Raw genomic sequence first — 129,446 nt, 5'->3', positions numbered from 1 at the left:
GTTGACTAGTATACCGCTACCTATGTTATAAATATTGACCAGCATACCCACTACCTATGTTATAAATATTGACCAGCATACCCACTACCTATGTTATAAATATTGACCAGCATACCCACTACCTATGTTATAAATATTGACCAGTATACCGCTACCTATGTTATAAATATTGACCAGCATACCCACTACCTATGTTATAAATATTGACCAGTATACCCGCTATCTATGTTATAAATATTGACCAATATACCCGCTAGCTATGTTATAAAAATTGACCAGTAAACCCGCTAGCTACGTTGTAAATGTATAGGACTTGAATCATGCACTGGAAAAGTTTCGTTGTAAAATCGAAGAGGTTTTATAAGGGGTGGATCTGTGGCTTTCTGGTCTATATAATGGGTAGATCTAGCTTTCTGGTATGTAAGGTTTTTATAAGGGGTGGATCTGTAATCTTCTGTTCTATAAGGGTTGGATCTGTGGCTTTCTGATATGTAAGGGGTTTGTAAGGGGTGGATCTGTGGCTGTCTGATATAAGTGGTGGATCTGTAGTTTTCTGGTCTATGTAAGGGTGGATCTGTAGCTTTGTGGTATGTAAGGTTTTTATAAGGGGTGGATCTGTAGCTTTCTGGTCTATAAGGGGTGGTTCTGTGGTTATCTGATATGTAATGGGTGTATAAGGGGTGGATCTGTGGCTTTCTGGTATGAGGGGTGGATCTGTAGTTTTCTGGTATGTAAGGTTTTTATAAGGGGTGGATCTGTGGCTTTCTGGTATGTAATGGGTTTATAAGGGGTGGATCTGTGGCTTTCTGGTATAAGGGGTGGATCTGTGTCTTTCTGGCATAAGGGGTGGATCTGTAGTTTTCTGGTCTATATATATGGAGCGCCAAATCAACAATAACTCAAATAGTTGAAGATATCTTCAATTATTGAAGATATTATCAATTCATTTGATGCGCGCAACAATTTGATTAAAGATCTCTTCAAATAATTAGTGATATCTTCAGTTCTGAATTATTGTGCGCATTCATTGGATTGATGATAGCATTGATTCTTCAACTGAATTGATGCGCGCTTTAATTGAATTAATAATCTCTTCAAATGAATTAATGATATCAACAATTGAATTGATACGCGCTACAATTCAATTGAAGAGAGCAAAAATTGATATAATGCACTCATTAAATCAATTGATGAGAGCAATAATTGAATTGATGCGCGGATTAGTTCATTTGATAAGAGCAATAATTAATTTGATGCACTCATTAATTTAATTATTGCTCTCTTCAATTGAATTAATCATATCTTTAATTCATTTGAAGAAAGCAATAATTCTTTTAGAGAGATCAACTATATAATTAAAGATATCTTCAATTCAACATATCCACAATTGAATTAATGACCTCTTTAATTGAATTGTTGCTCTCTTGAAAAGAATTGATGCGCATTAATTCCTTACACAAAAGCATTGTAAATAATTAAAGATATCTTCAATTGAATTAAAGAGATCATCAACTTATTTATACCGAGCAATATTTCTACGAAATCGATGTTCTCATCAATTAATTTTGTTCAAGAGATTAATAATTGAATGAGTGCACGCATCAAATCTACTATTGCTCTCATTAATTCAATTGATGCGCGCATCAATTGAATTGTTCAAGAGATCATTAATTGAATGAATGCGCGCATTAAATCAATGATTGCTCTCATCAATTCAATCGATGCGCGCATTAGTTCAATTGATGAGAGCAATAATTGAATTGAAGAGGGCATTAATTCCCTTGATGAGAGCAATAATTTATTTAATGTGCGCATTAATTTAATTAAGAGAGCAATGATTGAATTGGTGATATCTTCAAATAATTGATGATATCTTTAAATAATTGAAGATATCTTCAATTATTTGAGTTTATGTTAATTTGGCGCTCCATATATATAAGGGTGAATCTGTAATTTTCTGGTCTATTCAAACTTTTCCCAGAGTCAGTCAGCTAGGTCCTAGCGCCAGAACTCTAAATCCAGGAATCATCAACTTCACAATTCTGGAAGAGGCCGCCTTGCTCATCGTTGACCCGTATAGTGAAAATGCATTACTTCTATGAAAGGTGCCAGGTGATATATAGTGCTAGTGTGAGGCTATAAAACTCGTGCAAGTGGCGGATTTAAGGGGGTGCACTCCCTATAATTTTCAAAGAGGTAAATCATGGTTTCTTGTGTTAAAAAACAATAGAAGAAGCAATCATTTTTTTTCCATTCTCAGATAAATAAACGACAAGATCTCTTGATTAATTGTTACTTTTATTGAAAGAACTTAGAATTCTTAATATACATGTCATTTTATTCATGTTACCTCCTTCAAAATGACAGAAAATACTGTAGTAAAATTAGTATACGGGAGACATATTTCAAGCCCAATAAAACCCAGGAGCATCCACTCCACCATGGCGTTGCCCCAGAGACGTCCCTCATACCCCTGTCTCACGAAGTTGCGCCCCCTACGTTCAATTCCTGGATCCGCCCCTGCGTACAGTGAAGATGTATTATTCTTCCTGGATCCGGGTTTCAGGTCCCATGGAGTGGATATAGATCATGTAGTGTAAAATGCATAAATTGTTACAGTATCCTTTACCTTTGAACAGCTAGTTAGGTGAATAGTGGTTTGTAGCGAGAGTCTGGGGAAAACGATACTAAGTGCATGGCTGGTTGGTTGTATATTGTTTAAAGTCCCTCTCGAGAATTTGTCACTCATATGGAGATGTCTCCATTGCCGGAGAAGGACTGCAAATTGTACGCCTAAGCTCGGCGCTTTGGCCATTGAGCAGAGAGGGATCTTTATCGTGCCACACCTGCTGTGACACGGGACCTCAGTTTTTGCGGTCTCGTCCGAAGGACCGCCCCATTTAGTCGCCTCTTGCGACAAGCAAGGGAGTACTGAGGACCTATTCTAATAGTGTTGGTCGTGTATAGGAATCTCCATATTTATAACTATGAGTCCATGGGGGACTCAGGGCGGCAGGGTGGACCTACAACAGAGGTTCCAAGTTTTATAGATTTCAGTTTTGAAATTACAGGTGGATAGGAACTGCCACGCTTCAGGCCAGCGTATCATATGTTGATTTTGTGCTCCATATATCCGAACATGCAGTCAATTTGACGATTTTCATTGATCATGTCGTTAATTTGGCACGCCATAGAAGAGAGCAATAATTCAATTATTGCGAGAACTGATTGAATTGATGCGCGCACTAATGAATCATTGCTCTCTTCAATTAAACTGTTGCAGGCATCAATTCAATTGTTGGTATCATCAATTTATTTGAAGAGAGCAACAATTTAATTATATAGCGCTCATCAATTCAGCAGAGTATTTTAAAATGATATCAACAATTCAATTAATGCGCACAATAATTCAGAATTTAAGATATCATTAATCATTTGTAGATATCTTTAATTGAATTGTTGATATCTTCAAATGATTAACGATATCTTCAATTATTTGAGTTTATGTTAATTATTTTGGCGGACAAGTTTGATCAAGATCGATCTAGATTCACACACTTTTCACACACACACACACACACCCCTTAAAACTAAATATGATGAATGTTAAAACTAATCGATCAACAAGTAAAAAGTTACGATTATAAATAACACTTTGTATACCTTTTCTACTGTTCATTCACAAATGGAAATGTACATTAAAACTAGTAAATGTTTATCAAAATGAAATATTGTATGGTTTTTAACAGTCACTTGACTTTTCCACTATTAAAAGTGTAATCGATGTTGGATGACAGAAATTTTCGGGAGTTTTTACCCCCTCCCCCTAACTATTTGAATTTAGATTCTTAATTGAGCATCACTTTAGATCATAAATTTTATACATTTTTGTAATTAATTACATCCAGTTTTTTGTTTAATTTGAATGAACGAAATTAACATGTGACACCTGTAATTTAAGATTTTCATTGTGTCAGGTGACCTTTATCAACACGTAACACCTGTAATTTAAGATTTTCATTGTGTCAGGTGACCTTTATCTACACGTAACACCTGTAATTTAAGATTTTCATTGTGTCAGGTGACCTTTATCTACACGTAACACCTGTAATTTAAGATTTTCAATGTGTCAGGTGACCTTTATCAACATGTAACACCTGTAATTTAAGATTTTCATTGTGTCAGGTGACCTTTATCTACACGTAACACCTGTAATTTAAGATTTTCATTGTGTCAGGTGACCTTTATCTACACGTAACACCTGTAATTTAAGATTTTCATTGTGTCAGGTGACCTTTATCTACACGTAACACCTGTAATTTAAGATTTTCATTGTGTCAGATGACTTTTATCTACACGTAACACCTGTAATTTAAGAATTTCATTGTGTCAGGTGACCTTTAAGGCCCATGGGCCTGTTGTTTCCTTTTTCTTTCTTTTAGCCGCATGAAACATACATGTACATAATTTTCTAATTGCCTTCAGTGTATTTCTCGCCTCAGCATTCTCAGTACACACGATGCAACAGATTATTGGGTCATTGTATGGTATCGATCGTGCCTATAGTCACCCTATGTTTGATTCAGTCTTCCCAATCAATACATTTTACAGCAGCTCTTGTACATAAAAGTTCAACAAAAGAGATTAGCTCTTCTTGTAAAATCTGTTCTCATCTTCAGCAGTGACTTATAAGTGGGATAGATCAATTGACTGCCAGACGTATTAGGCCCGGATCAATAATCTACAAATGTAATGGCCATATGATACTTGTTTTTCTGATGGGTTGGGAAATCCATCCTTTATTATAAACCAATTTAAATGTTTGCATGTTAAGGATTATTTTGTGAGGGCTGGATTTAGTTAATGTAAAAGTGCTATACTTGTCATATTGCAGATTTCGGATGCGTCTGTTTGCCGTAGTAATGACGACAGGATTCAACTTCGATGCAGATATCAACTCCCAGACACATTATGAATTGTGTAAATAATTCAGTAGATAAGGCAGATAAACATGTACTTTAAGTGTATATATTTAGATTGATGGTAATATGTAAAGGTCGTCAATAGCAACTCCTAGTACACGCATGTAAATGTAACATTAGCAGCAATGAAAATATGTACCAAAGCTTTGGATTGACCGAGACCAAAATGAAATCTCCTGGTCAACTGCAGCCCGGGTCTCCATATTCCATACAAATATCTCTGCAGAAGTGTGGTTACTTTTTGAGTAACTTGAGAGCCTCCAGTTTGTGATGTGATTCAGTGAGCAATAGGACAATGGCCAGAGGAAGATGCCTACATATTTTGAGGTTTCAAGGTCAAGGAGCGATAATTGCTCTGATAATGAAATGCTTTCTTTTTAAATGAGGTATGAAGGTTGCAAGCATTGCAGAAAAATGTATAATCCGCGCGATTTATTTTGCAATATTTGCGATCGACCTTCGTCCCCCATTTGACAAACCAAGGAAAGACAATCTATCATTTATCTTTTACTGTATTCACCTGAACTTAACTTATTTCCATATTTGGTAATGATTTCCATATTTGGACGATCATTCTAAACTCATAGGACAAACCGTCGTATAATATACATTTAGGCATGCGTTCTCTATTATTCAAAATTCAAATAAAATGTAAAATATACACCAAAAATATTTTCCCACTATTTCAAAAACGCCGCGAAATAGGTTGCGAAGTTCGATGAATGTGCATTTTCCCACACGAACAGATGGCACTATATCAAAACGTGCTAAAAACCCATCTTCATCTTCTGGACTGAACTAGATATATTCTGGATGAAAGTGATTTAATGTCACAGGGTGACATATATATATTTAGTATGTTCTGTTCTGAAGAATAAATAAATGTGCTTTCCTCCTATAATTGTCTTCGAAATTCAATTTGCCAAAAATATAGGCAATAATTAGCCCGTGCCAAGAATGGAAGTATTTATGTATCTTTTTCACAAACTTTGATATGACCAGTGACTGTTAAACCTTTTCTAACACTGACCACCAGAAGAACTTTGATATGACCAGTGACTGTTGAACTTTTTCTAACACTGACCACCAGAAGAACTTTGATATGACCAGTAACTGTTAAACTTTTTTAACACTGACCGGGCAACTTTTCTAACACTGATCACCAGAAGAACTTTGATATGACCTGTGACTGTTAAACTTTCTCTAACACTGACCAGAAGAAATTTTATATGACCAGTGACTGTTCAACTTCTTCTAACACTAACCATCAGAAGAACTTTGATATGACCAGTGACTGTTAAACCTTTTCTAACATTGACCATCAGAAGAACTTTGATATGACCAGTGACTGTTAAACTTTTTCTAACACTGACCACCAGAAGAACTTTGATATGACCAGTAACTGTTAAACTTTTTTAACACTGACCGGGCAACTTTTCTAACACTGATCACCAGAAGAACTTTGATATGACCTGTGACTGTTAAACTTTCTCTAACACTGACCAGAAGAAATTTTATATGACCAGTGACTGTTCAACTTCTTCTAACACTAACCATCAGAAGAACTTTGATATGACCAGTGACTGTTAAACCTTTTCTAACATTGACCATCAGAAGAACTTTGATATGACCAGTGACTGTTAAACTTTTTCTAACATTGACCACCAGAAGAACTTTGATATGACCAGTAACTGTTAAACTTTTTCTAACAATGACCAGAAGAAGAACTTTGATATGACCAGTGACTGTTTAACTTTTTCTAACACTGACCACCAGAAGAACTTTGATATGACCAGTGACTGTTCAACTTTTTCTAACACTGATCACCAGAAGAACTTTGATATGACCAGTGACTGTTCAACTTTTTCTAACACTGACCACCAGAAGAACTTTGATATGACCAGTGACTGTTCAACTTTTTCTAACACTGACCATCAGAAGAATGTTTGTTAAGTCATGATACATACTCTTGTCAAAAGCAAACATTGTATTAAGCACATTATATCAGTATGTTTTATTGTAACAAAATATGAACACAAACATGATTGCACATGGACTTGACAGACAGGGTAATTCCTATATAGCCCTAAAATAACCAGCTTAATAGTAGTGTATTTTTCTCACCAGTGTGAGATCGACTTTACCCATGTGAGATTTTTCTGTCTCACACTGCTGCGACGTCATTTGATTGTGACGTCATATATTTTCTATGATTTACATTACTGTTCCACGGTGAAGTAAAAATATTTTGCATTGTTATCTTTAAATTTTAATGTATATAGCGTTCTGTTGGACAACCTTGGGTTTTTCAGTTTACAGTGTAAACCATTTTCGGGTATGCTCTTTCTGCCTATCTAATCAGTTTTTGCATCGAAGTTTAAATGGGGATTTTGATAATTTAGAATTTTCTCAAAGCTCCTAAATTTATGCACTAAACTTGAGGTAAAATGTGAGAAAAATAATCCTTCCTTATTTACTCGTGTGGGATAGAGAAATTCCACCTCTGGAACAAGATTCACTGTCTACTCGGCAAAGGCTCGTCCTAAACTGCGAATCTTGTTCTTAATCACACATCCCACTAAATAAACCAAACCAGTACCGTTTAGCATGCAGGGGAAATTTTCAGGGAGACAACCCATGTGCCACATAATTTGTACTCCCTGTCTCGAGCCTCACTGGGAGTCCTGAATCCACCTGTCTGGCCACCAGCAATATACTAGCACTTGTAACTTTAATCTAATGTGCACACAATCTTGAAATAACAACAAACTACCAATTAGTAAATATTGCAAGTAACATTTATTGTGTAAATATAGATTAACAGTGTATATTATATATAAAATGAAATCCTAACCAAAGCAAAATGCATTTCTTGTGAGGATTGAGGGTAGAAATGTGAAAGGTATAGAGCTGACTTTAATCAGCTGACTCGTCTCATAAAAAATATTTAAGACACTTAATGACTATTAAAAATAATGAGAAAAAAATAACACTTCAAAGGCATGTGTACCTGCAACTAAATGACTGGAAGACATAAGTACCAAAGAAAGTCAAATGATGGAGTGATGGAGAATGTGAAATGGCAAGTAATGGTAGGTTATGTTTTGATTTTGGCTGCTATTCCCCTCTTGAAGCCTTGAATTACCTGCAGAGAACACATTTTATCAATATCGTGATGGCGAACACCTTCATTAGATAGATACTAGAGCTACAGACAGAAAAAAAGAAATCTGAACACAAAGAAAACACCCCAAATAGATCATAATTGCCACTATCTGATATTGCAATCCCTATCAATAAATTTAACCCCGTTTTCTTGAAGTTTGTATTCCAGAACTTTATAGCTGCATTACTGAGACGTAATATATTATCTGATAAACTGAGAAACAAAAATTGTGTCAGTTTATGTTAGAATTCAATCAGCACTCATTAGATTATAAATAATTTAGGACGGATAAAAAATCATGACATTTCACCGAGGAATACCCAGCAGTAAATTAACAAATATAGTACTTTTCTAACTAAACAACCTCTTCTGGGTACAGACATAGTACTCTTCTATATTAAGGACTACTTCAGGATACATTTTCTAAGTCATGTATAAAAGTTTTGTTAGGAATGCAAGAATACAAGCAAAAATAAAACTAGCTTTAAAAATGTACTCCTTGACCCCAATAAACATAACATTAATCTATCACATAAAGGAAATTCAACAACAAAACAATACTAGAAATGGACGGCAGCTAGTCATTTTAATGTAAACATAAACATGTATTTTACACGTTGAAAAAATGGGAATGCTTAGTAAAGTATTGCACGTTCTAGTTTAAACTTGTCCTCAGCTCGACTTCTGAAATGGACAATATTTTTATCTGAAACTGACCTTTTGCCCATAAGAAATATAATTTTAAAAAGTAGTGCAAAAAATACAAAATTTCTTGACTTTCATAAATAAATACCCCAGAACAATATAAAAATTTGACCAAAAAAAAAAATCTTGTAAAAAATACATACTTCTAAATTTCTAAATAAACCCAACAGACAGTACGATAATGGGAAGTTGAAAACTATTTGCGAGGGGATTTAGCTTGTGAGGGATAGGTTGTCATGATGACTGCAGGGACACTGTTGAAGGAAAAGTCACTGGCTATAGAAGTGTCGGGGGACCCGTCATTGTTATGATTATTGTAATCCCCTCCCCGCGGAGTGGTGATACTGCGTAGTGTCTCGTCAAAATAGCCTCCAGCTGCCAGCATGTTCTGAGCCTGGGTCTGAGAACGAGCTATTATCTCATTGATTGCCTCCATACGTGACTTTGACGGCCTGAAAAACGTCCAAGTTTCAAATCTGAACTATTTTATCAGGTTTCAAGAATTAATTCAAATATTTAAACGCAGTAAACTGAACACTGTAAACCCTCTTTTTATAGTGAAACGCATTCATAATGATTAATATTCATGATGATTAATATTCATGATAATTAATATTCATAATGATTAATATTCATAATGATTAATATTCATGATAATTAATATTCATGAATTTAGCCAACATTTACATTCCATGCATCACAAAATATATTCACCAAAACAAGTGTGATCACTAATCTCACAAAACATGATTGAAAGCCAATAAAAGATGGTTTACAGTAGCTGTGAACGTTAAATTTCCTAATAAAAATTTCTTAAAAATCTTAAACTGCATCCTGTACTATGAAGACTGTCAACATTTCTGCTACAACGAGAACAAAAACAGAGATTTGACTTACTTGTCATTGGAGGACTGGCCTCTCCTCCTGGAGGCCACAAAAATGGAGATTTGACTTACTTATCAGCTGAGGAATGGCCACTCCTCCACGAGAACAAAAACAGATATTTGACTTACTTGTCAGCGGAGGATTGGCCCCTCCTCCTGGCGGATATTTGATTTACTTATCAGCGGATGATTGGCCCCTCCTCTTGGGGCGGATATTTGACTTACTTGTCAGTGGAGGATTGGCCCCTCCTCCTGACAGAGATTAGACTTACTTGTAAGGGGAGGACTGGCCCCTCCTCCTTGCAGAGATTTGACTTACTTGGCAGAGGAGGACTGGCCCCTCCTCCTAGCGGAGATTTGACTTACTTGTCAGAGGAGGACTGGCTCCTCCTCCTGGCGGAGATTTGACTTACTTTTCAGTGGAGGACTGGCCCCTCCTCCTGGCAGAGATTTGACTTACTTTTCAGTGGAGGACTGGCCCCTCCTCCTGGAGGCCATGAACTGTTTCCTCAGCCTCTGACAATCCTCCTCCAGGGCCTGTAGTGAGGACTTGGTAATGGTGTGGACTGCTTTCTCCGTGTTGAGGTCCGTTTCGAGGTCCCGCACCTGCTTCTTGTACTTCTTGATGAGTTTGAGGTCCTGCTCCCTCTGGTTTTCCCGCTCTTTGCTTCCCTCAAAGTGTTGCTGCATTTTCAGACTCATGTCCTGAATCACTTTCGACATGTCCTGCCACATGGATTTATCCGCATCTGTAGCTTCCTCTGCCTTCTTTGTCAGGAAGATTTTCAGCCGCTTGACTTCGTCCTCCTGTTCCTGGTATCTGTAATAATAGATAAACCCATAACTTCTAGAGAGTAAAAAGCTATATGATGCTCCAACAGTTTCTCATTGAGGTAGGTTGCTCATTTGCAAACCTGACAAAAGTTTAGTCAATCCTGATTTTGTCTCACCTTGAGGCCAGCTTGGTCTGTATCTCCTCTTCGACTTTCAAGTTATCCTCCACTTTCCTTAGCTTCGAGGACCTCTCTCTGATCTGGTCTTCCAACCCGAGGATGTCCTCTTGGAGCTTCAAGAATATATTTCCACATTAATAATAAATCGCTCAACAAAATGTACTTATAGAAAAGTAATTGTGCCTATATATAGTATTTGAGATAACATAGGCATCTTTACAAATGAAGCATTGAATTATTATTTTTTGGAAATGTGCAAGACTGTCCACATTCTGAACATCCATGAAAGATGTCATGCCAGCAAGACAATTTTATTCTGCTTGTTAAACTACAAAATTGACTTCAGTTTTCAAGTTATAGAACAAGTCTGAAGGTAGCAAGTTCAAGAACATCCATGCATGATGCCCTGTACTGCTGCATAGACATAGAATGGGCAGACAACATTTGCACAGCAAGACTGGGCACAAATTTTATTTATAGATGAATCTTGTTTCTGACTGTGAATCTTCAAAAGACACCTTTTTTACTTTTTGGTGTTCTCACATAAAATTACTGAAGACATTTAAAGTAAATGTGTTAGTAACATAAAGATATCACACAATAAAAAGCACAAAACGGACTGATCTTAATCTTTCTTTTTGATAAATTCCTTTTCTGAAGATATGCACAGGTACTTTTTCCCATGAGACTCAGTATATAATAACAAACCGTGTCATAAAGTTGGTAGACATACAAATGTATAGTACTTGTTATAAACATAGGCCTGACAAGGTAAAAGATCGCTTCATCTAAGATAGGTGCCTTAAGGCCTGCCACACTCACCTTAAGGAGGACAGCCCTTCCACACTCACCTTCAGATTGTCCTTGTTTTTGTTCTGAATTGTTTCTCTTGCTTTTTCCAGGTCAAATGTTAATTGCTGATTTTGCTTTGACAATTGTTCCTTCTCCATTTCTACCAGGTCCCTGGAAAATGAACATTATAATATTTTCAGGATGACTATCCAAATTCAATTTTTTTTTTGCTCTGCAAGCTGGCTAGCGATGCTGGGTGAATTATTGTTTTCTTAAATTAAGAATATTTCAACATGAAATATTGAGTAAATAATTCATCTATGATGTGCAACTGATTCTAATGAGATTTCTTCAAAATACCTCATAAGCTCAAAATTATGTACTACATGTATATAAGTACAGGTATAAATTCAGATACTTTAAGAAGGGAAATATGGTTTTTCCTTTTAACTTGAAAACAATTCTACATGCTATTTCATCTTCTTTAGTTTCAATGAATATTGTATTGAAGAACAAAATATTCTCTACACATTACAGAGAACTTGTTTCAACTGACATATTTGTATGTAATACTGTAACGTTGATCATGAACAGAAATGAATGTGTTATACAATGTTAGTTAACACTTACAGATGTTGTTTGTGTTATAGAACGTTAATTAACACTTATAGATGTTGTTTGTGTTATAGAATCTTAATTAACACTTACAGATGTTGTGTGGGTTATAGAATGTCAATTAACACTTACAGATGTTGTTTGTGTTATAGAATGTTAATTAACACTTACAGATGTTGTTTGTGTTATAGAATGTTAATTAACACTTACAGCTGTTGTTTGTGTTATAGAATGTTAATTAACACTTACAGATGTTGTGTGGGTTATAGAATGCTAATTAACACTTACAGCTGTTGTGTGTGTTATAGAATGTTAATTAACACTTACAGCTGTTGTTTGAACTCATGAGCCGACTTCTTCAGTTTTCCTCCGAGTTGTTGCTTCTGACCATCGATGATCTGCCTCAGCTTGCCTATCTCGCTCTAGAAGAAATAAACAGTCACATACACTACTGAGACTTTTCTACTGAGCTTCATGCCTATCTCACTCTCGAAGAAATAAACTGTCACACACACGACTGAGACTTTTCTACTGAGCTTCATGCCTATCTCACTCTCGAAGAAATAAACTGTCACACACACGACTGAGACTTTTCTACTCAGCTTGCCTGTCTCGCTCTAGAAGAAATAAACAGTTACACACACGACTGAGACTTTTCAACTCTTTAGAATGAAAAAAAAAACTATTTACTTACTTTTGAGGCGGGCAAGACATGCCTTAGCTCCAATAATATAGACCTCTCCGACATTTCAAAAAAATTTTCAGGGAGAGCCCAAAAATGTCAGAATAAAAAAAATCGGAGAAGGCTAAATTATTGTAGCTTGACACACCTGTGAGCATATTCACATCGAACTTAGGAAGAAATTTTTCCTTCCTCCTCACTTCACCCTGGTGTTTCTTTGTCATTTAGAAGTGTGTAAAGTTGATGATATATGGATACTGTATATACTTTGTTTGCTCACTCACAATTTGATTTAATCAAGATATATTTGTGAAAAACGGATGCCCCCAGATTAGAACAAAATGGAACCAGGTCAAAGGTCAATGTTAAGGTAACAAGGTCAAAGATTTTGGTGTCAATGGAAAGGTCTTGCCACAAGGAATACATATACCAAATATGAAAGCTATATCTCTTATGGTGTTAAAGATATGACCAAGGTTAGTTTTTTGCCACAGACAGATGTGCAAAAAACTATATGCCCCTAAATCTTCGATACCAAGGGCATAAAAACAAGACTGTGTCCAATATCAGCTCATAGTCTATTAAGATTTTTGTGAGTCCAGATCTTTCATTCTCCTACCTGCAGCACATCCAGTTGTTCCTGTTTGGATTTCAGTGCTGACTGCTGGGTGGCTGACAGTGCCTCTAACTCCAGGATCCGCTCCCCCAGTTCCTGACCCTGATCTTTCTCTGCCCGTAACTCCTTTTCTAGTTTGACCATACTGGTCTGACATTGGTTGAGCTTGTCCTCTGTCAGAAACTGTAATCAAGATAGCAAAATCAGACATCCTCCCTTCACAAACATCACAACTCCGTATAAACTAACAAAAAACAGGGAGTTATTGGATTTTGGACAAATAATCTTTCTCAGAAAACTATTTAAATTTGATTCCAGATATTGGGGCTAGTTAGTAACTACGCAAGTGTATTTAATGATCAAATATTGTTATAGTGTAATAAGGCTTTCAGTTTCAATATAAGTTGATATTATTTAGTATTATTCAATTCGGCTACATATCATGAGAAAGAGTCCTAAAGGTCTATAATAGATAAACATGGCTTCACTTTAACATCGGAGAATTACACATCATTTGTGGTTATGAATTGAGTAAGCAAAACTCTCATGCCTGACATGGACGACCCCATCTGTGCACGTGTCAGTTCACATGCAAGACAAAAACAAAGAAATGAGCGTATAGTCAAATAAGAAAATCCAACACAACTTTTGAACAATGAAATAAAACAACAGCAACACAAAACATAGATAATAAATCATACAAAACAATATAACAAAATTCAATAATGAAATATAAAAACACGCATTGACATTTCCTTTCCTCACACACTTGCATGACTTTTTTTTAAAGCAAAGACCCCATATTGTCATGACATTAAATTCCTGAATTTGTCACTGAGCCATAAGGGCTGTTTTTGTGTCTCACACAATCCTGAATTTGTCACTAAGCCATAAGGGTTGTTTTTATTTTCCAATGGGGTATAATGTATAATGTACGTACTGCAAGAAATATCATACTTTCCCATGAAATCAATAATATGATAGCTCTTTTGTTTCTTTCTTTCATTCACTAATTTGATAAATTATTTTAAATCTTGTACTATATTATATACTGTTGATTTCACAGAGTGTGATCTGATTTCCTGGATCACCATACTGGTTTTCTGATTCTGGATCAGTATCCTTTGAAACTGATGCCGTCACAATGCAATGTTTTAAGTGGAAAGTATCAACTGCGTCAAAAACAAAACTGCTTACAGAAAATATAATTTCACTGTATGTCTCTGTTTTTGATCATTTGGGTTACTTTTATTATCTTATAAATGTGGATTTAAAATGCATAAGGAGGTATGTAATAAATTTATCATTACAACAGTAACTTGATCCAAAGAGTTGGATCACGTCTCGTTGACAGGCACGGATCATCAGATCTAATGATCTGCACCTGTCAATGTGACGTGATCCAACTCTTTGGATCAAGTTACTGTAGTTATAATATAATTATATATTTTCTATAAGTATAATGATAAAAAAATATCCTGGCATGTCAAATTTTTTTTTTCATATTATATCCTACATCAGCCTGCAGTCACCTTTCATGGCTGAAATGCAATATAATAGGAAATACCATGCAATAATCTATACAAATGAAACAGCATACTACCTTGACTAAATTACACTACAACAAAGGAAAAATGTGCAAATAATTACAAAAATCTGCCCTCAAAATTGTGAACTCAGAAAATTAAAAATTACTAGACCATGAAAAAATGTTTGTGCACAACATATGAAATGAAAAAGTGTCTTCCATATTGTAGTGACTCTGATTGTGACACGATAATCAATAATTCCGTAAAATTCTCCAAAAGTTGGCACAATATGCTACAGACTTCTGATAGAGTAGCTTTAAGAATCACAACTCTGCATCATAATCACCGAATGTTATTTTCACATCATTATTTGTCATTTTACATATTGTATATTAAAATTGTGATGGCAAACTAATACCCACTCTATAACACAATGAAACATTTTCTGACAAACACTTCCATTCTCTACATATTCTGCAAGAAATAAAAACCCACTCCTCTGATGACATTATACTTTATACTCAGCAGAAGTGAACATGTAATGTTACATTGACCTTCACAAAACAACTAGTATACTTATAGCCAGACAGAACAGCTTCTAACCTCTATACACTTACCCTCTCCCTGTGACTGTTAATTAACTTACACTTACCCTCTCCCTGTGACTGTTAATTAACTTACACTTACCCTCTCCCTGTGACTGTTAATTAACTTACACTTACCCTCTCCCTGTGACTGTTAATTAACTTACACTTACCCTCTCCCTGTGACTGTTCATTAACTTACACTTACCCTCTCCCTGTGACTGTTAATTAACTTACACTTACCCTCTCCCTGCGACTGTTAATTAACTTACACTTACCCTCTCCCTGTGACTGTTAATTAACTTACACTTACCCTCTCCCTGTGACTGTTAATTAACTTACACTTACCCTCTCCCTGTGACTGTTAATTAACTTACACTTACCCTCTCCCTGTGACTGTTAATTAACTTACACTTACCCTCTCCCTGCAACTGTTCATTAACTTAAACTTACCCTCTCCCTGTGACTGTTCATTAACTTACACTTACCCTCTCTCTGTGACTGTTAATTAACTTACACTTACCCTCTCCCTGTGACTGTTAATTAACTTACACTTACCCTCTCCCTGTGACTGTTAATTAACTTACACTTACCCTCTCCCTGTGACTGTTAATTAACTTACACTTACCCTCTCCCTGCGACTGTCATTGAGCTGACTCTGCAGGGTCTCTGTCTTTTTCTCACTGACTCGGTAACATGTGCTTTCCTCTTGCAGTTTCCCCTTGGTCTCCTCCAATGAGTGCTCAAGCATCCGATTGGTCATGTGGAATTTGTCACGCGATTCAATGGCTGATGCTAGGGTGGACTCCAATGCCTGCAGTTTGGACTGGGTCTGGGAAAAATGTCATTGTGTCATAAATCTTAGTCTGCTACTATGTTCTTGAATGTTAGAAGAATGTGTTTGTAAAATGCATATTTTATTCTTTTTTAACCACAAGCAAATATCACACAAGTTTCTGGCTTGTAACACAATATCTTTACTAATATGCAAATTACATGAGCCTCAAGTCTTATGATATTGATATGAATTGACTTACTTGTGACAGATTCTCTTTGAGGTAGGCCTTCTCTCCTTCATGGTGAGACTTCTCATCTGACATGGTTTTCATCAGTGCTTGAATCTCACGTGTGGAGGAAGCTTTCTCCTCCTTGAGTTGGTCTGTCAGTCTGGTCTTATCCACCTGAAGTTTGGCATGGATTTCCTGCAATAGATGTACATCAAACTCACAGACATGACAAATTTTTAAATTCCTTAAAAGGTGTACACTTTTCTCAACTCTATCTATGCATCACTTTCATTATTATCATATTTTTCAATATCTATCAAATATCCACAACTCTAAAGTACCGTAAATCTGTATATTTTTGCGTCAATTTATTTTTGCGAATTTGAGTAAAAAGCCTATATATCTATTTATGTGTTTCTTATTTTTGCGAATTTATGTAAAAAACATATTAAAAAACGCGTGAAACATTAATTTTGAGAAAAATATTTTTGCGAATCCAACTGACTCGCAAAAACGCTAAAAATTAATCGACAGCAAAAATAACCAGATTTACAGTAAAGCCCTGCTGGTCAAATCTTGAATAATTAGATCTTTGTTCAGATTGAATGGTAAATTTCAGGATAACCCATGAAAGCATAAGAGCTTATTTCCAGTGGGGTCCTTTGTGTGCTTTTGATCAGAAGTTGGATTAAAGGGGTCACCGGGAGTAAATCCAATTACCCAGAGAACATCCATGTGTTCAAGTGGGCAACCATCAATTCAAGTACAGCCACTGTGGATATTACACTCAGATCCGGGCCATGGAGGTGAGAAGTAAGTGCACTGCCACTATGGATGTTACACTCAGATCCGGGCCATGGAGGTGAGAAGCAAGTGTACAGCCACTGGATATTACACTCAGATCCGGGCCATGGAGATGAGAAGCAAGTGTACTGCCACTGTACTACCTGGACAGTACACACCATCAGATCAAGTACAGCCACTGTACTACCTGGACAGTACATGCCATCAGATCAAGTACAGCCACTGTACTACCTGGACAGTACATACCATCAGATCAAGTACAGCCACTGTACTACCTGGACAGTACATACCATCAGATCAAGTACAACCACTGTACTACCTGGACAGTACACACCATCAGATCAAGTGAGCCTTGATTTTTCTGACAGTTCTGTCCTTACTTGAGCTGTTTGACAGAGCTACAGTTAAAATATCCCTCCCTTACCTGCATTCTGTTAATCGTGCTTTGGTGAGCCTCGACTTCTCTTTCACTATTCTGCAGTAGCTGTTTGAGAGAGCTACAGTCAAATTCTAGTTTTTCCACCTGGTGTTCCAACTCATGCTTCTGCCTATAAAAACACAGACAGTTAATATTTACACTTGTCTTTTAAGTAACAGCAATGCAATTGAATTTTCCAAGTATCAGAATTCAAATGAAAAGTAAAGGCTGCACTAGAAAGGATTACATGTAGGTGTCTGGCTCTGTGTATAAAACATTAGACTATTTCTATAAGTCCTATTCACAGTTAGAGAGACTATATGTTTATGTCCTATTGTTAGAGACTATTTGTATATGTCCTATTGTTAGAGACTATTTGTATATGTCCTATTGTTAGAGACTATTTGTTTATGTCCTATTGTTAGAGACTATTTGTTTATGTCCTATTGTTAGAGACTATTTGTATATGTCCTATTGTTAGAGACTATATGTATATGTCCTATTGTTAGAGACTATTTGTATATGTCCTATTGTTAGAGAGACTATATGTATATGTCCTATTGCTAGAGACTATTTGTATATGTCCTATTGTTAGAGAGACTATATGTATATGTCCTATTGTTAGAGACTATTTGTATATGTCCTATTGCTAGAGAGACTATTTGTATATGTCCTATTGTTAGAGACTATTTGTATATGTCCTATTGCTAGAGAGACTATTTGTATATGTCCTATTGTTAGAGACTATTTGTATATGTCCTATTGCTAGAGAGACTATTTGTATATGTCCTATTGTTAGAGACTATTTGTATATGTCCTATTGCTAGAGAGACTATTTGTATATGTCCTATTGTTAGAGAGACTATTTGTATATGTCCTATTGTTAAAGAAGACTATTTGAATATGTCCTATTGCTAGATACTATTTGTATATGTCCTATTGTTAAAGAAGACTATTTGAATATGTCCTATTGTTAGAGACTATTTGTATATGTCCTATTGCTAGAGAGACTATTTGTATATGTCCTATTGTTAGAGAGACTATATGTATATGTCCTATTGCTAGAGACTATTTGTATATGTCCTATTGCTAGAGAGACTATATGTATATGTCCTATTGTTAGAGAGACTATATGTATATGTCCTATTGTTAGAGACTATTTGTATATGTCCTATTGCTAGAGAGACTATTTGTATATGTCCTATTGTTAAAGAAGACTATTTGAATATGTCCTATTGCTAGATACTATTTGTATATGTCCTATTGTTAAAGAAGACTATTTGAATATGTCCTATTGTTAGAGACTATTTGTATATGTCCTATTGCTAGAGAGACTATTTGTATATGTCCTATTGTTAGAGAGACTATATGTATATGTCCTATTGCTAGAGACTATTTGTATATGTCCTATTGCTAGAGAGACTATATGTATATGTCCTATTGTTAGAGAGACTATATGTATATGTCCTATTGTTAGAGACTATTTGTATATGTCCTATTGCTAGAGAGACTATTTGTATATGTCCTATTGTTAGAGAGACTATTTGTATATGTCCTATTGTTAGAGAGACTATTTGTATATGTCCTATTGTTAGAGACTATTTGTATATGTCCTATTGCTAGAGAGACTATTTGTATATGTCCTATTGTTAGAGAGACTATATGTATATGTCCTATTGCTAGAGACTATTTGTATATGTCCTATTGTTAGAGAGACTATATGTATATGTCCTATTGTTAGAGACTATTTGTATATGTCCTATTGCTAGAGAGACTATTTGTATATGTCCTATTGTTAGAGACTATTTGTATATGTCCTATTGCTAGAGAGACTATTTGTATATGTCCTATTGTTAGAGACTATTTGTATATGTCCTATTGCTAGAGAGACTATTTGTATATGTCCTATTGTTAGAGAGACTATTTGTATATGTCCTATTGTTAAAGAAGACTATTTGAATATGTCCTATTGCTAGAGACTATTTGTATATGTCCTATTGCTAGAGAGACTATTTGTATATGTCCTATTGTTAGAGACTATTTGTATATGTCCTATTGTTAGAGAGACTATTAGTATATGTTCTATTGTTAGAGACTATATGTATATGTCCTATTGTTAGAGACTATTTGTTTATGTCCTATTGTTAGAGACTATTTGTATATGTTCTATTGTTAGAGACTATTTGTTTATGTTCTATTGTTAGAGACTATTTGTTTATGTCCTATTGTTAGAGAGACTATTTGTTTATGTCCTATTGTTAGAGACTATTTGTATATGTCCTATTGTTAGAGACTATTTGTTTATGTCCTATTGTTAGAGACTATTTGTATATGTCCTATTGTTAGAGACTATTTGTATATGTCCTATTGTTAGAGACTATTTGTTTATGTCCTATTGTTAGAGACTATTTGTATATGTCCTATTGTTAGAGAGACTATTTGTATATGTCCTATTGCTAGAGAGACTATTTGTATATATAGAGATGATTTCTGTATGCCTTACTTTGTGAGATCTTCCAGCTCATGAAGTGTTCTTCCAAATGTAACCAGTTGAGCATCCTTCTGTTTGACCTCTTCATTTAAGAAGTCATTGGTCTCCCTACAAAAAAGAAAAAAAATCATACTTTAGATATTGCTATCTTTGTGCTTTTAAGTGAAAGTAGTTCAGTTTCTAACAAGAGGTCCATAGGCTATTGAGGTGACTGAGTTTTTATTTGTCTAGATCACTCTCTGTTGAGGTGACTTAGTTCTTACTTGGCCTTATCTAGGTCACTCTCTGTTGAGGTGACTTGGCTCTTACTTGGCTTTATCTAGATCACTCTCTGTTGAGGTAACTGAGTTTTACTCTGTTGAGGTGACTTAGCTCATACTTGGCTTTATCTAGGTCACCTCTCTGTTGAGGTGACTTAGCTCTTACTGGGCTTTATCTAGAATACTCTCTGTTGAGGTGACTTAGCTCTTACTTGGCTTTATCTAGATCACTCTCTGTTGAGGTGACTGAGTTTCACTCTCTGTTGAGGTGACTTAGCTCTTACTTGGCTTTATCTAGGTCACTCTCTATTGAGGTGACTTACATGTAGCTCTTACTTGGCTTTATCTAGGTCACTCTCTGTTGAGGTGACTTAGCTCTTACTTGGCTTTATCTAGATCACTCTCTGTTGAGGTGACTGAGTTTTACTCTCTGTTGAGATGACTTAACTCTTATGGGCTTTATCTAGAACACTCTCTGTTGAGGTGACTTAGCTCTTACTTGGTTTTATCAAGGTCACTCTCTGTTGAGGTGACTTAGCTCTTACTTGGTTTTATCAAGGTCACTCTCTGTTGAGGTGACTGAGTTTCACTCTGTTGAGGTGACTTAGCTCTTACTTGGCTTTATCTAGGTCACTCTCTGTTGAGGTGCGCTCCTGCTCGAGGTTCAGCTTTTCCTGTGAGAACTCCTGTCTCAATGTCTCCACTGTTTTGTCACACTTCTGTCGAAGATTTTCAATCTTCTCATCTTTTTCTGTGAGGCGCCGACACATACTGTCATACTCTGAAACAAGATAACTCAAGCTACATTTTCTATTTCAGCCAGGTGAGAATTAAAATATTTTATCAATCTGCATTTTCCTGTATTTTTTTCTTTTCAGGTCTCTCAACTGATAGCTTAATGTAACCTGTCAGAAAGTATGCATTCAGACAATGCTACTAGACCATAAAACATAAAAATTTCCCTAATAATCAATTTTCACGATGAAAAGTGAGACTGAGATGGAAATAGCTCATCTAGAGCAGAAATTCCTCGATACATAATCATATTCTATAACTTTGTTACCTTGATAGAACGCCCCTTTGTCTTGTTTCAGACTTTCGATAGTTTCATCACGAGCTGTAAGCTGTGCTTTGGCTGTTTCTAACTCTAATGTTGTTACGTGGAGTTGGCCTCTAAAATCCTCACACTCCCTCTGGCACTTCTGAAGATCAGCCTGCAAATTATATAATTCAATCTGCTTTACACATGGAAAATAGAGAAAATTGACATGGACGTAAAGTGGAGGATATGTATAATATTTCAAAATTAAAAACTTTCAAATCTACTTTATTTAGTCAAAAAATGCAGTTTTAGTGAAAATTAATCTGAAAAAAAAACAAAACTCTGTTGGACTACAATCTACAGATCTGCAGTTGATATGTTAACCGACTGAGCTAGGCAATAAAATTTTAAAGGAATATGGAAATATAGCTGATAATTTTTCGTTTACGTTTTAAAAGGAAATAGCCATTATGACAATGTAGTATGTACCTCCTTAACATGGAATCCAATTATTTCATTACATGACTATTTTTAGTATCATTTTGCAGATTTAATATACATTATAAATTTAAGCACCATTTTATGTCATATAGGTGATGAAATTACACAATTTTCTTACATAGAAGTACATAACTATCGCCGAGTGTAGCATGAAATGCACTCAGTGTCCACCAAACCGTATAAAAACTTGCATGCATTACTGCAATAGTGTGAACTGTAAGGATGTTAGGTAACAAACTGAAAACAAACTGAAATGTTAAAAGTTCTGTTAGCACACAACAGAGGTCACCAAGTATCACACCGTGCAAACTGAAATTATAGTGCTGTAAGTAGATGGTGCAACGAGTGCAACTACCAGTCTCTGAAAACGGAATGTTGTTTTCTATGATTAAATTAATGTTTATACATCTGTTGTACCTCATCTATAAAATCAATGCCTGTAGAAATATATTTAAAGTCCTCTTTTTTTAATCAAAGACTTTGCTTTTGGCCAATACACATGATGTATTCAAAAGTAACCTCCATGCCAAGTTTTTCCTCACCATTACAAAAATATGGCCTATGCAAAAAAAATGTCTAACCCTACTTTGTCTCAGTGACCTTGAACTTTTCCAAATGACCTTGGTTCAGGATCATTACACACTGCTTTGTCATAAACAATGTCTATGACATGTATAGTGCTTCTGACTTCTCTTCATTACAAAATTTATGGCTCAGACGTACATTAGATAGCGAGTCTTGTTCCAGAGGTGGAATTTCCCTATCCACATAAGTAAATAATGAAGGATTATTTTTCTCACATTTTATCTAAAGTTTAGAGCATTCATTCAGGAACTTTGAGTAGATTTAAAACCCTTATTTGCACTTGAATGGACAAACTAGACAGTCAGAAAGAGCATACCGGAAAATGGTTTACACTTTTATGTAAACTATACCCATGCAAGGCTGTCCTCCAGAAAACTATATCAAATCGAAATCTGAAGAATCCAATACAATATATTTTACTTCACCATGTCATGTAGATCATAAGAAATACATGTCGTAACAATCAATGACATCTCAGCAGTGTATTAAGATAGAAAAATCCGACATGATTACCAGTATGGGATACCTGATTTAGGATGTCTGATTATTTTAACATATACCAAATGGACAATCTCTGTCTTTATCTATCACAACTGTTGAACATAATGTACAATAAAATTAAACAAACTGTGAAAAAAATTGTATGTTTTGGAATCGATCTTATCTTTAAATGACCAATCTGGTCCTTCCCAAAGACTTTTAATTTCAAAAGTTTGGTAAAAAGCTCCTTATTTCTTAAAATGTACGAGTTTTTCTTTTTAAAAATGTTCACAAAGAAGATTTTCAAAAGATTGCACTATTCTAGAGGCTCCAAGGGAGGCAGCAAAACGATCACAATTCTTGTTCCCCTATCCAATGAGATTTCCTTCCATTTCTTGGTTTAAGATTGGCCATGTCGTGTCAGACAGGACGTTAAAAACAATCAAAAGTTTACAAACAATGCACAACTAATGACGAACATTGACAGATGGAAACGGATTGCAATAGGACACCCGAGGGACTCAGATGAGCTAAAACACAGTAAAAGCAGGACCCAGTGACACAGGGGTTAATTAAGTTGCCATTAAGTCTTACCTTTAAATATTATTAACTAGATGTTAACTGCTAGTTAAACTTAACACATCTTTGTGCAACTGGGTCCTGACTTTAGTATTCATGCTAAAACAACAAATGCTACAAAACTAAACCTTGTGACATGCATTTGACATAAATGTGTGCCTGAAGACAAACTGAAACACTCCATTAGTACATATTCGGTGCACAGATTAATCACACTCTGCTAGAGAACTACTGTGCAACACCATGTGTAGACATCCAACATCCAAATTCTTGTGTACAGCTCACTACAAAAGCTGAAGCCATCATCATTAAAGACACACACTAAGACATAAAGGAAACAAACTTTGAGTTGTGCTGTAGCCTGTTTTTCAACATTCAGACTATTGAGGGCTTTCTCGTGTTCCGATGACAAAATATCTAGTCTTTGATTGGTTGTCTTCAGCTCCTCCATCTCATTTCTTGAGGAAAATTTCTTTTCCTCTTCTAACTGAAATCCCAGTATCACAAAACATGATAATATGTACACATACAGTACTTCACCTCAAAATCCCAACATACACCAGGAATAAGGTGTAATATTATCTCGTAGGACAGTACCGATTTCTAAAGTAACAACGACAGTGTTAGTGAGATGTAATTCTAATGCACATTGACCAATCTTGGGTGTAAACATCATCACACTATGAAAATGAATTTCCCATTTTTTTGTATGAGGATAATAGTTCAACACAATTACCCTAAGAGTTTAAGTGTCTGCTAAATGTCTATAAATGAAGTATGTAATGATGAGAAATAATGAAGATTTTTAAAAACAGCATCATCATTGTAAGTGTTGGCCCCAGTATCAAGGCACCTAGGGATCTAGACGTTCAGTTTTCATTTCCTTGTTTTAAAATTGCCATCACTTCCATAAGATTTAGGTTCTCCTTGTAATAAGCCACTGTAAATAATTTGGCACATCTCTGATTCCATTCCCCTTCCCCCTTTTTACCTGATGTATGCTATCTTATATATTTCCTCTGATTTTTACCTTGCATATGACATCTAACACCTCTCGATTCCATTATTAAACCCATCCCCCTCCTTTTTTCCCCTCTGATTGTTACCTTGCATATGACATCAATTCCATTCCCCCCTCCTCCCCCCCCCCCCCCTTCTATTTCCCCTCTGATTTACCTTGTGTATGACGTGTGACACCTCGAGATTCCACATTACCCCCCCATCCCTTTCCCCTCTGATTTTACCTTGTGTATGACGTGTGACACCTCGAGATTCCACATTACCCCTCCCCCCATTTCCCCTCTGATTTTACCTTGTGTATGATGTCTGACACCTCCTTTCTATATTTCTCATTGTGAGTTTTCTCCCACATCTTTTCTTTCTCCTCAGTTTCTCTCTGTCTCTGGATTTTATTCCGCTCCCTCAATAATAACTGGTTCACTTCTCTTAAGGAACCAGTCTCTTTTATCTAAAAGGAAACTTCTACACATAAATGGTTTGTTGATCAATAATATAAGATTATTATTTAAATTTGTACACAATCAATTGAATTTTCTTAATTCTGAATCTGGGGTCATATTAGTATGCAAATGATTTCATGAGAAAATCTTTCTTGCTTTACAAAATCATTTTGAGGTAAAATAATGAATGAATGAATTGATCGAATACACCTGATCATTCACCTTAATGATTATTGCTCTATTTATGAGTTCCCCTGATGATTACTGATTGTGTTAGTGAGTTCCCCTAAATACTAATCTTGTTAGCAAGTCCCCCTAGTGATTATTGATTGTGTTAGCAAGTCCCCCCCCCCCCCCCCCCCCCGGTGATTATTGATAGTGTTAGTGATTCCCCCTGATGATTACTGATCATGTTAGTGAGTCCCCCTGATGTTTACCGAGTTTGCTTGAGATTTCCCCAAATGAGTACTGACCTTGAAGTTGATTAAGAATTTCCCTAATGAGTACTACCCTTAATGATTACTGATCTTGATCGTGAGTTTCCCTTATGAGTACTGACCTTGATCGTGAATTTCCCCTAATGAGTACTGACCTTGATCATGAGTTTCCCTAATAAGTACTGACCTTGATCGTGAGTTTCTCTAATGAGTACTGACCTTGATCACGAGTTTCCCTAATGAGTACTGACCTTGTTAGCTAGTTCTCCAGTCAGACGAGCAATGTCCTCACGGTTACAATGGTTCTCACTCTGCAGTAACTCTACACGTCTCTGTAGGAATTCGGTCTCCATATTCTGTCGTCTGAAAACACACACAGTGATCAACTCCATGCTTGCTATATAACTACTAACATTTAAATAATTCATTGCTTTTTCTCTGACATGACAAGAAACATTTCTTACGATAGCTTGTCTTGAAGCATTTCTAGTTCTCCATTCTTTGAATCCAGCATTGTTCTAATAGTGTCAAGCTCACTAGCCATCTATCAACATGGTAACATTTGTAATGTAACAAACATAAAAAAGCTTTGATACATCAAACATTATCACTTGCTTTACTTGTATCATCATGTTACTAGATTTACTCTCTCTATCTGAGCTTAGAAAGCTAAACATTTTTACATTATATGTGACTGATATTAAACATAGGGATAAATCTACTTTCTTCCTTCATTCCCACCCTTTTTTGTCGAGTTAACTGACCTTCCTGAGCTCGGGAGGAATATCGCTGTAGTGAGTCTGGAAGTTGTTTTGCTGGCGGAGGGCATCCATCTCGAACATTTGCACTATCTCCTGCAGTTTTTTCTCCAATTTAACAAGGTCTTCTTCGCTCTGAGACTTCTCCTGAATGAGGGCATCATGTTCCTCTGCTATCTCCTGTGTACACACAACGCAAATAACTAACAGGATATCGGGAAGTTATCACAAATAACTAACAGGAGAGTTATCACAAATAACTAACAGGAGAGTTATCATAAATAACTAACAGGAGAGTTATCACAAATAACTAACAGGAGAGTTATCACAAATAACTAACAGGATAGTTATCACAAATAACTAACAGGAGAGTTATCATAAATAACTAACAGGAGAGTTATCACAAATAACTAACAGGAGAGTTATCACAAATAACTAACAGGAGAGTTATCATAACTAACTAACAGGATAGTTATCATAAATAACTAACAGGATAGTTATCATAAATAACTAACAGGATAACGAGAGTTATCATAAATAACTAACAGGATAGTTATCACAAATAACTAACAGGATAGTTATCATAAATAACTAACACAAGAGTTGTCATAAATAACTAACAGGAGAGTTATCATAAATAACTAACAGGATAGTAATCATAAATAACTAACAGGATAACGAGAGTTATCATAAATAACTAACAGGAGAGTTATCATAAATAACTAACAGGATAACGAGAGTTATCATAAATAACAAGAGGTACTGTGAGCAATGCTCACTAAGAATACCCCCCGCTTACCCCAATCTCCCAAAGGGTGTTGGTAATAGGTATAAACTACCTCTTTTCTGAGTGTAAAAAACAAATGGCATGACAAACTGAACCATATTGCTACTTCAATGTCCAGTGCGCTTGACCTTTGACCTTTTGACCCCAAAATCGATAGGGAACATCTTCATCCCATGGTTAGTCCATATGTATGATATGGTGACTGTAGGTGGAAAGGATAACGCTTTAGAGCCCGGAAACCATATTGCTACTTCAATGTCCAGTGTGCTTGACCTTTGACCCCAAAATCGATAGGGAACATCTTCATCCCATGGGTAGTCCATATGTATGATATGGTGACTGTAGGTGGAAAGGATAATGCTTTAGAGCCCGGAAACCATATTGCTACTTCGATGTCCAGTGCGCTTGACCTTTGACCCCAAAATCGATAGGGAACATCTTCATCCCATGGGTAGTCCATATATATGATATGGTGACTGTAGGTGGAAAGGATAACGCTTTAGAGCCTGGAAACCATATTGCTACTTCGATGTCCAGTGCACTTGACCTTTGACCTTTTGACCCCAAAATCGATAGGGAACATCTTCATCTCATGGGTAGTCCATATGTATGATATGGTGACGGTAGGTGGAAAGGATAACGCTTTAGAGCCCGGAAACCATATTGCTACTTCGATGTCCAGTGCACTTGACCTTTGACCCCAAAATCAATAGGGAACATCTTCATCCCATGGGTAGTCCATATATATGATATGGTGACGGTAGGTGGAAAGGATAATGCTTTAGAGCCCGGAAACCATTGCGTCTACAGACGGACGGACAGACAGACGGACAACCCGATTCCAGTATACTTCCCCCACAACTTGTTGCGGGGGGTATAACTAACAGGAGAGTTATCATAAATAACTAATAGGATAGTTATCATAAATAACTAACAGGATAGTTATCACAAATACCTAACAGGAGAGTTATCACAAATAACTAACAGGATAACGAGAGTTATCATAAATAACTAACAGGATAGTTATCACAAATAACTAACAGGAGAGTTATCATAAATAACTAACAGGAGAGTTATCACAAATAACTAACAGGAGAGTTATCACAAATAACTAACAGGAGAGTTATCATAAATAACTAACAGGATAGTTATCATAAATAACTAACAGGATATTTATCATAAATAAATAACAGGATAGTTATCACAAATAACTAACTGGAGAGTTATCATAAATAACTAACAGGAGAGTTATCATAAATAACTAACAGGATAACGAGAGTTATCATAAATAACTAACAGGATAGTTATCATAAATAACTAACAGGATAACGAGAGTTATCATAAATAACTAACAGGATAGTTACCACAAATAACTAACAGGATAGTTATCACAAATAACTAACAGGATAGTTATCACAAATAACTAACAGGATAGTTATCACAAATAACTAACAGGATAACGAGAGTTATCATAAATAACTAACAGGAGAGTTATCATAAATAACTAACAGGATAGTTATCACAAATAACTAACAGGATAATGAGAGTTATCATAAATAACTTACAGGATATCAAATTGTTATGACAGATAAATTGGATAGCTTACCTCTAGATGTTGTTCCAGCTCACCCTTTTGAGCTGACATGTGAAGCAGCTTGGCCTGTTCTGAGCTGAGATCTTGTTGAAGCCTCTGAGATTCAGATTGTGTGTCAATCATATTCTGTGTCAGCTCCTCACCATTTCTGCCTGCCTCCTGTACAAGAAAAGAACACATCAATTAATTCAATGAAGAAAAATCTGGTAGCCAGGCATAAGAAATGTTTATATCCTTCAATAATGCCAATACTGACCATTCATTTAATGAGGTAAAATCTGGCAGCCAGACATAAGCACATTAAAAATACTGACTACGAGTTGTTGGCTACATTACAAATACTGATTACGAGTTGTTGGCTACATTACAAATACTGACTACGAGTTGTTGGCTACATTACAAATACTGACTACGAGTTGTTGGCTACATTACAAATACTGACTACGAGTTGTTGGCTACATCACAAATACTGACGAGTTGTTGGCTACATTACAAATACTGACCACGAGTTGTTGGCTACATTACAAATACTGACTACGAGTTGTTGGCTACATTACAAATACTGACTACGAGTTGTTGGCTACATTACAAATACTGACTACGAGTTGTTGGCTACATTACAAATACTGACTACGAGTTGTTGGCTACATTAGAAATACTGACAACGAGTTGTTGGCTACATTACAAATACTGACTACGAGTTGTTGGCTACATTACAAATACTGACTACGAGTTGTTGGCTACATTACAAATACTGACTACGAGTTGTTGGCTACATTACAAATACTGACTACGAGTTGCTCTTGAAGCCTTTTCCGTTCCTCCTCCAGCTGCTTGACTTGAAGCTCCAGGCTTGACTGTTCTCTGGAATCAGTCCGACCACCGGCTCTAGACAAATCCTCCTGAAGCATCTCACATCGAGTTCTCTCTCGATTGACTTCTGAATCCAAAGTCTTGTTCTACAAATCAGACAAGACACACAAAAATGCTTGCAACACTTACAATGTACACACCCAATCTACAGTAATGAAACTTTCAGTCATTGCTAAATTTTATCCAATACTAAACTGCTTGTACTTACATGGGCCTGAACCAGTGCGAGTTCTTGAGACATGGACTCAAGTGTCTCCTTTAATGAGTTATCATGAGATTGTGAGTCTGAGTTCGTTCTGCTTATTGTGTCCAGTATTGAGTTTTTCTCCTCCAATCTATTCTTCAAACTGTCCACCTAGTAAAGATTAAATGCACATCACATTCTGTCTCAATATTCAGCGCTGTCAAAATCTCATTCCAATACTAGGACACCATTTATCCATTTCTCAATCAGAGTTTATTCACATACATTCATAATTGAATTATTTTTCCTCCTTCTTTGAGCATTTAACTGAAAATTTGTTTTATTTCATACATGATGAAGTTTTACAAGCATCCCACCAAAAACTACAGCGATGCAGGTAAAATCTTTGGGTATACTTCTATTAAGAACTTACTCCTACTTGCCACACTTACGCTTCTTGTTCTACACCAAAACTCGATCTAGTACCTGAGCTTGTAGATTTGCCATGTGAGCCTGCTCGCTGTACATGGTATGCCGTGTGTGTTGTAGCTCGCTCTCCAGAGTCTGTAACTCACGTGTGGTTTGACTCAGCTGCATGTCTTTCTGCTGAAGTTCCTCTTTTAATGATTGCACAAACTGAAAATCATTAAAATAAAAATTCATTGCCCCTCGTAGTTAGAAAGTAAAATGGGTTTTACAAAAATTGTATTAGATATGTAAATATTTAAAAAATCATCCACTTCCTGGGGGCCTTTAACGCCACACATAGGTAAATATTTACAGCACTGGTAATGTTTCTACACGTATATATGAGTGAAATGTTCTCAAAGGAACAAACAACCTTCAATCAGACACGTCCTGTCAGTTTCAATACCTTTTTTTTTGGTGAGTAAATGTTGTTAATTGGCATTTAATGGGTTAGGAGTTTACAAACCCCTACAATCCAACCTAACCAGTGGATATGGGTTATTTTATTGGTAAAACAATATGTATACAACAAGCACTCAATACCTTGTTATCTGTCAAATCTACTGCTTTGCTGTCTTTCTGGCGTGATTTTAACATATTGATCTCCCTCTGACAGTTAGATAAATCGCTGTCGCTGTGTTTCTTTTCAGTGATTAAGGAGTTGTTTTTCTCTGACAAGACTCTCATCTCAGTTTGGAGGTTTTGAATCTGGCAAAAAAGTGGTGTCTTAATCATCTTCCAGTACATAATGTTGTGACAATATTGTACACAAGAAAAGTTAAATACAGTCATAGCAAACCTTGCAAGTATAATTTGCTATGAGAAAGGCATTTAGAATTCTCTTGTTTTTCTTACATAATAGGGGAATCAAACCAAAATTTGCAACAAATGTATTCATGATCACAGTGTTTTAATATAACCTGCAATAAACTTGATGTTCCGTCTGACTGATACCTGCTGATTTTATACATGGGTGGACCTCTACCTACCTCTGCGGTCAGTTTGTCAATCCTCTGCTGCCTGCGCTCGATGGCCTCTGTGTTGCCGAGTCGACTTGTAGCCAGGTGCGCCTCAGTCTGGGCATCCTCCAGTGCCTTCTCTTTGGCCTCCAGTTGAACCCTCAGGGTATTCACCTCTCCCTCCAGGATCTGGTTACTTGTCTTCAGGTGGTGAGTTTTGTTCTCCAAATTCTTTATCTCAATATTCAGGGCTTCTATCTGACCTATAAATTGTTCAGCATACCTTACAAATGTATTTACTACTGGATCTTCTTCCTATCTATTTTCAAATATAAAACTACACATTAAAAATAAACTTCCTCTATTCTAAATTATTTTAGTGAAGCAATGAAATCACAAAACATGAAATTTTTGTCAAACACAGGTTATATGCATACAGTATATATGATGCATTGCTATTGTGGCAATTTATAGACCTGGCAACATTGATATCTAGCATTGCTGTTGGGGCAGTCAATAGACCTGGCAACATTAATGTCTAGCATTACTATTGTGGTAATCTATAGACCTGGCAATGTTAATGGCTAGCATTGCTGTAGGGGCAGTCTATGGACCATGCATCATTGATATCTAACATTGCTGTTGGAGCAGTCTATAAATGTTTGATTCCTGTAACTCACTGTCTCTGTTACTGCTGCTGTAAGGACCTACGGATCCTGTGATGTTAGATTTAAGGATCTCATTCTCCCCTTTAAGGGCCTCCAGTAGGTCTTCTGTTGTCTTTAGACGGGCGAAAAATTCATGCTTCTCCTTCACTAGGGCATTCAGTTGTCTGAAACAAAAAATCTCAATACATTTCTATACCTGACACATCACTGATGATATCAAAACTAACTCAGCGATAGGTAAAAACTCTCGAGGCTTTCTCATGTCGAGACCCAATGAGTACTGTACATTTAAGAAATGAACATCATTTATTATATTTATATTCCTTAACTAAAACACCGTTTGTTTACATTACTTCTATTTTGTTGCATAAAACGAACTCCTAGCCTCTGTCACAGTTATTGTGACGTACGTCAACACATAGACATGACGTCACATTTCGTCTCACCCTGCCTTTTATCAACATTGCGAGGTGCACCGTATTTTGGAGGTAGGAGACCGCAAGATTGGGATGATAATCCACGTAAGTTTACAATCTTAATCCAAAGGTGTGACTTGCGAGATCTTTGTAACAGATGTTCTATTTTTTTCAAACCATTACGCTCTCTCAGTCGCGTGCTTTAAGCTAGTTCATAATCCGTTCATAGTCAATGTGAACGGATTGTGTGTCGCGCTGAAATTGGTTGGTTCATAGAGGAAAATGTGATTTGCAATATAAATATACAGGGTTATTTTCACCTACCTATACTTGCAAACAGTTTTGTCCCATTTTAAATTTGCCCAGACATAGTTGTGTTATAAAAGAATTAAGAGAAAAAATATTTTTGCCCAGTCTTACATTTGCCCACTGACAACAAGGGTGAAAATAAAACGGGGCAAATATTTCCCTGTATAGAGTAGTCATATGATGAACAATTCTAACATAATCCCCAGTGTGAGAACGACATTACTCAAACAAGGTTATAAGACTCTCTTATGGGTAGCCATGAACCATAAGGTCATTCCACTTGAGGGTTGAAAAAAAAAGCGGTAAAACCCCAGGCTTTGCCGAGTCCCAGTAAGGCCTGATCAAATTTGTATGTTTTCTATTCAAAGTAGCATTGATACTGATATCAAATGCATAGTAACGTGTATTTAACGACAAGTGTATGAACAGATTCCAAGTATTGTTTTTTTTGCTGGTGAACACAGACATGGATTTTACTTTCGTTTCCAAACCTACACGGGCTCAAGTCTCATTAAGGCTAACACTGTAGACATTTGTTACATCAGAGACACATGTGGACGTTGGAAGAGACAGTATTTTTGAGCTTTCAAGATGCCATAAAGTTAGATAAATATGTATTAAGTTCAATTGGGGGGGGGGGGGGGGGCTTTTGAATGAATCAAACAATTTTTTCGCTTAGAAGAAACTCCGTCAGTAATTTAAGGTGACTGGCTTTTTTCATCATCGTGTTCTTATTTTCATTAGATTCTATTTAGTCATATACAAAAGGCCAAAATCTCGAGGATGCTGGACATCATGTTGTCATTTTTATAACACACAGACGAATTAACTATTCATCCATGTGACTATGTCACATGATATGAAAGATTGAAATATTTTTCATACCTTTCTTTCATTGGATATATGTATCTTACATGCGTAGATATGAGTCTTACACTGCCATTGTTCATTGTCATATCTATTATTTATGATTTACATTTCATGGTGAAGTAAAATATTTTGTATTGGATTCTTCAAATATCTATTGGATTCCCAGAGATCAGTCTACAGGTCCTTAGTTTAGATGTAAAGCGTAAACCATTTTCAGGTACATGTATACTCTTTCTGACTGTCTTATTAGCTTTTAAACTGAAGTTCAAATCATCGTCGCGCGACATGACTGAACGTATGCTCCACTTCCCTTTTAACCGTGGCTCTCTGCATGACAATTTCTTCGTTTCTCATAAATATGCATGACAAGATTCGGCCAATTGGTGAGCTTCTGAGCAAGACTTAATCGAAGATTTAAACTGTTTATAGAATGCGGTTATATTACTCTGACCAATCAGAATGCTTGTTCTTCCACTAACAAACGCAAAATCATTGTGTACACATGTGTTTCACATGGGCAGTTATGAAGGTGCATTTATGAGGACCATAATGATACTTTTCTGTCACTAAGAACAGGTGGTGAGAAGTCTTTATACTACCGGGTGTTTCTAATGAAATATTTGGAGATGTTTTGTATTGGTACCAGTACACTTTTCCAACCTTCCACAAGAGAAAAACATGCCTATTACAAGTTCTATGTGATCTAAACAGTACAACTGAATTGTTCCCTGCGAGTTATTTTGCTGATACTCACTCTTTGTATGTCGTTTCAAACGTTGCCAGCTGTGACTGTGAATCTTGCACTTTTTCCTCACAATGCTGAAGCCTATCTTCATACTGACTCTTTAGGTCTCGCAGTTGCTGTAAAAAAAGTAATAAAAAAATAAATATTGACATAGATGGCTAAAAATTAATTGCACCAACTTCCTTTTATGAAAAATTCTTCAAACCTTTTACATAATTAACATATTTAAACAACACATTTGACATATTTTAAAAACTAAATATTTCCTGGATGAAAGAAATGTTAGCTGGTCAAATCTGTACAAAAATTGATTAGCATCTTTAGATACATGTACACCAGTAAAAAAAATAATATATAGAATCTCAGTCTATACATACAATGTAATTAATGAAAAAATATGAACATGAAAGTAAGCTGGAAGCTAGGCTAAATAGTTTTACATGCACAGCATATAATGCAAAGACTAATCTACAACCAATGAAATTATGAATTCATGATAAGAAAATGATAGTTAGTGTACATAGTAAAACCACACACACCGTACATTAATCGTGAAATACATCACAAATCTGTGGGCATGCACCGTGAACTAAGTAAGCAATAAGTTCTATACAAACTTGAGTTTATGTTTGACATACTGAAGAGTGACACAAAGGGGAATAAATCCTGCACACACATGAGACATATATACATTTTGTATCTGTAACAATATTAACACTGATTGAGCTCAATGGTGGTATGTGTACTTGAGATTTCTCTCTTTTTACACATCCATTTATTTAACAATAAAATGTTTCTTCATATGGATTTGAAAAATATGCATCATCAACTTCATTTCAAACTGCAGACTAGACTGAAGTACTCGTACTGAGTTTCAATAACAGAATTTTATGCTTTGATTGTTCACACAGAAAGTTTGTTGTAAATTAATCTATTTTGATTTGCATTTAATGTTTTCACATGGACAATATCTAACATGAATAGCAATTAAATTTACATTAACCTGTTAACATTGTGTGAATGCAACAGCAAATCTTATCTAATGTAAATCCCAATGCATGCACTTTCCAATAAGAATATTATTAACTAATACATACACTGATGTGAAGTGAAAACAATAAAAATTCATTTAGCAGCAATATAGTCAGTTTGCTCAATCATTCATTTCAGGATCCAAAATTGTACAGAATCATCTGGAGTATTTGTCATATCCATTACAATGTTTAAAAAATTCTATTTCATAGCTCCAAAGTTGGGATATGGTTGACTAAAAAGAAAAAAAAAACAATAATGGGGTGTGCCCGATGATGTAAGTTTTTAACAAAATGTCATGGTAAGACTAGTGAAAGAATTTAATTGACATCAGTCACTTCCATCATGTGACCACTGTAAATTTCATCTGTAAAAATCTAAATCGAATCAAAGTAGTCTCGAGTAAAATTGATTAAATGCAAGAATGTGGCAGGAATCCACACACATTGTTTTCTGTGAGTTCAAGAGGAGTACACCACACATATACTAGATAGGACAGCCATGCACTTATAAAAGGTTACAATGTGTTGTTAGATAAACAGAATGAGTACGCAAGTTTGGAGGAAATTTATTACAAACTACGAACACTTTATATATAGAGATATATGGTAAAAAAAACCTCATGTTTGTATATTTCACCTTCAAACCCGCAGTTAAATCATTGTCTGGGAGTTTTAAATCTTGAAGAATGAATTGTAAATGGCGTAATTGCTGATAAGTTGTCTCCCTTGTACTCCAGAGGTGACATATGACCTCTTTCTCTTGACCACTGGTAAGGCCAGATTGTTGCTCCACTTGCCCCAAAACATATTTATAATCTGGTGTCTGATTGGTGCAAAAAATAACAAATTACATACCAAGCAGAGAGAAAGCATGCCACAAACATTACTGAAAATTGCAAGCCACTGTCATTCTTTATGAATTCAAACATTATGATACATTATAAAGCATTGCAAGTCTTATGATTTTTTTTGTTGCATATAACAATGACTATAATCATTAATTTTTTAACAAAATCCACATTACAATATCTTCATTTTTTACCATTCTTTGTAAATATTTTACATTTTGAAATGTTTTACACATGTTTTAATTTTCTGGTCATAGCCATCATAAGGTACCAAAATTTAAAGCACGATGGAATAGAACATTCAATATATACATAAAGACTAGCCAGAATTGTATGTATATATATATATTATATAGGTAAAAAATAAAAATGAAACACGAAGATGTTTAGTAAAGCTTTAGCGCTTTCATTTCAAATCTTCAGAAGCTTTACATTTTTAAGTAACATAGCGACGTTACGTCACAAACAGCGGAACGTTAAAATTAAACAAATCTAGACGTCATTACATACTGACTGTTGAGACGTATTGTTCATTGTGACGTCATAGTATTAAGTAAAGCAAAACAAATTTCGACGTCATAAGACACTGAACGTTAAAACATAGTGTTTACAGTGATATCATTATAATTGCGAAAAGTAACTATTATCTATATATATTATATATATATATATATGTTTCCCACTTAGCAGTAGGCACATGATAACTCTAACAGCTCTTGAGATTTTAGGAATTCATCGCACGACAACCAATTCTATATCCACTATCTCTTATCTTAATTGAAACGAATTGACCAGATTTTATTCCTGACGCATGAATGTGTGCACAACAATAAGCTACACCACACTAAGCCCATCACCAGTCTGTACAACATGGAGACGGCGAACCTTTTTGTTTTCATGTCGCTGGTTGCTGTGTATACTGTATGGAATGTCGTATTCCTCCCTTTTCCCTGATGTCAGAGTCGACTCATCAAATGGGAGAGCCAATCGGAGCTTTTCAACTTCCTCTCGTGTGTCTTTGACCTTGTTATCCAGATTGCGATTTTTGTCTTTTTCTCTTTGTAACTGCCTGTTGAGCTCTTTTTCCACAGCCTGAATACAAAGGAAAAAAGATGCATATATATTGGGACTATGCTCAACAATGAGCTGATACTGAAAATGTAATGTTCTTTGATTTTACTGAGAATTAGTCATTTCCATGTTGCTATGGCAACATACAAAAATCACATATTTTTAAACGTTCCTTTAAAATTGTAAAAAATAATGAGCCACAAACATCAATCAGAACCATTTTCATGCAGTTACAAAATATCTCTATAGCTCATGATTGATGCATGTGACCCATAGATTCTGAAGACAAACAGATTAAAAAAAAATGAATTGCTCATTTTGAATTATATGGAAGAAAATTCATGGTGAATTCCAATTTCATGCTAAAGTTGTAATTAGTTTAATATATACGTGTAAAAGCACTTTAATTAAAACTGTTAAGTGATAATCAATTACTCTCAGAATTGGAGCCAATTCATATATGTGATATAAGTGGCACTAGTTCTCTGCCATTTAACAGTGAAACACAAGAAAAGTATTGACATATCATGTATCAGAGAGGAGAAAAAAATGTTTTGTTGTCATTACATTTAAGACAGACACAAACGTAGTCAAACATGTAAAATACAGTTGACCTTCGGTATCTCGAACACTGATATCTCGAACACTGTGAATATGCCGAAGTGATTCAGAAGTCCCAACCACTTATTCTTAAAGTATTTTACCCTCGATATCTCGAATCCTTGGATACCACGAAGTATAATATTTTCTCTGTCCCATTGAGTTCGAGACAACGAGGTTTGACTGTACTACAGCATGATTCTCTAAATGTTATTTTGGCAGAGAGGTAACAGAATAACGATGGAATTAAATCTCCAGTATCTGACCTGTAATCTGGCATTTTCTGTCAGTAGTTTGTCCTCCACTTCTGAGAGGTTGTTAGCTCGGTCCGCCCGCTCCTGATGGAGCCGCTCCTCTGTGATCTTTAGACGCTTCTCCAAAGACTTGATCTAGTGCATGAAGGTCACAGACAGCAGAAGAGAGGGCAGATAGAGTACAGTTGGTTGCAAATGGAGAGAAATTTCATGAGAGGATAGCATAAAAGAAATGATTTAAGGGGAAATATGGAGTTCAGGAAAAAGGTGCAAGAGAAAAAAGAAAAAACCCAAAATTTACACATTTCATGAAACACATATTTACATGTATACAAGAAAACTACTACTACTACAGCTTAAAGTTACAAAAATACAAACCTATAATGTAGAATCTAGTCTTTAATTCACTCATCAAAAACTCAGTCAAAAATAAGTCGACATTCTGATTCTATGGCCTTTCTTCATATTTCCCAAAATACATTTTCGCATACACACATATATATATCATTATTTACTCTGAAATCACAACCTATTGTAGCTGTAAGTAAATATGAATTTAAAAAAACCCCATAAATATTGCTGCTACAACATATTAAGTATTCTCTTTCATTTTTACATTCACAGGTTCAATTCTGTCTTTATCATGGTACACACACTATTAAATCTATATTCATGATACATCCTTCACGCTTATTTGTCTCTTGTTAAACTAACTTGTTTTTTCATAGACAGCCCATTTTTTTGTCTGTCTGTATCAATACTTACCTGTTTGTTAGACATCCCCTTTCTGTCTGTCTGTTTTCATCTCTATCAGTATGTAATAATTCATTTATCGGATGCTGTTTCTTACTCCCCTCTTTAAGTCTGTTAGTATTAAACTGTTTATCAGATGCTGTAACACCCCTCTGTTTGTATTAGTGTTAAACTGTTTATCAGATGCTGTAACACCCCTCTGTATTAGCGTTAAACTGTTTATCAGATGCTGTAACACCCCTCTGTTTGTATTAGTGTTAAACTGTTTATCAGATGCTGTAACACCCCTCTGTTTGTATTAGCGTTAAACTGTTTATCAGATGCTGTAACACCCCTCTGTTTGTATTAGCGTTAAACTGTTTATCAGATGCTGTAACACCCCTCTGTTTGTATTAGCGTTAAACTGTTTATCAGATGCTGTAACACCCCTCTGTTTGTATTAGTGTTAAACTGTTTATCTGATGCTGTAACACCCCTCTGTTTGTATTAGTGTTAAACTGTTTATCAGATGCTGTAACACCCCTCTGTTTGCATTAGTGTTAAACTGTTCATCAGTTCCGCCCCCTCTGTATGTGTGTGTCAGTACTAACCTGTTTATCAGATGTTGTCCCGCCCCCTCTGTATGTGTGTGTCAGTACTAACCTGTTTATCAGACATTGTCCCGCCCCCTCTGTATGTGTGTGTCGGTACTAACCTGTTTATCAGATGTTGTCCCGCCCCCTCTGTATGTGTGTGTCGGTACTAACCTGTTTATCAGACGTTGTCCCGCCCCCTCTGTATGTGTGTGTCGGTACTAACCTGTTTCTCAGACGTTGTCCCGCCCCCTCTGTATGTGTGTGTCAGTACTAACCTGTTTATCAGATGTTGTCCCGCCCCCTCTGTATGTGTGTGTGAGTACTAACCTGTTTATCAGACATTGTCCCGCCCCCTCTGTATGTGTGTGTCGGTACTAACCTGTTTATCAGACGTTGTCCCGCCCCCTCTGTATGTGTGTGTCGGTACTAACCTGTTTCTCAGACGTTGTCCCGCCCCCTCTGTATGTGTGTGTCGGTACTAACCTGTTTCTCAGATGTTGTCCCGCTCCCTCTGTATGTGTGTGTCAGTACTAACCTGTTTCTCAGATGTTGTCCCACCCACTCTGTATGAGTGTGTCAGTACTAACCTGTTTATCAGACGTTGTCCCGGCCCCTCTGTATGTGTGTGTCGGTACTAACCCGTTTATCAGACGTTGTCCCACCCCCTCTGTATGTGTGTGTCAGTACTAACCTGTTTATCAGATGTTGTCCCACCCACTCTGTATGAGTGTGTCAGTACTAACCCGTTTATCAGACGTTGTCCCGCCCCCTCTGTATGTGTGTGTCAGTACTAACCTGTTTATCAGATGTTGTCCCGCCCCGTCTGTATGTGTGTGTCAGTACTAACCTGTTTATCAGACGTTGTCCCGCCCCCTCTGTATGTGTGTGTCAGTACTAACCTGTTTATCAGATGTTGTCCCGCCCCCTCCTTTGTCAATCTGCTGCTGGAGGAGGTTCTTCATTTCTGTCAGTCGTAACACTTGCTGACTCAGCTCTTTACTTCTGACTTCCTCTTCATGGAGGTGATTTTCACTTTGTTCCAAAAGAGCTTTCACTCTACCAACTTCTTCCTGCAAATAGGATTTTGTTTTTTCCAACAGAGCCGTTTGGCTTCAGAAAGTATTGGCTTCATGCATGGATCATAATTAAATCAATAAATAAAATTATTCACTTCTTGATGTTGCAAATACATGAAAACTGTTTTCAGATTGCTTGACAGCACCTGTGGATCATGATATCTGCTCAAACAACTACACAAAAAGTTCACATTTTACGCTTTTTTCAGGAAAGTGTAGAAAATTTCCAAAGGACAAGGTATGATATGGATCTAATATATTTTCACTTGAATTTCAAAACAGAATTAAACCATGAAACCCAGTAAAACCTTACATGAAGATGTAAAATTACGATCATGAATGTAACTAGAGTGAAAAAATTGCTAAAGATTTGGACACATTTTTGATTTAAGAAGAAACTGGCATATTGTTTTGAAATTTTAGATTTTCACATAATTATATTTTGCTTTGAAAAACAATATGGAGCATTTGTGTATGTACTATTTTTATACCAAAGTTGTAGCTGATGGTTTTCAAGGGTTAGATCTTTTTAATGGTATCCTTAGCAACATGTACTAATAGTTTAATTATACTTTCAAAAATTAACAAGTTCAAAACGGTTACTTTCTGCGATCATTAAATAGTACATGTAGTTACCAAGCTGTCACTTTTAATCTATCGATTTCATTCAGAGTGTCACTGTAACACTGCAGACTGCATATACCAAACCGTACACACGTTCATTTGATGCATGTCATATTTATTTTTATATTAATATCACCTGCTATCAAGTAATGCTTCCCATTGTACTCTGAAGGGTGTGGCTTTTATTTCCACAGGGAAACATGTTTCTCTCAGTCAATCAGATTCTAGTAACTTACATGAAAGTATAAAATGATATGTTAACTTATCATAAGGACCACTTACTTTTAATGTTAAGATTTCCATTTTTGAGGCCTCCAATGTTTTTGTTTTTTCTACACTCAGCTTAATCTGGCTGTTGGCTCGCTCTGCTGCATCCAAACGTTGCTCTAGTGCTGATACCTGTAACATGTAATATAACCTATGTATCATTGCATTACGAATTACGAATTACAGTATATCCATCCAGTCAATTGTTAAACTGCATCATTGAAACATTGTATCATATTCTTGTAAAGTAAAAATGTAAAGTACGAAATATGGTAATATTACAACAATATAAAATTTAAACCTATTTTGGAAATCATACAAGAACTCTTTATATCAAGGAGATGAAAAAACAATATAAGAAAAAATGCCAGAAATGTTGAATCTGGACAGTTTATGTACATATAATTGGAAATCATAGATGTATATTGGTGTGAGAAGAAATAATTGTCTTAATAAAAGATTCCTTTCAACACCTATGCTGAATTTTGTTGCTAACAGTTTTGAGAGTTTCCCCAATGAATACCATTTCATGAAATCTGCTTCAAGTGTCAAAAATATTTCTCACATTATTACAAGACAAGCATTACCCATGTGAAACAGCCATGTGGGATTTTTCTGCCTTATACTGCTATACCATCTTTGATTATGATGTAATGTATTTTATTCTATGATTCATGTTACATACCAAAGTAAAATATTTTGCATTGGATTTCTCAAATTTTGATTTGATATAGCTTTCTAAGGGGCAGCCTTAGGTTTTCTAGTTTACATATCAAGTGTTAACCATTTTTGGGTATGTTCTTTCTGGCTGTCTAAAAAAGAACATACTCGATGATTTTAAATCTTCTCAAAGCTCCTGAATGAAGCACTTTTAAGTTAAGTTTGTGAGCAAAATGTCCGGAGTTTACACATCGATAAATTCTTCAAAAAGAATGTTTGATTCTTATAATTTTAATTTGTTCCTTGTATTATCGATTTGAATAGTTTGGGTGTGTATGTATACATAGCATTTTTGGATTTATTGATGTGTAAATTCTCATTTAGCTTTATCTTCGTCCAATCAAAACAATTGTAATAAATAACATTGGAATTATAGTCAAATAACCCAATCTAATTGCAATTCACATGTGAAGTTTTAAATCATTAAGATATTAAGCTTTAATTAGCCTGATAAGGAACTGTTTCCATGACGCAGAATTAAATCTTGTTAGTTACGTTTACAAACAAGATGCAGGTACTGTACACAATCTAATTAAAATCAGTGTAACAGTAAGAGAAGATCGGATTTTAATTAGATTGGTACTGTGCACTCCTTTTATACAAAAGTAATTCACATTCACCTCAATTTGCAAGAAGTCTCTCAAATAAAATAAAATGTCTCACTTTTATTTATTACTAATTAAACAAGAGGCCCAAGGGCCACATCACTCATCTGAGTTACCTTGGCCCATATCTGAAGACTTTCCATATATATTTGCATGTAAAACCTTAGTCCGTATTGTGGCCCCAACCTACCCCTGGAGGCCATGATTTTTACAAACTTGAATCTGTACTATGTCTGGAAGCTTTCATGTAAATCTCAGCTTTTCTGGCTCATTCGTTTTTGAGAAGATGATTTTTAAAGATCTTCTCTATTTATTCTCATGTGAAACTTTGATCCCCTATTGTGGCCCCAACCTACCCCCAGGGCCATGATTTGAACAAACTTGAATCTGCACTATGTCAGGAAGCTTTTATATAAATTTCAGCTCTTCTGGCTCATCGGTTCTTGAGAAGATGATTTTTAAAGATTTTCCCTATATATTTCTATGTAAAACTTTGACCCCCTATTGTGGCCCCAACCTAATCCAGGGGGCCATGATTTGAACAAACGTGAATTTGCACTATGTCAGGAAGCTTTCATGAAAATTTCAGCTCCTCTGGCCCAGTGGTTCTTGAGAAGAAGATTTTGAAATGACCCCACCCTATTTTTGCATTTTTGTGATTATCTCCCCTTTGAAGGGGGCATGGCCCTTTATTTGAACAAACTTGAAAGCCCTTTACCCAAGGATGCTATTGGCCAAGTTTGGTTATAATTGGTCCAGTGGTTCTTGAGAAGAAGATGAAAATATGAAAAGTTTATGACGCCAACGACGCCAGACAATGGACAAATTTTGATCAGAAAAGCTCAGGTGAGTGAAGGCTCAGGTGAATGAAAAAGACTGAAAACCTTCAGAGTATACAGTGATTTCAAGTTCTCATGAACTGATGTTGAACGTCAATTTCTCAGATAAAACAAGAAATCTACATTATACCCTCAGTATCATTACCTCCGTCTTGAGATCTTCATTTTCTTGATGCAGACTCTGATTCTGCGACTGAAGGCGGTCATTTTCTCTCGACATCTCCTCTTTGACTTTATTCTCAACCTCTATCGTTTGTTGCTGCAGGGTTAAATGGGCAGTTTCCACTTCCTCGTTCTTGTTTGCGATTTCGTCTTCCAGACTTTCTACTGTACCTATATCGAATGATTGACAAAACATGCAACACTAGACAGGTACTTGTTTTCATTCGGTGAATTTTGTTTACTTTGATGACAGTACTATTCTGTGACTTACCCTGGGCTCTGTTCAGCCTCTCTTTGATGGCATTGTTCTCTGCGTGAAGTGAGGAGACCTCCAATTGTAACTTTCGAGTCTGGTTTTCCAGGACTTCCTGTCGTATAATATTAACAAGTAAACATACAGCTAGATTTCATTCAATTGACCATGTTTACAATCAATAACTAAAATAAAGTCAAAGGAATATTTCATTCTCCAACTTGGGAGGATATAGTTTGAGTTTCTTAAAATGGTTTACTCAGACCTTTTCCATGAGCCAACTGCGGGCCTCTGGGGTCATACTTCTGGGGCTCACAGAGGGGAGACTGCGTTTCCTGGGCGACTGAAACATCAGATAAATGTTACAATACAGCTGTTATTTGCTTGTTGATCATTGGTTATTTCAAATAGCTATAATTTTCAATTTTTCCTCCTATTATAATGTGACTTATTAAATTAATTTAATTCAAACCAGTATTTTGATTTAATACATGCAGTCAGTTTACTTTGAATTTATCACTTTTAAATTTGAAAACCAACTTCATCTTGAAAGCATTTTAACATTTAAACATACTTTAAGTACAGGATCATTCAAAAACCAAAATATCAAAAATACATTGCGAAAAGTGACAAATAAAAGACAACAAAATAAAATCTGTAAATTCAACATTTGCATGACATGGATACCCTACTTGGAGACAAGTTGAAAGAGATACCTGCAGCTGGTTTTGTTTATGAAATTATGGAATTTCATCAATCATTAAATATAAAGATTATCCATTGGCATAAGGTTTTCTTAATTACAGACTTGATCAGTATACACTTAATTTCCATTCGCAATAATAAAGTTGAGATCTGAACATATTCTATTATAAGATAACATTTATATCAAGGGAACTTTGCTTACACATACATATCAAAATTATCCTCAAAATCATAATCAAATGATCCCTTCATCATCTCTATGACATGCTTCTTGTCAAACAAAATAAAATTATGAATATGCAAGAAATTAGCATGAGCACATTAGTTTCCTCTTTTTCATGAGAATTTACACCTGAAAGAGACCACAAAACTTGAATATTGCAATCCACTGTAAAGCTGCAAAAACGAATATCCACTTGCAAAGTGTAAGCTGCAAAAAATGAACACCCACTTGCAAAGTAACAGTTCTCAAATTAGAGGTCAGAAACCTTATTTCTATTTTCAGTATAATACCCTTTGACCCTGTAAACCCAGTAAAGATCTTCATCAGGCTAACCAATGATATTGCAAATTATCAACATCCAAATGCAAAGTCTGCTCAAGATAATTAAAGGTTGGAACTGAACCCAGAATGAACAGCAGCCAAGGGTAAGCACTATATTCCCCACCCCCCCTCCCAATTTCAACAATGAGGGAATAGAAATGTAGAAGCAGGATGATATTAGAATCCTGCATACATGTCAGCTAGTAAGAGATAAAATTCAACTATCAAATCAGGGGACATAACTTCAAACATGTCAAGGTACACATCTTCACACACACGTCAATTAAGGCACACAATCTTACACGTATGTTAATGTACAGTGACAGAACTTCATAAAGTGCATTAAATTATTCGTATATAGAACAGGGACCTATTTCTGTTACAGCATTAAAGCTAGTTTTCTTCAATGATTTTGAGTGCTGGAAATGCTAGCTGATCTGAATGCTTATCAATGCTAGTGCTTTGAATACTAATAAATGCAGTAATGCTGATTTGCTTTCCTCACAATGCTAGTATCTATTCTCATTTTATAAGTGCTGGCAATGCTTCTGGTAAAATGATCCAAGAACAAGGTATCATTCAAGTTTGGAATAATTATTTCACCCAGAAAACAATTAAATTTTGATTTCGTTTTTAATTATTTTATTTTTAACAAGTTGTGTTTCATTGTCTGTTAGCCTACTGTAATGTTGTTTCATTGTCTGTTAGCCTACTGTACTGTTGGGGTATGGGGGCTAGTTCATTTCTCTGTTTATGCATGTTTCATGTAGTGATGACATGCACAGAAGAGTTAGTGCCAGACATGAACTTACCCTTCGGTGCAGAAGGGTTAGTTCGTTACATGCCATGCCAAGAATAACTTTACCCTTCTGCACATGCTTGAGGATTTCGCTTTGTTTATAGATTACTGCAATTTAAACTGCGTTTCTTGGTTGTTATAGCAAACAAGAGACTAGTGAAAAAGTATCCCTTCTTCCATGGGCTATGAAATCTAGAAAAAATTTCCTGTTCTGAATATCTAAGCTAAATTCTAATGTTCAGCAACAGTATAAAACAAGATGTGTTCTTAAAACTTCACTGCCCTCAAAAGTGCATACACTGATGAAAGGCTTTAAATAATAGGTGTATTAAATTAAAACAGCAAAATATATGACTAATTTGGACTCATCCTAAAGTCATAACCCTAGGTTGCGAAATTCACCATTTTTTGTAAATCCTTTTCTGCTATTCCTAAGTACGCATTTACATTTTATACAGTATCAGCAAACTTACACATAAATACTATATACTAAGTTTGGCCCCACCCTGGGGTCAAAACCCTTACTCTGGGGAAAATCAAATTTACAATTTTGGTAAAAGACTACCTGCTCTATCCATTTAGTTTCAATTTAGTATCAAAAGCACTAATTTAAAAGAAAATGTTATTTAAGTGTTTTACACATATAAACACTATATAACAAGTTTGGCCCCGCCCTGGGGTCAGAACCTCTACCCCGGGGATTATGAAATTTACAATTTTGGTAGAGGCCTTCCTGCATGCTCTACATCACTATGCATTTAGTTTTTCTTACATGTGTGTGGTTCTTGAGAAGAAGATTTTTGAAAATTGGTCATTTTTGGACAGTTTTTGCCCCGCCCCTAGGGCCCCAGGGGTGCTGGAGTCCTGAAATTTACAATTTATGTCCCCCTTGTCCCAATGATGCTTCATACCAAATTTAAAAAGAATTGGACTCGTAGTTATTAAGAAGAAGTTAAAAATGTTGTTAACGCACGACGGACGAAAACCAATTGCAAATTGCAAAACACGATTTCACATAATATTTAAGCAATTTCCACAATTGATCATACATCCAGCGCCGTAAGATACACACCAGTGATTTGCCATGGCTCGATATTATACAAGCCTGTCCTCACACTTCGCATCATGCACTTATCTCTGAGCAAATCATCGCATAGAGGAACAAACATACCTATACACTTCTTGAATGCTTACAATGCTTATGCAATGATAGTTATGATATAGTTTATGTATAAGACAAAGGTTGCATAGCTGTACTGCAGTCCTCAAAGTAATAAACCATTATCTTTTAGAAAATTAATTTAGCATACTAAAAATTATTCTACATATTCTAAGAGATGCAGACATGAATTTTGCTTTAGAATCAGCATTAGTCAAATTTTTGATGATCATATCACAAAAAGAGGTATATATATCTAGAAATAATTCTATTTATAATCTACTGGAATGTAACATAAATGAAGGAGGATGTGAAAAATACATGTGTTAGGGTAAAATCAGTTCATTCAAATAATCGCATCCTGCAGTTATCAAGGATCTATGCCACAACAATTTCAGAATGACTAATTCCTATATTGTCAAAATAATGAAAATCGATGTCTACTAAGCTACATGTATGCATAAGAACTAAATTCATCAGTGATTTTGGTTTTCCGATTTCTTAAATGTGAAAAAAAAAAAGAAAAAGAAAAAAAAGTCACTGCACAACAAACATGCAGGCAATATGTGAGATGGTAGTTTTATCAATCTATAATCCTACAATCACATGGGGTCAAAGTGCAGTAACTATGGGGATCAGGTGTCATGTGATTTAGCACACAGCAGAACTTGGTCCTTACCCCTGACTTGAGTTTGGGTGGTGGTTTTAATGAGTATATCAAAACATTGTCCTTATTGGATTTCTTAAGGGTTACATATTTCTTAACCTGAAACATGAGGTACAATGTATCAATCCGATGTAAGAGATATAAAGCATCTGTCAGACATTTCTGTCAGAAATCTGTATTGAATAATAGTCTGCCTGGAAAAAAACATTCAGAATGTTAAAATGTCATATTATAAATCAAACACTCTCGGGGATGGGGGGGTATGTTAAACATCCCTTACAATTGAATTCTACAACTGATACAAGTTACATACATTAAAACATCAATTAAAACATAAATCCAATATCAAAAAGAACTTTGACAAAATAAAACAGGATTACAGAGATACCGTATAGCGGGTTTTTTCTGCGAGGTGATGAATTTGGCTTATTTTAGCGGTTAGATAGCTTTCTGCTAAAATTTCACTCAGCAAATATGCACCCAATTGCGACTTTAGTATTTGCAAGGGAGATAACTCTTCCTTGTCCGCCAAAATTTATTATGCTAAAATTATTAGCATACCTTTGAGCCAGCAAATTGCCAAATTTTAGACCCGTGGAAAAACCCCGTTATACGGTAATTAATGGAATTAATCATGACTAAATGAATAATTTTGTCAGTAACTAACCATGGGACAACAAAATATAACACAATCATAACACATGCAGTGCAAAACAAAGAAAATCAAAATGTCCTGACAAAAATGTGAAGCAGAGGAAATCATGTGCTATATTGATTTAAATTGATGAAACTGAATAAGTGAAATCAATCACAGAAAGTAATGTAACTGTTATTTTTTTAAAGCACAAGTTCTTCTCTGATTTCAAAAGCAGGCCCAATCTCTGTATATACCTCTGACACATCATCAACATTGGTGTCTTCATTATCAGCATCAGAGAACAAACTCAGAAGCTGTTCGACTGTTTTGTCTCCACATTCTGCACGGTCCAAGGACTGTCTCACAAATTCTGGATCTCTAGTGTACAGCAACTTCAGAAAGTCCCACACAGAAGACGCTCTTTTGAGTGGGAGCTGCAAATTCTCTTCTGACTCATGTTGGAACTCTATTACATTCTCCAGCAGAGCCGAATAGCTGGGATTATCAGTGATTAACAAGCTATCTCTGTGTGGAAAAGTCACAACAGATGAAGCAGCACTTTCTGGGAAGACTGGGCTCTCTAGGTACAGAAGGCTGTTCTCGAATCGGACATCTTTCACTACACCTACTTTGGGATCTTTCAGACAAGACATCACAACAGCAGGTTCTACATCAATTTCTTTGACAGGATCTTCCTGCTCCAAATTTTCCTTTGATGGTTGTGCAATCAAGTTGCATAATTGCAAGTTACTACCCATTTCATAAATACTGTGGTCACTTGACCTTCTCTGCAACAGCTTTGAACTAGAGCCCTCATGAGTGTAATGAGAGATAATTTCTTCATCACAGTCATCCATATTCGGGTGTGATTTCCCTGAAGACATCCCTGAAAATCTTCTGCTTCCCGTGAAACACTTGTCATAAACTAAGCCACTTGGTATTGGTATCTCTAATTCCTGGTTATTGGACATTTCAGTAGCAGATTGGAGAATGGTGGCACTAGGATAGAGATCTCCAATCACATTCATTTCCTGTTTCTCTTCTGTTTCAGAACTGGTATCTGTATATTGGCATATGTCATTCTCTGCAGTGACATTGAGATCAGCTCCACTTTTGTATCCTCTACTAGGGATGGATCTGGCATTTTTCTCTGCGAACACTTTATCTTCGATTTCTTTTTCTAGTTTTCTTTTCAGTACTTCTGATGGTGAGGAGGGATCCACATTTCTGTGACTCTGTGGTGTAATAGGTGGCGATTTTTCATTGCTTTCACTTTTGTTGTTTTCGGTCACCATTTCTTCATTTTCCTCATTTCGTTCAACCATGGCAATGTTTTTTAGAGTTACATTTTCTAAGTCAATGATGTCACCACCACATAGTGATTTGAAGGTTTCATCATCTAACAATTTGCCCCGATTCAGAGACTGCAGCAGGATTCCAGTCACCAGATTTTGTCTCTTGAGTGCAGCAGACTGCTCATCAAGTTTCTCTTTCAGCATTGTTGTGATTGCTTCCAATTCCAAATTTGGGGATGGAGATTTGTTGGCATTTTCTGCATCAATGGTATCAGTGATATCAATTTTGTGTTTGCTCCCCTGGTTTTGTGGTTCGTCTGATGAAACACTATCGCGCTCATGGTCTTCTGTCACATGCTTGTTGATCATCAGAGGAGACCCTTTCTGCTCTACATCAGGTGGTATTTTTTCTCTGTGTGCTTCGTGTTCAGAGTTTTGTTGAGATTTCTCCCCCTCAGTATTGTTTCCTTCTTTAAGCTTAGTATCTCTCTCTGGTTTCCCTTCATTTAAATCTGGCAAAGACTTGTATCGTCTGTGAAGCATGGAGTCTTCCAATGCCAGTTTGGAGGGTGTCATAGTGTAATGCTTGCAGAAGCCTAAATCGGATTTTCTTCTCCTAGAAAACACAATATCAGCTTCACCTTTCTCTATTTCTGGAAGAATGAGAGTAGAATGACACTTCCCCTGCCCAATTTTGCTACTTATCAATTCTGGATCAACGCTACCACTAAATGAGCCCACAGATGCTGAAGATCGTCTCCTCAGATAACCTGTTTCTGGTCTACTAGGCTTCCTGTTTTCAACAACACTGACTGGAACTCCTTCTTCGGCACTTTGTTTTATCATAGTTTTCCACAAATCTCCTTTAGGTACTGCCAAATTTTCAGCTGGTGCATGTACTGCCCCAGTTTTCAAACTATCTCTTTTTGTGTATGTTGCTATCAATAAATCTTTTGGGGGTTTCCACATGCAGGTGTCGGGTGTTTCAAACTTTGTTCCGGAGTCAATATAGTGATTTTGAACTGCAGTTTGAAAAATCACTTTCCTGGTTTTGGGATCTTGCCATTCAGCAGTTGCTGAGTCAATGTACTTCTTCAATTCCTCTGGAACTTCATATGCTATTTCTTCAATGATTTCTTTACCTGGTTCAGATGTTGAAGATGTTTCCAGGTATGCATTATCATCTGTTTTCAAGGGTCTGTCATTGGTTTCTGGATCTGGAATTTCTGTAGAGGATTCAGTTTTTTCCTCATTCCTAATCTCAATAACAAGAGGATCTGTTTCATTTGTTTCTTTCTCTGTATCTTCTAAATTCCCAGTCTCCTTAACTGTTGCAGTCTCTAAAACACTTTCACTTCGTTCTGTTTCTGTGGTAGGACTGGGAGCTTCTGTAACACTTTCACTTTGTTCCATTTCTTCGGAAGGACTGGGTGCTTCCTCGCTCTCTGTAACACTTTCACTTCGTTCTGTTTCTGTGGTAGGACTGGGCGCTTCTATAACACTTTCACTTTGTTCTGTTTCTGTGGTAGGACTGGGTGCTTCTGTCACATTTTCACTTTGTTCTGTTTCTGTGATAGGACTGGGTGCTTCTATAACACTTTCACTTTGTTCTGTTTCTTCGGTAGGACTGGGTGCCTCTGTGCTCTCTGTAACACTTTCACTTTGTTCTGTTTCTTCGGTAGGACTGGGTGTTTCTGTAACACTTTCACTTTGTTCTGTTTCTTCGGTAGGACTGGGTGCCTCTGTGCTCTCTGTAACACTTTCACTTTGTTCTGTTTCTTCAGTAGGACTGGGTGCCTCTGTGCTCTCTGTAACACTTTCACTTTGTTCTGTTTCTTCGGTAGGACTGGGTGCTTCCTCGCTCTCTGTAACACTTTCACTTTGTTCCGTTTCTTTGGTAGGACTGGGTGCTTCTGTAACACTTTCACTTTGTTCTGTTTCTTCGGTAGGACTGGTTTCCTCTGTGCTCTCTGCTTTTGATACTTCTGCTGTCTCACTACTGCTTGGACTATTCTTTGGAGAACTACTTTTTGCCAGTGGTGATGTTGTAGGTTTTTTAATGACAGAATCAACTGCAGACCCCGTGTCTTCAATGTTGATGATAGAGGACCCCAAGGATCCCAGAAAAATTTTCCACAAGGGTGATGATTGTTTTTTAGTCCGTTTAGGCTCCTGCAATTTGAGTGCTGTTGACCATTTGCTTCCTTTGGGCATTTTGGGTTTTAAAGCTCTGGCTGCCATTATATTAGGAGGTCTGTCTTTCTCCTTTTCACTAGGAAGAACTTTTTCTAAAGCACCCTGGCCTTTTTTCTGATGAATGGATGGACTTTGTCCTGCAATGGTTCGCTCTTTCTTCTTCTCATTACTGGGAAGACTCTTATTTAGAGTTTCAGGATCCTTGGCCTCCTTACTTTGAAAATTTTGTTTTGAAGTGTCCTGATTTTTCTCTTCCTTGTTAGGAGAATTTCGTCCCGAAATGCCCAGGTTTTTTTCTTCATTGTCAATAGGAGAATTTTGTCCTGGGTTGCTCAGGTCTTTTCCCTCCTCCTCATTGGGAGCAGTTTTATCCCGAATTCTCTGGTCTTTCCCCTCCAGTTCTGTGTTTTCCAGACCTGATGGCCTTTTCATTTTGTTGGTGGTACCTTCCTTTCCTTTTGTGTTCTGAACATCCTTTTCTTTAGGTGTACCTGCTCGTACTGGTGTTGATGTCATAAGGGGAGATAATTCTGCATTTGAAGTTTGAGGGGTTGTTGGGAATCTTGACTGGGTACTTCCTGCTATCACTGACTCGTCAAGACCCTGTGGCCCAGAATTTTCCCCCTCCTTCAGCTTTTTGTTTTCTGAATCATTTTCATCTTGTTTGACATTGATGTGATTTTCTGAAGACTGCTGACAGGTTGAAAATAAAAGTTGTAAGCAGGGGTGGCTATAATGTACACTTTGTTACAAGGAAACAAAAGGATAGCATCGATCATGAATAAGATTACAGAAAACATGCATTTGGAGGGGGGGGGGGGGGGGGGGGGGGTCACTCCTCATTAAAATTCTATAAAAATTTTTTTTTTACAATGCATAGTTTTAATATCTATCATTATGATAAATCATATGATCAAACAGAAAAAGAGTCATTGTGCTGACTCATGAGCTAATGGTATTCACATTAGACATTTCTGCTCTTACAATTATTTGTTACAATCAGCAGAAGTTGAAATTTTAACACTATGTACATCCTGTCATAAAAGTGATGCAAAGCCATGTTACTTTTAATGGATTGACTTATTACAATTATAATTTACAGGTAACATCTATATATAGCATTAACTGTTTAGTAAACTTAACTATCAAAATCCGAGCAATTGGGTCCTGGAATGGATGGAAATTATATCCAGTGAAATTCTATCGATGTTAATTTTGACCTTTCTGCACTTCAAATGTTAAGAACTGTATTTACTGCTTATTCAGCATCTACTATAATTATAGTATACATTATTCCCAGTAATATAGGGAAACCAAATACAGGTATGTTAAAAATAACAAACTGTTTTGCATCTAAACTAAATTTATGTCTTATCATAAATTAGAGATTAACATCGAAGACAAAAAGGGTAACTCCAGACACACACAAACGAGAGAGAGAGAGAGAGAGAGAGAGAGAGAGAGAGAGAGAGAGAGAGAGAGAGAGAGAACCAAAGCACCAATCAATATAAAAATATGAGCTTTTAAAAATTGTAGTTATGCAAACTTTGACTAAAAATAAAAAATGTGTTGGCATTCTAAATGTGACCATAGTGACTAATGTAATATAGATTGAGTTGAAAGAGTTAAAGCAATTGCAAATGATGAATTGAGGCAGAAGAAAATAATTTCATCAATCAAACAAATCTGATTTTTTTTATAGAATGAAAAGTGTTAACTTTTTTGAAGAATGAATAATTTGTAACAGTTTGCTACAAATTCCTCAAACAAAAGATGCCATAGATGTAAAAATAAAATCAGAATAAGTAAATTTCTGTTCATAATCTTTCATTTATCTGGCTGGTTCAGTTGATCAAGATATTAGGCTGACAATCTGTAGATGAGACGTACATCTGATAGTAACTTAAATAAGATATCAGTGTTCAAATAATTAAGTCAAGCAAAAGATTACCAAAATATTGAGCAGACAGTGTTTTTTATGTCCAGAGAAGTTTGAACCTTGACCTCAAAATCATTCGGGGTCATCTACTACTTCAGATGTACATGTACTAGTGTACTAAGTTTCGATGTTTGTCAAACAAAGGGTTCTCAAGATATTAAGCGGACAATATCTTCCTATATCCAGAGTAATTTGATCTTTGACCCTTTGACCTGAAAATCAAAAGGGGTCATCTACTCTTTATGGAAACTATCATAACAAGTTTGATGTCTGTCAAGCAAAGGGTTCTTTAGATACAATTTCACCATGTGCTATCAGTTTGAGAAGTGAAGTGATCATCTTTATCGGTACTGAAAAAAGGAAGGGTAACTAATAGCAATTTTGTAAACATTTTGAGATTTTTTTTTTAAAAACTACATGTAACCCTCAACCAAAGAAGTATTCCTTATCAAACATTGTACATACAGTAATGGTAAAATTATGTTTACTGAATGTAGCTACTTAATCCCAATAGAATTTTGTTTAAATCAAGACATCTCTCGAGTTTAGAAGACAAGGAGTGGTCTTCATGATTGATTGAGTGGTCATCTGATTGGTTATACATGACAACTGTACTATGAAGACTAGAATAATAGAAGCTCAGTTATATTCATTTTGATAAATTGTACACAGATGAAACTTTCAGTACATACAGATGAGAGTTCCACCGCTGATATATCTGGTACAGAACCAGTTGTAGGCAGACTCTCAGTCCGGTTTTTACTGGTATAACCGGAATCCTCCTCATCTAGCATTGACCAAAAACAATAATTAAACAGCACATAATTACCATGTAAACCTCTGATTAAAAATAAACTTTACAATTTTGTTTATATTGGTGTGACTCTGAATTCTAGTTTAATGAAGCATAGATGAAAGGTCTTGCATTATATGTTACACCATTAAATAACAATCTAGAGCTTTACCTGGTGGGTTTTGTTCACTCATTTCTATATTGTAATTGGCATTCCCTGCAAATGGAAAAAAGGTCACTTAAAATACTTTTTTAAAAATAGCAAGTTCTGGTTAATGGTGGACATATACATGCAACAATTCAAATTCCAGAACAGTAACTATACATCAGATAGGTAACTATATCATGCCACGAGGAATGGAAGATATGTGTTACAGCAGGCTGTAATTGTTATACATTCCATGATTATTCCCACACTTTCTAAAGAGAGTTAGAGTTTATTGTTGTTACACTGGTCCATCACACTTTCTTCTTCCTCAAACTCCTATTTCTGATATTGATATAGTGTGTACTCACTATGTCTGATATTGATACAGTGTGTACTCACTATGTCTGATATTGATACAGTGTGTACTCACTATGTCTGATATTGATACAGTGTGTACTCACTATGTCTGATATTGATACAGTGTGTATCCACTATGTCTGATATTGATACAGTGTGTACTCACTATGTCTGATATTGATACAGTGTGTACTCACTATGTCTGATATTGATACAGTGTGTATCCACTATGTCTGATATTGATACAGTGTGTACTCACTATGTCTGATATTGATACAGTGTGTACTCACTATGTCTGATATTGATACATATAGAATATCACACTCTAATGTTGATCTCGGACCTGGGATTGGCCCCGAGAGTTGATCTCTCGAGGGGCAATTCCAGGTCCGAGATCAACATTAGAGTGTGATATTGTTTATATCATATACCTAAAACACAACAAGTTGATAAACATTTTTTTAAAAATTGGGGGGGGGGGGGGGGGGGGTGTGTGTATTGACCCAAACATAAATACATGGTATACTGTGCAACGATATTTGACTATTTTATTCCTTCAGTGAGTTTACTTTAATGGTTATGTTTCCAGTACCATTGGCATTGTGAAACATGCTAAAGTCTGGGTTTTGTAGCTTTATTCCATTGCTGGTCACAATAATTGGATGATTAATCATGGACATCCCCTCATGTGGTCTAGAATCTGGACGTTTTAATTAACTGAACTGCTTGGCTGAGAAACTCGTCATATCTATCGCTGTGCTATTCATGTACATGTATATACCATTAAGCAGCTCCTAGGGGCTTGCTAATGAATACTAAAATTGGAAATAAGTGAATTATTTTTATTTCTTTTTTCAGATTTACCAAACTCGCCCGTTTTCATTATTTCATATAATTTGTAAGAGTTGTAGGACTTTGTTTACGTGGCGTCATCGTATGAACAGGAATGTTTACAGATCTGATGCTGCTATTTATTTGCTTAGGGAATATTACCTTAAACTGAAGTAAGTTTTTTTTTACCGTTTCCCATCTGTTTAGCATCTATAAGTCGTTGAAAAACGTCGGAAGATATTGGTTCTGCTTTTTGCGTTTTATTGCCAATTCCTCTGGATTTTAGATTTCAGAAATCGTTTTAAAGCAATTTTCTACATCAAAATTACCGTAAATTAACATTTTGATCTCCATTAGGACCGGGAATTTTTAATAATGCTTTAGTATCACCCTCCATAATCCTCCTACTGTTTTCTGTCGCCTAGAACGTTGATTGTTTTGAAATGAAGTTAAACGTGTTATTGTTCTAAATAAACAATTGTTACTTGGGTTACCCCCCTTTGCTTAGATACTCGCTACAATTTAGCGCTGTTTTTGAAAACGTTTTTATTTAATTTTTCTGCTTAAATTAAATTTTGTCGTGGAAGAAAGTATTATATTTGAAAAAAATTGTGTCTAACATCATTTTTTCATGTAGTTACATGTATGTTAGATTTCAAAAGATTAAAGAAGAAATAGCCATTTGAAATTTGAGGGCGAGACAGCCCCTTGACAACGGGCCGAGACAGAGATTTCTCACATTATCACCAGTGTGAGATCGACTTTACCCATGTGAGACAGCCATGTGAGATTTTTCTGTCTCACACTGCTGCGACGTCATTTGATTGTGACGTCATATATTTTCTATGATTTACGTTAAACGGTGAAGATTTATGTTACACAGTGAAGTAAAAATATTTTGCATTGTTATCTTTAAATTTTAATGTAGTATAGCTTTCTGGTGGACAACCTTGGGGTTTTTAGTTTACACTTACAGTGTAAACCATTTTCGGGTATGCTCTTTCTGCCTATCTAATTAGTTTTTGCATCGAAGTTCAAATGAGGATTTTGATAATCTAAAATTTTCTGAAAGCTCCTAATTTTATGCACTAAACTGTAGTTAAAATGTGAGAAAAATAATCCTTCATTATTTACTCGTGTGGGATAGGGAAATTCCATCTCTGGAACAAGATTCGCTGTCTAGGACTCGGCAAAGCCTCGTCCAAGACTGCGAATCTTGTCCCCTCGGTGGAATTTCCCTATCTCACACTCGTACTAATGAAGGATTCTATTAATCTCGGCCCTTAGGGAGAGACAGCCCTACCTACTTGCAGATGTCTCACCCTAGCCAAGATAGGTGTATCAGGGCTGATACACTACTAGGTATATGATATAGTGTGTACTCACTATGTCTGATATTGATACAGTGTGTACTCACTATGTCTGATATTGATACAGTGTGTACTCACTATGTCTGATATTGATACAGTGTGTACTCACTATGTCTGATATTGATACAGTGTGTACTCACTATGTCTGATATTGATACAGTGTGTATCCACTATGTCTGATATTGATACAATGAGATAATGATACAGTGTGTACCCACTATTTCTGATATTGATACAGTGTGTACTCACTATGTCTGATATTGATACAGTGTGTACTCACTATGTCTGATATTGATACAGTGTGTACTCACTATTTCTGATATTGATACAGTGTGTACTCACTATTTCTGATATTGATACAGTGTGTACTCACTATGTCTGATATTGATACAGTGTGTATCCACTATGTCTGATATTGATACAGTGTGTACACACTATGTCTGATATTGATACAGTGTGTACACACTATGTCTGATATTGATACAGTGTGTACTCACTATGTCTGATATTGATACAGTGTGTACTCACTATGTCTGATATTGATACAGTGTGTACACACTATGTCTGATATTGATACAGTGTGTACTCACTATGTCTGATATTGATACAGTGTGTACACACTATGTCTGATATTGATACAGTGTGTACTCACTATGTCTGATATTGATACAGTGTGTACTCACTATGTCTGATATTGATACAGTGTGTACTCACTATTTCTGATATTGATACAGTGTGTACTCACTATGTCTGATATTGATACAGTGTGTACTCACTATATCTGATATTGATACAGTGTGTACACACTATGTCTGATATTGATACAGTGTGTACTCACTATGTCTGATATTGATACAGTGGGTATCCACTATGTCTGATATTGATACAGTGTGTACTCACTATGTCTGATATTGATACAGTGTGTACTCACTATGTCTGATATTGATACAGTGTGTATCCACTATGTCTGATATTGATACAGTGTGTACACACTATGTCTGATATTGATACAGTGTGTACTCACTATGTCTGATATTGATACAGTGTGTACTCACTATGTCTGATATTGATACAGTGTGTACTCACTATTTCTGATATTGATACAGTGTGTACTCACTATTTCTGATATTGATACAGTGTGCACTCACTATGTCTGATATTGATACAGTGTGTACTCACTATGTCTGATATTGATATAGTGTGTACTCACTATGTCTGATATTGATACAGTGTGTACTCACTATGTCTGATATTGATACAGTGTGTACTCACTATGTCTGATATTGATACAGTGTGTTTCCACTATGTCTGATATTGATACAGTGTGTACTCACTATGTCTGATATTGATACAGTGTGTACTCACTATTTCTGATATTGATACAGTGTGTACTCACTATGTCTGATATTGATACAGTGTGTACTCACTATGTCTGATATTGATACAGTGTGTTCTCACTATTTCTGATATTGATACAGTGTGTATCCACTATGTCTGATATTGATACAATGAGATAATGATACAGTGTGTACCCACTATTTCTGACTTCCTCTGGGATGCTGTACAGGAAGTGCCGTGTTCTGGAAATCCTACTGTACACAGGACATCTACAAAAATATTGGTACTAATTAAGTCACATCAGTCACAAATTAGACTAACAGGGTTATGATTTGGTATTCTCAAAACACCGACCATCACAGAGGGATTTAACACAGATTGTGGCACTGAAAGCTGAAATGTCTCCCCCTCCTTTGGGAAAACATGTACCCACAAACTATACATGTATATTTACAATAGTTAGACTCATTAAATGCTACATACATGTACATGTAATACTTAAGAACTCTGAATTCCCTCAGCTCTGTATGTGTTTCTTTACAATTATTTGACAAATTTAATATTACATACATGCACATGTAATAGTTCAATACTGTTACGAGTATTCCCTCAGCTCTGGTTATAAAATCAAGTTAACCAAGTGCACGTTATCACGTTATTCATTGAATCCATACATTTCAGTGTAATATATACTTACATGTTAAATCTGCATGCTTGCTTTAATTACGTGTGCATTGTCATGCAGCATGTAAAAATCCACCATTTAAAGCACAACTTTACCTGTACTCAATCTGCACTGAACGCATATAGTGTACAAAAATTATGGAAGAAATGGGTTGGATCAGGGAAGAAAAAAAAATTAAGGCAACATATGCGAGAAAATATAGCATCCTACGGAAATATACATAATTAATGTGTTGTGGCCAAGAGACCCTGATGCTCTCATTACAATTCATTCAGAGCAGATTGATTAACAAGCACAAAAGGGTGAAGTCCCTGTTATTAATCAGGCCGATTAAATATTGATAGCCCGGAGGATATGGTCTTTTCATGGGTATATTTTAACACTGTGAAATATGTGGTGTTGGAAATCTGCTGTTTTGAGCAACCCAGTCCTGAAGTTTACACAATCGACTACGACCATGCAGTCTAAGAGACAAGAGATATACATGGCAATACATGTTTTAATAATTCACTCTCAAGGCCAAAATGAATGATTTTCAGAAGAATTATAAAAGGAATCTCTTTATAAAAACCAACTCCTGGAGACAAACTTTCATCTATATAAATACTGTCCAACTCTCTAGCTATTGCAGTATTAAACAACAGGTCATTAGCATTTGTAATGCATGTGTACATGAAGTGAATGTCTACAAAAAAACCACCTGTTAAATCAAAGTACAATACACTATACCCTGTAACAGCCTGCATTGATCTATCCATGTTTTTTACTATCCAACGCCCAATACTGCATTCGTCTAAATACTATTTTATAATTCTATTACAATGCACACTTTTGCCAGAGGAGTCCCTTGATTCATATCCAAGTCATTAATTCTTTAATCGTTTAAAGTAAACACAAAAATCTTTTAAGAAGGAATCTGTGTGGTCATTTAAAATATGTAGAGTACTAGATATTTGCTATTTGCAATGCTGACTTAATTTTTACTACAGTGGCAGGCACTGGGATTTAATCCAGTGGAATTGTGTGTTAAAACAATAATATTGCAATTTCATAGGAAATTCGCTTAGTGTCAACAAAATGTGTAGAAAATGCTCAAAGATTTTTGGTATATTCTTTATCTTGCATTGTTGACTCTTTAATCAATTATCTGTCTTTAATGAAACAAGAAGTTTATATCGGCCAAGAGAGAGAATGGACCATTTTGGTCACCTATGAGTAAGTATTGCACAAGTTTTGTCACCCAATTATAGTGGGAAAACTCGGACTATTGATTTGGATCTGTCCACCTGTCTGTAACACCTTGGTTTCTGTATGTTAACATCAGTCTCATGTGTTTCAGCAATGAAACTTTATAGAGTAAGAAGAGTGTGTTTGATACCAATTGTTTTGAGGTTAAAATAGTCTAGGGCCAATGTCGCCACATCATTTAGCGATGGTTGAAAAATTATTTCCAGATTACAATACCATTGAGCAAAGCAACTTTGCAAGTTGAGTATCTATGACATTAAGATAACCACTATTGTTTATGACTGAGATCAAAGGTCACTAAGTCGTGTAAAGTAACAAAGGTCACTAGGTCGTGTAAACTAACAAATGATTCTAGATGACATCTCTTCCTAAAATTATATTTGATAAGGCACTGAAACTTGGTAAGTAAACTGTGGGATCCACATTTCACAACACAGATCACATTATGTGGAATCATTCAAATTCAAGATCATTCACAGAGGACAATTTTCATGGATTGACAGGACAGTTTTATTATAGGATTAAACATTCTTTCTGAAGATTTTATCGATGTGTAAACTCCGAACATTTTACTCACAAACTGAATAAAAGTGCGAAGCACTTTTATGTTAAGTTTGTGAGTAAAATGTTTGGAGTTTACACATCGATAAATTCTTCAAAAAGAATGTTTGATTCTTATAATTCCAATTCATTCACTTTATTAACAATTGCAAAAATTTGAATAGTTTCCCCACACTATGTTATTTGTTTTCAAGCGTGTATGAATACATCGGGACCCCTGCATTATTAGTCAGGTGCTCTAACCATTGAGCTATCCAGGCCGATATCCACGGTCCGTATAGCCCTAATTACTACATTCCTCCCTCCTTAAGATCAATTATAATTTTATAATTGTCTTTCAATATCAAACCAGGTTCATTTTGCCCCTGGTAGTCTACCACCAGGGGTGGTCAACGGCACCAAATGTAGTATATTTAAAGGAGAGAGGAGAAAATCTTTGGCTGGACCGGGAATCGAACCCGGGACCCCTGCATTACTAGTCAGGTGCTCTAACCACTGAGCTATCCAGGCCGATATCCACAGTCCGTATAGCCCTAATTACTACAATACATGTAAAAACTGCTAACCAAGACAGCAGCATGGACCTATGAGGCTGTATTGCCCTGGGGGTTGAAATATCAAGTTGTTATTTTAAGGCTTTCTTGTCTTCAAATCTTATTTCATTTATTTAGAAATTGAAAAAAAAGGTTGTTTTTTTTTAAAAAATATTTTACATTTTATACATTGTCACTGCATGGGAAGTAACTCTGGTGAAAACTTTTTTTTTACACAATTTGCAAAGATAATATTGATAACCTGCATACTGTGTCTCTTTATAAGAAATAAGGAGAAATCAAAACAAATGCATGAACTTTCAAACTTTTAAAATATATAATTATGATATACCTTGCCAGTTTTGTTTTTAATACACATGAGAAAAACAAAAGGCCAGGAATCTGAACCAGACACATTTCAAGCCAAGACAATCTCTGCTCTTTTTTTTTCAGGCAAGAGAAAAATGTTATGAACACAACAATATTATTTGACCACATTCTTTGCACATGCAGGAGAAGTGCTAATATTTAAACACCAAAACTTAAATTCACAAAAGCAGAGACATTTTCATTTCCCACACGGCTGGCGACATCTCAGTACGAGTCAAAAACATACATACAGTAATGATAAGATGAAACACAGTTTTCTTTCTGTGTAAGTAACAAACACAAAGCCCAGAGGTCCAAGTGAAAAGTGTTGCAAAATCAACAATAATATACATTCAGTTGGTGTTTTCCATTGTTTTGATCTCAACATTGGTATTGGCCCATGGAAAGTATTAACCCCCCACTCCCTTGTGCTTGGGCTGATAGCACTGACTCCGGATGATACCCGGACTGAAACTAATCAAAATTATACTGAATTAAAGATATACACACTTGGTAATCACACTTGCATTATCAGGCCTGGAGGTTATAAAACTTTTTGAGCATGGTTTCATTCTCAAACACGAACTCCGTGTGCTCTAAATCATACTCATACTCAAAGTAAAGGTTATAAAACTTTTCCAAAATAATTCTCATACTCATATGGAGTACATCCTAAAGATTTTTCGAGTATGCTTTGGAGCTTGCTCAGAGTTGTACTCGAAACAAACATGGCTGAGTCTGAGTATGAGTTTTATAAGTTTTATAACCTCCAGGCCTGGGAATCAAAATGTGAAAACTGGGACCTAGCAAATATATTTTATACACGCAGGAAGATGGAGTGGGATGCAATGAAAAGTGTGCAGAATCTATTCTTGTTGCACTGATTTTCTACATGAAAATTTCGAACCACTTCGGAAGGCGAAGTGTATGCATGGAAGTTAGAGTTTAATTAAATCTCGCTCGAGTTTTTATAATCCTTCTAATAAGCATTGTCCGACAGGAAAAATCATTTCAAAATGATGTTTTTTTGGTTTTTTTTCCATTTAAATCTTTTATCTTATCTTGTCCTTTAGCACCTTGCCGATTTCGCTCTTTCTGTCAGAAAAACCTTTCGGAGGAAATTCGGGTTTCCATGACTTAATAAAATTTACTGTGATCTGACAAACAGACTTTATATTTAAAAAAAAATATCAACTTCCAATAAATCCCATCTTATCGCGATTCTAAAGACGTATAGATTATACCTTGTGTCTGAATGAGGTTTACGATATCCACTGATAGTCAGGAATCGACATGTTTTCCATGATCATGAATGTAAACAATGACCGTAAACCGACTATTTACGACACTGACTTGAACTGATATATTTATGTCCCAAAGAAGATTGTTAGGTCTAGATCTAGCTTAGGTATGTGCTGACATTTACAACCGTAGGCCTATTGTTAAAAAAATATTAATGATATGTTCCTAAGAAAAATTTACGACAACATCACGCTGCTGCTACCTTACTTTTCGGGGGAGGGGGTAGGGAAGGGGGAGAGGATATCATATTATTATACTGCAACATCCAAAGAACCTACCTTCATCTTCGTCCACAACATGCAGCGGCCTTTGAAGATGTTTACTACAGAGTGACGCGTTGACAGATTGTTTTTATGACGTCAAATTACGCCGAAAACCACGTACGTTTACGTTCACGATCTACGATTTGTTAGTGAATCTTCCACATGAATTCCAAGAAATATACAAAAACATAAATGGTACATGTTTTTAACCAAATGGAGTTTCTGTTTAAGGGAAAACGACAAGTACTTATTTGACGTCTGGCTTCGAATGTGTCATAGCTTTATATGGGCCTATAATCTCGGCGAGATTCGTCTTGGCTGGATATTTGGACTGACGTCTATATATCTAGAGGCGTCAGTCCAAATATCCAGCCAAGACGAATCTCGCTTAGATTGATGGGCTTAACGTTTGGAAAAAGTCATTATCAATCAATATTTTTTCACTGGGCCTTTATATTATTGAAAAACACATTTTTTTTTACTTCGCGTTTTTAAATACTTTCTATCGTGGCATATTTCTGTCCCCTTCATACAAGATAAAATTACATGCATTAGTTATGTCCACATGCAAGTTACCAATTTTTTTTTTAGAGATCTGATTTTTATATTGGTAACTAACTTACTAACTCCAGTAAGTGCATTGTGATACATGCAAGATGCAACTTATTTATCTCAATGTGTCATGTAATGATTTATAGACATGTGACTTGTTTAGTCAACATGCAAGATATTTATGTAGACATGCGATCTAATGCTTTCAGCATACGAGACAATTATGTTGACATGCGACTTATTTTTGTAGGTACAATCATCAAGTTTTGGCCACAATAAGGTGCCTAACAAAGGGAATCTTTTACTCATAAATGTGCAGACTTACATTGTATTTCCAAGTCACCTGTTTGGGTTGCCACAGACAGTGATGGTATCACTCTGCCATCGACTGCAGAATATAAATTTTCCTTCAAGAGAGGAGGAAATCACCAAACTATAACAGAATTTTTAAGAAAGGCACAATTTCCAAAAGTGCTGGGCTCTGTTCTAGATGCCACTCTAATAAAGAGACAGACTCCATCAGAGAATGAACCCAGCTATGTGTGCCGGAAAGGATTTCATGCCCTTAATGTACAAACTGTAGCTGAAGTCACACTTACATGTAGGTATGAATGAAATTGATATGAATTTAAAAGTTTGTTGCATCGTCATGGGACACAGGGGCTAAGCCCATTTGGGCTCGAACTCGATATCATAAACATGTTTGTGGTATCACAGAGTTCGGGCCCAAACGGGCTTAGCCCCTGTGGACTGAACCTCAAATTTTATTGTAAAAATTTATGATAAGGACATATTTCATTTTGACTAGACTGGTTATCACAACTGTGACTTCTTCAAATTGTTTTCTAATAGTTTTTATCAATTTGGTTTGTAAGTGGCCGGGAGCTGTTCATGACAGTTTTGTTTTTGAGAATTCCAACTTGAATCAGATCTTGAGTCTTGGTTGCAGTGGCTGGCTTCTAGGAGATTCAGGTATGATACATAAATTAATTACCTGGTATTCAAAGTTGTACTTGATATGATTAAGATTTACCCATTTGTTTAGCTAATTAGTATCTAATATGAATTACTTTGTGTGTTCAGGTTATCTAATGACGCCAATCAATATACCACGAAATCAGCATGCAATCAACTACAATAGCGCAGAACTCGTGTTGTAGAATGGGAATATGGTGTACTCAAGTCTCGATTTAGGTGAACTGAATTGTTGAAAAACCTATTCTTGCCAAATGTCATACATGCTAAAAACAATATATTTACAATATTAATTATGTTAATATTAAAACACAAATTTCTTTAAATTTTGCTCCTCTAGAAAAATGATATAAATATTTGCGTCCATTGATTTTTCCAGATGTTTACATCTAACTGGTGAGGTATTGCTGTTCAAGACACAGGAGTGCATTCACACCATTGATGTGTACTTTAAGCTGCATAATAAATTCACCGGGGACAGACTACCCATGCCAGATGGAGTAGACCTAGACTGTGTTCGTGACACTGGTGACAAGGTAGTCGACCATGTATCTACAAATCAAGCTTGGCAGCTGATAGGACAGAAACTGTTGGACCTCTTAAGTGCAATAACAATTAAATTTTCCAAGTTTTCTTTTACATTTTATAATGGTGACACTGTTACAAGGTTTTAACAATTGACCATTTATGAAATACATGGCTTTCGTAACACTCTTGCGGGAGATTCAGCACTTTGGAAAATTGAAGCATTATGCATAGAAAACTACGTTTTTCTGAAAAAAGTGTGATTCTGACACCCCAGAACACACTCGAGATCCACCCCAGTAATCCACCAATGCAAGATATCAGGGATTAGTTTAGTTGTCTATAGATGCACATAGATATAGAGATGCATGATGTACAGTCTGTATAAAGGGCAATAACTCTTACTTCCATCTGATTTTGAAAAATTAGGAAACAAGATAATTAAACTTTAAGAAATGAAACAAAATAGATTTTTGTAATTTGTATTTATGTTTCCAATCATGATATAGAATAAAACATGGCTTTTGAACTGCACTATAAAATGCAGTAAAAACACCTACAGTGTTTTATATGTGTGCCTGACGTACACGTTTGGAGGCTTATAATGATAAACTACTTGTAATCTTTGTAAAACAAATTTATTATTATCTCCTTTTGGAAGGATATAATGCATCAATAAAAAACCTGGTGAGAATAACAATTTTACAAGTGAAAAATTTCTGAGGGGGTCATAGATTTACTCTGATGTGTGTACATGGCAAGACATTTTGACATGATTTACATTTTGTATATGTACGTCCATTTTAGTGCTGTTTTAAGGATGCAGAATTGAACAACTATTGCTTGAATGTTGAAAACAAATTGTGTAGCTTTTGATACATTTATAAAAAGTGCATTGTCACATATGGGGACGTCATAAAGTCAAAAGATGTTGAAAAAAATGCATACTTGTACAAATTGAAAAAAAGCCTATAAGTTATGAAGTCATGCACTCCTAATAACATTGTATCATAAATTAATAGAATGCCTTTTCACCTTCTAAAGATACTTCAAATCTTAAAATATTGATTGAAAGTTAGAAATACAAACATTCAGATTGAACTGTATATTGAGTGTCTGGTATGAGGAAAGAGTATATGATAATATCAGCAGTTTATTGATATCAAGACTGAATTAGATTTAAAATGAGTTCAGTATATTAAGTTTCTGGTATTTTCTCTAAAATTAATTTTTCATCTCCTCGATCAATCTGATTAAAATCAGACCCTTTGATCTGCTCATGCAGATTGCTACACAAGCAGAGCGGCTCAAAGGATCTAATTTTAATCAAACTGCTCCGCATTGAGTTCTCAACATGAGGAGTCCTTGTACCATTTCCAAAATAGGTTTCAATTTTGTACTGTAGTAATGCATATTTCAATTTTGTACTGTAGTAATGCATATTTCAGTTTCGTACTGTAGTAATGCATATTTCAATTTCGTACTGTAGTAATGTATATTTCAATTTCGTACTGTAGTAATGCATATTTCAATTTTGTACTATAGTAGTGCGTATTTCGTATATTGGCGTGGGTAGCTCAGTGGTTGCATCAATTAACTAGAAATGTAAGGCTCCCGGGTTCAATGCCAGATTGTTTCAAAAAAATTTCTCTCCTACAGGACTAATGATGTCCATTTATAAGACATAAGAGCTGCCCTTTAACCTTGCAAACAACCAGTAACTGTATCAAAATAAGCTAACTAACTTAAAAAAACGAGATGTGTTAATATACTCCAAGATTTTTTTGTAGAAACGAAATAGAATGCAAGTACGTGTAAATTGTACTTGAAATGTCATGAAAAATTATACATTATTGAGAATGGTCGAAGTTTACACTGAACATGTTACGTGTGTATATGTATGTACATATAAGATATAACCTGTAACTGGGACCTCACAATTAAAGTGAGGTAGAAATTGTTGAAATTAAAGAAAAGTGATGCTTTTTTTTTTTTAAATTCTGAATAACAAAACAAGGAAACATAATGTAGTTGATTGTATGTAACAAGATAAATACAATACAAAATGTCATGTACATGAGAAATGTCGTTAGTTTTGGAAGTTTATGAGATGATTTTAATATCTAAATAATTTTATTCAATTCTTGTAGCGAATTCTTTTAGAATTATAATATATATAAGCTTTTATTATTAATATTTTGAAATTAATAGTGATATCTGTACGATATGCAACAAATTTTACAGTTAAACTTCAGACTTGGAACTCTTCCTATTTTGAAAATAAACTGGAGCGGATTTTTAGTTAAATTTTACACGCTCCCTGTGAAAATCAGTAGTTATCTAGAGCTTTCGCTTCGTAACCAGGAGTCGTGGATTCGAGACCCGCTAATACAGGACTCCGTAAAAAAAAAGTTAGTGATTGCTCCATCGCCATTGCCGGTGAAGGGCTGCAAAATTTAAGCATATGCTCGGCGGTTACGGCCTTTGAGAAGGGAGGGATCTTTATTGTGACACACCTGCTGTGACACGTGACCTCGGGTTTTTTTTTGTTGTTGTTGGGTTTTTTTTTGCGGTCTAATCCGTAAGCCCACCCCATTTAGTCGCCTCTTACGATAAGCAAGGGGTACTGAGGACCTATTCTAGACAATTCGACAAAACAGATCATTTTGTCAACTAGTCTACGGAAACGTTTTTAAAGTTCCTCATCTATGGATCGCTAAATTAACATAAACGCAAATAATTGAATATTTCCTTATTATATGAAGATATCAGTAATTCAATTATTGCGCGCAATAATTCAATTGATTTGACGCATGCATCATTTGAATTTTTGCGGGAAATAATTGAAATATTGCGCAAAATTTTATTTGGAGCTCTGTATAAATGATCTTTTTAATTCAATTGAAGGTATCTTTAGATATTTACAATGATTTTGTGTAAAGAATTAATGCAAGCATTGATTATTTTAAAGAGACCAACATTTCAGTGAAAGAGATCATTAAATTTAATTGTGGATGTTTTTGAATTGAAAATAATTGGTCTCTCTCGAAAAGAAAGGTTGTGCGCATCAATTGAATTAATGATATCATTAATTCAATCGAAGAAGGCAATAATTCAATTATCTGCACTAATTAGATTAATTATTGCACAATAATTCAGAAGGATATCATTAATTATTTGAAGAGATCTTAAATTGAATTATGCGCATCAAATGAATTTTTGATATCTTCAAATGATTAAAGATATCTACAGTTATTTTACTCTATGTTACTTTGCCTGGTGTTTTATACTCCTATTGTTTTCTAAACATTTTAAACACCTTAGGAGCCGATTTCATTAAGTCGTTTGGATGATTGAATGTTAAGATACAATTTCAAAAATTTATATATTTTGAGCATCTTTTCGGCGACTTCAGCATAATGCTAGAATTATTTTACAAGAGTCGTGTGAAAACCATGACGACAATCATTACACAGTGCAACTCAGAAAGTTTAATGAAAAAGCGGAATTGTATTGGGAATTCAAAAATAGATCTGACATAGAACTCACAAATATACAGAGATTATCTATTATTAGGCCTAATTTTGCACAAAAGACAGGGAAAAAATGTTTCATCACACAAACATACACAAACATGAAAGTTTGTCGAAATGATAAAAAGTCATTAAAATCAGCGACATGTCAACTTCTTGATATGACATGTTGATGATTCGTGAACAAACGTTTCAAATCATTTATTGATTTATATAAATACAATCAAGACGAAAAATACATGTCGTTCAGTGCATATATATGGAGTCTCATAACATAAAGTTAAAGAAAAAAGCTCTTCTTCCCATTGACTTGTTGATGTCGGAGAACAAGAGGGAGCACTTGAACGTTTCCGTACTAAAACATGTCGCCTCGTCAGATCAATGTTCTGTCGGTACATTGTGGGCGTGAAAGCATTTTTATTGTTACAGTTTAACTTGTATGAGTTTTAAGATGTCAGTGGTGATTGTTCTGTAATGTAAAATTGTTTTAGGCATTTTGATACCAATAAGCAAATACATGTACGAGTTTAACAGCTAATGTCCCTTTATGGTTATTGTCCCTGATCGGCACAGGTTTATGCATAATAAAAACAATTACTTTATCATGCCGACCACGACAGTTAGATGGATGGCTTTCTATGAATATTCAGTTGACGGATAACAAGGAAGTATTCATAGTTTATCAGGTTCACAATGAAGTTTTCATCAATGAAAGATACAATTACATATACATTTGTATTTTCAAAAAATATTCCTGAGTAATTTTTATGATGTACATGTAGAAAACACTTAGTCATTTATTTAACGACGATTTCACTTATAACTGTATTAAAATACACGTTGAAGGCTTGTGCGTGTCGTAATAATGACAAAAACCGACAGTTACAGACCAAGTATGGAAATATGAAAACGGCATTAATGGCTCCACGCAGGCACCGGACCAACAATATCAATGTTTCATCTATTTACTTTCTCTATTTTCAAATTCTGTAGTTAGTTTACATTCTTTATAGGTATTCAAAAAGTTGACTTCTGCCCCCAAAACAGTTATTTTGTTTGATAAATTTTAGCCTGCCCTGATTAAAAACCAGACCCCGTACTCAGTATATAATTGTTGGGCCCAACGATAGGATAATGGGGTCTGATTTTAATCAAAAGGGACAAATACAAAGTTGGAGGGGGAATGTAAATCTTCGAAGAAATTTAAAGATGGGAATTCCATTGCTAAAGCTCGAATAGAATTTTCAAAATATATCACTTGAAAACCGCTCATTTCTTACAATACGTGACCTTGAACTAATAACTTAACCTTTTGATCTCGAATAAAATATGAATAAAGTACAGATAGAAAAATACGGAGACACTTCATGTATTTTCATTACTATAACTCAAATAGTAGTTGATATCTCATTCCGGAAACAGTGTTTACAAACAGGCAGTCAGACCGCATGTAATGTCTGCCGCTGAAGCTGAATCAGGGACAAACCAGTAGCTTGTTTCCGGCCTACCCACAATGCTCCGTACAGTACAGTTAGAGGTAGACCGGAACCAGGCTAGCAAACCAGTCACTAATGTATTTGTTAGTTTATTGAATGTTAAAAGGACCCGTGTTCTGTTTCTCGATAGGATATTAATATAAGTGCAAATCAGAACCTTGAATGATGTATTGTGTAGGTATTATTATTAATCTTCGGTTTCCTACGAGTGATGACGCTGACGACACCAGTGCCTCTCCGACACACGCCCGCGTGATGTGGTTCAGGGGGACGTATCAGTGTACACTATATGTAAAGTAATCACATTGCTCCAGAAATTAGCATGACCTGAACTCTTAAAGTTACTAATCCGTCTTATATGTAATAAAAAAAATCCTCATTAAGTATAAAAACTCAATTTTGTTTCATTATTTTCACATTCAGACAGTTTGCTGGTCTTCACTGCTGCAGAGGTAAGTTGTGTGAATTTCAATTTCTTGACGTATATATTCTCTGATTCTTACATGTATATACACCTAAGACAGCTTATAGAAGTTACTGACATTGTATATATCATTTTCGTTACCGAACCGACATTAGTAATCGACAACGTACCCAAACTTCAGCCGGAAGCATACTTTTCCAATAATCCGTCCCCAAGATATACTTAATAGTTTTTTTGCGTTGATTTCTACTTATTACCATGAAATGTATACTGTATATTAATTATATTATATAGAATGTAAAAAAAATTACTAACGTTGCAAATGTGGCATTTTCTGAACGAGAAAAATGACCTCAGTAGATCGATTAACAATTTTTGGTTGTGAAAACATGTAGGCACTGAAAATTTGACAATGAAAAACTCGCATGCATTCACTGGTACCTGGCCCAAAATTACACATTTGACGACCTCCTCCCTTAAAACCAAGCTCTGTAAGACTTTATTGGGTAATGTATATATAATACATATATAAAGTTCCTACCTAGATTTCTGTAGGCTAGATCCTGAAAAACTTAATTGTCCGAAATATTTTAGACTCTAATAAGCCTGTCAACCAGTAATTCAAATTATCTCTTTCTGTCAATTGATACAGTACGGTCTACTAGAATGGGCCTTCGCTATAATCTGACAATTTGGTAAAGAAAACAGCAATATATGGAGTTGGACTTTACGTTCTAATATTTTATATTCATCAAGCTTAACACAATTATTATAATCACATTTCCTACTTAAATAACCACTTGCCCATCGGGGCCGAACTGCATGGGTTTTCACTTGCCTCGGACAATCGGACAACCGTTAATGTCTATCCCTGATTTGATACATGTTTTATGAACAGATCAGTTCTCCACATGTAAATATAAAAAAAATAATACTTTCTGTACTTTCTATATCTCTACAAATTGAATTGATAGCCATTTACTCATGAATGTGAACAATGTGCGTATGAATCTTGATCAATAAAATTAACACATATTAACACAATTATTAACACACATAGTTAATAGTTCAACAGAAATAAAAGTAAAATGTAAATATAAAATGAAAATACATGAGGATATGAACAGCAACGCTCCGCCCAGTATACAATTCATGAAGCATCAAAGCGCTTCGTTCAGTATGTGGACGTAAAACATCGCTGTTCATACCCTCATGTATTTTAAAAATTAACATGTATTTCTTGCACATCTTGTTTATGTTCGTGCATATTGATATCGACAACATATTCCCATACAATTGTACATCTCACCCGAGCTATAAGGGGTTTCTTAATGTTTAGTCTGTTGCATGTTTCAGATGATTAAGTTCGCAGTCTCTGCATTGTTGCTTGTGTTCGTGTCCTGCAAGAGTTACCCGGGTGAGCAGAAATCATTTCGCGCACCTGCACTTGACTTACTGACTGGAGGAGTAAGCGAGTTTAATGTGGACGGAAGGACGTACGGAAGAGATTTACCGCCACTACTGACAGGAAAAACGAACATTCCACCTTTGTATGGTAATGGGGACCAGTTACTGGGTGACGGTTTTTTAAATCTTGAAGGAAGTAGTAGTGGGAATTCCTTTCAATCTGTAGCTGGAATCAATTCAGAAGCTAGTCCTGCTATTCCGAGTGATTTTCAGTTCCGGGACAGACATAGCGGTATAAAAAGTAGCGGGATTCCCTTTCAAGGAGACCATATACCTGGTATTTATCCAGAAACCAAGGGACTTCCAGGGTTTGACGGATTCTCAAGACAAGATACAGATATAAGTTTTGGTCCAATCATCTCCAATGATCGTCAATTTAGGAACAAACAAAACGGTATAAAAAGTAACGGGATTTCCTTTCAATCAGACCATATATCTGGTATTCATCCAGAAACCAAGGGATTCCCAGAATTTGACGGATTCACAGGACAGGAATTTGGTCCAATTATCTCGAAAGATCGTCATTTGAGGAACAGGAACAACGGTATCAAAAGTAGCGGAATTTCCTTTCATTCAGACCACAGATCTGGTATTTATCCAGAAACCAAGGGACTTCCAGGGTTTGACGGATTCGCCAGACAAGATACAGACATAAGTTTTGGTCCTGCTATTTCCAGTGATCGTCCATTTAGAAACCAACACAGTGGTATAGAACCTAACCGTCCGCCGTACATTGCGGGAGGGAACCTGGGGTCTGGCCCGTTTACTGGCAGTGTAAGTGATATCACATACCCTGAGAGTCGCTTATTGGATACAGGGAGAAGTAGAGAGAGCAGACCATGGACTCCAAAGAAGCATATTAACAAAGGAGAAGCTCAGAAAATTGCATTTCCGCCACAATCTTTTCCGACAGAACCAATCAACAACATCCCTTTTAGCGTCAATTCCAGATCAATTGGGAGAGGAGAATGGAGAAGAGACAGTGTAGGTCCCGTAGCTCTACCGTACCCATCTATAGGAACTCACTCTTCGGGTATTAAATATAGTGGGATTAAAGCTCAAGCAGATATAGATTTTGGAAGCTCTGGTATTGCTCAAGGCCGACCTTTCGGTTCAGGAATCCTAAACAGCAGAAGACCCGCCTTTTTTGGTGGCTCACGTCAGAGAGAATCCATCAGAACACCTTATCCAGTAGATCACAGAGAAACTAAATTTGATACTAGTCTGATAAACACCCCAAAACAATCAAAGAATGATTTCAATAGCTTCGGATTTCCCCAAAGCCAAATTATCCATGGCGATGATTTAGTTAGTTTTGGCCGGACCAGCACAAGAAATGTCCCAGCTAGAATACATCGTTCTTTTGAAGGTATCAGACAAATATCCAGTGGAGGAAAATTTCCCAGTGTTTACCAGCCTGGCAGGACCTCTATCGCGCAGTTTCAAAGAATCAACAGCAGACGACCAGGGAACGTCTGGGAGCAAAGCATTGGAGACAGTGCATTTGAAAGCAACATATTAAAAAGAAATCCAAGAGTCGGAAAGATACCGACCGGTGGAAAGCATTACAGAATACCAAAGGTAAGGACCGGTATCAGAATATCACTGTTACGGTAATCCACTTCATCTACTCACAGTACTCTAAAACCTCTTTTGAATTTAAGTTTACACATGCTCTTCTTTATTTTGCAGGTGCTGTAAATTGATCTCATGTTATCAACAGATGAAAATCCAAAGAATTATTGCTTTTGAGTTATTGAATTCAATGAATAAAACAAATCCAATGTTTAATACTTTTTTCTTACATACCACATATTTTCACATGACCATATGAAATGGTTTTGTAAAGTCATTCCACCTATCCCGTGGGGATCCGGCTAGAATAGGTCTTTAGTATCCCCTGTATTGCTTGCCGTAAGAGGCAGGTAAATGGGGCGGTCATTCGATGAGACCGCATTTAAACCAAGGCTCCGTGTCACAGCAAATAAAGATCCCTCTCTGATCAAAGGCCGTAAGCGCCGATCATATGCCTAAATTTGGCAGCAATGGTGACGTCTCCATATGAGTGCAAAATTCTCGAGAGGGATGTTAATATCCAACCAACCTATTTCTTAAAATTTCTCTCCTAACAGCACTTATATGACTTTGTAACTGCTGATTAATGAAAGACAATAGTGACAAAACATCAACATCAGTACACAAATGTCAAACATCAAATCCGAAACATGATCATGCTTTCAAAGAATCAACTGATAAAGTAGCAAAGCCTCGGAAATTACGTATTACGCAATTTCCGAGTTGCCCAATCGTTCTTTCCCTTTGTGGAACTCTTACGCACAGTGAGACGCAAAACATACAATCGTCCACACGCGGTGGGAACATATGCTAGCGATATATTGCCCTATAAAGATCGATTATCAGACATCATTCAACCACTCAAACTACAGGGACATACAATATTAGTAAATTTATTAATATTTGATAATAAAATACCTCAAACAAAAATCGATTAATCACCTTTTTCTTTGATTAAAATATCACTCGTGCAGAAGAGGGAATAAAACATAATTTCATATTTAATTTAATTAATGGCCTAATTCAATCAAATATTATTCTTGATAAGGTTAGTTTAATGTACACCAACGGCTGATATAAACAAAATTAACACTTTCATTACTTTTATCCGTATTTACATAGCTAGTCTATATAGTATATGTATACAATGTACATCTTGTACCCACCCAAACGTTCAACAGAACACTGAACGTACCTCTATCACAGAAGAGCTGCTATCTCGGAAGTTTCGTATTAAAAGACACAACAAATCAAAGTACTGAAAGTACCCGAAAAGCAAAAAAAAAAAAATCAAAAAAAAAAAAAAAAAAAAAAAAAAAAAAAAATAAATAAAAAAATCAAACCTGGACTCAGTTATAAACTTGCCAAGCTTGATACTGTAGAACAAAAATTTGATTCAATTGATACAAGATTAACACAGGTAGAAAATAAGATTAAAATAAAATCAGAGAAACAGACAACAAATTGAGAATTGTAGAGAAGGGATCTGTGGGATTAGAGTAGTGTGCTACATACGTTTCTAATAAGGTTGGTGATTTCCGAAAAGACATTCAAGAAATGAGAGCAGAAAAATGCCAATAGACACTCCTGGATAAGTGAATGTACGAACTTTGCAAACAGAAAAAAAAAGATATTGGTCAAATGAAAGATGAAGATAACGAACAGCGATCAATCTCACAACTCCCACAAGCAATACAAAACAGACAGCTGGACAAACACGGACCCCCTGACACACCAGAGGTGGGACCAGGTGCCCAGGAGGAGCAAGCATCCCCCGTCGACCGGTCACACCCGCCGTGAGCCCCATATCACACCCAGGCAAACGGAGCCACCCGCAGCCAAAACCAGCGTGCCAAGACGTCTTAACAATCGATATGAAACACGTCAGACAGTATTTGACCCAATGACAGGTTGTATTGACGAACTAGATCGTTATAACGACCATAGAATTTGCGAAATGCTGACTTCAATCGAGACTGTTGAAACCCCTGTACCATCAACTTGTTTGTCAGTAGGTTACCTCGATTTAAAAACTGACTATACGCAGAACAAGCTCTTGCAGCCGCGGTGGCCGAGAGGTTAGGGCGTTCGCCCCGCATGCGGAAGGCCCGGGATTCGAATCCCGGCCGCGATACACCTAAGTCGTTAAAACAGGTAGTGACAGTTCCATCACCAAGCGCTCGGCATCAGGTGTGAATGTCACGGGTCCTCGGAGATGACCTTAAAAACGGATGACCCGTGTTACAGTAGGTGTGACACGCTAAAAAAACCCTCACTGCTCAATGGCCGTAAGCGCCGAGCATAGGCCTAAATTTGAAGCCCTTCACCGATCTTGGTGACGTCTCCATATGAGTGAAAAGTTCTCGAGTGAGACGTTAAGCAAGATACAATCAATCAATCGAATCAGTTGAGATATATAAAAGACTGTAGTTAATCTTCAATGACGCTCAATGAAGTACAATTATTATTCACGAAATTAGCTGGTGAGACTAACGAAGAAGATATGGAGGCCAGAGTTGAGCTGGTGATACTAAAGAAGAAGATATGGAGGCCAAATTGCGTGATTTTATCTACTTCGAACTCGGAATCGACTGGAAACTGGACTTTGGAAACGTTCATCGATATGGACGATTTAACCAAAACAAAAACAGGCCGATCGTTGCAAGATTTTTGTACGGGAGTGATGGTGTACTGGAGAGGGCACACACGTTAAAAGGATCAGGATTTTTGTACGGGAGTGATCGTAAACTGGAGAAGGATCAGGATTCGGGATACACGAGCAGTTCCCGCACCCGATTGAAGAACGTAGGACACAGTTATATCCGGTTATAACGGAACTGATAACTCAAGGTAATAGAACCGTTAAAAGATCGTCTATACGTGAATGGGAAATTAATTACACCACAAGATGCACTAAACAGAGGATGCAAAGAATAACAAGCAATAACCTCTTGGGGATCCGAACTCATATAGGTCTTACAATACAGTTGTTACGAACTGGAACGTAGCAGGTCGCAGGGAACCGATAAGAAATCAAAGAGTGACTCAACCCGACAACAGGTATAGAATATCAACCGCTCACGGTACAAGGAACTCCGCCCACTGGGTCAGACCTGGGGGTCAGAGGTGTAGCGCTAACAGTTAAATCTTCGAATGTAAAAAAAAGATTTTTAAAACTTGGATGACCAACAATTTGTGAATGTAATTCTAAAAAAAAAGTATGCTGCCATTATTCTGTTAGAATGTTGGATAAACCAAAACGATAAATCAGAGTTACCAAGTTATAATAGTTATACCCCCCCCCCCCCCGAATAAATGGAAAAGGAGGTGGCATTGTTATTTTTGTGAAAAGAATGTTAGATGTGAAAATATCAACTGTTGTTCATTACACTGCATGTAATACTGTGGAGTGGTTGCTTTTTGAAAATAAGTTTTATCTAAACAATATTTTATAAATAAAAAAAAAAATGAATAGGATTGGGCAATAGGCACAGCCTATACTAGCCCTCTCCCTAATAAGATAAGTTGAACTTACATGATAAACGTATTTATATAGCTGCTTGTTATATGCCATCTGAAAATAGTGTATTCCATAAAAAGGAAATGGTTGATATTTTTCAATATTTAGAGGAAATGTATTGTGAATTTTATCACAAATGTCTTGTATATGTCACGGGAGATTTTAATGCTAGATGGGGAAATTTCGCGGATTTTATCATCACGTGTGTATTACAAGAGTCGGTAACAAATAATATATTGTCCTTTATAGCCTATTGAAGCGGAAGTACTTTTTGAATAATCGGAATCGGTAAGTCCTTTCGGTTCTCTGGAGTGTTTGAGATAAGACTTCTTGTGTTTTATCCCGTATTGTTCTCCAAGTCTTTTGTCACATGACAAAAGGGTATATAAGCGGAGACAAACACGCTGAGAGGAGATTCTTGGTGTTGAAGTCGACCAGAGAGGAAGGTAGAAACACAAGGTAATTGGTTAAGCTAGGTCTTACGTGCCTGAATACATGTAAGGCTTTCGAGACCTGTTAATAAAGCTTGTATTGTGTTTGGTTGGCTTGGGGAGACTAATAAGATTTTATTAGTGGACACTGCGCTTCCGCAGTGTTAGTATACAGACAAGTTTGATAGGAAGCGCTTGCGCTCTAGAGAAAAGAAAGAATAAATGTAAATATTATTGATTTAAATTTGTGATTGGGAAAATTGATTAATTCTTAATTGCTCAAGTAGAGCAGCCGAATCAAAAAGAACTCAAAAACGTTACATAAAATTTGGTGGCAGCGGTGGGATTCGGCGAATTAATATTTGATTGAAATTTTGAATTTTTTTTTTATATATTCAGTTGTTATGGATAGAATGATAGATGAGGAAATTTCTTTTCTTGAAAGGAGTTGCGAACAACTGCGCTTAGAAATAGAAAAACAGTCAACTCCAGTTACGAATAAAAGAGTGCGCGACTCGGGTATTGAGACAATGGCAAGCGTAAGCGCCGAGTACGACCTTTCGCGATCGCCAGCTGCTGAGGATACGGTAGTTTTGCTAGGCAAGAGAGTCTGATAGTCCAGCGTTTAATATGAATGATGATGGAGTAACTCAAAGGAAAGCGGGAGCGCAAAACAAGTATAAAACTCCAATGCCTTCGTTAAATGCGCAATTTTCAGAAATTGCTTTAAAGCATTATGCACAGCCACCGATGCCGATGGATCTAACATCCGCAGATGCGCTGCATCAAGCAACAGCGGATGCGCGGCATCAAACACCGGCGGATGCGCTGCATCAAACACCGGGGGATGCGCTGTATCAAACACCACCGCGTGCGCACAGTCGACATGAAAATTCCGACAGGAATAAGGTAATCACGGGGATAGATAGCGCATTTCCTCGACAGATAGGAAACATCGTGGTTAAAGAAAAGGAAGAAAAAGATAAGACTACAGCGAGGTGTAACATTAAGCCTGCAACTTTTGATGGGACTCATTCTTGGCTAGATTATAAATCCCATTTTGATGCGTGCGCGGCTATCAATAATTGGAATTCTAAGGAAAAGGGGTTGTACTTAGCAGTGTCATTGCGCGGAGCTGCACAAGGGATATTAGGAAACGTTTCGTCTGAAACAGGACAATAATATGACCTGTTAGTGAAAGCGCTTGAAGAGAGATTTGCCCCACCTAATCAAACTGAGTTGTACCGTGCGCAGCTAAAAGAAAGGCGTCAACGGCATCAGAAACATTATCTGAGCTAGGCCAAGCTGTTCGTAGATTAACTTATTTGGCATATCCATCTGCACCAGCAGAAGTAAGAGAAACTCTGGGTAAGGAGGCTTTTATTGATGGATTGATAGATTCTGATATGAGACTGCGCATAAAACAGAGTCGACCACAGAATCTTAATGAGGCTATACGCTTAGCAGTAGAACTTGATGCCTACTACAAAACAGAAAAAAGGAGCCACATGTGCGCATTCGATACTCACGGACAGGCACCAATTCCAGCTGCAAATTCTGTAGATTTAAAAAGCGATGATGCAGGAAATGCAGAGTAAAATAGATAATTTGGAGAGACAGGTTAAGACAAATGCAAGATTTATCAGAAACCCTTTTCAGAAAGAACGCAAACGTAACAGTGTAAAATGTTACTACTGCTCGGAAGAAGGACACATACGGAAGAATTGCCCAAAGTTGAAGAGCAGAGACAAACAAAAAAAAAGGGATAGACGAAGCCATGTAGAAAAATCAGATGGTGGAAGAGCATGCCAGGTTCGCAGCAGACGTAAAAGAAGGAGAAAACCTATAAAAGATGGCAATGTTGGTGCATGCAGTTTATGTGAGGAGGCAGGTATCTTTATTCAGGGAAATGTGAATGGGAGTAGCGCAAAACTCTTGATTGACACTGGAGCATCCCTTACACTTATTTCAAAGAGGTTGTATGATAGATTGCAGGAGAAAAGACCTGAGCTGAAGGAGAGTGCACAGCGAATATTCAATGCTAGTGGTTCTGTTCTGTCCCACTATGGCAAAAGAGCATTTTCTTTAAAGATTGGTAAGGCAGATAGATTTATTGACGCGGTTGTTGCAGATATTTCTGTAGACGGAATTATTGGACTTGATTTTCTCAAGAAATACAATGGGGTGATAGATCTTCAAGAGAGCTCGCTGCAAATGGATAATGAAAAATGTGCATTTTCCTGGGAAGGTACATTAGGTTGTTACAAAGTCACTGCAGCAAGTTACATTTGCATTCCACCAAGAAGTGAATTAATTATTTCTGCCAAGGTTACAGGAAATAATAATTATGGAGGAGCAGATTACTTAGTGCAACCAGAACGTAAATTTATTGAGACAGGGCGTGTACTGGTAGGACGTACTCTCGTTAAAGGTAGCGATAAGATACCAGTTTGTCTAATGAACGTCACGGATGATGTACAACAGATTTTTCGAGGAACTCTGATTGGAAAAATGACAGCAGTTGAGGAGAAGCCAAAATCGACACCTTATCATCAGGAGGTAACTAAAGACCTGCGAAGTGATCTGAAAGATTTGTTAGACAGATGTAAGGACAACCTTCCTCTCGATCAAGTGACAAAAGTTGAGGACTTTCTACGTAAAAATCAGTTTTTGTTTGCAACATCAAATTATGATTTAGGGCAGACAAATGTGGTGCGCCATAAGATACACACGAATCAGGTTAAACAATCTATTAAGCAAGGTCCTAGGCGAATTCCGATTCATTTATCGCAAGAGGTAGAGGCACAAGTAAAGGAAATGCTCGAAAAGGGTGTGATAGAACCTTTAAACAGCCCTTGGGCATCGCCAGTAGTTCTTGTACGCAAGAAATATGGCACAATGCGCTTTTGTGTAGACTATCGTCGATTAAATGAGGTGACCACAAAGGACGCTTATCCTCTTCCGAAAATTGACGAGGCCTTTGACCATTTGTCAGGACACAAGATGTTTTCTACGCTTGATCTTAACAGTGGTTACTGGCAGGTTAGTATGGAGGAGAATGATAAGCCCAAAACTGCATTTGTAACGCGACAAGGGTTGTACCAATTCAAGGTAATGCCTTTTGGTTTATGCTGTGCGATTGCGACGTTTGAAAGACTTATGGAAACTGCTTGCAGGACTCCAGTGGGATAAATGTTTAGTATACCTTGATGACATTATCGTTGTGGGAAAATCGTTTGACGATATGGTTAAAAACCTACAACATGTTTTTCAGAGATTGCATCAGGCCGGCCTAATATTAAAGACCAAGAAATGTAATTTATTTGCTACCAAGGTATCCTATCTGGGACAAATCATTTCCAAATATGGTATTGCGACCGACCCAGAGAAAGTGAAAGCTGTAGCTGAGTGGCCAGTTCCAAGTACTGTGACTGAAATAAGATCTTTGCAGTTATTACCGGCGTTTCATTAAGAATTTTGCCTCAATTGCCAAACCACTGCATCGACTTACAGAAAAAGGAAGAAAGTTTTTATGGAGTGAAGAGGCACAAGAAGCGTTCTAAGTGCTGCGCAATAAATTGACAACTGCGCCAGTATTAGCCCTACCCGATATTACAAAGCAATTTATTTTGGATACCGACGCTAGCAACGAAGCGATTGGTGCCGTATTATCTCAAAATATTGACGGTAAAGAACGTTTTATAGCATATGCTAGCCGTACATTGTCCAAGTCTGAGAGGAGGTATTGTGTGACACGGAAAGAACTTTTGGCCGTTGTCCATTTTATTAAGCATTACCGTCACTATCTTTATGGTAAACAGTTTCTTCTTAGAACGGACCATGGGTCATTAAGATGGCTGTTAAGGTTAAATAATCCAGAGGGCCAGTTGGCTAGGTGGATGGAAGTAATCAGTACCTACGATATGAAAATAGAACACAGACCGGTAAAAGGCATGGTAATGCGGATGTTTTGAGCAGAATACATGCGCTCAGTGCGGTCTTGATCCTTCATCATGGGAAGATGAGCCGAAAGTTGAATCAGCGGTCAGAACTTTGCAGCCGTCGGAGATAGAAAGTGACAAAATGGATTTCAGTCTTCAAGAGGCTCAAGAGCAGAGTAGAGACATTAAGCTTGTAAAAACATGGGTTGAGAAAGGAAAGCAACCAAGTTTTAGCGACATTTCTATACATGGGTACGTAGTGAAGTCTTTGTGGAATCAGTTTCCAAGACTTACTATAGCGAACGGACTGCTAATGCGCAAGTGGTCTCTGCTCCCTTCCAACAAAGAAACACATCAAGCTATCATACCTGACCAAGAACGAAGACGCGTCCTAGAAATGTGTCATGATAATCAGACATCAGGACGCTTGGGGGTAAACAAAACTATATCTAAATTACGACAAAGATATTATTGGCCTGGACCTCAGAAAGATGTTAACCAGTATGTTACAGGTTGTGACAAATGTACGAGGCGTAAACATCCGAATCCTAAACAAAGGGCCCCGATGCCGAAAACTGGATCAGGTATGCCAATGGAAAGGATCGCAACAGATATACTTTGTGAGCTACCTGAAACTGATAGAGGAAATCGCTATATCTTGGTGGTGTCAGACTATTTCACCAAGTGGACAGAGGCATTTGCCCTGCCGAATATGGAGGCCGAGACGATTGGTCGAACTATGGTAGAACAGGTATTTGTCAGATTTGGTATTCCCTTCACTATTCATTCGGACCAAGGTCTGCAATATGAGAGCAAGCTCTTTTTGGAGATGTGTAGGCTACTCGGAATTAAAAAGACCTGTACAACACCCTATCACCCGAAATCAGACGGAATGGTAGAGCGTTTTAACCGCACATTGCTCTCTATGCTAAGCACTTACGTACAGGATAACCAGCGTGACTGGGATTTGCATCTTCCATATATACTTATGGCATACCGTTCTACTGCACATGACACTACCAATTTCTCGCCAAACATGCTTATGTTGGGACGTGAAGCGACTACCCCATTAGATTTGATGTATGAAATGCCTCCAGATACTAAAGAAATTCCAACAAGTCATTGGGTTTGGGTATTACGTTAAAGATTAGAGTCAGCACATAAATTGGTCAGGGAAAACATGCAAGGCGAAATGCAGCGCCAGAAAAGATACCATGATACCAAACTAGCATGGTCATCATTTAAACCCAGAGAAAGAGTTTATGTATTTTTCCCTACAAGAAAGAGTGGTTGTTCTCCGAAGTTAACATAGTTTTGGAGAGGACCTTTCTTAGTTGAAGACAAATTGTCTGATGTTCTATATAAGGTTGCATGCGGAACAAAAAGTAAAAGCACAATTATTCATTGTGATCGCATGCGGAAGTGTAAATCACAGACGCTTCAAAGAGAAAATGATATCGGTAATTTAGAAGGTCGAAACAATGCGCAAGATGATATTCAAAAAGTCTTGTAGAAAAAAATGAACAGTATGATATCAGTGAAAAGTCAAGCAATTGTGCTTTAGATAGGCCCAGGCGCACTAGAAATGCACCTGCGTGGCATGATGACTTTATTGTTGAATACAAATTATAAGCGGTCAACACCATCACAGTTTAGTGTAGAGCATAGGTTCATTATTTTGTTTGGTTTATCAGAATCGTTTGTACTCAGAATGTTTTTTTATTTTTGCAGATCATGGCAAACACCAAGACCACTAAAAGAAAAGAGGGCCACCTTTGCCCTATGTGTTCTCAGAGAATCAGTGAAGAATCAGAATGGGAAAAACATGTGCTCGAGTGTGGAAGAAAACGCAGGCAGAAACGGTTTGAATGCAGTCATTGTGACTATGCTACAAATAAGACATGGACAGACATTGTAGAACGCGCCATGTTGGATTCGTTAAAGTTGACAGCGAGAGTGAGGACAACTGGGAGCAGTTGGATCCCGGGAATCTCTCAGATGTTGTTGGTGAAGCACTAGCGCCTGAGACATCTCCTCCTTCTTCAAAAGTGACGCAGAGGAAACCAACGAAACCGGCTCCCATACACCTTCCAAGAGTCAGGAAGTTGTCAAGCAAAAGTTCTGTAATTCCTGTTGCCCCTGCTAAATTTCAGCACCCCTTGACGACTCTGAAAGAACATACAGCTCCTTCATCGACTAAATCAGCGACTACGTCGACTGATGACCAGGATTATAGTGTTCAGGCTTCCCTCCATTCAGTTGGAGTGGACAAATATACCCAGACTCTTCCCTTAGAACAAGTAACACAGGCCACTCAGACAGAAGTTTCTAAGAGGAGGCGCTTGGATCGGGTGCAGGAAACTTATCAAAAGGATGGCAAGACTGTGGTAGAGATCCATGAGGACGAACTTTGGTTTTAGTTTATAATTAAGGCAAATAGCATTGTAAATCTAAGCAGAGGGCTTAGTATTTTTAAATGGTTATCGGATGCACACATGTTTAGTCAGGAAGACTATTGTATGATGTAAATAATGAACATGCACAGATCTTGTATGCCTATAGTTTTCTTTATTGAGGAATGCGAGACGCATTTCCTGGAGGCGTGGGTAATGGAGCGGAAGTACTTTTTGAATAATCGGAATCGGTAAGTCCTTTCGGTTCTCTGGAGTGTTTGAGATAAGACTTCCTGTGTTTTATCCCGTATTGTTCTCCAAGTCTTTTGTCACGTGACAAAAGGGTATATAAGCGGAGACAAACACGCTGAGAGGAGATTCTTGGTGTTGAAGTCGGCCAGAGAGGAAGGTAGAAACACAAGGTAATTGGTTAAGCTAGGTCTTACGTGCCTGAATAAGGCTTTCGAGACCTGTTAATAAAGCTTGTATTGTGTTTGGTTGGCTTGGGGAGACTAATAAGATTTTATTAGTGGACACTGTGCTTCCGCAGTGTTAGTATACAGACAAGTTTGATAGGAAGCGCTTGCGCTCTAGAGAAAAGAAAGAATAAATGTAAATATTATTGATTTAAATTTGTGATTGGGAAAATTGATTAATTCTCAAGTAGAGCAGCCGAATCAAAAAGAACTCAAAAACGTTACACTATGATACTGTTCATTGTGAACGTAAGAGATACTGTTATACAAGGGAGGTAATGACTGTGATAAAACAACAACGTTACGAATTGTGAATGGTGGAAAATAAAAGGATTGTAAAGGAAATGTCACCTTTTATAATAGTATGGGCACCTAAGATTATTTACTGACTGGTGAAAGGTGAAGATAACGAAGAGAGATCAATCTCATAAATCCTATAAGCAATACAAAATAGAGAGTTGGGCAAACACGGAGCCCTGGACAGACCAGAGGTGGGATCAGGTGCCCAAGAGGAGTAAGCATTCCCTGTCGACCGGTCACACCCGCCGTGAGCCCTATATCTTGATCAGATAAACGGAGTTATCCGTAGTCAAAATCACGGCTTAACAATCGATAAATCGACTTCAAGTTGATATTATTTCTGATTTTTGTATTGAAATTTTCAATATTTTTTTCTGCTCATGCGCCACTGACTTTTATTATAAAAATTGATTCTATAAACATAAGGACAGGGGGTGGGGTGGGGTGGGGTGAAAATAGTTTGGTACAAGACATCTTGAAGAATTACGATTTGTTATTTCTTTCTGTACAAAATATACTTAGCAATAAGGAAGATGTTAACGGTTGTGTTGAGAATTTTAGCAAATCACTTTGTGATACACAGGTATTACGAAAGCCTATAATTGCACTATCACTAGCAGTCAGACAAACAAAAATGTAAAATGGTGTGATGATAAAACTTGGTTTAATGATACCTGCAGGTCTAGATTTTTTTTATTATAAAAAAGTTCTACATCAGTTTCATTATTGTAAATCAAAGGAAAATAGAAGAACACTTTGTGAAAAGAGTCTACATAAAAACCATTAAAAGTTTCAAACATAACTAGGAGCGATACCAGAGAAGGCAATATGGAATATTTAAGAAAGTATAACCCAAAGGAATTTGTAAAACTTTTAAAAGAATAAAAAGAAACTTAAGTAATGATATAACAGCGGGGACATTTTTTTTAAACATTTTAAGAGGTTTTTTTTTTTTATAATGTGAGTGAGTCAAGTACTGTTACTGTTGATGTTTTATAGGACACGTGTTACGAGGAACTAAATATGCGTATTTCAGAGATAGAAGTGGACATGTACCATGTTATGAGGATTACAGAGGCATAGAAATGGAAAAGGCAATCCGAAAATTATATGTATTATATATCTATACTTTGTATGTCTATTGCCTCACGGAATAAAGAAACTAAAACTAAATCACATGCGGAGTTTGCATAAAGTTAATTATAGATGATTGGTAATGACAATTGCGTCATATATAGAATTGTATTTTAAATCTTACTGCACATACGCCAAACATAATTACTTGGTTAACATATTTTTGTAAATTCATCACTAACTGCGCATTTCAAATTACTCCAACATCCGGTAGTACTTGGAGAACAAACAAAATTGACCTACACAATACAGCATTTGTATTGGTTGTCCTTGAATGAAGTCGAATGTTAATCTATTCCAACGGGATGCATTGAATGTTGAAGCAATGGCTTTTTGTGTGGATTTATACATTTTTCTGTCATTCTGTCGCGCTGTGGTGATTGTCTGCGACATGGATTACAACGAAGCATTTAGATGGATTCCGAATGGATGGACTGGACAAGCATTGTACTGCCCCGATACATGCCATCCGGTGTTGGGTGATCGCGAGGGTTCTCGAGAATCCTGCTGTGCTTGTTCGGGAAGAAGTATCATATATAATGTGTCTGATATAACATACTTAGGTGTTCAGGTAAATGGATTGATCGAAGGGAGAGTTTCATCACGAGCGTCTGTTCTTGTTCATCGTAGCAATGGATTGCAGTTGTTTCCCTCAAACATCTGCGACTTTACGGCTATCATAAAAATTGACTTATCGAACAATCTCATTCTGGACATTTCCAATTTACAGTGCCTTGTCAATCTGACTCGGTTGGATTTATCCAAGAATAAAATATCTGTTTTACGGAAACATTCCCTCACAAAGAATAGAAATCTGAGGTTTGTAGATCTGTCAAAAAACTCCATCACCTACCTAGAGACAGGTGTTCTTGGAACTATGTCCTTACATCAAATCGATCTCCGGTATAACGATTTGATATCTGTCGATGTATTGGATATCATATTTGAGAGACCCTTTTGTTTTATTGACCTTTCTAACAACCAAATACAGACAATCACAAATGATCATAACTGGAAATTGAATACATCCAGGGTGTATGGTCCTGGTAGTATCGATTTCTCATATAACAAAATGGAAAAGATGCCTGACCTTAGAAGATTTGGATTTTCGAACATTTTCCAACTTGGAAAACTTATGCACTTTGCATTTGACTGGCGACACAACCCTATCATATGTGACTGTACACTGGCTAAGCCACTGTTATACTTTAAACCCCTTGTAGAAATATTTAAGAGGAATTATTTTGATATTGAATGTAAAACTCCGCCATCTTTTCGTGGAGTAACTTTTCCAAGTATATTAAGTCAAAATAGAATAATAGAAATGAAATGCAATTATACGTCACATCCGGTTTGTCCTGCCAGGTGCTCTTGTATAATTCAACCTAGTGCAGTGTCTCTGATGCACTCAAAAATTACATTAACATTGATAATGAACTGCACAAATGCAGGACTTGCGCGTTTTCCTCATATTCTTCCTGAGAGTGACGAAATTGAGCTTTACTTTCAAGGAAACCAAATCTCCAGAATACCGCCGGAACACTACTTTCACCGGACAACTATTCTTGAACTCTCTTCCATACCTGTTTTTGACAATGGTGCCCTAGAGAATCTTACTCACCTTAAAAAATTCTCCATTTTGCCAGAAGAAAAATTAAAGGGAATTCCGCGGAAGTTGTCATTTCTAAATCCTTGCATCTTTCTTCAAACGGAGGATTTTGTTGTCAACTGTACATGCGCACATCAATGGATGCATGACTGGCTTGCAACAAGAGGAACCAATAAATGTCACACTGGTTTCCAATTTCGGTGTCTTAGAAAAAACGACACCGACAGTCTGATGACAGTCATGTCCCATTTAATCTGCAATCAAAAGGAAAACCCACTCCACTACATTATTTCCTCTTCTGGCATTTGCTTATTGCTGATTTTTATTACATTTGGTGTTTTATTGTACATCTGGAAATTTGAAATCAAAGTAATATTTCAAAAATATAAAGCATGTACAAGGACAGAACAAACTCTGGTTAAAAAGTGTGTGTATATCTCCTCTGATGAAAGAAATGACGATATAAATACATGGGTATCAAATACTCTGGCGCCGTTTTTGATAAGAAACGAAATGAGCGTGTTTATTCCATCACGTGATTTACCCCTTGGGAGTGTTCGATCAGAAGAGTCGGCCGGAGAGATCGCTGTGTCCAGATACTTCATAGTGTTGTTGTCAATCAATTATTTCGACGAAGAATGGTTTGAAACACGAAATGAATGGCAATACATTTGGAACAATTGCTTTTCTGAGCAAAAGGAGTTACTGATAATAAACTATGACCTCATGAAAGCAAATGAAATCTATTGTAGAAAATTTAGGGCAGTCATGCGTTTTGGAAATGTGGTTAATTTTGATAAAGAAGAAAAAATATTCTCCAAAATTTTAGAGACATTCACTTAGTTTAAGTTACTATGCATATTTCTCTAGACATATTGCATGTATATCACTTCATTTTGGGAACTAGTTATAAAACATAAGCTTTCATAATCTCATTCTGAATAAAAGTAAACATTAAATATGCTTTCTTGATGAAAACTGATTTTATAACGTGTGAAAGAAATTCGATTAGATTAAAATGTAAAAAAAAATATATATACTGATAATACACGGGAAACTCCATTGTGCTTAGATTATCGCTTTACGCAGTAAAGATCTCAATTTGGAGTAGAGATATATCCATTTTTACTTCATACTAAGTAAGAATCAAACTCTTACTAATGGAAGTGTCTTCTTTATATTTATTTAACTGAGGCATGAATGAACCATTGTACCACATGAAACTTCCACAAATGATTTAAATTTACGACTACCAAAAGTAAGCATGGTATGGAATTTTGATAAAACAATCATACATTGATCTGCAATTTTTTCTTCTATATAACAATGCAGAGGAAATCTTAATACCTAGATGGGATTGAAAAGACATGCTGTCCGTCTTAGAGGTGCACCATTATATTTCCTCCAATAAATAAAGCCAGTATGGAGTTTTCCCATGGGCGGAAAGACGCCATGGAATAGAATTTCTTATCTTGTTTTCGGATTGTTTCAACCTTTCTGAAGGTAGCTGACAAAGCTTTTAACAACATACTAATTGATTGATTGTTTTACGTCACATCGAGACTTTTTCACTCATATTGAGACGTCACCAGTTGTAGGTGAATTAACACAAATTTAGTATAAGAGGAATATCAAAATCCCGCATTAGACATATTACATGTAAAACAAAAATACGCACCATCTATCCTTCTGTGTTTGGTAAACCAGAAGTGATAAAAGAATTAGATTGGTTACATGAGGAATATGTTTTGATTCCAGCTGACAAAGCTTTTTAACAACATTGTCTTTGTAAGGCTCATTATTATAACCGTATTTTCAACGAACTTGACATTAATTCCACTTGACTACAAATGGCTCCGTTTATCTTATCAATATATAGGGCTCACGGCGTATGTGACCGGTCGACAGGGGGTGCTTACTCTTCTTAGGTACCTGATCCCACCTCTGGTAAATCCAGGGGTACGTGTTTGCTTAACTATCTATTTTGTATTGCTTATAGGATTTATGAGCTTGATCTCTGTTCGTTATCTTCACCTTTGAAATTTAGACCAATACTTAGCGCTTATAACTGTAACATTGAGGGTTCTTTAACGCATCCTTCTGAGGCAGACTGTATTCAAAAGCTTCTATATGAGAAGAATTCTCTTGCCATGGCCTTCAACTCGACATTTGGATATATCGACGACGTTTTCTGTATTAACAATAATCATTTTCATTCATATGTCGATTTATGGCGTGGCCGAGTGGTTAGAGCATCGCGCTCAAAATCACACTGCCTCTGACTCCTGTCGGCGCGGGTTCGAATCCCGCTCACGCCAGTAAGTGAGAAAGTTTCCCAGTTTACTTTCGGAAGGTCGGTGGTCTCTTCCCAGGTACATTGAACAAATCTGGGTTCTCTCGTCCACCAATAAAAACTCGGCGCCGCCAGATAACTGAAAAATCCTTTAGTGTGGCGGAAAACATCAATCAATCAATCATATGCCGATTTAATACACAAGAGCTTGTTATGCGTATGATTAGTTTTTAAACCGAGACAGGCTACTGACAAAACAAGAGGATGTTTCAGGGGTATCAACAGTTTAAAATCAGCATTTCGGAAATTATATAGTCGTTATAACAAACTAGTTTGCCAATACAATCTGTTTTTGGGCTAAAAGCTGTCTGGCGTGTTTCATACCAATCGTTAGGCCGTTCTTTACATACTGAGTTTGACTACGGATTACTTCATTCACCTGATCAAGATATAGGGCTCATGGCTTGTGCAACCGGTCGACAGGGGATGATTACCGCATCTGATCCCACCTCTGGTGTGTCCTGGGATTCGTGTTTGACCAACTCTCTATTTTGTATTCCTTATAGGAGTTATGACATTGATCAATGCTCGTTATCTTCACATTTTCTAAATTCCGAGCGTTTAGTGAAGGAACAGTCACTACCTATGTTTATGTCTTAGGTTTGACGAGTGGGACTCGAACTCACGACCTTCCAGTTACATGTACGAAGCGAACGCTCTACTACAGAGCTACCGCGACCGGTCTTTAATTCGTAATCACCATTCGATAACACAAATTATGAAGTTTGTCATCATAATTCACGAGTAAGGAAATGCATATCTTTCACAGAAAATACAACAACCTTCAATGCACCACTATATGTACATTTACAGGAAATGTGTGTCTATATTTATATGTACATTTACAGGAAATGTGTGTCTATATTTATATGTACATTTACAGGAAATGTGTGTCTATATTTATATGTACATTTACAGGAAATGTGTGTCTATATGAACATTTACAGGAAATGTGTGTCTATATGTACATTTACAGGAAATATGTGTCTATATTTACATGTATTCATAAACATTTCCCTGAGAATCATGGCATAATTAAAGGTAATGGGGCAACAGTAGACTGGTTGCCCATTTAATGACATAGATTACTCAGTGTAACACAGAAATCCATAAAACATTTAATGACACACACTGTGGGTTACTGAGTGTGATACAGAAATCCATAAAACATTTAATGACACACACTGTAGGTTACTGAGTGTGATACAGAAATCCATAAAACATTTAATGACATACACTGTAGGTTACTGAGTGTGATACGGAAATCCATAAAACATTTAATGACATACACTGTAGGTTACTGAGTGTGATACAGAAATCCATAAAACATTTAATGACATACACTGTAGGTTACTTAGTGTGATACAGAAATCCATAAAACATTTAATGACATACACTGTAGGTTACTGAGTGTGATACAGAAATCCATAAAATATTTAATTACATACACTGTACATGTAGGTTACTGAGTGTGATACAGAAATCCATAAAACATTTAATGACATACACTGTAGGTTACTGAGTGTGATACAGAAATCCATAAAACATTTAATGACATACACTGTACATGTAGGTTACTGAGTGTGATACAGAAATCCATAAAACATTTAATGACAAACACTGTAGGTTACTGAGTGTGATACAGAAATCCATAAAACATTTAATGACATACACTGTAGGTTACTGAGTGTAACACAGAAATCCATAAAACATCTAATGACAAACACTGTAGGTTACTGAGTGTGATACAGAAATCCATAAAACATCTAATGACACACACTGTAGGTTACTGAGTGTGATACAGAAATCCATAAAACATCTAATGACAAACACTGTAGGTTACTGAGTGTGATACAGAAATCCATAAAACATCTAATGACACACACTGTAGGTTACTGAGTGTGATACAGAAATCCATAAAACATCTAATGACACACACTGTAGGTTACTGAGTGTGATACAGAAATCCATAAAACATCTAATGACACACACTGTAGGTTACTGAGTGTGATACAGAAATCCATAAAACATCTAATGACACACACTGTAGGTTACTGAGTGTGATACAGAAATCCATAAAACATCTAATGACACACACTGTAGGTTACTGAGTGTGATACAGAAATCCATAAAACATCTAATGACACACACTGTAGGTTACTGAGTGTGATACAGAAATCCATAAAACATTTAATGACATACACTGTAGGTTACTGAGTGTGATACAGAAATCCATAAAACATTCAATGACATACACTGTAGGTTACTGAGTGTGATACAGAAATCCATAAAACATCTAATGACACACACTGTAGGTTACTGAGTGTGATACAGAAATCCATAAAACATTTAATGACATACACTGTAGGTTACTGAGTGTGATACAGAAATTCATACAATATTTAATGACATACACTGTAGGTTACTGAGTGTGATACAGAAATCCATAAAACATTTAATGACATACACTGTACATGTAGGTTACTGAGTGTGATACAGAAATCCATAAAACATTTAATGACATACACTGTAGGTTACTGAGTGTGATACAGAAATCCATAAAACATTTAATGACATACACTGTACATGTAGGTTACTGAGTGTGATACAGAAATCCATAAAACATTTAATGACATACACTGTAGGTTACTGAGTGTGATACAGAAATCCATAAAACATTTAATGACACACACTGTAGGTTACTGAGTGTGATACAGAAATCCATAAAACATCTAATGACATACACTGTAGGTTACTGAGTGTGATACAGAAATCCATAAAACATCTAATGACACACACTGTAGGTTACTGAGTGTGATACAGAAATCCATAAAATATTTAATGACATACACTGTAGGTTACTGAGTGTGATACAGAAATCCATAAAACATTTAATGACATACACTGTACATGTAGGTTACTGAGTGTGATACAGAAATCCATAAAATATTTAATGACATACACTGTAGGTTACTGAGTGTGATACAGAAATCCATAAAATATTTAATGACATACACTGTACATGTAGGTTACTGAGTGTGATACGGAAATCCATAAAACATTTAATGACATACACTGTAGGTTACTGAGTGTGATACGGAAATCCATAAAACATCTAATGACATACACTGTAGGTTACTGAGTGTGATACGGAAATCCATAAAACATTTAATGACATACACTGTACATGTAGGTTACTGAGTGTGATACAGAAATCGATAAAACATTTTGTACAGGCTTTTCTATTGCTGAAACACATACTATCTATTAATTTTTCATCATTTTCTATATAACTAGCCTTGTTTTTGCATTTTCCCCCAAACTCTGCACACTGATTTAATTGAAATCGTGTGAAAATGAAACCCACCCAATTTCCTTTTAGTTTTTGCATGCATTGATTGTTGCATGATCAAATGATAGGGATCAAATGTTTCAAGAGGAAATATTTTAATTCACATGATTTGGGCTATGCTATGTTTTTCAGATGATAGATAATCAGACAAATGACCATTAGCTACAAAGCGTGGATTCTTAGGATATACTGTGTCTGCTACCCAATCTTTGTGAAGAAAATATTAATTAAATAAATAAAACGATGAAACGGAACGAACTTGAATGAAATATAAATAATAATGTGCTAAAGTCAAACATATTGGAAGATGTGCGTGCTGTCATTTGTGGGGAATTTTTATACAAGGGCATTCTTATAAAGGAGAAAGATTCTTACTAAGAGGTTTTAAAATTCTTTGCTGGACCCATTTTTCCTTACGGAAAATCTAATCCGGGTCCGTTTATCAAGGGGGATTCTGTACAAGGGAAAAGTGCAGGTATGCTACAATGCCGGGTATTCGTTATGATGCTTCTTTTTTTAAAACTAAGAATCAAAACATATCGTGAAATATAAAAGTGTGCATTGAGTACCGACTGATATTTCAAGAAGTTTTTAAAACAATAATTTGTCTATTGTCATGCGATCAATACCCCAGGACGTGGAAAAATATAAACATGATACTCTGCATCTCCGATTAAAACAACTACAGTGTGTATGTGTGTGTTACTCTTTTACAAGATTCAAATGTTAACTTTATTAAAGAAAATGATATGTATAAAGGATCCCTGGAAGTTGTTTTATTCTTTTCTTTGAGATTCTGTGATACCCCGGATATTTGTGATGTTTATATAATTTATGGAAGGCCACAACAGAAACTATCTTTTAAACTTTACAGTACAATGTACTAGTGAGTATAGTGTTATAAGAAGAATACAATCATCTAAATATAACAACTGTGTTTAATTAAATACTACTCACCTTATTCTACAGACAGATGTTTAAACAATCCCCTCATCTCTCATTATCCCCCTTTGGCACGACCATTTTTGACTACGAGGAATACGACAATCGTACTTCTATTGGACTATTCTAAGTAAATGATTTATTTGCAGAGTACACACAATCCATTATGATTACACCCCACCATTTCATCCAATCTAATTCAAATCAGATATCCTGGTTCCAGGTTTTGATAATAGTGCTGGTCTTGATCTTGTATTGACTTGATCCGGTTCCAGGTTTTGATAATAGTGCCGATCTTGTAGATCTTGTGTTGACCTGATCCGGTTCCAGGTTTTGGTAATAGGACTGGCCTTGTATTGATTTGATCCGGTTCCAGGTTTTGATAATAGTGCTTATGTTGTATTGATTTGATCCGGTTCCAGGTTTTGATAATAGTGCCGATCTTGTAGATCTTGTGTTGACCTGATCCGGTTCCAGGTTTTGATAATAGGACTTACCTTGTATTGACTTGATCCGGTTCCAGGTTTTAGTAATAGTGCTGATGTTGTATTGACTTGATCCGGTTCCAGGTTTTGATAATAGTACTAGGTCTTGATCTTGTATTGACTTTATCCAGTTCCAGGTTTTGATAATATTACTGGTCTTGATCTTGTATTGACTTGATCCGGTTCCAGGTTTTGATAATAGTGCTGGTCTTGTATTGACTTGATCTGGTTTCAGGCTTTGATAATAGTACTGGCTTTGATCTTGTATTGACTTTATCCGGTTCCATGTTTTAATAATAGTACTGGCTTTGATCTTGTATTGACTTTATCCGGTTCCATGTTTTAATAATAGTACTGGCTTTGATCTTGTATTGACTTTATCCGGTTTCAGGCTTTGATAATAGTGCTGGGCTTGATATAGATCTTGTAGTGACTTGATCCGGTTCCAGGTTTTGATAATAGGACTGGTCTTGTATTGACTTGATCCGGTTCCAGGTTTTGATAATAGTGCTTATCTTGTATTGACTTGATCCAGTTCCAGGTTTTGATAATAGTACTGGTCTTGATCTTGTATTGACTTGATCCAGTTCCAGGTTTTGATAATAGCGCAGGTCTTAATGTAGATCTCGTGTTGACTTTATGTTAGAATAGCCATCCAAGTTCTCTAAACACTTCAGAAGTTGTACACAATCTCTAAAATTCTTCATCCTGAAAGTCTCCTAACCCTAAATAAGATTACAAGTAATCAATTTGGATCCGCTGACGATAGCAAATTAAAAACATCTACATTTGAATACATTCTAATCATGAAAACGTAGAAAGGTCTGGCGGGTTTGGTCAGCATTGGCGGGATCCCAACAGCTCAGTAGATACATGGTAAAGTTCCTGCCTACTGATTGAGGGATCTCTACTACATGTAGTTGCTTTGTCTTATATGTGATTTATCCCTGGATTTAAAACATCAATATGTCTGCATATGCCAATATCTTTGTGAACAACCAATCATCTAAAGGATATCGATACTGGAATTGAAAATCGAACGTCAAAAAAAGGATAATTCCGTCGATTGGTGTAAAACAAGGAGAATTCCGTCAATCGGTGTATTCATCCTAGCAATGGGCACTGATCCAGTACAAAACCAATGAAATGCAAGGTTTGTTTTCATTTCAACTACAGGCTCAACAGACTGTTGTACTGAGTTTCACTTCAGCTATTGCAACACCTTATCAACCGCTTGAATTCTGGATATATAAGATTAACATGTCTACCAATACAACAGTATTCTGAACTATTTATACGTCCGTTTCTATGTGAGTAAGAAAAGCAAATCAAGAAACAAGCAATACGGAAAATGATTTGTCAACAGGCATTAATACACTGTATAAAGAAATCGACAATGTTTTTTTTTATTTCAAAATTTTATTGTTTTTTGTACACATACATGTAATACAGCACAGGAATATACTCAAGCCATATATAAAGGTGAAAATAACAGTGATAAATCTCATATCTCCTATAAGCATTACAAAATAGAAAGTTGGTCAAAGACGGACCCCTGTGTATACCAAATGTGGGATCAGGTGCCTAGGAGGAGTAAGCATCCCCTTTCGACCGATTAGTCCCACCGTGAACCCTACATGTATATCTGGATCAGGTAAACGGAGTTATCCGTAGTCAAATCCAGTGTGTAAAGAAAGGCCAAACAATCGGTATGAAACACGTCAGACAGAATTTGAGCCAATCATAGGTTGTATTGGCAAACTAGATCGTTATAACGACCATACAATTTGCGAAATGCTGACTTTAAACGAGACTGTAAGAATTTATGAGTATCATTATGATCAACAGTATAAGTGTAAGTATTATTATACATTTTGTGTAGGAGAGAGAGAGAGAGAGAGAGAGAGAGAGAGAGAGAGAGAGAGAGAGAGAGAGTAAAATATTCTTTGAATAAATGAATACATGTATATTATTGGAATATGATTTAAATGAAATAGTACATGTAGTGGGCGCAAATATATAACTATAATAAGGGGTATTTTAAATTGTTTCCTCCTCAGACATTTTTATAAAATTTTCCACCATTTAATATTTAAAAAAAAACATGGTATGACCTTCAGGTGACAGTCCACATCAGTTACAATTCAGATTACACAAAGAAATGGCAACAGTTATATATCAACATTACAATCATGTTCCGAAAAATTTCATCCTTGAAGTAAAGGCCTTCTAGTTTTCCAAACCCGACGTTTGGTTAGTATCGATATATTGCATTGTATGAAAGGTGACGATAACGAACAGTGACCAATCTTATAATAACTACTATAAAGGTGAAGATTACGAACAGTGATCAATATCATAACTCCTATAAGCAATACAAAATAGATAGTTGGGCAAACAAGGACCCCTGGACACACCGGAGGTGGGATCAGGTGCCTAGGAGGAGTAAGCATTCCCTGTGGACCGGTCACACCCGCCGTGAACCCTACATCCTGATCAGGTAAACGGAGTTATCCGTAGTCAAAATTAGTGTGCCAAGAACGCTCTATCGGCATGAAACACGTCAGACAGCATTTGACCCAATGATAAATTGTATTAGCAAACTATCATTATTCTCCAGTTTAACGATGTACAACTCCGTGTAGACAGAAAATATGGGTATAGAACGTAGGAAGGGAACTAGACATGGTTTCAGAGAGAGGGTTTTTATTATATGAAAAAGGAAGATGAATCTCATAATTCCTATCAAACACGGACCAGTGGGCAAATCAAAGGTGGGATCAGGTAACTAAGAAGAGTATTGGTATGCTGATTGTAATAGTTTGAATTGGACGATAGTCCACTACTGGATAGTGAAATGCCACTCAACTTCTGAATCCTGTCACAATAGTAATAAAACGAAATTCAACGGAGACATGTTTTGGTTGATTAACCGAATGGTGAATTATACTGTATGCATGGATATGCGTGGATACAAGGTCAAATACAAAAATTATACATAGCACTAAAATGACCAACGACACAAATAAACAGACCTGTCCCTTCTACAGGAAAAACCCGGAAAGGTTTACATTCTATGGTCAATATTAACAGAGAATACCAATACAACAACAACAAAAAAATACACCTAGCACTAAAACTACTAAATCTACAAACTTATTTACACCGCAAACTACATGTTTATATGAATGTTTAAGGGAATGTGTCAAGGTTTTGTTTCGAACGAACTGTATAATTCGCCGGTTTCGAGATACGTCCGAGTTATTTCCCTTTTGAGAACTCTCGTACATAGTAAGACGAAAAACAAATTGTTTACACGCGGAAGTGGGACAAATATTCACCACCGCATAAGCGAATGTGCTTTGTAAGTTTATCTTATGCAGTTTCATCGCCCGATTTGACTGATACACTAAGTAAATGATAAGTATTCAAGGAGTAATTAAATACTTGCAATTCTTATTATATCACGTTATTTTGTTGCACCTACCTATCATATTACTTGCAAATATGGCAGTGTTTATGTTCCCACTTTAGTAAAACATTTCCGTCAATAGTATTTTATATTTGTTACATTAAATATTTAAAGACAGTCGGTTTTAATACATCTTATCATCTTTCTCACCGACTGCAAGATCCATGCTGTCCCACGTAAGCATTCAAAGTTCCAATAAAGGCACCTCCTACACAGGCGAGCTCTAATCTCAAAAATAGCACATTGTGCTCTTATCAATTTTTTATACTATCAAATTATTTAAGAAATCCGTGGTTTTGTGTATGCAGGTCGAGAATTCAAAAACCGAGGTTTTATGTTTCAAACAACATTTTTCGACCTCGAAGGTTTTCCTGCAACATCCAATAAAAACATTATTCTACGACGGCTCAGAAATATACAGGCGATCGTTTACTTATATGCCACTAATCAGGTCACTGTGGGGTCATAGTAGTTTCCGACACGGCAAGGGTTACATGTCTTTGCTGACAAAATTTTTTAAAGGTGAGACGGTAGGGTATACATTGTACTACTATAGATGTACTTTGAAAAATATTTGAAATACTTGGTATTTATTTTGATTGATTGATTGTATCTTGCTTAACGTCTCGCTCGAGAATATTTCACTCATATGGAGACGTTAGTTTGATGTTCATGGATTTTATCAACTGCTTCAAATACAAAGTCCACAAAACTAAACACACGTGCAAGAGGGTTAGCTTGTCAGTACCTCGTCAATGTTGGTTTACATGTGTGTTGATCTCGTGGTAGAAATTCGTGTTTAAAAAGGCATTTTCCTTAGAGGGTATGCTTGGATGACCATGTAATCCATTTTCTCTTGAACAAATTGTAAAATAAAGTTTAATTCTGTTATTGTAGTAAGCAACATCGTAACTTCAAGGACACTCTTTTTGGTTATATATCTATCATTGCAGAAGTACAATTCACTGTGATGAATGTTGTAAAAGATATTTTTGAAATAATTAGGCAAGGGTATTTCTGTCATTTCTTTTCATGACACTAGTGTTTTCAGCGTCGGAGTCCCTCAGAGGCTTCCAAAACTAAATAGATGTTGGCTTTCCGCAGTCCAGACAGAAACATATCCAGAGGCGCCGAGCGAAACTGCTGACTCATGAAGAAAATATCCAGAAGTTGCACGCATAACTCAATAAGGACAAGAGAGAGGAAATAGTGTCCCATTTAATATCGTCTTTCTTAGATGAATATCATCTTTTTACGCCGCGAGAAAGTTCGTCTGCATATATAAATTATGCTATGCCGTCCTGGATCTCAGCGATTAGAAAAATCACCAGATTAATGCAAATCAGAGCGTTGAGTCTCTGTATTTGTGTTTTTTCCTGCGTTACAGCAGGTTCTATTTATTTGATCCTCAGAGGCTTCCAAAACGAAAGAAATGTTAGCTTTTCGGAGTCCAGACCGAAACATATCCAGAAGCGCCGAGCGAAACTGCTGACTCATAAAGAAAAATATCCAGAAGTTGCACGCATAACTCAATAAAGACAAGAGAGAGGAAATAGTGATCCATTTCATATCGGTTTCCTTCGATAAGATTATTCTTATGTCGTCCCCAGAAAGCTCATCTGCATATATAAAATATGCTACGCCGTCCTGGATCTCAGCAATTAGAAAAATTACCAGAATAATGCAAAGCAGTACGGTGGTTCTCTCTAATTGTGCTTTTTTCTGCGTTACAGCAGGTCCTATTTTCTGTCGCGTATACAGAAGATAAAGCAACATCACGGTAGTGAACAGGAGAACGGCAACTGGAAGTACGCTATTAAGTAGTCCATAAAATATATAGAATATCATGTCTGACGTTTTAGTATCACCAAATGCATTGATTAAACCACGTGACACATGTCTAACGCAACTGGACGGCAGCGATTCATTGTGATAGTAGTTCGTATAGATTGGAAGCTCGGCAATGTAGATACCAAAGGCTTTATAGAGATTAAGCAGGAACGAAACAGTAACAATCACAGCAATTTCTATAATTGTTGCCCGGTTGCTGCATATTCTGTTGTATTTGAAAGGCAATGCTACAGCCAGCAGACGCTGTGTGCCAAGAAGAGCAGTACACCAATTCGATGTCATTCTAAAAATCTGGTAAATAATATACAATACATGATTCGCTATGCACCATCGATATGTGACGTAGAGATTCTGGTAGTTTTTAGCCATATTGAAATAGATTGCCTCCGGTAGCCGTGTCATACATATGATGGAATCCGAAATCGCCAGTGACGTCAGAACAACAGAGGTAGGAGAACGGGAACTTCGGAAGATGAAAACTGAGATCAGCAACATGTTTGTTAGTATAGTAATAAGAGCTACGAAAAATGTTACATAGCCTCGTATCGGAATTTCCCAGTCTTCAACATACTCGTATTTTTTAGCGTAAAAATAGTAGTATTCCAGAGGTTGGTAATAGTTCCCGGTCCCATCGTCCCCGTCAGAACCGTAGTAATATGTTTCGTCTCCAGTGTTATTCAGTCCGCTGAATGATGAATTTTGTTTGGTTTCGTTTATCATCCCGTTTATTTGATAGTCTTTTCTATTACATCTGTTTACTCAACAAAGAGTTGCTTTTTAATAACACATCAGCTGTTGATAATCTGATCTGTCAACACTCAAACCCTACATGTATATATGGTTTATACCCGTACTTTTAAAGACACCGGAAGTACGTATCTAATATTGTGTCATTTTTAAAAGTAGCAGGGAAGGAAAGAGGAAGGTTGAATCAGAATTAGTTCAACCCCATTAACATGAAGCATTGTTATACTTTGATCTGAGATGAACCGCCGCTTACTAATCAACCAACCTCTTCTATCTTATGTCCTTCGACATGGTGACCTGTCTGACTTCTTAAACACCAACATACTAGTATCTTCATCCAATCGAAACTATTTACATAGTAGCATCTATACTTCTAAATTAACAATTTTTGCCAATAAACTCCGAAACTCGTGCTCCAGAGTTACTGTTTGCACCTTTAATATTATTCCATATGTGAGGTGAAGTCCGTAAGCTATGATAGAATCTTTCTTCATTAGTCAGTATCCTAAATTTAATTAAAAACATACTTTCGTTTTCGATAAACTACCCTGAAATAGCAAAAAATGAGAGTAAACGCTTTGGCGAATTTAAACAAGTTCTATTTTTTCTTCGTCTTTTTAATGACGACTTAAGGTGGGTCCTTAGTCCTGGAATTTTGGGGTTTAGGTAGCATTTTTTTTAATCAATAAATTAACATTCAGAGTAATGAAAAAAGGCAAAGCAGTTAAGGATTTCCGTATTAATTTTCATTACAGACACTACTGAAGTCGTGTACCCCTATGTAGATTTTTATGAAATTCATTTGAAACAGTTATTTGTTGTTATTTTAAAATAAAAACAACAAAATATTTTTTGAATTGTATTTATTTATCGGGAAACATGTCAATAACTAAAACACATATCATTTTCAATATGTTCATCAAGTTTTAGAATGATATGTGCAAAATTATTGAATTAGCGTTATTCTCCAAAATGTTAAAAAAACAAAACAAATGTGGACGCATTTTCCTTATTGCATGGTTTACATATCATTTTTTCTGTTTATATTAGTAGATGTACATCTTTTATAGTTATTTGTGCAAAAAATCCATACCTTTCCTTAATAATTTCAAATCTATAGATTCCAGAGTATGTATACCCCCATAAAAAAACGAAGTCTGGCACCATAGAGTTGAGCTATTCAAAATCACCCGGGATTAAAATTTTATGTAATTTCATGAAAAGACACAGATAATGATTCCTTGTCACCTTGGTAAAATGTTTGTCAAAAATAAAGGAAATCTATCGCATAATGAACTTGATAAATAATTTAATGAAAACAGAGTTATTGTCCTTGGATTCAATATTTTGAAACATATTGACTTTTCAAATATAACTAAGACTTTTGAAATATTTTATGGCTAACAAGATTTTTTACAATAACTATTGAAAAAGGCTCCAACAAAATTTATGTTCCTGTCATTAAATCATTGACTTTGCAAAATCCCATGACGTCACAGGAGTATGGAACTACGTTAAGATAATAACTAAATATAGATTTGAGGAATTTCAGAATTACTCAGTAGAAAGTTCAAATTGGATATTAACGATATCAATAATATGTTTATGGGTGATAACGAAAAAAGATATCAAAATTACCGGAAAAGCACTACACTAAAAGTGCATTTGATGATATCGGTCCATCTTTAATTAATTAGATTTGTTACATGTATAGTTGCATCATGGTAAATTTACTTCCAGTTAACGTCGCAATTCAGGAGGGTGCCAAAACGCCGGAAGCGGAATCAACAAAAACACCAAAACCCGAGCTCCGACTTGTCTGGACAGCTACCAATAAGATAATGCAGACAGTAAACATTGTGCACTTCATGATCATTAGGTTGTTTATTGTAGATGATTCAGCTCATTGTCCTTATATTATGTGAACGTTTTTCATCATTTGAGTCATCGTCCGTCTTACATACTGTTTATCACTTGAAAGGTCACGAGAATGAAATAATTTTTTTTTACATAGACATGCATGCGACTTTTTCAAGAGATCGTTTAAATAATTGCTCTTTTTAAAATTTGTAGAAATTTACCATTATAACCATTCAAATAAACATGAATTTAACTCCAGCTCTCTGAAAAAAAAATATTGGGACGGATCAGAGCTCTCTGAAATCACAGATCTGCCCCAATATTTTTTTCAGAGAGCTACAGTTCTGCAGCTAACATAAATTAGGACAGATCTGCCATTGCTCCCCTCACAGACAGAATTGTATCTTGTGAAAAATCATATCTTTTTCGAGGATGCTGGCAAAAGAATTGCATGGGGTTTGGGCTGTATATTTGACATAGGGTACTGCAGGGAGTGGCGATCCGTATTCTTCACTGTATTGGAAAATCACATGCAGAAATGAAAGGGCGTGTCCATTGTTGCCATGTGACGTGGAAGTTCATTCTTCACATCCATGTCATGCACAACAGAAAATCTTACACATAATACCTCTATAAGCACAATACGCAATAGCCGTACGATCCTTATGCGATGATAGGTTGTCCACCTTGTTGTGGGAACGTTCATTTTCTGTGATTTTTACATGCATAGTTAATCTTACACGAAACCAAGATCTATTTAGTGATTCTCCCCCTTTCCCCCGGAGGTTGACGTTTGGACAAAATAACACATCTATTTGAGTTTCTATTTGTAATTCATTTATTTTTTGCTTTCACAATAAATAAACATTTACACATTAACAATACATGATAATATAGTATATACATATGTCAAGCAAGTACAAACATATATGTGTATATTTAGGACTACATATGTATATACATGTATAATGTGAAAGGTATTTAATTTCGAAGAGAGAGAGAGAGAGAGAGAGAGAGAGAGAGAGAGAGAGAATTGTGCCTGGTCCACTGATCAGTCTCAATCATTTCATATAAAGCAATTGTTTTCTGTTAACAGTACATAATTAAAGCAAATCACATATATTCTGCCAGTACTTCTCACATTTAGTATATTTACCGCTTTTTAGCAATATAGATTTTTCTATAAAGAATCTATCAATGATATGTTTTTTGACAGTACAAACATTTAGTTTTGGAGCCATTTTATACCTACTTGCAAATATGTAATACTTAACAATAAGTATTAGTCAATTTTGTACTTTGTATAAGTTTCTGTTATTGTATTTGCCAAATAGTACGGCTTGTCTATCACATATAATTGGTTTATTAAATTTATTGAGAAACCAGTCTTCAATTGCACACCAGATCTCCTTTACTTCAAAACATTCCACGAACAAGTGATCAAGTGATCATCTATTTGAGTTTGTTTTTGGCTTGTCGATTAATATTAACCAACGTCTCCGTACCCCCTCCCCCTTACTTTGTACTACGTGACATTATGGTAGGTTGTAAACACCTATTAATAATTTTTCTCATTATAAGCTGAAATCAAATTATTTGATATTCGTTATGGTTACATGTAGTATATATAGGAACTATTTACTACTTTAAAATGGCGATAATAAGTTATGTTTAATCATCTAAAGTACATACAATACTACATCCTTTAGGTCCTAGACAAAAAACTTCCACTAAATAATTAGTAACTGCATTGTCATTATTTGACCTGAAAAGATTGTCTCAAATTGAATTAAAATGATCGATTGTCAGAAATCTAGTTTTACAGCTCTATATAACATATCAGTGTGTTTGGAAAATAGATCGATTCTTTCAATTAGTTCGTTCATGTATGTACGCTACAAATATACAGGATTCTACATAGATCTATTGTATGTGACATAAATCAAATACTATATCGATATAAACACATATTTAATCTAAACCGAAAGGTACACCAAAACTAAGAAGAATGTACCTATGATAATTAACAAATATCGATACGACTCAGCATATAAACAAATTTGAGTGGTGTATAACATTTTCATTGGAAAACCTGTACGAATTTACTAGACTGTGCTATTAACAAACACAGGTATTTGTACCCGTTCAATAAAATTAATTACATGTAATATCTAACCACAATTCTTTTCGGGCATATACAGATTCTATGTTGGAACTGCCATGTGATTATTTATATAGTTATTACATCCAGGATGTAAGCAAATACAACCAACAAACTAATTTTTTTTTACGTTGCCGCGATTTTGACGTCGTTTTCTGTGAATTGTGACGTCGAAAGATTAGGACCCTTTTCTCATGACGGCAGTCAATTATAAACTTTCCCTAACCTCTAACTTTTCAATGGGTCAGGATAAACCTCATGGTTGAATTTCAATGTCAAGACAATTTTGATGAAAAACATAAAATCGGCCGATTAAGCATTCTAAACTATTTCTAAGTAAAACACACAGAAATCATAAATGAACATGACATTTCTAAATCTAAAACTGGAAACAGAAGAAACAATTTCATAAAACAGCATTAATACTATCATACATGCAAGAACATTTGTGTGGTTTTCAAAAAAAATCAAAAATGCATGAAATGTTATTTCAACAGTCTCGATTGAAGTCAGCATTTCGCAAATTCCATGGTCGTTATAACGATTTAGTTCGTCAATACAACCTATCATTGGGTCAAATCTTGTCTGACGTGTTTCATACCGATTGTTAGGCCGTTCTTGGCACACTGATTTTGACTACGGATACTACGTTTACCTGATCAGGATATAGGGCTCCCGGCGGGTGTGACCGGTCGACAGAGGATGTTTACTCCTCCTAGACACCTGATCCCACCTCTGGTGTGTCCAAGGGTCCGTGTTTGCCCAACTATTTATTTTGTATTGCTTATAGGAGTTATGAGATTGATCACTGATCGTTATCTTCACATTTCAATCATACACCTAAATACACTGATGTCACATCCGAATAAATTTGAATTGGAGACCTTTATCGAAGAAAGTGTGAACCCCTTACCTGTACAACACGTTTCTACTGTTAATTCTTTATATCCGTGAAAAATTCGTGTAACATAGTTCTTTCCTTTAGATGGCTGGCTTTCATTGCCTCCTTTTCAATTAGCAACTCGTTGAACGAGGTTGCTTCTTCTGGTTGGCTCTTTTCAAAATATATACAAGTAAAACCCATCCACCCAAGCCCTCCCCTTAAATATTTTGCTGTTTTTTGGTGTGTTTTTTTTAGGAATTTGATCTTTGATCATAAACTTTACGGTGGGATATGTAGGTTCAATTATTGTTGAATACTATACTGTATTTACATACTGTAGATTCCTTATTTTACACAAGTACTTATTATCGCGAATTGACTCATGGAAGTCAAATTGCTAGAAAATAAATTCGCGATTGCTCTGTTGATCAAATGTAAGTGGTTTTTGCATATATTTTAACAAAAGTGGGGCTGTTCGATATCTAATGTGTTTTGTACGATATCTCAAAAGCATTCGATTCACATAGTGAAATGAACAGTACATCCCTTCAAAGTATTCTCCTCAGTTTGAAATACATAATTTCAATTTCTGAATCCATTTCTGAAATGCGGTACGGTACGCTGATTTAGGTAGACCTCTGAAGCACTGCCTGATGGCTGAGTCAAGGTTTGTCGGGACTTGTAATGACCACCAGATAAGAACTTTTTAAGTTTTGGAAAAAGCAAAAAGTCGCATGGCGCTAGACCTGGAGAGTATCGCGGGTGTGGCAAGACGGTAACCTTCTCTGACTTCAAAAATTGTTTCACAAGCTCAGATTATGTGATGGAGCATTATCATGAAGTAGACGAACGTGCCTAAATCCTGACACAGGCTAGGTCTAGGGCGTCGTTTATGATAATATTTCTTGAGCTTTTTAGTAACATCTCGGTTATTCCAACCTGTAACACTTTTGCCCTTTGGCACCGGAATTTGTACGGCTATGCCATCACATGAAAAGAATATGCAATAAAGAACCTTCTTTGTGCTTATGGTTCTTTTGGCAACTACAGACCTTCTACCGTGTTTAGTTAGCCATATTTTGTTTCCAATTTTTCTTACTGCTTCGAAATAGTGAACCCATGTTTCGTCACCAGTAACTTTGTTTGCAAATTATCTTTGATTGAATTTGTGGAAACATTTTGATCGATTGCTTAGCGGTTTGTACTCGTACCCGTTTTTGGTCATCTGTCAATATATGCGGTATCCATCTGGCAGAAATCTTTCGTACTTTCAAAATTCGCTTCAAAATGAAATGCGCCCGTGGTAGCGATATGCCAACAGATTTGGCAATATCACGAATCGTGTATCTGTCATCACTTTCAATTATTTCTCTGACTTTTGAGACATTTGCCTTGCTTGTTATAGCACAGATCGGCCAGATTTTGCTTCATCTTTGACGGACTCTGTGCCAGTCAAAAATTTCTTCCTCCACCTACGAACTGTCTCATAAGATACCTTATCAGACCTATAAACTTCCCCCTATTCAGTAAAAATCTGCATTACCGAATGACCGAGTTTTGTGCGAACTTTTATATAAGCTCTAATTTCTTCAATATTCTAAACCCGTTTCCCAACCACTTTTACAACAGTGGTCAACGACTGGCTCTATTGAAATGACTATAAGTTTAAAACTATGTGGAGGTAAAGGCTCGCGTTTATACTGTTGGAAAGATATTGAATAGCGCTTTTCAAGAGTATCATCATTCACAAAATCGTGCAAAGCGTTATCTTGCTGTGGTACAATACACATTACATATTGAATAGCCCTCGTATAAAAATAAAGGCGAGAAATATTTTTTTGCGAGTAATGTTTCTCGCGAAATTATGATAAATTACTCGAGTATATTTGGAAATTTACAGTATGTGATTTTGGGCAAACTCCTTGATTGGCGGCCCATTGCCTGTGTTGTTTTATGATTTGTTTGACATAGATATTTTACAACTATGCTCATGATATTGCCATTCGTAATTCTAACACATTTTCTGCTCAACTATTTGTTTTGTTATACTTTTCTGAGATAATGCAATGTGAATGTTTTAAAGCTGCATCATCTGTATTTTTGCCGCTAAAAACAAATTCAATGAAATTTCATCTATATCATATAATTCAGTAATAACGCCAGCACATCAATATGTAATTTGCTATCTTGCAAGCCAATAATTCTTTCTTATATATCTATTTACACTAAAAGCGGTTACCTAATGTAGTTTTATTAGGTCTCTCTTGTTTTTTGTACAAATCAAATGTTTTTATTAGTGATTGATATATGTTTCTTTACCATAGAGAGATTTAAAAAAAAAAAAACTGGTTGTCATCACTTTCACAGTCAATGCCCTTTTAAGTAGATTGTAATAAACAAAATATTTGAAGGAAAGGTACTCGTATTAAAATGACAAATGTATGGATGCAAGTGTTTAGAAATTGAAATGTGATTTAGATGCAATGTAATTTTGAAGAAAGAAATTTTCGTTTGCTTCAAACATGAGGGAAATAGAATACAAACTGAATTGAATTCTGAAATTCCTTTATGATTGATCTAAATTGCAGAAACATTTGTCGTCTCTCTATCATTACAAAGATTAATAACACATAGAAGCTTATTCCTATAGCCGATAAAGGACAACTGTCGGGGTAAGAGACTCGGACGACTAGAAATGTCCAAAAAGAACACAGAACACTTTGGGTTATCAGAAAAGCGCTCGTTCAAATAGTCCTCTAACAGCTGATGTTTTCTCTGATCCTCATGATTCCCAGTCTAATAGCATCAGTTTCGTACCTGCAAGCAGCGAGAAGCGCCACCAGACGACAGATTGCAACAAGTGTGGACACTGGAAATGTCAATGTCCCACTACATGTAGAGTAAAGGAATTTCATGTACGTGGATAGAATATGTAGCCAAAAGAGAGTTCAGTTTCAGGATTGAAATGTGGTATTGACTTCTCCCTCAAAAGATTGTTGCCGTTTTAGATTCGATTTGAAAAATGGATATCATCATAGCTAACGTACGTGGAAAACAGCTAACGTACTTTTCTTTTTGTTGGAATATCATTTTGTAAATAATTTGTTCGTCTAAACTGGTCATTCTAAAACACGAGGGCTTATACACTAAGAGGTATATTCATAGATTTATTTGATTACCCATTTTCAGGATAGGATGCAAGTGGATTAAACTTGAAAGGTACCCCGGGGACTGACATTTTGGGGAAAGGGTATTAGTGGTCCTTTCCCACCACTATGAAGAAATGGTGATATTACTCTCTCTAGTTACGGAGATACTCCCCTCCAATTTGTATGCATAATGCATTACTCTAAGTTAATAAACATCGGGTTCGGAATCATCGAAGATCCCTAACCCGGGGACTGAAATTTTAGCGGAAAGGTATTAGTGGTCCTCTCCCACCACTGTTAAGAAATGGTGATAGTACTCTCTTTAGTTATGGAGATCCCCTCCTCCGACTTTTTTAAAGAACGTATTACACTTAGTGAATAAACATCGGGTGCGAAATTATCGAAGACCACTACCCCGGGGACTGAAATTTTTGTGGTAGGGTATTAGTGGTCCTCTCCCACCACTATGAAGAAATGGTGATGTTACTCTCTCTACCTACAAAGATCCACCCCTCCAATATTTTTGCATAACACCTTACGGTAAGTGAATAAACATCGGGTTCGAAATCATCGAAGACTCCTACCCCGGGGACTGAAATTTTAGCGAAAACGTATTAGTGGTCGTTTTCCACCACTGTTAAGAAATGGTGATGGTACTCTCTAGTTACAGAGATCCGCCCCTCCAATTTTTATCCATAAAGCATTACAGAAAATGAATAAACATCGGGTACGGAATCATCGAAGACCCCTGCCCCGGGGGACTGAAATCTTGGGGGAAAGGTATTAGTGCTCCTCTCCCACCACTATGAGGAAATGGTGATGTTACTCTCTCTAGTTACGGAGATCCGCCCCATCAATTTTTATGCATAATGTTTTACACTAAGTGAATAAACATCGGGTTCGGAATCATCGAAGACCCCCTAACCCAGGGACTGAAATTTTTGGGAAAGGGTATTAGTGGTCCTCTCCCACCACTGTTCAGAAATGGTGATGATGCTCTCTTTAGTTATGGAGATCCGCTCCTCCGACTTTTTTAAATGATGTATTACAGTTCGTGAATAAACATCGGGTTCGGAGTTATCGAAGACCCCTACCTTGGGGATTGAAATCTTAGGGGAAGGGTATTAGTGGTCCTCTCCCACCACTATGAAGAAATGGTGATGTTACTCTCTCTAGTTACAAAGATCCACCCCTCCAAGTTTTTTGCATAACGCCTTACGGTAAGTGAATAAACATCGGGTTCGAAATCATCGAAGACTCCTACCCCGGGGGACTGAAATTTTAGCGAAAACGTATTAGTGGTCGTTTTCCACCACTGTTAAGAAATGGTGATGGTACTCTCTAGTTACAGAGATCCGCCCCTCCAATTTATATGCATAATGCATTACACTAAGTGAATAAACATCGGGTTCGCAATCATCGAAGACCCTTACCCCAGGGACTGAAATTTTTGGGGAAGGTATTAGTGGTCATCTCCCACCACTACGAAGAAATGGTGATGTTACTCTCTCTCGTTACAAAGATTCGCTCCTCCAATTTATATGCATAACACATTACAGTAAGTGAATAAACATCGGGTTCGGAATCTTTCCCACCACTATGAAGAAATGGTGATGTTACTCTCTTTAGTAACGGTGGTCTTCGATGATTCCGAACCCGATGTTTATTCACTACGTGTAATGCATTATTTAAAAAGGTCGGAGGAGTGGATCCCCATAAATAAAGAGCATGAAAGATATGTTTGTGTAAGTGTTTGATGTATTGTATGTAACCAAAAAAATAAATAAATTATAAAAAAAAAATAAAAAAAATAAATAAAGAGCATACCATCACCATTTCTTAACAATGGTTGGAGAGGACCACTAATACCTTTCCGCTAAAATTTCAGTCCCCGGGGTAGGGATCTTCGATGATTCCGAAACCGATGTTTATTCACTAAGTGTAATGCATTATGCATAAAAATTGGAGAGGCGGATCTCCGTAACTAGAGAGAGTAACATCACCATTTCTTCACAGTGTTTGGGGTTGATAACTGGCACCCCATCCTTATAATTCCAGTGTGGTGTTGTTTTATGCATATAGAAATTAGAATTGCTAACTGCGTTCTAGAATGCTGTTCGCTATTGAATTGTGAATAGTGAACTGCGAACTGCGTTCCAAAATCTAATTGCCCGGGCGTATCATGTGACGTGGCGGTGCATTTTATCCTCCTTCGAACCAGGGATATAAATACGGTATATTAAGGTCGAGTTCATTTACTGAGACTGATGTAGCATGTGAAATGACAGTATCAACTGACTATATATACACTGAAAGTGACAGTATCACCTGACTATATATACACTGAAAGTGACAGTATCACCTGACTATATATACACTGAAAGTGACAGTATCACCTGACTATATATACACTGAAAGTGACAGTATCACCTGACTATATATACACTGAAAGTGACAGTATCACCTGACTATATATACACTGAAAGTGACAGTATCACCTGACTATATATACACTGAAAGTGACAGTATCACCTGACTATATATACACTGAAAGTGACAGTATCACCTGACTATATATACACTGAAAGTTCGGAAAATGTGAACATGTAAAAAAAAAAAAGATAAGCAGCATTGTTTGTGATAGTGACGTTATAATATTTAAGAGGCCGTCCACGGAGATATCAGGCAGTAGCTATAATACGGCTGGCACATGCAATTCCCCAAAATTTTATTCATACCCAATAAAAGTTAAGGTCATACGCCAATTTTATCGTATGTAAAGTGAATTTCACAAAAAACATTGTTAGATGCCAAAACTTGGCCTATTTCATAAATTCGAGGACACTATATAATCTATAGAAAATGATCATTTTGTAAAGTTAAATAATACCCAATACAATAAAATTTGTCCAGAAAGTATAAACAATATTTGAAGAAAATTCCTTAATAATTAAGATGAAACAATAAAATTGCTGGGAAACAATGCTGTTGTTGAGCAATTACTGACAGAAGTAGACAAAAAGCCAGTAATTTGAGTTACCTCCCTTGGCGTAAAAAATGTAAAATGATCCGAAACTTGCATAAAATGTAATTTTCGAAGAAAACAGTATTTATTTAGAACATTTTTCACTTATCTCGATTTTTTTTATCAAGTGTAAACATGGAATTAATTTTTTTTTTAATTTGATGGTGAAAAATAAATATTCAGCCCGGACCTTATCAAAGTTTCGTGGGTAAACAGATATGGCTGACAAGTGATAGAAACGTGAAGTTTTTCTAGGAGTGGTCCTTATTTTAGGGACTTGTCAATCCTTAATAATTGTTCAAAAGACATAAGTGGATATTCAAGATATTTTAAAGTTGGAACTGCGTGTAATATTCAACCGAGATTGACCCCCTGCTGTACAGATCGGGGTACTTCGACGTAAAAGTTTAACTGTTTAAACTATCGTGCACGGTGCAGATGCTTACTAGTATGCCGAGGTCATTGCGATTCTTTTGGGATTTACTGGAGGCAACCACCACCAAATGTTGTTATCTACTACACAAAGGAAAGTGTAAAGCAGACAGAGCAGTAAACTTCAATGTTTCAAGGGAAATATTTGTTCCCGTTGGAAGTGGTAAGTATAAATGTCGAATTTTCTCTGTTATTTTTCTTTGAAAACTGTCTTTGATTGCTAGACAATTTTGATGCAAGTTCTCATGATGTGTCAATGCAAACAATTCATTTGATGAAATGATTCTTTTTAAAATAATAATGATTAAAATGATAAATCCCCACAGTAAAAAAACTATTAAATCAATCTGGGGGGGGGGGGGGGGGGGTTAATGTAGGGATTTTTAAAATCTGTACTACAACACAATGTTTATCCACAAATCATTGAATTAAGAAACAATAGAATCACACAAAAACAAGATGAAAGTGGTGAAAAGTGTTTATTGTCCTGCAAGCTATGTACATATCAGCATGCATGCATAAAAAATAATATATATTAAAATTATATCACATTACTTTTGACTGATTTTTTTTTTACTAGCTACTTTTCACATGTGTTTGGTTTTTGGATTCCTAGATTTAATAACTATTAAAGGATGAATGAATCAGTGTGAGAGGGTAGTATATGTACATGTATGTATGTGACAAAAACCGAATAATAAATATTAAAAAAAATAATGATATATATTTATTCATGTAATTATGCAACTATAAGAACCATTATGTGTGTGGGGGTGGGGGTGGGGTGTGTGTTACAGGTTGATGTATATCATTAATTTCTCTAAATTTAAGCTGAATGGATTATAAAATTCAGATGGTTTAACATGACACAAAATCTGATGATTTATTTGCATGCACACAGGTACTAAAGTGTATTAGTGTGACATACATGTATATACCAATTACCAAAGCTCGATAATGAATACAACGCCCATTTCATTACAGATTTGGAAAATAATTATAGTCAAATCACCCCTACTGCAAGCCAATTATCAGACTGTATCAGTGAGTATATTTATTTATTTCAATCAAAAGATTTTAAATTCAGAACATGGTACATCTGACCTTGTCATATTGTCATAATTCATAAATTATGTAAGTTTAGAACTATTACAGATATGAGCTTAATTCCACATTTGACATGTATATTTCTTGAGACAAATCCTGACCAAAGGCATCCAATGTTATGATGTCACAATCCTTTTGTTTTAACTCACTTGACAGACATACATGTAGAATATAAAAACTTTAACTTTGACAATAACATAAGAATGGTTAGAGATGGGGGTTGGATATTTCAGAAATGTGTGTTCCTTCATGTCATATGATAGTAACATTTTTACCTTACGACCTTGACCCTTCATATTGAAGTTTTATGTGATGTCACCATGCCACACACAACACATACATGCATTTTTAATTCATGACTGTTATCAAAGATTTTAACCCACTCGACAAGTTTTAAACTCTCTTCAGACAATTCTTGTTTAGATAATTTCAAATACTAGCTCGTACAGGTTATATTTTGTTAAAAGTAGGCCAAGCACAAAAGTAAAAAAAAATTGATATCAAAAGAAATGTCTTATTATAAGGAATAAAAATATGAGAGCCTTATTACTAACATGAGCAAGTTCCAGACAGATATTGCCCCCCCCCCCCCCCCGACTTTAGTCATGGGTGCATAGAAATGAAAAATGAATCAACACAAATTAGGAACATTTGCAGTTTGAAAGGATTTAGTGTGGCCCTGCTAACCTTGAAAAGAATTTGTTTTAATTTCCTGTATATTCCCACATCATACTTTGATCGCCTCCATACCCTAATTCTTTAGCCTCTTTAGCCTTCAGCTCAGGTAAGCTAAAAAAAAAAAACAAAAAAAAAAACTATATATTCATTGATTCAAAAATTAAACCACATTCTGATTTCAAAACATCACCTCTGACTTATATATATATATGTATATGTAGTAGGCAATTCTCCTGAACTATATATAAGGTAGTCTAGCCTTTTATGTTTAGTATTTAGATATCTTATGGCAAGAACTTTCATTTGATACCATGCTGTTTGATATTGTGACCTTGGTTTTGAAGTTTAACCCAGATTTTATTATATTGATATTTTACATAAAGATATACAAAATGTGTATATTCTTTATTACCAGACTTTTAATTTAGTACCTGACCTTAGTCTTTAAAATAGCATGATTTTCAAAAACTTTAAATTGGTATATAGTTTCTCAGCCACTTTGGATTGGGCTTTGATATAGATTTCACATATTATAGATTAATACTAATGAAAAGAGCTTTACTTTTGAACTTCTGACTTTGACCATGTTGACCTACTTTTGAAAAACATTCATTATTACCAGATCTGTTATATCTTGAGGGATAAGGTATTGGGTTAGTTTGTTTCACATGAAATGCCTAATGACCAGAATTTATTTTATATCATGACCTTTTACCTTGTGACTATATCAAACATATGATCTTGACTTTCTTAGTGCATTGCTTACAGTGCTATTTAAACATGTTCATCATTTTATTTCCATTAATTTACACAACTGTTGTTATTTAGATCTCACCTGAGTCCAAGATAGGAAGAGGCTTTGGAGAGAACACAGAATTACTACAGACAAAAGACTTGTGAAGTTATAAGGGGAATTGCAGAACTCATAGCTCCACTTCAATCTAGATATGTTGACAGTTATTTCACAGAAACACTTTGCAGCTGACAAAGATAATCAAATGATGACCACTACTTTAACTCTATGGTTGCAGCATATTTCAATTTTTGAAGTGACAAATTTTATTCCTGTTTGTGAACCAATATTCAAAAGAAACACTGCTATGGCATTAGACATAAATTAGAAGAGATTGGTGGGGTGGCAAAATAAGATTCCATACTGTGAAATGTATCAATTGTTAATATACATGTATCAATATAAATTCAGTGCCAATTTTCATAATTTCTAGGGGAAAAGTTTGTTTGTAACAAATGTCAGAAATATGCACTAGCTCTTACTTTGCAAACCATGCTACTAAGTACCAGGCATTAAGACATGATTTGTTTATTGTCATTTGTTAAACAGAGACAGAGACAGTGATTTGAAGGGAGGGGGGGGGGGTGGGTCCAGAAAAATGATCTAAAATCTGCATTAGGTCATATCCGATGAATTGATAAAGTAAATATGTTTATTATTGATTGCTAGTTACATGTAACCTTTTATGCATCAGTTGAAGATACTTTATGAACATTTTCTGTCACTGGGTAAAATTCAACAAGCATTTTGTGTATCTGGAAGTGGTCAATATATATTTCAACATCAGAGTAAACATGCATTAAAGCAAGTCTGCCAATCTGATGTAGGCAGAAAATGGAATATGGCATGTTATTTCATGAATGCAAAGGGAAATGCTTTACAAGAGAGTCAAAAAATTTCTGGTTAATGCTAAATAACTATCTAGATGTCCCAGAGAAAAGGAGAGGGTGTTTTCTACCCCTCCACCCCAACCCCCTCGAGATCTGCCAATGTCAAGTTTGTAATGTGAGTGAATGAATTTAGATTCTTCATGATAGGCAATTTATTAAAATTTGTTTTACTGATAATTTTAACTTCATATATGTGTGTTAATTAATTGACTATTATCTCAAATCCTGTGTCAGAAATGACCTCTAAAAATCAACATTGTAAAATTTTATACAATGAATTACATAGGCATTTTTTTGCCTTTATTATATAGAATGTATACAAAGACATGAAATTCATTTCTGAATGTTCATATGTTCTAGTAATTTTTCATGAATTTTAATCATTTAATCATTGATTTGTTATATCTACTTCATATTTATTTCTATTTATGTAGTTCAACAATCTTCATTTAAGTAGTTGACCTTTTTGCACTTATTGAAAATTTTGAGATTTCAGTTCAACTTTTCACCATCAAACCTTGCTTTTCCCACTGAATTTATTTTTGTAACTTGAAATACACCTCTTAAAGTTTCTGGTTATACATAATCTATTTCTTTTGAGACATTGTATTGGGTTTTGTGAGATCTTATATTTTGATCATTATTTTGTAAAATATATTGGTGTGAAATATGTGCAATTTTAACAATTAATAAATTCATTCATTGGATGAATATACACACAAAAACCCTCTTAGTTATTGCATATAGTGTATATCTAACATATAAAATATTGCTTTTCTCTATTTTTTAGTTATATGACATTTTAGAGCTGTTCAAACATAGCACTTTTTTCCAATATTTCGTGACCTTTTTGCACCGAAAATTATCTCAAAGTTGTTTTTCCATGTCGAACCCAAACTAAACATGATAGAAACTTTTTATTTGGCAAATTTCATATTGGGGTCAGTAGGAACCTGTGCACAAAGTTTCATGAAAATCTGAGAGATAGCATGTGCCGACCTCTGCCTGATATCATAATGGACACCCTCTTAATATCTCTGCTGTTGTAGTGTTTAAACTAAAGAATCAGTTGGTGAAATGAATACGAGATGGTTACACAAGACAATTATAAATTGTTTTATTACAGGTAAATATCACCATTATGTTTGTTCTCCACTGACTCCACATAGATCAATATACCTGTCTGAGTTATGATCAGCTTGATTTCTATTATAGTTTCTCCACATCATTCAGATACACTCAGGTTATCTAAGACAGAATTGACTTTTTTCTTCACCAAAATATCGAAGATAATAAACTGTAGTTTCGTTCTTGTACAAATGAGTTCATTCATACAATAATATCACCTGTTACACCGTATTTTCTTTTCTCAGTTACAAATAAATACAATTCACCCATCCACGTATTATTACGTATGTTCTATCGTTTGATCCGCACCCGGGCAAATTACTCCTGGTAATTATCACACTCAGTTTCAATAGCTCCCTTTCCTGTTTCTTTTCAATCTCCTGCAGACATGTGAATGTCAGGTATTAACAATCTTCCGTTCGTAATTTAATACACATATAGTGGCGGATCAAAAGGGGATTTCTTCTCTAAATCAACATAACAGTAGTTGTCACAGAATGTCTCTTCCAACATGATCTTTTCATCATATCCCATATCTTTGACTAAAACCTGCTCGATGCATGTAATTAACGTGATATTCTTCATAAAATCATTTTCCAAAAAGCTTCATCTGTCAGAAATATTCACTCAAAACCAGATCACTGGTACACGAGATACAAACAAATATATAGATATATAAACTAGGGTTACAGGTAAGGGCCACAATATATACACGTAGGTATTGAAAAATAATTAAACATATAGTTAGTCACATGTACATTAGTTCAGTTCACATAGTATTGTCCTAAGGTAAGCAAGTCAACTCTTCACAGCTTTGGTTTACCGATAGTTTAGGCAACAGAGCTAGCATGGATCTGTGGACATCGGGTTATCCTTTACAGCCGTCTACACACTTTGCAGTTTTTTATTCAGTGGCATGCCCAGGTTCTTGTAGACGCAGTGCACTTTCTTTTCTATTGAATCAGGTTTTGTCGCGATTCTTCTAACTGTCACAACACATTGATACGAAACAATGCAATGAAAGGTGGTACCGTCTCTCATCGGGGGAATGGGTAAAATATCGTACCTAATTCTAATATTGCCCTTGTATTTGATTATAGTTGTCAATTATTTCTTCCCAGCTTTGATCTACCAATAGATTGGGCAACTGAGAATTAGCATGGATAGGTGGACACCGCGTTGTCCGTTACAATGGATACTACTCAGAGTAATATACAGCCTACATACTTTGCAGATTTTTATCCGGTGGCTTGTCCAGATTTTTGTTGACGCAACGCATATTCTTTGTTCGCTATTTAATCAGGTTTTGTCGCCATTGTTACAGCAGTCACAACACACACAATGCCAAAATGGTACCGTCTCTCGTAATACGTTACGAGTATTCATCATGGGAGGGTTAAAATCTTACGCTTGATTCTAATTTTACTCTCGTCTTTAATTATAGTTGACAATTAGATTTCACCTTTGCTACTAAATTTTATTTGGAATCCTACTTTACTCATTTTTTTCTCATTCGACAGGTCATTTCTCCCAACTTGGACCTGAATACTTCACTTTGCATGGAATAAATTATCAGGTCGACAGGTTTCCCAATAGCAAAGGATAGGGTCAGGACAATGGATGAAAGCGAGTGAAACTTTGGAAGGGAATAAAAATCTGATTCGAAAATTAAAACTTGAAGTATTACCTGAGGTATTTCTTGAATAACAAAGGATATCCCTAGCAGGAGGGAAACTTTCATTAAGTATAAGTATTTCACTGGCTTTCTTTCATGGGCAGTCAAAATCGAGACAACCTTGATTTGTTTTCTCATGAGTACCGATAATACTACTGTATTAACACAAGGGATAATTATAGCGATTATGAAATATAGGAAATGTGCCAAAGACATGATAGTGCTATAGGGAACCAGAAAATTGAGATATCCCATATCACTGTTAAAAACGCAGGCCTGGATAATCTTTAGTGGTTTCCCTTCCTTGAATTCTTGCACTGTGGTTACAGGGGTCATGTCAAAGAATATCGGACTGGACAGAAAGTAAGCACAAATCATAACATGAACAAGTAGAATTACTATTACCCATTTCTTTAGTTGGAAAAAACGTGCTTGCATTGGATAAGCAAAGAGCAATACTGTTCTCATCGAAAGGAATGATTTCAGCAAGAGAGACGAGTTATGAAGAACTCCCTGTAAGTGAAACGAAAGCAGGAAAGGTCTGCAGATTTTGTATTCAATGAACCCATAATTCATGTCTAACCAATCCAAAATACCGTCTCTCATTCCTGTTAAGAGTGCGAAGAACATATCTATCATTAAGGCGGCAAAAAGTAGTTTTTGGGTGACTCCAAATAATTTGGCTCGTTTGAAAGTAACGAAAACCATGATGATAACAATCAATGACAAGATCCAGATGTAAGGAGTCACGTACACAACGAACGGAATGGCATATGAATCGTAGTAATCCGAAAATTTCAAAGCAGATACAATATCTACTTTTGCTTTGTAAAGACTCTTCCCGAGGTCAAGTACCTTTTGTAACACAGTTCTATTCACCATTTCCAAAGTGGCGAGGAATCCGCACAGTAAGAATCGCTAATGCACACTCAAAATGTCAACAATATTTGGTATTTAAAGCTGGAAAGAGCCATGCAGTTAATGAATGAGTAATCGCCATGTCTATCGAAAGCTGAATATGCAGTGAAAGTTGGATTCCAATATATACATATATATATATATATATATATATATATATATATATATAGAGAGAGAGAGAGAGAGAGAGAGAGAGAGACAGTGGTGCGACTAAATTGTGTTTAATGGAACTCCAACACTGTTAAAAGCCTTCGCTTTCTTTATTGAGCCGATTAAATACAAGTTTATAGATAAAGCTGACAAGAAGTTATTCTCGTTTAGGAAACCGTATACACCCTACTGTTCTATGATATTCTTAACTGCAATTTGCTGCACGAAAAAATAATGCAATGTTTCACATGTAAAGAAATAAGAATTACCTTTTGTTTTACTTATAAACAAATTACGTCCAACAGTAAACACGGCTTTTTGGAAGAAAAAAATATGCACATTTAAAAAGAAGATGCATAATATGTAAATAAAATGTGCTTCCCGTTCTAAACATCTCTTACTTCACATGTATCATAACACGTTATTTATTTCTACTTACATTTGCGATGTTTTTGACTTTTATATCTTTACAAATAGCAATGATAGGGATTTTCTTACGAAAATGCTGCAGTTGTAAAAAATGCGCGTATGAATACAGAACTACTTGATAATTACAAAACATCTATTTTAACGGCTGGAAATTTGAAGAAAAATGAAAGTGGAATAAAAATATAAGAATTTTGAAAATAAATGAATATATCTTTTTTCAACAAATACCATATACATGTATTTGCTATTTAATATGGACTACCTGTTTCACATGATTGATTCACTCGCCTAAAGAGTGCAGATCGTCTCCAATGAATTAAGACCTATATATCAAGATTCATAGAGCATCAACACATTCCCCTTATAACCACTTATGAACAAACGCTGATTTTTTTCTTGTAATTGTAGATGTGCATATATACAAATATTTTTGATTTTTTATGTTTTTCTAATATTGCAATTGCACAACATGTGTGTACACTTATATCACATTCCTTAGATTTACTTGAAAATAGACTTGAAGTGGATGAATCTATGCAATATCATGCAAGTTGTTTCTGTGCGGGAGGGCGTAGGCCACCATAAAAACTGGGAATTCAGGGACACCAGCTGTTGTTACTCTTTGTCTACCTTTCACACGAGGATTCAGGAATTGGATGATTATTTTAAAAGTTAATACACAACTAGTACGATGCTATCGGGGGTAAGATAAGAGAAATCTCGGATTATTCATTGATACAAATAACCTCAATAATCATCTTTTTTCAAAAGACATGTAATCAACTACATACATGTATATGTAGTTGATTCTCCATGTCTGAATCTGACCTGCTCGGTGGCATTCCTAGACAATAACCACCATCAATTTTGTTACGTATTTCAAAAACATTAAAGAAAGGAACACATGGTACTATACTACATTACTGTCACGCGAAAGAACCTCCATTTGTTTTAGAGTTGCCTATCATCACTTCAGCCAAAAAACACCACCAAAAGATGTCAAGGCTAAAAAAAAAGCCCCCTTCCCTGTTGGCATTTGTTGCTACTCGAATTCTGCGATGCATAGAATTCGTTACACGGTTTATTTGTTAGAGAGATTTTCCGCCGGACGCAAGGTGGGAAGAATCTCTTGTGGGTTTGGGAACGTTCGAATGCGTCAATCTCATATATTCCATTCATGCTTTATTGGCGAGAGATCAGAAAATTGTGAATTTTGACTCGCCAGAGAAGAGTACACGGCACCATCTTTACATAAGAAATACATTTGAACGGCGCGGTTGCAACCACAGAAGCATGACGTCATGTCAATGATAATTAAGGGATATTCCCAATGCAATGCGATGCATCTTGATGTCATAGTATCGAAGTCGCCTCGGCAATTTTGGCTTATTCTTGGATTTTGTGTCCCTGGTATCTCATTTGCAGTTTCCTTGTGGAGCTATTCACCCTCTAACCACTTAGCTTGATAGACCAATTTTGAGAGTCTACACATTCTTCAACAGATTCATCTATTACCAGTTAAACATTGTTGAAGGTTGTTTTTTTTTATGATTTGATATGTACCGCAATGAAATCGTTGGTTGTTTGTTTATTTTATATACCGTCGAGAATTTTTCGCTCATATTAAGACGTCAACAACTGTAAGTGAGGTACCACAAATCTAGATCTATACTTAGCGTCCTGGCAGTGAAGGTTCTTTAACGTTCCAACGCCTGCTGCGACACAGGACCTCCGTTTTTATGGTAATATCCGAAAGACCCGTGATGTTCAGGGCTCACGGCGGGTGTGACAGGTCGACAGGGGATGCTTACTCCTATACCTCTGGTATATCCAGGGGTCCGTGTTTGCCCAACTCTCTATTTTGTTTTGCTTATAGGAGTTATCAGATTGATGACTGTTCGTTATATTCACCTTTCTTTAGGCAGAATGTTTTATAAAGGAACAATAACTACCCATGTTAACGTCATTTGACACCGACATTACAAGAGCGGAGCTCGAATTCACAACCTCCCGGTTGCAAAGCGAATACTGATATACTGTGACTGATGATGAACAATGGATGAAATGTAAGGCAATAACTGAAGGAAAATGATGACCAATGAATACATTGTGTACTCCTGGTTTCCTGTCACCCTTCATGAATATACTTGGAATGCAGCTTTAGTACAATAAGAATATATATTCTGCATTTAGTGTTAAAAGTATTTCTATGAAATTACTTTTGTATTTGTAAAAGAGATAGTAGATACTATTCCCGTATTTGAAAACGGTATGTACTGCTGGATAAATCTTACTTTAATGTGCATTTATAGTAGAATTAATAGTCTATGGACAACTTATTCATCAGAGCCCTTGGTTCGTAATACAGAGATATTGTCATACCCATTCCCCTTCCCGACTACAAACAGTACCGTGACCAGTATAAAATATATTTCTGAACCGTGAATCAAACCCAGGATTCCTCCACTGAGCGACATCTCTAGCATCCAGATCAATATTGACAGTTCACAATAGGCATTATACAGTTGCCTAGAACAAGTAATGCCATGAATGTTAAACCTATGTCTTGTGAAATGTAAATCATAAAATAAATGGTATATTACCACGTAAACAGAATTTTTAGCAAGGATTCAATTTTGGCATTGTTAGCGAGGATTGTGAGTGCACTAAAATTGAATATCGCTAACAACTCACACCGTATCGAAGGTAATATTTTATTCCGCACTAGAGGTACAGTAATTAGGACCCGGGTCACCCGAGAATAGTGCTTATATTTTGAAACCTTGCGTGTAATGATAAAAGCAAAGATATATCTTCTATTACAAAAGGTGCACGGAAAAGGGATCTTTGGTACACCTCTGTGTATCCTACAGTGAGCGATCTTTGGTACACCTTTGTATATCCTACAGTGAGCGATCTTTGGTACACCTTTGTATATCCTACAGTGGGCGATCGTTGGTACACCTCTGAATATCCTACAGGAAGGGATCTTTGGTACACCTCTGTGTATCCTACAGTGAGCGATCTTTGGTTCACCTCTGTATATCCTACAGTGGGCGACCTTTGGTACATCTCTGCATATCCTACAGGAAGGTATCTTTGGTACACCTTTGTGTCTCCTACAGTGAGCGATCTTTGGTACACCTCTGTATATCCTACAGTGGGCGATCTTTGGTATACCTTTGCATATCCTACAGGAAGGTATCTTTGGTACACCTCTGCATATCCTACAGTGGGTGATCTTTGGTACACCTCTGTGTCTCCTACAGTGGGCGATCTTTGGTACACCTCTGTATATCCTACAGTGGGCGATCGTTGGTACACCTCTGCATATCCTACAGGAAGGGATCTTTGGTACACCTCTGTGTCTCCTACAGTGGGCTATCTTTGGTACACCTCTGTATACCCTACAGTGGGCGATCTTTGGTACACCTCTGCATATCCTACAGTGAGCGATCTTTGGTACACCTCTGCATATCCTACAGGGAGGGATCTTTGGTACACCTCTGCATATCCTACAGTGAGCGATCTTTGGTACACCTCTGCATATCCTACAGGGAGGGATCTTTGGTACACCTCTGTGTCTCCTACAGGAGATATTGCTCAAGAAGAACCATTTTCATCAGATGGCTTTTAACTTTGCTGACATTTGTGGTTGCATTAAAATCAATACAAGTATTACAATTAACATTTTGTAGACTGCAAAAGAGGACTTAGTGCTCTCAAGAGAATAAAGAACAAATTGACAAACAGATGGTCCTCAGCAAAAAAGATGTTCCCAAAGGATTAGCTCCTGATACGAGTTCCCTTTTGAGAAAACAGCAGCTTTGTGGGAAAAACTGATGACCAAGATTGATTAATGTTTAATATTTACACCATATACAAACTATCGAAATGTTTAATCTTTCTTTTGTTGTTTTTGTTGTTGTTTATGATATAAGGTATGATGCATTATTAAAAACAAAAAGAGTCGTGAGGCACTTCACGTGCAGTCTTTCCTAAATGCCATGTTTACATTTCACGCACAGTCTGCTTGAACACAAAAAATTGAAAAGATGGAGAACCCTGTATAAAGATGTATTTTCATTCAGCAATATGTTCGAATTTGAACCCATTATAGATTTCTATCCTTGCCTTGGGGAAATATAGTTTATCCTGTGTATCTGCCATGTTAACTTTTAATAGTTAACTCTTAGTATCAATGTGTATTTCATTTAAATCCCATCTGACATCACTTTGCAAATAATTATGTGAACTTGTCAGATAATCGAGACGACTTGATAGTTAATTATGCCGAAAATGATTATGTTAATTATGGTGACATGTCTGTCTGACGATTGTGTTAATCATGTTGACTTGTCTGACAGATGATTGTGTTAATTATGTTGACTTGTCTGATAGATGATTGTGTTAATTTTGTTGACTTATTTGACAGATGATTGTGTTAATTATGTTGATTTGACTGACAGATGATTGTATTAATTATGTTGACTTGTCTGGCAGATTGTGTTAATTATATTGACTTGTCTGACAGATGGTTGTGTTAATCATGTTGACTTGTCTGACAGATTGTGTTAATTATATTGGCTTGTCTGACGGATGATTGTGTTAATTATGTTGACTTGTCTGGCAGATGATTGTATTAATTGTATTAACTTGTCTGACAGATTGTGTTAATTATGTCGACTTGTCTGACGGATGATGGTGTTAATTATGTTGACTTGTCTGACAGATGGTTGTGTTAATTATGTTGACTTGTCTGACAGATAATTATATGGACTTCTCGGTAAAATATTATTCTCATTCATATTTTTTCATTGTCGTTTAATTCTGATATGCTAATGACATTTGCTGACAACTACTTTCCGTCCTAATATCCAACAAGTCAACATCACGGTCTGACAAGTTGACATACTTACCTGTCAAGTCAACATAATTATCTGACAAGTCGACATACGTACCTGTCAAGTCAACATAATCATTTGATAAGTCGACATACACACCTGTCAAGTCAACATAATTGTCTGACAAGTCGACATACACACCTGTCAAGTCAACATAATTGTCTGACAAGTCCACAAAAAGATCATTATCTTCATTTGTAAGAGCATTTTTACGCTTTTTAGAATATTATTAAGTGAATGGCACATTTTGATCGTGAAAGCATATTTAAGGCTACTTTTAAAACTTATTATCAGTTGAAAAATGGAGGAAATAATCTGATTAGCTGACATAATGATCTGAAAATTCGACATAATTATCTGACAAGTGATGGCATAAATATGCCACCATACATTTCAGCTATAGTTCTGTTATGGTTGACATCAATGAATAAAAGTGAAGATAACGAAGAGTGGTCAATCTCATAACTCCTACTATAACTCATACGCCTAACAATCGGGTGAAACCAGTAACATTCCTTGATCATTTCTTTGGTAAAACAAAGTATTTGTATGGATGACCTTAGGTCACCCTTGTTTATATTTTCTATTTTAAATATCAGGTAGAGTAACCACATAACCAAACCTCCTGCTATGTCTGAAATCCATATTTCCCGCTATTTCTTATACACATCTTACATATATGTACACAGCTGATATATGCTTTAACTTCTATCTACAGCAATTCTATTGAACATTCACAAAGTCAAAATATAGCATAATTTAGACAAAACTCCCATGGACTACTTGCATATAAATGTGGACAACCCTTACATGTCTCCAAGTAGATAAAAACATGAACAATTTACAAACGTATAGACAAATGACAAGTGGTCAACAAGTCCATTTTATTCTTTGGCGGAGGTTGGGTAAGCATTTCACCTTATGCTGCAGTAGTATCATAATATATCATCCGTAGCTACATAATTTTTATTTCTGAAATCAAAAGGTGGCCAGGAGTCACCCACCCCCATCTCCACTCTCACTCCTGTAAAACATGATCTTATATTTAGAAATTCATTTCAAAATTAAGGATTATCTCCCTCATGCATAGCTCTTATCCTTGGACAAATTTGGCTCCACCTTTTTGGCACGCTGTTTTTGGCTTTATTTAGCTCTAAAACTTCATAGTTATTTCGGATTTCAAACATTTCGGTTGAGCATCACTGAAGAGACATTATTTGTCGAAATGCGCATCTGGTGCATCAAAATTGGTACCGTATAAGTTTTACATTTGAAAGGTGATTATAACGAACAGTGATCAATCCCATAACTCCTACAAGCAATACAAAATACAAAATTGGGCGAACACGGACCCCTGGATATACCAGAGGTGGGATCAGATGCCTAGGGTGAGTAAGCATCCACTATCGACCGGTCCCACCCGCCGTGAGCCCTATATCTTAATCAGTTAAACGGAGTTATCCGTAGTCAAAATCAGTGTGCCATGAACGGCCTAACAATCGGCATGAGACAAATCAGACAGCATTTAACCCAACGATAGATTGCACTGGCAAACCAGATTGTTATAACGATCATAGAATTTTCGAAATGCTGACTTTAAACGAGACTGTTGAAACCCTTACACCAATGATAGGTTGTATGGACAAACTAGATTGTTATGACGACCACAGACTTTCTGAAATGTTGACTTCAAATGAGACTGTAGAAACCCTTAAACCAATGAGAGGTTGTATTGGCAAACTAGATTGTTATAACAACCATAGAATTTCCGAAATGCTTACTTTAAACGAGACTGTTGAAACCCTTACACCAATGATAGGTTGTATTGGCAAACTAGATTGTTATAACGACCATAGAATTTCCGAAATACTGACTTTAAATGAGACTGTTGAAACCCTTACACCATCAACTTAGTTATTAGTAACAATGAATTGTCAAAATTGAATAAATAAAAAAGATGAGATTCCATGTTAAGTTTCACTTTCATTTCATTGTAGAGTTTCACTTTCATTTCATTGTAGAGTTTCACTTTCCCTACATTGCATTACATGTAATGATATGTTAGGCTGTTCGTATGACATTACCGTATTTGTATTGGGAAATTTTCTAGGAGTACAGATAACAATGAATGATCATTTGAATTAGGCTATTTCTGTTTGGAAATGATTACATGTAAATAGTCAATGACTTGCTTATATCCATTTCACTTCGGTAGTCTGTATTATATATATTCGCTTGTGTTGTCTACATTGTAATTTTGCTTTTATGTGGAGCTAGTCTTATAGCGTAGTAAACTGTGTATAGGTAGTTAACAAAACTAGGGTAACCCGGGATCGTAGTAAAATGGGCTGATCCGAGGTTCTAATTGATGAACTGTACAGTGATTCATTCCGACGTACATGTAAGACTTATCTTTCTTAGTACAAATATCGTTATAGGAAATAATTCCTAGTCTATTCACAGCTTAAATAAAGTATTGCAAACATGTTTTGGGTTTATTATTTACTTTCAATCTCTCTTTGGGTGTTTATTTCTACTTACAACTGAAGAATGTCGATTTTGAGATTTTTGAAAAAGAAAGATTCTTTATTGAAAAAAGTGAATTTGATAAAGCGTAGCGAACCTCTAAATGAAATTCTTGCCGATGTTGCACAAACACTGAAAAAATGAGTCAAATATGGGACTGATAATGCACACACCCCTTCACAAAGATATGATATCGACAAATATGCCGCAGAATCTGGAAATCCAAAGACCGTCACCAAATGCTCGACTGATTTAGAAAATTATTTGAGTGAAAGTTCAGTGCGGAAATATTATTTAGAAAACTTACAAATCTCAAGACCATAAACTGAGAATAGACTTAAGTCAAAATTTCAAATTCAGCTAACTTTTGAAATGTCTTAAAAAAGACAAAATGTTCAGTAAATATTTGCATTTGAGTATTTTTTATAAACCTGCAGTTTTTTTTAAAAACATCTTTGCTAGATAAATCTTAAGATACAAGTATTCAAAATTTTGACTTAAGTATGTTCCCAGGAATCGTTAATGAGATCTGATATTGAATCATGCCGTGACAATTGAGATGAAATTTTGGAACTTACCCACAAAAGATAGAAACGTATTGCTGGGCGAAGAACTTGATGTGAAGTTGCTGAAAATGATTATTGGGTTGAGAAATTAAGGAGTTGTTAATCTCATAATTCCTATAAGCAATACAAATTAGAGAGTTTGGCAAACCGATTATTAGGCCGTTTGTGACACACTGATTTTGACTACGGATTATTCCGTTTATTTGATCAAGACAAAGGGCTCACGACGGTTGTGACCGGTCGACAGGGGATGCCTACTCCTCCAAGGCACTTAATCCTACATCTGGTATGTCCAGGGGTCCTTGTTTGCCCAACTCCTCATTTAGTATTCCTGTATGAGATTGACCACTGTTCGTTATGTTCATGCATTTGAACATTTTAAAACGAATGTAAAATATATGAGATAGATACGATACGCTATATGCATTTCAGGAAAAAACAATCTTGGAATACGAACACGCTTGTGTAATTCATCTTGGAAAGGACGAGTAGGGTATATTCGTAAACATGTGTATAAATTATGAGAAACATGCAATAAACATATACAGAATAGAATGCATAATATACGTACGTGTATGTAAAAATTAAGCCATACATTTCATAACACATTTTTCCGACTTTGTAATGGGGTATTCTAAAAATTATTGGAATATAAAGACTGGTAGCGTTTCTTAATGAAAATACTTCTGAGATGAATTCTATAAGGTTGTATTTTTTTTTACCCTCAATAGTGTATACCAAAGATACATTTCTACAAAGTGTTCTAAGTATCCGGGATCCAAACTGTTAAAAGTCTTATTTTATTAAGCCGACTGTTGGATAATCTCTCATTCTACGTATATACTGAAAGAAGATTAACACAAGCTTTGGCGCCAAACTAAAAAAACGCCATTCCCATTCTTGCGTTATCGTGAAGGCTTATGATGGAGGATAATTCTTCTCATGTAAAATCACTCGGGTAGCTATGGAAATCCTTGTTTCAAAACAGATTAAAAC

The 129,446-nt window shown here is 36.0% G+C and overlaps 3 protein-coding genes and 1 non-coding gene across 7 annotated transcripts; 1 reads left to right on the top strand and 3 right to left on the bottom strand.

The window, feature by feature from the left end:
• Positions 1–7,758: 7,758 nt before the first annotated feature.
• Positions 7,759–63,385, bottom strand: LOC125650483 (uncharacterized). Its single transcript, XM_056165676.1, has 38 exons — positions 63,303–63,385; positions 58,861–58,931; positions 54,791–54,835; positions 54,518–54,612; positions 48,650–52,579; positions 44,150–44,227; positions 43,903–43,999; positions 43,615–43,802; positions 41,321–41,437; positions 40,238–40,408; positions 38,023–38,145; positions 36,971–37,177; positions 35,875–36,060; positions 34,213–34,319; positions 31,876–32,027; positions 31,226–31,458; positions 30,780–30,944; positions 30,255–30,404; positions 29,793–29,939; positions 29,503–29,670; positions 28,724–28,870; positions 26,337–26,510; positions 26,037–26,116; positions 25,824–25,935; positions 24,988–25,143; positions 24,019–24,162; positions 21,552–21,702; positions 21,104–21,269; positions 20,241–20,336; positions 17,744–17,867; positions 16,546–16,710; positions 16,137–16,340; positions 13,399–13,578; positions 12,425–12,519; positions 11,542–11,653; positions 10,688–10,803; positions 10,198–10,557; positions 7,759–9,305 (listed from the first exon to the last, which is right to left on the bottom strand). Exons 3-38 carry the CDS (start codon positions 54,810–54,812, stop codon positions 9,050–9,052), a joined length of 9,174 nt encoding a protein of 3,057 aa, XP_056021651.1. The 5' UTR covers positions 54,813–54,835; positions 58,861–58,931; positions 63,303–63,385; the 3' UTR covers positions 7,759–9,049.
• Trnat-agu (transfer RNA threonine (anticodon AGU)) lies at positions 61,594–61,667 on the bottom strand. Its single transcript has one exon. It is a non-coding gene; the product is annotated as a tRNA-Thr (tRNA).
• Positions 63,386–63,556: 171 nt separating the features above from the next.
• LOC125651447 (uncharacterized) lies at positions 63,557–74,386 on the top strand. Of its 4 annotated transcripts, XM_056165675.1 has the most exons (8): positions 63,570–63,740; positions 64,426–64,776; positions 65,051–65,147; positions 65,259–65,369; positions 65,530–65,686; positions 71,128–71,156; positions 72,485–74,176; positions 74,288–74,386. In XM_056165675.1, exons 7-8 carry the CDS (start codon positions 72,485–72,487, stop codon positions 74,294–74,296), a joined length of 1,701 nt encoding a protein of 566 aa, XP_056021650.1. In that variant the 5' UTR covers positions 63,570–63,740; positions 64,426–64,776; positions 65,051–65,147; positions 65,259–65,369; positions 65,530–65,686; positions 71,128–71,156; the 3' UTR covers positions 74,297–74,386. The 4 variants fall into 4 exon arrangements, with proteins under 4 accessions (XP_056021649.1, XP_056021650.1, XP_056021647.1 ...); XM_056165674.1 differs by having other exon boundaries at positions 63,557–63,818; positions 72,485–74,386; XM_056165672.1 differs by having other exon boundaries at positions 72,485–74,386.
• A 25,385-nt stretch (positions 74,387–99,771) lies between these two features.
• Positions 99,772–101,302, bottom strand: LOC130054800 (sex peptide receptor-like). Its single transcript, XM_056165671.1, has one exon. It carries the CDS (start codon positions 101,147–101,149, stop codon positions 99,911–99,913), a length of 1,239 nt encoding a protein of 412 aa, XP_056021646.1. The 5' UTR covers positions 101,150–101,302; the 3' UTR covers positions 99,772–99,910.
• Between the last annotated feature and the right edge of the window lie 28,144 nt (positions 101,303–129,446).

Source organism: Ostrea edulis, chromosome 5, assembly GCF_947568905.1.
Source record: "Ostrea edulis chromosome 5, xbOstEdul1.1, whole genome shotgun sequence".
Lineage (NCBI taxonomy): Eukaryota > Metazoa > Mollusca > Bivalvia > Ostreida > Ostreidae > Ostrea > Ostrea edulis.
Note: the sequence above shows the minus strand (reverse complement) of the source record. Positions and strands in the feature narration are given on the sequence as shown.

Bases quoted from the DNA above. Each gene is read 5' to 3' on its own strand.
- LOC125650483 (XM_056165676.1), bottom strand. From the start codon at position 54,812: ATGAGTGAACAAAACCCACCAG. The intron at 38,146-40,237 runs GTTAGTACTGAC...TTCATGCACTAG, and splicing joins GGACAACATCTGATAAACAG to ATCAAGTCTTTGGAGAAGCG. The intron at 16,711-17,743 runs GTAAGGGAGGGA...CATCTATTGCAG, and splicing joins GCACGATTAACAGAATGCAG to GAAATCCATGCCAAACTTCA.
- LOC130054800 (XM_056165671.1), bottom strand. From the start codon at position 101,149: ATGATAAACGAAACCAAACAAAATTCATCATTCAGCGGACTGAATAAC.
- LOC125651447 (XM_056165674.1), top strand. From the start codon at position 72,485: ATGATTAAGTTCGCAGTCTCTGCATTGTTGCTTGTGTTCGTGTCCTGC.